Source organism: Pinus tabuliformis, chromosome 1_1 (assembly GCF_031772625.1).
Source record: "Pinus tabuliformis cultivar Carrire ecotype Pingquan chromosome 1_1, CPIR1, whole genome shotgun sequence".
In the NCBI taxonomy this organism is placed as follows: Eukaryota; Viridiplantae; Streptophyta; class Pinopsida; order Pinales; family Pinaceae; genus Pinus; species Pinus tabuliformis.
In genome coordinates, this window is record NC_142297.1 from 574,428,189 (window position 1) to 574,572,367 (window position 144,179).

Sequence of the window (144,179 nt, forward strand, 5' to 3'; positions counted from 1 at the left end):
TTAGAAATTGATTCATTGATTATTCATCCATTCACTCTAGGGGAAGGAAACTAATATTTGATAACCAAGAATTAAAAAACTTGATATTAGAGTAATTATTATTTTGGACCTTTCTATGTGCATATTGAAGATCTCTAGAGGGAGAATATTTATAATGGATTCTGCAGTAGAGGAAGAATATGCCCTTATGTTATATGACTAGGTATAATGGGTGCCATATAGTTGCAATGCATGTAATAAAATTAATAGTGAATAGGATGAAATATCAAATTGGACCTTTATATGCACATACTAAAGAGCACTACATGGATAATACTTATGAAGGACTATTGAATAGAGAAATAATATCTCCTTGTTTTATGCATAGGTATTGTGGGTTTCATAGAATCTTTCTATCTTTATAAATCATTACAATAAGATATTTGGTTGAGAAACTATATCTTACCTAAGTTAACAATTTTCTCTAAGTTATCCTTGCATTTCCTCTTTCCCTTAGTAGTATCATATCTTTGCTAGGGGGTGAAATGTTTTATAAATATCAATTTTCATAGAGCCTAAGGTTGGGTATAAAACTGCTTAGAATAAATCAATTTCCTGGTTTTTAAATTTGAAGAATAAATAGGTCTTTTTATTTGCTATAACTCCCTATTATAGCAAATTCGGTATGAGTTGGAATTATTAGAGCTCCAAAATATTTACAGTTTACTAAATTTCCTTTCCTAGTTATCACTATTTCAAAAGATTTCTTTTCTGTTATGAAATTTAATTATTCATTCAAAGTTTTCTTTTGAGGATATATCATAGTAGGTAGAGTTTAATCACTAAAGAAGGATATGTTACTTCATGATTTATAAATAGTAGTATGCAAAATAACTTAGATAACCATGATGTAGATATTATAGTAAAATCTTAATAGAGTGCAAGGATTATTTTTGGATTTCTATTCAGTTAGTTTCATACTAATCTTCTACAAGATTCACAGTTATCTATAGTTAGTTATGAGCACGCAGTTTTGTTTTAAATTTCATAGATTATAACTTATTCTTGTTTACTTTCTGAGTAAATAGGGGTTGTACCGAGGTTGTTGACTCAGTTGACTTTGCTTGGGGAATAACCCTAGGCCTTTGCTAAAAAGAAAATAAGAAAAGAACCCTTTGCATACATTACTGCCAATGTTATATAAGGGCAACCACAATCATTGTGTTCTCCTTTTTTAAAGAAAGAAAAACAAACAATCCCCGTCTCTTTACCAAAAACTATCACAAATGCTCATTAATTAACTACAAACCTGTTGAGTAGTCAATACGAAAAGTGAAATTAAATAGAACTTTTTTTTTCTTTGTTCGTGTTTGATTATTTGTTAAGCCACAAAACTATTGGGAATGCAATGCTCCTCCCAACCAACTAGATCAATCTTATCAGTGTTTCTCCTCCTTCACACCCAAAATAGTTTTGGAATAGTGATCAGTTTAAGCTGATCTTTCAATGATCATCTGGCCCCAATTAAGATTGGTTAAAATTCCATAATCTAAACATTCAAACCTCAAATGGAATCAACTGGACAACTAGCTCAGAACTCCATAGTCTTCTCTCTTCTTACCTTAGGTTCATCATTACCCTTGACTTTCATTTTAAAAGTTGTATTCTAAAGAGAAACTTCCATACTCATAATTATTCAACTACCTAAGTGTGAGCCTCTTTAGCATTGTTTCCCATTTATGATTTCAAGGTCATCATATTTATGAAATTAGTAAATAGAAATATATCTCTATATCAAATATTATTTTGGTCTTTCCCATCAGGGTTGAAATTTCATAAAAAACCAGCCCGTCAAATTTGATGTTCTTTTAGAATTTCCAACCTCCTTTTATAGTTTCAAGGAAGAATTTTGACGGTTTTATAAATTTTTACCCTATATTTGAAAGGAAAATCACCCAATGATGGACAATTTCCCCGTCAAATTCCAACCCCATTTCCCATGACCCTCAAAGTAAAAGAATGTATTTTAACAGTAGTAAACCAATATTTACAAACTTACATATGTTCTCTCATGGGACTTTTCATGCTTTCATTCATGGAAAAATAAAAAGTAGGTATCTGAATAAGTGTGTCAGTATATCTATATATATATATATATATATATATATATATATATATATATATATATATATATATATATATATATATATATATATAGATATATATATATAGAGATATATATATATATAGTCATAGATATATATATATAGTCAAATACCTACATTTCATGCTTTAAAATCCGTGGCAAAGATTTCTCAATAAAAACATAAGAGTGGTAATTCTGGAGCAAGCACGAAAACCGACCAACTAAAAATTTACTAGAAATTATTTTATTTTTGACAGCTGTATGAGCTATGCTTTTATTAAAGTACCAATGGAAGGCAAGAAGTCAGAACAACCACGATTCCATGTGCCCTAGGTTCGGTGAGTCTAGTAAATTTTTCAGACATACACAATTCCTCCCCATTCATCTCATCAGGGAGCCTCCAGTTGAAACAGTGCACTAGCTGTGCCACTACAAATTCGACAAGAAGCGTTCCTAGTAGCTCTCCCGAGCATCATCTCCTTCCTGCTCCGAATGGCATCCAGTTGAAGTTCTTAATTCTTTCATCGAGGTAGTCACTATGCATGAATCTCTTTAGTACGAATCGCTCTGGATCCTCCCATGACTTTGGGTTCCTTCCGATTGCCCAAATGTTCATGAAAACTTGGGTGTTTCAGGGGATTTCATAGCCCAGCACTTTGCAGGCGTATATAGAATTGTGGGGAATGGCAAGCGGCCTTGGTGGGTGGAGTGTAAGAGTTTCTCTCACCACAACTTGTAAATAAGGGAGGCGAGGAAGATCAGATTCACGCACCATGCGCTCCAATCCAACAACATGTTGTTGCTCGTCCTAAAGCTTTTTGAGCACTAGTGGGTTACTCAACAATTCAGACATTGCCCACTCTATCCCTACACCTGATTTGTCTGTGCCAGTGGCCAACATATCCTGTCACCATCATTATGATATCAATACAACATCATATTATTGGAATCGGTTTTCAGATTTAAATTTATGGATGGTTAAGAGGTTTTTAGAAACATTTATTATTTAAAAAAAAATTGTAGTGTAGGTTTAATAATCTTTTACATACATAGAGGAAAAACCTTATATTGTCTCGTGTAATTTGTAACTCCATATCTTTATCTGCAGATGCTGCAAGTAAAACATCTAATAGATCTTGCGAGACATTGGGGTCATTCTGTGCAATGTGTTCTTCTATTATTTTATCTAGCAACTTGTCTTGAGTGTTGTGGATGCTTTTGAGGCAGCGGTTGAGGCCTTGCAAATCCATCCAAGCCAAGTATGGTATGTAATCTACGATATTAAAATCACCCAACAGTGGAATGGTTTTCTTGTTCATTGCCTTCACTCCTCTATTGCCAATGAAGTTTTGGTCAGAATACTTTCTGTTGAAAGTCATTCTACAAAGTATATCATTGGTAAGGGTCCACGCAGTTTGGCCAATGTTTACCAGATGGTCTGAATTAATAATAACATAGCGAATCATAGCAGATACAAGCAAGGTTAGCTCTAGTCCTTAATTGATTCATTGTATTTTTCATGTCGAAATTCATATGGAAAGTTCCATTTTGGAATCAACAACTACATAATTTGGCCTGTAACTATGAAGAATGACTTGGAAATCAATTGTTTTGCAAATTTATAGTTTGGAAAAATTTTGATCTGATGCAGATCCTATTGTGTTGACAGTTTTATTGGCTCATTTCTGTTATAGGTTAATTAAATGTTATGAATTTGTTTCAGGACGAAGCTTAAGAAAATAGAAATGGACTGCGAGCTTCTGAAAAGATATAATGAGGCACTTACAGATGAGAACATAAAACTTCACATAGAGTTGGAAAAACTGAAAGCTTTAAAAATGTCGCCACCTCTCAGGCCTATGTCAACCATTACCATGTGCCCCTCCTGTGAAAGAGTTTCAACGGTTGACAATAGTAGCCACTTGACTTTGTCGAAATCTGGGTATATGTTTTTACACAACTCTTTCCAGCAATGAATTGTCGGGTATTGATCAAAGTTTCTTTACCCATAGTCATTGTTTAGCAATGGTGGACACCGTCTCTTTGTTAAACATTTTAGGTTTTCTCTAAAGGTTCACTTTATGAAACATTTAGGGTTTCAGTATATTTTTTATTAATTGACTTCGGTTTAGAAAGTGCTCAAGTCTCTGTTAATTTATTGAATGAGATGAGGCATCTTGATAAACCAAGGAACGTATAGTTGTATAGAGTGGGAGTCTATGAAATAAACATTGTATGTAAAATTCAAATGTTTATGTGAGATCATCTCTTTCTCCGAACCTTCTTGTGTTTATGAATTTTCTCCTTTTTTTATTATCAATCTAAACATGTATAATAATCATTTTCATTTATTATTATTTTTAATAAAATACGATGACAATTTCTCTATTCATGCTCATAGTAAAAGTAAAAGTCATCGTTATCGCTAAAAGCAGTACTTATTGACTAGTCAATGCATGCATATTAATGCCTACTTAATAACTATCATTAACACGATTTTTTCTTTCAAGGTTTCATGTTTGAGTTATACAACATAGGCAGGACACATGAAAATATTGTTATTGTAAAATGATTTAATAAATAAAAGACCTTTTTAGGTTATTTTATCGTTATTTTAAAAATGTTATAAAATTATAATTTTATTAATCATTGTTAATTTTTTTTAATTTATTAATTTTATTAATCATTGTTTAGTTTGAACAATACAACATATTTCTATTGATGATCTTAAACCTGTTAAAAAAACTTAAAGTTTTTGTAAGCCTGGACCACTCATCTCGAGACACTTACAGTGTGAGTTTTACCCTTTAGTGCCCCTAGTTCCAGCCCTCAAGTCCCAACACTTATACATGGAGTTTTGTGCTTTTTAAAAATGTTTACAGTGTGAGCTTTACCCTTTAGTGCCCCTGGTTCCAGCGCTAAAGTCCCAGCACTTATACATGAAGTTTTGTGCGGCTAAAGGGTTAGCGAAGGTTTTATAAAGGTTAATGAGAGGGTTTTAGTCCTGATAGGAAGGATTTGAAAGCAAGGCTTTAATAAAGTATTTTTCCCTTGGGTTTATTAATTCCCAATGGTTTATAATATCAAATTATTGGTTTTTTTCGTTCTTCAACTTCTTAATATTAATAATTCCTTGGGTTCAAACGAAGCTCTAGAGAGGAAGCAAAGTGGGAATTCGTAGAGGATTGAGGCTTAGAGAGAATTGAACACCAGAATAGTTGAAGAAAGAAACCTTGAAGAAAAATAAAAAACACAGAGAAAACACTGAAGAATGAATTAAAGTCAATTTAAAGGGATGAACGAAGAAGTGTGGTTTCAGTATATGGGAACCATTGGATCTTATAGATCAATGGTGTGATGACAAAGAGTGAGAACCGTCGATCTCATAGATCAACAGTCATCGCATGGTGAAGGAGCACAGGAGTTAACGCAAAGAAAAGGCGGGTTTATAACCTTAGGCGGTATTTCGGGTGAGGACTAGATGGTAAGTGGTTTGAGCGTTGATCAACCAATTCCATACATATCACAATGTGTGGCAGAGAGTTGGAGTGGGGAAATCGCTTTATCGGCGATTAACTCCCGTGTGTGTGGTCAACCCAAAACCAATGTGAATTGTTGGATCTTTCAGGAGAAGATCAACAACGGAGAAGTAATGCGACATACAAAGGAGTGGACCCGATGGTGTTATGTGGCACAATTAATAAGTTTTGAGATCCGAAATCGCATTATTGCATATTAGATGCAATAGAGGTCTTTGTTAACAAAACCCACAGAGAATCGCAATTGTGATAAGCGAAAAGGTAAATCTCGAAAAGCGTGCCAAGGCCATACCAAGGCGGAAAAGGTGTGGTAAGCGTATATTTCCTTTGTAAATGGTTTATTAAGAAAATAGCGCCGATAGAAGGTTTATGCGCTAAATATATATCTAGCCAAGGTTTAAAGAGGAAAAGGTTATATATGTGTGGCTAAAGGGTTAGCGAAGGTTTTATAAAGGTTAATGAGAGGGTTCTAGTCCCGATAGGAAGGATTTGAAAGCAAGGCTTTAATAAAGTATTTTTCCCTTGGGTTTATTAATTCCCAATCGTTATAATATCAAATTATTGGTTTTCTTCGCTCTTCAACTTTTTAATTAATAATTCCTTGGGTTCATAATCCCTTGAGGTTTTAGTGTTAATCCCTTGGGTTTATTATATCAATCCCTTAGGTTCATTATTCCCTTGGGTTTATATTATAAAATAAACCATGTTTATTTTAGTGTTTGTAGTATTTATATTTGGATTTACCAATGTTGGGTTTATAGTATTAGTCCCATGCTTGAATGTCACATTTTGACAAAGAATGTCTCATCATGAAAATAAAACATGTTTATTTTAGTGTTTGTAATATTTATATTTGGGTTTACGAATATTGGGTTTATAATATTAGTCCCTTGGGCTTAATATTGTTCCCTTGGGTTCATAATCCCTTGGGGTTTTAGTACTGCTCCCTTCGGTTTATTATTCATTTGGGTTTATAATATCAAAATTTGGGTTATTTTATTCCCTTAGGTTTATAATATAAATCGTAGCCAAACATGGTGAACCATGTTTGAATGTCGCATTGCGACAATGATTGTCTCACCATCAAAATAAACTATGTTTATTTTAGTGTTTGTAGTATTGATATTTGCCTTTACTCGATGTGAAGTTTATAATATTAGTCCCATGGGTTTAATATTATTCCCTTGGGTTCATAATCCCTTGGGTTTTAGTATTAATCCCTTGGGTTTATTATTCATTTGGGTTTATAATATCAATCCCTTGGGTTTATTATTCCCTTTGGTTGACAATATAAATCATGGTAAACCCAGTGGATCATGATCGGTTCAAACTGACGTATTGGGATTTTCCTAAACAAATGTTGTAAACTTCATAAGATAGAATTAATGGAAAAATTTCTATGTGCAATGTGCAAGCAAGAACACATACTAAAAAATTTGTAGACTTGGATTGCAAGTCATTGGAGATATTCATTGGTTGTTAACCAAAAAAACAGGTCTCATTTTTGTGTTCTGAACTGAAGCCCTAGAGTATGTGGATAACTGCGGAATTTCTTTGTAAGAATATCCTGAAAAAGTTCTATCCAAGAAAATCTGGTACAATGAAATTAAAGCCTTGTGGTTCTTGAAAATGTCAAATTAGATTTCCCAGTTGTGGAGTTAATATCTTCCAAAATTTAGGAACCTGACTACATTCATATTGCATGTCTGTATTGCAGAATGGCTCCTTCAGCAGAACCAGCCGACAAAGGTGTATTTCAAACCCAGTTCAAAATATCATGTGAAAAGAACCGCATGTGAACGAAAAGGAAACCAGTATCTCTGAGAAGCAAAGCTCAGGGCAGCCGGCTGCGGCCTTTAGTAAGCCGCCTATGCCTCCCCTGTTTGGTCCCTTATTTGTCTTCTCTATTCTGGAGACGCTACTTCATACAGAGAAGAAAAACGAATGATTTTCTACCCTTCTATTTGACTGTAATGGCCCCAAATGCAGCCAACATAAATAATGTATATAGAGTTCAGCTTCTTACGTAGATATCGATGAGGAACACCTTATTAATTTCTATATGAATCTGTATGTTCTTGAGGGGAGGATCTTGCTTGCTAATGAATATTCTAGTCACAGAAACAAACATTGCAATGGGGTTTGTCTTTCTAAGTCTTGAGTTTAGAGCGAGACGTAAATGTAACTGTACCTTGCATATATTAGTTTCAATAAATAAAAAAACAATGATAACTACAGGATTGTAAAGAAGAATAATGTGAAGAGCGTTAAAATTTTAACGCAGAAGTGCTAGGGTAGCTAGGATAGACAGAGTCGTCCAGTTACAAACATGCACATGCATTTGGTGTGGCTCTCTAGTTTTGCAATTGAAGTTCTGTAAAGCTATCACAGGTGATAGCCATTACCATCAAAAGAGAAAGGTCACTTTGGGAGGAAGAGCTTTAGGATCCTAATGCTGGACCTAGTCTCCCAAAGAGTTCACATACACTTAAAAATGTATAAATCTTCCACATCGTGGCAGAAAGTATCTTGAACAACTGGTTGACACTTTATCTTGAGAAGAGGTTGAGTTGAATGAGCCTCTTCGACAACTATGTTTATTAGGATTTTTTTGTTGATTGTCGAAATCCTGTATCTTCATATGATATAGGTATTTCCTCTGTTCACCATGGCTGAGTTTGGCAATGTGAAAAATGAGGCAAAGATGCGAGGCCAAATTTCCATAGTGTGTTTATTTTCTGTACATTGGTGCCAAGTTCCATCCTGTGACACTGTCCTGTATGCTGAAATATGCATTTGTTCCTCTACAACTCCAAAATTAATAGATGAAACTAATAAAGGATTCCCGAGTTGAACAGTTGTGTTGTATTCTACGTAAAGCCTAACCCTCTTTGTGAGGAGGGGGGACTAATTAGTGCTTTCAACCTATTGTATTTTTCTTTAACAATTTCATATTTCCACTTAGCAAGAGTTGTTAGATTGAGTTACGCTGGGCAGACATTTATAAATTGTACTTCCAATTTTTATATGCAAAGGCATCGGTCTTAGTAGTAAACCTGGAATTGATCAGGGCAGCGGTATTGATAGTGGTGCTGGAATTTTTATGGTTGTTGTTGGTAATAGGTGAATTCACAAGTATATTTAAAATCAATTACACGTTTACAAGATTTAAAGTCAATATTTATCAAGGCATTATATCTCATCATCATCTCACAAATGAGAATTTGGACAAAAAATAATCCATGACACCCCAGTTGACTGATAGTAAAACTAGAATTAACATCAGTGTTCTAAGCATCTAGATTTTATCTTGAAATCACGATTTTTTGGCCTAGCTGATGTTTTCGGATTTTTACAGATATTTTGATGGTATCTTGATTTTACCGATGTTTGTCCATTTTTACCTGATATTTTTCCGATTTTTAGGATTTTTTGGTGTTCCCAACCCTTACTAATTTTATCCCCATGTCTATGTTAGCAACCATAATTAACCTGAATAGAGTGAAAATATATATCCTTATTTACCTACTATAGCTTAATTACCTACCATATTCTGTTAGACTTATTGTTACCATGGAATTATATTATAGAAGGCATCCTTGCATCTTTATGAGTATTTCAAAGCCTTAAACTAAACAATGGCATTTTTCTGTTTCCGTTAAAGATTATAAAGTTTGGAAATGAATTGAAGATAGGGTGTAGCTAAATCTTTGTTGTTAATTGGGTTTAGCTAGGGTTGGAATTATATTATAGATGCTTTTTTTTATGAGTATTTCAAAGATTTAAATTTAACAATGGGATTTTTCTGTTTCATTTAAAGATTATAAAGATTGGAAATTAATTCAATAAAGGGTGTAATTAAATTTTTGTTGTGAATTGGGTTTTAGTTAAGATAAATCGACGAAATGTTGTTGTTTTCTCTATTTCAGTTTTATCTCTTTATGTGTCATGTTGAGTTCATATTTGTTACGATGGAATTATACTAGCAATTGCATCACATGTCGCAAAGGAAACATTGTAAGGCAGTAGCATAGGAAAGAGTAGCATAGAAAAATGAACTTAATTTTTTATGTAATTTTGTTTCTTTATTGGTGTTTCAAAAAAACTTTGAAATTTAAACTTTTCATATTTGAGCTACAAAAGTTAGGAAGGATAGGTGTTTGAAGAATCCGATCAATATCTGCTTTTTTAGAAGTATGTTCATTGATAATGTGTGCTTCTTTGAATGTCTCTAATATGTATTTGTCGACTGCAGAAACCAATACAACTATGTGATCTCTTGTGGTACAGGGGATCTCGGGTTAGTCATGTCTCTTGCCTATTGATTTCTCTAAATGTCATCAGTTGATGTCGCCTAATTGTGAAATTCTCCACATGAATATTGAATTTTTTTTAGAGTCGAAAACCAATCACATTAGCTTAATTGTGAAGAATGGGTGATGCAAAATCTAATGAATGGGTGAAATAGGAACAAACATAGAGTCCACGAGGTAGGTAAAAGAAGACTATGGGCTCGCCGCTCCCATCATATGTGCACTACAAGATTGAAATGTCTTCAAGAGAAAGGAGTAGAAATCAAGATATTGCCATAATATATTCCATCATTGATGCACAATCAATTAAGTGAGGTATAAAATAGGTAGCTTATTGTTATGCTAATAATTGATGGTGGGAAAATGGAGGCATGATAAAACAAAGTCTTTCTTCTTGTGTTTACGTCTACAATTTGATAGACTCTCAGTTGAGCAAAGTTACTCAAAGAGAAGCAGAACAATTCCTGGGGGAAATGGGGTGCACACAAGGGAAAAGGAAAGGAGCACATCTGCCATTAGTTTATGTTAGGACTTTAAATTAATTCCACTTGATGTGTCAGAGGTTTACTGGAGAAGCTTCCCAGCTAGATGAATTAGAGGACATTCAGATGAAGAAAACAATGAGGATAAGGAAGTCAATGGTGAAGATGACAACGAGGATGAAGAATATTTAAAGCCAAGAAAGTCAAATCAACTTGCATCTAAGAAAGGAAGCATTGTACAAAGAATTGGACCTGTTGGAGAGCATCTTGTTGGCTGCAAGCAACAATAAAGAATCAAATACATCCTATATTATAGGCTAATGTGTGTGGTCATATATTTGTGATAAGTTAAAAATCATTACTAAATAGTCTTTATCAATTAGATATTTATGGACAGTTATTTTTTTAGTTTCCTCAGAAAACAAAAATCTTTGCCTCAGTGCACCCGTAGACAGGAAAAAGAGCAGAGTTATCTATTTAGTGGCTTGGATATTGTTTACTTTAATGCAAAATGTAAAAAATTGGAAGAAAGCAACTTATTGTTTGTGCGTTCAATGTACAATGTGTTTTTTGTGATGTGGTTTTGCTCCAAGTGGTATCCAAGCTCATGTCTTGCGTTTGAGAGAATTTTATATTTCTTTAAAGAACATATATTGGAATTTATGTAAGGATTTTCTAGCAAGATACCACCAAAGACAATGAAAGAAGAAGCAAAAAGAGTAAGTGCATTAAGGACTAAGTTTGCTTCCACGCATGGAAAATCCTACAAACATAAAGATGGTTTTGTACTGGTTTACTAAGCCCTAAGAGTTAATGACAGTATACTTGTTGATTTTAAATGTCCACCTAACAATGCATTTCATAACAAAATGGAGCTATATTTCATATTGAAAAACTCTTCTTAAAGTAGCTTATATGTAATTCCTTGCTCTATCACCTCTAAAACATCTACCAAACAGTGATTTGCTCTATCAGCGCTAAAACATATACCAAACAGTGCCTTGCTCTATCAGCTCTAAAACATATACCAAACAATGCCTTACTCTATCACCTATAAAACATCTAGCAAATATTGAGCCACTTTTGGCAATGTTGTGATACACATTTCCAATTCAACATTGCTTATCATCATCAAAGGCCAAGTAAAAAGAATAGATGAATAAGGATGTAGTCTAATGCGAATATTTTTTTGGTCCTTTTCACCGGAATCTAGTAATACAATTCTTGGTGAGATCACAATATTCTGTCATTTAAATTGTAATTTTAAATGCAAAAATGGATTTAGCACCGTAGAAAGTCTTTAGAAAACATATGTTGTGTAGAATCAACAACTTAAAACTGCATTTTTTGAGATTTCTGACAGGATTTTAAGAAAAATCAACTAGAATATCTACACGAAAAAAAGACTAAAAAGTCACCTTGTTAGCCTACGACCTGTATAACAATTTCTAATCAAACATCAACCAAAGAAATGGGACTCGATGCTTCCTCATGCCTCTATTCACCAAAGTTTCAAGGGAAAAAATGCAGGGGATGACTGGGGGCAATTATAAGCCACTCCATTAAATGTTATGACTTTTGTTTCTATGCTTTAAGGGATTTGGGAGAGTGAGGTCTTTTAATGGGAAAAGGTGGTTTCAAGTAAAATATAAGTTAAAATAATAAGCATTTTAATGATGGCTTCCTTCCACCAGAGTTTAAGCTTCTCCAATAACATATCCATACTGATATGTGTGCTTATGCTTACAAAAAATAGTAAGACCTGCAAATCCTTCAAAACTCTGGCCGAATAAATACACCACTAATAACCTCACAATCAAGAAAATCTTGCTCATGTTAACCAGTGGTTGATTAAAAAACATTTTTTTAATAGAATCCCATTATAGCCATTTGGCAAGGACAAACCCCTGACATTTGGGACGTCCCATAGACAGTCTTCCATCATAGGAGGCATATACAAGGAATCCATTGACAACAAACGACACTAAAAATGACCCTACCCTGTTTCCCTGTCTGTAATGCACAAGAAAAGCATCCCCATGGCACCCTACAGACTCGAGTAGGGTTCTGTCAGCTCTAAACTAGACTCCAGTTAATGGGCTTGATTGTTTTCATGGGGCAGATAGAGAGAAAGCGACGGAAAACAATTTGATCAGAAAATCCTTGATCATTGAGAACTTTGTAACCATCTTTGTTTGACTGAAATTATGTGTTTTGTTTTCCCATAAAATGCTTAGGGCACCAGTGTGTTATTGAAGAACACGATAAATCTGTTGTGGATGCAACAAGCCATGGCGGTTTTATCTACTACACACGCGAACCTCAAGTCCCTTATTACAGATCTCCAATTTCCTACAGCAGAATGGGATGAGAAATGGATGGACGAATACCTAGATGACACTGTAAAGTTTTTAGACATTTTCCTTGCATTAGATGTCGAAATTTCAAAGCTGGGATGAGAAATGGATGGATGAATACCTGGATGACACTGTAAAGCTTTTAGACATTTGCCTTGCATTAAATGTCAAAATTTCAAAGCTTGAATATTTCCAGCTTCTTGTTCTCTATTCTTTGCATTTGCTGGACTTTTTAGATGGCATTTGGTCTAACGACAAGCTCTTCCGTGGCAAGACTGAATCTCGAAGTATTTGTGAATCTTGAAGTATGTGTGGAGCTATGACTGGAAGAAGGCAACTGTTACTCAGCCAGGTATGCTGCATTTACTTTTGCATGAATATGTAGTACTATTTTAGTGTGGCTGTGATAAAAAATAAAGTAAAATAAAAACAAACAGGATTATATATTAAGTATATTAACAGCATATAAAACAGAAAAGCAATGCCCATAACCATTAAATTTATTCAATGAGATTAACCCGAAAGTTATTTCTAACATCTTTACTTTCCATATTCACCTTGAGCTTTGAGAGCTTCTCCATATTAAAGGCAGGTGCAAACATTCAGTGTTGGTAAGACCATTGTTCACCATTAACAACAAACGCACTTCTCCCAACCACAACAAACAACATTTTCTGTTCCAGAGGAGACTTTCCACAGTAATTCACGTGCTTGGAAGATAGAAATTGCCGGATCAATTCTGCATCAAGTCAGAACAATTCTCAGTTCGTAACCAAATCAGATCACAAACTTCTCACCTACAAAAACTAATTGAATTTCAAATCTATAATTGCAACAAATAAATAAACCAATAATCCATAAGCAGCATATGCCATAAAAATTACTTGTGACAGTATCATATTTCCTGGACCACTCAACCATATAAGGGAAAGCACTCTTTCTGAAATCGTGATGTATAAAGGCCATGTCTGTGCACAACTCCTTCTATATCTTTCTCGCAATATCCAATAGATTGCTGATCATAAATCGTGGGGTAAGGCCCTTGAATCCCTGTTTTTTCTACGACTGGAATCACTGAATCTGTATCTCCACTGCATACCAACAAAACAATATCGAATTTTCTGTAGTAGATTTTATGATGGAAGATAATAGCAAAAGTCCAATCAGAAACATTCTCATTGTTCTAAGTGCCATGTTCTGATTAAAAGAAATGATATGCACGGTGAGTTGTGACCTGAACATCCAAATGCGTAGTCCAACGTTTATGAGCTCTAGGTAAATTGGCAACATAGATCTAGGGGAGTCTCCCCAGTGAGAAGAAACTTCGTCACATAATAAAGCAAACAGATTAGATTGATGAATGAAGGTCCTTTATAAACGCAAAAGAAGCAGCACCAGATAAAAAAAAGTTACCATTTTAATAATAAAACCACAGACCTACAAGTAGTCCAGTTATAAGGAATTGCTATAACATTGGCATGAAGAGCCTTTTGTACTTCAGGTAGATTGAAATAAATTTCGAAATGCTTTTCAGTGCAAGGATCATACTCCACAAACAGATGCCTCCATGGCTGCAACAAAATGCCTCTGTGAGAAAGAGAATGCAGTAGTGCTCTTATAGCTGATCTGATTATCCCCACCTAGAGGTGATGGATACCAGTCATTTAAATTCACCATGCAAAAAATTGTGGACCTCAATGGCAGACAAGAATGTGTTTAATTTGAGAAAAAATGACCTCAATCATCTAGTCTGGTCTTTATTTTACAGTTTACCATGTCAATGGGGAAGAGACTACCAAATGCAAAAGATATAGCATTGGACTTTAAGCATACCTTCAAATTGATAAGCTAGCATATAGAGTGCTTAATGTATCTAATATTCTTACACATCTATTTCTCTGGTCTTTATTTTACAGTTTACCATGTCAATGGGAAAGAGACTACCAAATGCAAAAGATACGAAATTGGACTTTAAGCATACCTTCAAACTGATTTGTTGGCATATACAATGCTTAATGTATATAATATACTTACATATCTTTTTCTCTGTTGTTTTCTATATGTTCCAGTACTATTCAAACAAGGATGGGTGTAGATACTGTATGGATAAATATTCCTCATTTCCACATCGGCACGATCTAATACCATATTACAGAGAGCTGATGGATGCACAAGAGATGAAAAGTCACAGTGAATATTGGGCGACCGGTAGGTGTTGTCTGATATCAAACCATGAGACCACATTAATTCAAAAATCCCTACAAGATCATGGAAATCGTCTGTAAGTGCATTTCCCACCTGCAAGAACCATGATTTTCCGGATGTTAAAACACAATATAGAAATATAATCGCCCCTTTTCATTGTATATGATCCTATTTATAACAAATGATTTATTGCCATCTGTCGTCCATTTCAAGTGTTTCTCGTTATATTTTAATGCCCATACATTCATAATGACAGTATAGGGTCTTACCATATATCCTTTCAGATTAATGGCTGGATTTTCAAGGTCCTTGTTGTGTTTGTAGATGACTTGAGCTAACTAAGGAACATAATGGCTTGGAAAAAACAATATTGGAGAAAAATCCATTCAGGTTAATTCAGCTATGTTATGGGATGGATCCAAACTTGTATTGGTAATGAAGGAAACATCCTCTAAACTCTACTCAAGATTAGAAAAAGCTCAAAATCTTAATTCAACAGTGTCTTTATAAAAAACTCAAGAAACCAGAACTTGCATCATTCAAGGTCAAATTAGGTCGTATTAGTAGACATCTAGAACCACAAAATATAGTCAAACTTCTTCCATCCATGTCTAACTTTCATACAAAATCATACCTTCAATTCTTAGTGATGGCATAAAAATGAGTGTGCTTTTTGTGATAAGTTAAAAATCATTACTAAGTAGTCTTTATCAATTAGATATTTATGGACAGTTATTTTTTTAGTTTCCTCAGAAAACAAAAATCTTTGCGTCAATGCACCCATAGACAGGAAAAAGAACAGAGTTATCTACTTAGTGGCTTGGATATTGTTTACTTTAATGCAAAATGTCAAAAATTGGAAGAAAGGAACTTATTGTTTGTGCGTTCAATGTACAATGTGTCTTTTGTGATGTGGTTTTGCTCCAACTGGTATCCAAGCTCATGTCTTGCGTTTGAGAGAATTTTATATTGTTTTAGAGAACATATATTGGAATTTATGTAAGGATTTTCTAGCAAGATTCCGCCAAAGACAATGAAAGAAGCAGCGAAAAAAGTAAGTGCATTAAGGACTAAGGTTGCTTCCACGCATGGAAAATCCTATAAACATAAAGATGGTTTTGTACTGGTTTACTAAGCCCTAACAGTTAATGACAATATACTTGTTGATCTTAAATGTCCATCTAACAATGCATTTCATAACAAAATGGAGCTGTATTTCATATTGAAAAACTCCTCTTAAAGTAGCTTATATGTAATGTCTTGCTCTATCAACATCTACCAAACAGTGATTTGCTCTATCAGCTCTAAAACATATACCAAACAATTCCTTGCTCTATCACCTCTAAAACTTATACTAAACAATGCCTTACTCTATCACCTATAAAACATCTAGCAAATATTGAGCCACTTTTGGCAATGTTGTGATACACATTTCCAATTCAACATTGCTTATCATCGTCAAAGGCCAGGTAAAAAGATTAGATGAATAAGGGTGTAGTCTGACATTGTCGATGGAACAGAGAAAGTGGAACATATTAGAATTGCTATACAGGAATTACAACAAAGTGCACAATTGCTTGCCCAGGGGTTAAATCCTCTATCTAAACAGGTTAATGACTTCTTTCATGTTATTTTGAGTGGAAGGAATGCATTGCTTGATAGTTTTAGGTTATCCGTAGAAGGCACACCCATCAGAGATGATCAGTCATGAATATATCAATGATGCTGACCAGCATGAAATGTTTCTTGGTTTAGAGTTTTTTAGGGTTTTTCATTTTCTTGGTTTAGGGTTTCTTAGGGTGGTTCATTTTTTTGGTTTAGGTATGGAACTCAAAAAGTTTCAGGGATTTTCCAGTTTATGATCTCGAAAAAAATCAGTTAATCTGTTACTTGTGCTCTTTGATGGAAGTTTTGTAATGCATGACTGAAGAATACACGGTGAGAGAAAAATACATATTATGCTAATTGAGGAATGTTTTTCGCTTGTTGAACTTATGGTATTGAATTTATCACACTAACACTTTAAAACAATGAACTAACAATATTCATGATGAAAATAGCAATATGGAAGATTTTTCTGCATAATGAAAAACGCAATATGGGATATTCCAATCACCTTGCAAGGCATTTTTTAAAATGTGGATGTGACAAAAGGTTGTTGTGGAAGGTTTTGTTTGTATATTTTAACACACTAACACTTTACAACAATGAACTAACAATATTCATGATGAAAATAGCAATAGGGAAGATTTATCTGCATAATGAAAAAGACAATATGGGAGATTCCAATCATGTTCCAAGGCATTTTTTAAAATGTGGACGTGACAAAAGGTTGTTGTGGAAGGTGTTGTTTGTATATGGGAAATTTCTTGATCATTGTGTATAATCCTAATGTTGATAGATATCTCTACTAAGTGGTTCCAGTTAATGGGGCATTGATTTGAGTGGTCAATATATTTTTATTATTTATCAAAATAATCTTGTGTTGTATTTGTGTTCTTCAATTTATGCCTTACGGCGTTTCCTTTGCAACATCTGGTGCAAATGCTAGTATAAATCATGGTAAACCATTGTCAATCATAGCCAAACATCGTCAAACATGGTTTAATGTCGCATTGTGACAAGAATTATAGTCTCACCATCAAAATAAACCATGTTTATTTTAGTATTTGTAGTATTTATATTTGGGTTTACCAATGTTGGTTTTATAATATTAGTCCCTTGGTTGAATGTCGCATTTTGACAAAGATTGACTCACCATGAAAATAAACCATGTTTATTTCAGTGTTTGTAGTGTTTATATTTGGGTTTAACAATGTTGGGTTTATAATATTAGTCCCATGGGTTTAATATTATTCCCTTGGGTTCATAATCCCTTGGGGTTTTCGTATTAATCACTTAGTTTTATTATTCCTTGGGGTTTATAATATCAATGCCTTGGGTTTATTATTCCCTTAGGTTTATAATATCGATCATGGTCAACCATTGTCAATCATAGACAACCATGGCCAACCATGGTTGAATGTCACATTGTGACAAGGATTCTCTCACCATGAAAATAAACCATGTTTATTTTAGTCTTTCTAATATTTATATTAGGGTTTACCAATGTTGGGTTTATAATATTAGTCCCTTGGGTTTAACATTATTTCCTTCGGCTCATAATCCCTTGGGGTTTTAGTACTGATCCAAAATGGATTTTGGATAGACTTTTAAGTCTAAGTGTTCCTCGGAGAGGAAAATGAAAGTCCAAGGATGTTCCTGGAAATAGTCCCATTGAAGAGATATTTTCCTTCTGAATCTACTACAACTTGAATGGGCTAAAATGGACTTATGATGCGGAAGTTATTGCATAAAGAAGATGCCCTTTGTTCTTTGGAAAAGAGGCAAAATCCCCTAAAAATGGAAAAAAAAAACCCTTATAAAGGGAAATCGCATCGGAGATGGTCTAAGAGGTGGACTTAAGCAAAAAGGGAAGAGACCCCTGATTGCCGATCCTTGACATATCAGGTCGGAGGTAGGCATGTGCAAATAACATAAGGAAAGGACCTGGGCCGATACGACATTGCAATCATTGATATCAACGATCGGCAGATTGGCGTCAGTGATGCCACGAGGCAAGGGAAGGACCCCTGGGGCTATGCGACATGTGATTACGATATATCGCATCACAACATCGCATCGCAGTGATATAAAGGGGCGATAGCGTGCCAGACCCGACGGATTTTATAAGTGCAGTTCAATAAATTTTGAGTTCCGATATATGTCGGGTCTTCTGTGTATTGATGCATTTCGAAATAAAACTAAAATATAAAGGAAAAATTCTCGAAGCGATAAACCCAGACCCGAAGGGGAATTATAGATGCAATTCATAAAATTTGAGTTTCGTAAAGGCGGGATTTCGGGTGGGCCTTAGGTGGAAAGTGGTATTGGGCTGGCTCCACGCGATCCCACATAGTCATCGACACATGGCTGGCGGAGGAGAGAGGAAAACCACCTTTTCAGGCTGATAACCTCCGTACTCCTAAGCTGCCCGAAAATGGATATCGACTGTTGGATCAAAGATCCCGCAAATGAATGGTGGGGATTTCAATAGCAACCAAAGGTGGACCCAATGCGATATTAGGGCAGATGCAATAATATTTGAAGTCCGATAGAACGCATTTTGATAGGTTTTTCAATGTATTTCCTGTGTATTTTGGATTTTGCCCAATATGCCTACACGATGCGATATGCTGCCTAATGGCAGACTTGATAGGGTTTTTAGGGGCAATTTAATGGAATTTCACTTTTGGAATTCATGTCCGATAGTGTATTTTCCAGGAAAACCTCTATGTAATGAATTTTCTCTAATTTTGGGTTCTGCCTAAGGAAAAGCTCTCAAACCTCTGTAACTGCTCCACATCATCATGCCACGTTGCAAGCAGGCATTTTTATGCTCAATGATGCATTTTGAAGCCATAGAGCCACAAGTCCAGATGGCCAGTCGAACTGAAAAGGACAAGGGAAGCTGCAGAGGCGCAAAAAGATGATGATAAGCAGAGAAATGGCTGGGGGAAGCCGAAAAGCTAGAAAAGTACCTCAAAGGAGGCAGAGAGCTCAATTGAGAAAAGAGAGAGTAGAGAGAGTGAAAGATAATGCTCAAAGAAGCTGAGGGAGTTGCTTGGAGGTCAAGCGAACCATTGATGCACGCAGAGGATGAGAAAGATCTCAGAGAAGCTAGAGCCGAAGAGGAGAGAGCGAGAGCGAGAGCCGAGAGCTAGAAAGTTGAGAGCTTCAGAGCCAGGGATGAGATGGTGTTCTAAGCCCATTGTTTCTATATAAAATAGTGGAGTTGAGTGTGGAGCTTGTAAAAGAACTTATACCATAATCCCAAAGAACCTAGTTGAGTTGACTAGAGCTCAAGGAGACGTAGCCCAAGAGTTTTGGCTAAACTCCATATTAAACTTGTTGTCTTATGTATGATGCTCATTTGCTGCATTGCTTCACTGTTATATGTTTTATATCAGTGTAAGAAAATCAATTTACAACACATAAACAATTTTAAAACAACCATAAGCATACACCTTATTTTCAAGCACATATTTAATTCTACATTGGTTAATCATAAAGACTTGGGAATATTTAAGCTTTAGAAGTGGGATAGGTTCTTGTAAGCTAGACAAGTAGCCTTCAACACCCCATTTTCAAATCAAGTGGTATCAGAGCTAGAGATTGATTAACCCCACCTTCAAATAAGGTTATATCAGAATGCTTGATTGACAAAGCAAAGATTGTTTGTCTGAAAGGTATTTAAACAGTCAAAGATTGATTGTATGCTTGTTGCAGACTGACTATTGTTTGAGTTTGTAAAGGTGAAGGGAAAGCTATTGATAGCTCAGTCCAGGAAGGAAAAGAAGGAAGAAGGGTTGAAGGCATTCTTATTATCCCAAAGGGCCTCAAGGCAATCCTTGAAGCACAAGAGGTTTGTTGCAAAAGGTTGCTAAATAAAGCTCTTTGTTAATCTTGTTTGAAGTTCTTTTGTTCATTGCTATAATGACAACTTCTACAAGTGAGTCCTCAAATTCTTCTTTATTCTCAAGAGTTTTTGATGAAGAAATGAAGGAATATTTGGCCACCATGATGGATATGGTGAGAGAAATGTATGAGGATGGAAGGAAGAGCAACATACTTAGGGAGCAGTTGAATTTGGTGGAGGAAAAGAAGTAGTTTCTTTCTGAAAAATTACAAGAAATGGAGAGGCAACTTCATATTGCAAATATGAACCTGGAAAGGATGCATGAGTTGGAGGCACAACTCTTTGTTGCACAAGAAGCCTTGGTCAAGTATCAACTTGAAAAAGAGGTAAATAATTCCAGTTTTTCTTCAATTTCCTCTAAGAATGCTTATATTGGTTCTTTTGAAAAACATACCAAAGGCATAGGTTCCAAGCTAATGTCCAAGATGGGCTATGAAGGAAAAAGCTTGGGTAGTATTGTTGAGCCAATAACAATTTAGGAAAGGCCTAAGTATTTGGGTCTTGGCTATGGACAAACTTATCGATAAAGTTCCAAAGTTGCCATGAAGACCATTAAAACAACTCCAAGAAGGAGTTGCATTGCAGGTCTTCCACCTCAAGAATGTGAAGATTTTATTTAGGAGGAATGCAATAGCTTGAAACATCATTTGCAGGATGCAAGTGTTCAGAAGCACACACTTGAACCAGAGAGTTGTGGAGACTCTAACAACCTTGAAGAGATTGATGGTGTTCCAAAGCGAGCCACTTCTTCATTTGATTTACCTCCTCATGAAGGCAATAAAGTTGAAAGAGAAAGGTATAAATCTGGTTCTAATCATCTTCCTTTTGATTTTGCAAAGCATGATAAATTTCCACATAGATATGGGAAAGGAATTGCTTGTTCCTTTTGTGGTTTGGATAACCATAATGTTTCTAGATGTTGGAAGAGAATGGCCACATACAGGAAACTTTTGAAGGAAAGGAAGCAAGAAGCCAAAGGTCCATTGGACAAGGCAAATCATGATGTTAAGAGGATGCACATGTGTTGCACTTATTGCCATAAGCAAGGGAATCTTGTTGAAAAGTGTTGGACTCTGAATCCAACAATGCTTCCACCAAAGCTGAAGAAAGTGGAAAGAGTGGTAGAAATAGAAAGAAAGATTCCATGATTGATGTGTTTCAGGATGATTCACATGTTGATGCTGATGTGCAGACAAAGGTAGTACCTTTGAAAGGGATTGGTGAGAAATGGTTAGAGTTCTTATCCAATTAAAATTTCATGTCTATTGATGCATCTATTTGCATTTCTTTGTTAATGAGATGCAAGTTCTAGGTTTCTACTAAGAAGGTGAATAGACAAGTTGAGTAGGAGACTCACTTTATAGCTGCAACATTATATTTCATTTTAGGTTCGAAAGTACAATGTGCTTAAGTGAAAGTTGAAGGGTGAAATGCATGCATAAGCTTGATATGCATGAACACAGGGATGTTGATGATTTCCTTGTATTTGAACATGTATGTGTAATTAACTTGAAGGGTTGATTTCTTTGTTGTAACATGCATGTAATGTTGATTTGGGAGAAATTAACATGGTTTCCAAGATGGAGATGATAATGACGTGTTTCATCTTTTGAAAAGAATCCTTGAGATCTTTCTCTACATGCTTGACTTGAAGGGTCATTTGTTTTAAAGGCATGTTTTGTGGGCTTGTTATCTAGTCCATCATTTGTATGCAGATTAAGACATAGAGGTATTCACAAGATGTGAAATCTGATTCTTTTGTTGAAGCAGGAGTTTAGTCCATCCAGTTGATTGTCTGTATTTCTGTTGTTGTTAACAGTTGTTGTTGACAGCTTTTCAAACAGGTACAAATGAAAGTTTTGTGGAGAAGATGTACTTCACATTTGTTTGAGCCACCTTGGATCAATGATCAAGGCAGAAAAGTTCAAACTACCTCTTGTGACCATTTCAATAGGAGTTCTGCAGGAAGGCAAGGAGGAAGACAGTTCTTCCTAGGAGGACTAGCATATCCAGGAAGGAGAGTGGTCAAAGGCTTTGGTTCAGAGGCACTATGCAAGGCAAGTGGATGGAGGCTAAAAGAAGAGGGTGATGTTACTCTCATTTACTGTTTAGATCAGTATGTCAATCTTTTGGAGACCAAAATTTCTTTTAGTGGGAAGGCATGATCTAAAATGGATTTTGGATAGACTTCTAAGTCTAAGTGTTCCTCACAGAGGAAAATGAAAGTCCAAGGATGTTCCTGGAAATAGCCCCATTGCAGGGATATTTTCCTTCTGAATCTACTGTAACTTGAATGGGCTAAAATGGACTTAAGATGTAGAAGTTATTGCAGAAAGAAGTTTCCCTTTGTTCTTTGGAAAAAGAGGCAAAATCCTCTAAAAATGGAAAAAAAAAAAACCCTTATAAAGGGAAATTGCATCGAAGATGGTCCAAGAGGTGGACTTAAGCAGAAAGGGAAGAGAACCCTGATTGCCGATCCCCGACATATTGGGTTGGAGGCAGGAATGTGCAAATAACATAAGGAAAGGACCTAGGTTGATGCGACATTGCGATCACCGATATCGACGATCGACGGATCGATGTCGGCGATGCCACGAGGCAAGGGAAGGACCCCCGGGGCTATGCGACATGTGATTGCGATATATCGCATCACAACATCACATCGCAGTGATATAAAGGGGCGATAGCATGCCAGACCCGATGGATTTTATAAGCGCGGTTCGATAAATTTTGAGTTCCGATATATGTCGGGTCTTCTGTGTATTGATGCATTTTGGGATAAAAACCAAAATACAAAGGAAAAATGCCCAAAGCGATAAAGCTGGACCCGAAGGGGAATTATAGGCGCAATTCATAAAATTTGAGTTCCATAAAGGCGGGATTTTGGGCAGGCCTTAGGCGGAAAGCGGTATTGGGCTGGCTCCACCCAATCCCACACACTAGTCAACATGTGGCTGGCGGAGGAGAGAGGAAAACTAAATTTTCAGGGGGGTAACCTCTGTACTCCTAAGCCACACGAAAATGGATATCGACCGTTAGATTAGAGATCCTGCAGATAAATGGTGGGGATTTCGATAGCGGCCAAAGGTGGACCCGATGCGATAATATTTGAAGTCCGATAGAAGGCATTTTGACGGGTTTTGAAATGTATTTCCCGTGTATTTGGGATTTTTCCCAATATACCTACGCGATGCAATATGCTGCCTAATGGTGGACCCGATAGGGTTTTTAGGGGTGATTTAATGGAATTTCACATCCAGAATTCATGCCTGATAGTGTATTTTCCAGGAAAACCTCAGTGTAATGGATTTTCTCTAATTTCAGGTTTTATCTAAGGAAAAGCTCTGAAACCTCTGTAACACTCTAGATCATCATGCCACACGGCAAGCGGGTGTGTTTACGGGAAATGATGCATTTTGAAGCCACAGAGCCATAGAGCCAGATGGCCAGTCGAATTGACAAGGAGCAGGGAAGCTGCAAAGGCACAGAGAGATGATGATATGCAGAGAAATGACTGGGGGAAGCCGAAAATCTAGAAAAGTACCTCAAAGGAGGCAGAGAGCTTAATTGATAAAAGAGAGAGTAGAGAGAGTGAAATCTAATGTGCAGAGCAGCTGAGGGAGTCACTTGGAGGTCAAGCGAACCATTGATGCATGCAGAGGCCAAGAAAGAGCTCAGAGAAGCCAGAGCCAAAGAGCCAGAGCCAGAGCCAAGAGCCAGAGCCATAGCCAAGAGCCAGAGATGGAGCCAAAGCCAGAGCCAAAGCAGAGAGCTAGAAAGTCGAGAGCTTTAGAGCTAGGGATGAGATGGTGTTCTAAGCCCATTGTTTCTGTGTAAAACAGTGGAGTTGAGTGCGGATCTTGTAAAAGAACTTATACCATAACCCAAGGGACCCTAGTTGAGTTGAATAGAGCTCAAGGAGAGGTAGCCCAAGAATTTTGGGTGAACTCCATATTAAACTTATTGTCTTATGTGTGATGCTCATTTGCTGCATTGTTTCACTGCTATATGTTTTATATCAGTTTAAGCAAATCAATTTACAACACATAAATAGTTTTAAAACAACCATAAGCATACACCTTATTTTCAAGCACATATTTTATTCCTCATTGGTTAATCATAAAGAATTGGGAATATCTAAGCTTTGGAAGTGGGAGAGGTTCTTGTAAGTTAGACAAGAAGCCTTCAACGCCCCATTTTCAGATCAAGTATTGATCCTTTGGGTTTATTATTAACTTGGGTTTATAATATCAATCATCGTCATCTTTATGTTTCTCTTGTGTTTGTAATATCAATTCCTTGTGCTTCTTGATCCCTTAGGTTTTTAATATTTATTGGTTGGGTTCACTAATTCCTTAGGTTTATAATATTAAAGAGTTGGGTTTATTAGTTCCTTGGGTTTATAATATTAGTCCTTTTTGTTTAATATTATTCCCGTTGGTTCATAATCCCTTGGTATTTTAGTATTAAACCCTTAGGTAATAATAAACAAAAGGGACTAATATTATAAACCCAATGTATACAAACCCTAAGATAAATATTAAAAATACTAAAGCCTAAGAATAATAATAATAATAATAATAATATGAGTTTATATTATTATAATAAAATTCATATAATAATCATAAATATATAGTCCACATGGGGTAGCTCAAGTGGCAATGGCCGTGGAAATGAAGTCTCACCGAACCGGAGATCTTGGGTTCGATTCTTGTGCTACCCTCCCTGGAAATGGGGTGAATAACGGACATGTAAAATCTCGAAAAATGAGAAGGTCCCACCTAAGCTTACAAAAAAAAATAATAATCATAAATATATAAATATATAAGAATATAGTTGCTATTATTTGTATAATTATTAATTATCATAAATAATTGGTCTTTATTGTTATTATTATCATATTGATTATATTATTATTATAATATTGATTATATTATTATTATAATAATAATTATATTTGTATATTATTATAATAATATAATAATAATATAATATTATTATAATATTATAATAAGATATTATTATTGGAGCCTTTTACACTATCGGGAGCATTACATTGCTCCTTTACGTTAAAACCCTGGGACATCAACATTTATCGAAATACACAGGAATACGGGAAAAAACCCCACTCCGAACCCATGGCCAGACTTCAAAAATAATACACTAGCACCTATAATTATCACTGGGTCTGCTCTCGGTCCATCGCAAGTCCGCTGTGCCACTTCTCCAACCCCCGATAAGCAATCGCTCCAATCTCTGATCATTGATTGGCGCTTTATCGCTATCGGCGTATCGGCATATCACATATCCACTGTCTCTGTGCTTGACCTCTGCGATTAGCGATCAGTGATTAGATTGCGACCGTCGATCCGAATCTCGATCTGACGGTCCACACTTAATCGCGTGATCGTGATCGCACTGATTCAAAGGTCCATTCCCTGCCACTTCAATGCACCGATCCGATCAGTCCTATGGACCCGATAAGGGTATAGGTTCCCGTCGATAACATTTCAAGTCCAGATTTCGGATCTGACTATATTTTGCGTTAAATCTTAGTGTAAAGGAGTTAATGAAAAGAAAAGGTGGGTTTATAACCTTAGGTGGTATTTTGGGTGAGGACAAGATGGTAAGTGGTTTGAGATTTGATCAACCGATTCCATTCATATCATGATGCGTGGCAGAGAGTTGGAAAACTGCTTTATCGGGCGGTTAACCCTCGTGTGTGTGGTCAACCCGAAACCAATGTGAATCGTTGGATCTTTTGGGAGAAGATCAACGGTAGAGAAGTAATGCGACATACAAAGGAGCGGACCCGATGGTGTTATGTGGCATAGTTAATAAGTTTTGAGATCCAAAATCGCATTATTGCATATCGGATGCGATAGAGGTCTTTGTTAACAAAACCCGCGGAGAATTGTGATTGCGATAAGCGAAAAGGTAAATCTCGAAAAGCGTGCCAAGGTTGTACCAAGGCGGAAAAGGTGTGGTAAGCGTATATTTCCTTTGTTAAATGGTTTATTAAGAAAATAGTGTCGATAGAAGGTTTATGCACTAAATATATATGTAACCAAGGTTTAAAGAGGAAAATGTTATATATGTGCGGCTAAAGGGTTAGCGAAGGTTTTATAAAGGTTAATGAGAGGGTTTTAGTCCTGATAGGAAGGATTTGAAAGCAAGGCTTTAATAAAGTATTTATCCGTTGGGTTTATTGATTCCCAATGGTTTATAATATCAAATTATTGGTTTTCTTCATTCTTCAACTTTTTAATATTAATAATTCCTTGGGTTCATAATCCCTTGAGGTTTTAGTGTTAATCCCTTGGGTTTATTATATCAATCCCTTGGGTTCATTATTCCCTTAGGTTTATTATATCAATCCCTTGGGTTCATTATTCCGTTGGGTTTATATTATTAGTCCCTTTTGTTTAATAATATTGCCTCAGGTTCATAATCCCTTGGGGTTTTAGTATTAATCCCTTGGGTTTATAATATCAAGCTCTTGGGTTTATTATTCCCGAGTCAAACATGGTTTATTATAATGTTGACCATGGCCCAACATGGAATTGTGATAGGAATCGTCTCAATATGTAAATCAATGAGGTCGATCATGTTTATTTTATTGTTTATAATATTAGTCCCTTAGATTTAATATTATTCCCTTGGGTTCATAATCCCTTGGGGTCTTAGTATTAATCCCTTTGTTTTATTATTCCTTTGGGTTTCTCATATTAATCCCTTGGGTTTATTATTCCATTAGGTTTATAATATTGATCATGGTAAACCATTGTCAATCATAGCCAACCATGCTTGAATGTCACATTATGACAAGGATTGTCTCGCCATGAAAATAAATAATAATCCTTGGGTTTATTATTCCTTTAGGTTTATTATATTAATCCCTTGGGTTTATTATTCCCTTGGGTTTATAATATTAGTCCCTTTTGTTTAATAGTATTCCCTTTGGTTCATAATCCCTTGGGGTTTTAGTATTAATCCCTTGGGTTTATAATATCAATCACTTGGGTTTATTATTCCCTTGGGTTTATAATATTAGTCCCTTTTGTTTAATAATATTCCCTTTGCTTCATAATCCTTTGGGGTTTTAGTATTAATCCCTTGGATTTATAATATCAATCGCTTGGGTTTATTATTCCTGAGCCAAACATGGTTTATTATGATGTTGACCATGGTCCAACATGGAATCATCATAAGGATTGTGTCAATATGAAAGTCAATGATGGTCCATCATGTTTATTTCAATGTTTATAATATTTGTCTTAGGGTTTATATACGTTTGGTGTATAATATTGGTCCCTTAGGTTTAATATTATTCCCTTGGGTTCATAACCCCTTGGGGTTTCAGTACTAATCCCTTGGGCTTCTTATTCCCTTAGGTTTATAATATTGATCATGGTAAACCATTGTCAATCATAGCCAACCATGGTCAACCATGCTTGAATGTCACATTGTCACAAGGATTTTCTAACCATGAAAATAAATGATGTTTATTTTAGTGTTTTTAATATTTATATTTGGGTTTACGAATGTTGGGTTTATAATATTAGTCCCTTGGGTTTAATATTATTCCCTCGGGTTCATAATCCCTTGGGGTTTTAGTATTAATCCCTTGGATTTATTATTCATTTGGGTTTATAATATCAATCCCTTGGGTTTATTATTAGCTCATGTTTATAATATCAATAATGGTCAACCATGGTTGAATGTCACTTTGTCACAAGGACTGTCTCACCATGAATAAATCATGTTTATTTTAGTCTTTGTAATATTTATATTTGGGTTTACAAATGTTGGGTTTATAATATTATTCCCTTGGGCTTAATATTATTCCCTTGGGTTCATAATCCCTTGGGGTTTTAGTATTAATCCCCTCGGCTTAATATTATTCCCTTGGGTTCATAATCCCTTGGGGTTTTAGTATTAATCCCTTGGTTTTATTATTCATTTCGGTGTATAATGTAAATAAGTTGGGTTTGCTATTCCCTTAGGTTTATAATATCAATCATGGTCAACCATTGTCAATCATAGCCAACCATGGTCAACCATGTTTGAATGTTGCATTGTGACAAGGATTGTCTCACCATAAAAATAAACCATGTTTATTTTAGTGTTCATAGTATTTATATTTGGGTTTATCAATATTGGGTTTATAATATTAGTCCCATGGGTTTAATATTATTCCCTTCGGTTCATAATACCTTGGGGTTTTAGTATTAATCCCTTAGTTTTATTATTCCTTTGGGTTTATAATATCAATCCCTTGGGTTTATTATTCCCTTAGGTTTATAATATCAATCATGGTCAACCATGGTTGACTCTCGCAGTCTGATTGTCTCGCCATCAAAATAAATCATGTTTATTTTGATGTTTGTAGTATTTATATTTGGGTTTACCAAATTTGGGTTTATAATATTAGTCCCATGGTTGAATCTCGTATTTTGACAAAGATTGTCTGACCATGAAAATAAACCATGTTTATTTTAGTGTTTGTTATATTTATATTTGGGTTTACCATATTAGTCCCGTGGTTGAATGCCCCATTTTGACAAATATTGTCTCACCATGAAAATAAATCATGTTTATTTCGGTCTTTGTAATATTTACTTTTGGGTTTACGATTGTTGGGTCTATAATATTAGGCCCTTCGGTTTAATATTATTCCATTGGGTTCATAATCCCTTGGGGTTGTAGTATTAATTCCTTGGGTTTATTGTTCATTGGGGTTTTAGTATTAATCCCTTGGGTTTATTGTTCATTTGGGTTTATAATATCAATCCCTTGGGTTTATTATTCCCTTTGTTTTATAATATCAATCATTGTAAACCATTGTCAATCATAGCCAAACATTGTAAATCATGGTTGAATGTTGCATTGTGACAAGAATTGTCTCACCATCAAAATAAACCATGTTTATTTTAGTGTTTGTAGTATTTATATTTGGGAACCAATGTTGGGTTTATAATATTAATCCCATGCTTGAATGTCACATTTTGACAAAGATTGTCTCACCATGAAAATAAAACATGTTTAATTTAGTGTTTGTAATATTTATATTTGGGTTTATGAATATTGGGTTTATAATATTAGTCCCTTGGGCTTAATATTGTTCCCTTGGGTTCATATTCCCTTGGGGTTTTAGTATTACTCCCTTCAATTTATTATTCTTTTGGGTTTATAATTAGTGTTTGTAGTATTGATATTTGCCTTTACTCGATGTGAAGTTTATAATATTAGTCCCATGGGTTTAATATTATTCCCTTGGCTTCATAATCCCTTGGGTTTATTATTCATTTGGGTTTATAATATCAATCCCTTGGGTTTATTATTCCCTTTGGTTGATAATATAAATCATGGTAAACCATTGTCAATCATAGCCAAACATTGTCAACCATGGTTGAATGTCGCATTGTGACAAGAATTGTCTTAGCGTCAAAATAAACCATGTTTATTTTAGTATTTGTAGTATTTATATTTGGGTTTACCAATGTTGGTTTTATAATATTAGTCCCTTGGTTGAATGTCGCATTTTGACAAAGATTGACTCACCATGAAAATAAACCATGTTTATTTTAGTGTTTGTAGTGTTTATATTTGGGTTTAACAATGTTGGGTTTATAATATTAGTCCCATGGGTTTAATATCATTCCTTTGGGTTCTTAATTCCTTGGGGTTTTCGTATTAATACCTTAGTTTTATTATTCCTTGGGGTTTATAATATCAATGGCTTGGGTTTATTATTTGCTTAAGTTTATAATATCGATCATGGTCAACCATTGTCAATCATAAGCAACCATGGCCAACCATGGTTGAATGTGACATTGTGACAAGGATTCTCTCACCATGAAAATAAACCATGTTTATTTTTGTCTTTCTAATATTTATATTAGGGTTTACCAATGTTGGGTTTATAATATTAGTCCCTTGGGTTTAACATTATTTTCTTCGGTTCATAATCCCTTGGGGTTTTGATGGCAGGGTTACCCCAGCTTACACCCACAATATGCATGTAAAATGCATGGACACCTTTTTTTCCCAGGAATTTAACTCTCTAATGAGTCAAATCTTCAACCATGAATGGTTAAGGCCCTATTCATCAGTTCCTTTATATCGGAACTCAATCACCCCACTTAAACCTCCTATCGGGACTTTAAACCTCCTCATAACCTTCATTATCTCTTTACTCGCATATATATAACCTTTCCTTTCTTTAGGCTTGGTTAATATATATTTATCACATAAAATCTTCTATCGGCACTATTTTCCTTATAAAACCTTTTACAAAGGAAATGCCACAAAACATGCCTTTTTTCTTTATACGGCCTCTGTAGGTCTTTCAAGGTTCCAACTTTATCGCAATCAGGTATCGACTCCTCTGCGGTTCACAATAATACACACCTCCTCCACACCTGATATGCGATTAACTGTGGGACTTCACAAACATGCCCATATAACCTTGTCGGAGCCTTTTACACTATCGGGAGCATTAATCTTTCGGTTTTCCTTTAAAAACTATCCGAGACAACAAAATATCGAAAATACATAGAAATATGGGAAATTCAAAGGAAAACTCTACCGGAACAGAAAGCCGGATCTTAAATATTATGAACCCAAATCTATGAATCATTAGGTCCGCACCTTTCTTACTTTTCCGCAGTGCTCCGACCTCCAAAACCTCCAATCCCCAGTCAGTGATTGCATTGATCGCTATCGGCGTATCGATATATTGCATATTGGCCATCAGAGTATCGAGCCACCGACAATCAACACTTCCTTCAACCAGACCCCTTCCACTTGAATGCGTCGATCCCCGATTACCTTACGGACCCGATAAGATTATCGGTTACATTTGATAAGGTTTCGGGTCTGGCTACCAAATCGCATATCGCTCTTTCTTTTGGGCAAGGTTCATTCCTCCCTTTGGATGATTGCGATGCGACATTCAATAATAATATTGATTATATTATTATTATAATAATAATTATATTTGTATATTATTATAATAATATTATAATATTTTAATCAAATATTCTTAATATTAATATTAATATTATTATTATTATATTTTATTATTATAATTATAATACAATATATTTGTTATTATTTTTTTTATAATTTTAAATTATTAGATTATTTAAATAATATAATGATAATCTAATATTATTATGAGTATTCTTATTATTAATTAATATATACTATGAGTTTATATAATTATTATAATGTTAATATAATATTTATAAAGTAATATATATAAATAATCTGGTTGTTAATATTTATATAGTTATTAATAATCCCAAACAATGATAATAATTAACCCTATGTATACAAACTGTAAGATAAATATTAAAAATACTAAAGCCTAATAATAATAATAATAATATTAATATTATTATTATTATTATTATTATGAGTTTATATTATTATAATAATATTAATATAATAATCATAAATATATAATTATATAAGAGTATAGTTGTTATTATTTGTATAGTTATTAATTATCATAAATAATAAATAATTGGTCTTTATTGTTCTTATTATAATAATATTGATTATATTATTATTATTATAATAATTATACTTGTATATTATTATAATAATATAATCAAATATTATTAATAACTATATAAATATTAACAACCAGAGTATTTCTATATATTATTATATAAATACTATATTACTATTATAATAATAATATAAACTCCTAATAATATTATAATAATATTGATTATATTATTATAATAATAATTATATTTGTATATTATTATAATAATAATTATATTTGTATATTATTATAATAATAATAATATAATATAATATTATTACAACATTAATAATAATAATAATAATAAGCTTATCCGCCTATATCAATCACATTGGAAAATGTGGTTTTATATATGTTTCATATACGCTTATTAGTGTTTATCAATCACATTGGTAAATGTGATTATGCTAGTTATATATACCTTAAAACAACATCATAGTCTGGATGAAAACTACCCTGCCCCATAAATCATCTGATGGCAGATTATCAACGAACTTCTAATCGACGCTATAGCCCTGTATTATCAGTCTTGCACCAAACTTCGAATGATGTATTATTCGACAAAAAGAATCGAACAATCTAATTTCCGTTTTTTTATTAGCACAGTCGAATTTGGTAACTATAGTTTAGTATTTAAATTATAATTAATTTAATAATATGCAAAATAATTTAGATTTTCATCATTATCCTATTCACATTCTTTTTGGAAATTTTATTTCCTAGAAATAATTTCGGCAGACAACGGCCTTGCCCATAATTGTTCAACTCCCTGGGTGTGAGGCTCTTTAGCATAGTTTCATAGTCATCTCATAAACATTATGAAATTGGTAAATAGAAATATATATCTGTCAAGTGTTATCTTGGTCTTTCCCACTACCAAAAAGTAAAAGAATGTCTTTTAACCTTAGTAAACCAATATTTGCGAACTTACCAAAAAACATTACATCTTATGAAAATTAATCATCATCATTAAAATAAAGTTAGATTACTTGATTACAGAATTATATTTAAATTAAAAAATATATTTAAATATATTTATATTTAAATTAAAAAATATATATTCAAATACCTACATTTCATGCTTTAAAATCCCTGACAAAGATTTCTGTAAAAAAACAGTTGACGAAGGCAAAACATTCTCTCACTGAACTTTTCATGCTTTCATTCATGGAAGAATGAAAAGTAGGTATCTGAAGAAGTATATATATATATATATATATATATATATATATATATATATATATATATATATGTATGTATGTATGTATATTTGTCAAATACCTACATTTCATGCTTTAAAATCCCTGTCAAAGATCTCTCAATACAAGTGGTAATTCCGAAGCAAATTGTTATTTCACTCGGAGAAAGTAGGAAAACCAACCAACTGAAAATTTACTAAAAATATTTTATTTCGATAGCTCTATGAGCTATGCTTTTATTGAAGTTTCCAAGTGAAGTGAAGTAGGTAGTTTTATAGAGATTAAAGTACCAATGCAAGGTGAGAAGTCAGAACAACCACGAGTTCATGTGCCTTGGGTACCGTGAGTCCAGTAAACTTTTCAAACATACCCAATTCCTCCCCAATCATCTCATCAGGAAGCCTCCAGTCGAAGAAGTGCACTAGCTGCACCACTGCGAATTCAACAAGAAGCATTCCCAGTAGCTCTCCCTAGCATCGTCTCCTTCCTACTCTGAATGGCATCAACTTGAAGTTCTTAATTCTTTCATCCAAGCACTCACCATGCATAATCTCTCTAGTACAAACCACTCCGGATCCTCCTATGACTTTGGGTTCCTTCCAATTGCCAAAATGTTCACGGAAACTTGGGTGTTTTGGGGGATTTCATAGCCCAACACTTTTTAGGTGTCTATAGAATTATGGGGAATGGCAAGTAGCCCTGGTGGGTGGAGTCTAAGAGTTTGTCTCACCACAACTTGTAAATAAGGGACGTGAGGAAGATCAGATTCACGCACCATTCATTCCAATACAACAACACATTGTAGCTCGTCTTGAAGTTTGTTGAGCACTAGTGGGCTTCTCAACAATTCGGACATTGCCCACTCTATCCCTGGAGATGATGTGTTCGTGCCAGCGGCCAACATATCCTGTCACCATAATCATGATATCAATACAACATCATATTATTGGAATAGGTTTTCAGATTTAAAATTATGAATGGTTAAGAGGCTTTTAGAAACATTTATTATTTAAAAAAAATTATAGTGTAGATTTAATAATCTTTTACATACATAGAGGATGACATTTATATTTTCTCATGTATTTTGTAACTCCATATCCTTATCTGCAGATGCTGCAAGTAAAACATCTACCAGATCTCGCTGGACATTGGGGTCATTTTGCACAACGTGTTCTTCTATTATTTTATCTAGCAACTTGGCTTGATTGCTGTGGATGCTTTTGAGGTAGCGTTTGAGGCCTTACAAATCCATCCAAACCAAGTATGGTATGTAATCTCCAATATTAAAATCACCTAGCAGCAATATGGTTTCCTTGATCATTGCCTTGACTCCTCTATTGCCAATGAAGTCGTGGTCAGAATACTTTCTGCCGAAAGTCATTCTACAAATTATATCGTTGGTAAGGGTCCACACAGTTTGGCCAATGTTTACGGATGGTCTGAATTAATAATAATAAAGCGAATCATAGCAGAGACTTCCTCTTCCCTTATAAAGTGAAAATAATCCAATCTTTTGGAGCTTAGCATTTGTAAAACACAGACCTTACGCATTTTGTACAGATCCCTTTATGACTCCCAACGGCCACCGATAATTTAGAAACCAACTGCAGTCATTTCCTTCAATTATGGAAACCAACTGCGGTTAATTAATTTCTTGTTGGGAGCTCCTGGAGTGGTCCATTACTCCTTCTGTAGTTCTCTACCATGTTCTGTGGAACACTTGACACATAGCCAACAGAAACTTGATGGAAGCTTGGCTATAAATACTTCTGTTTGGTCCCCAAGCTCACTAACTCAATCCCCTTTAGCCTTACACCATCAAGTTAGAGTGAGCAGAGCTTGGAAGTGCCACATGGATGAGAGTTTTTGGGTTATTAAGGAGATCGCAGTGTTCACTATTTTCTCGATGCTGTCTCAGGCCTGAATGTTAATGCTACCACAAGGGAATTATACTGATTTGATAAATCTGCCACCTGCCCAAGCAATGGAGGAATTGCTGCTTGCACAACTCATGGAATCGCTTGCCTTTAAATTTTTTCTTGCCTGCATGAAATCGCTTGAAGATACCAGCAATCTTGTGAGCCCTGGCGAAAGCTTGCTGGTGGCTGATATATGACTATACATGTGTATTGAGTGGGTTAAAGATTTGGAAAAAATGAAGCTGAACAATAACCAGATATCTCAAAGGTGTACTCGGATTTTGCATTGCCATATTTCTGTCTTCTTTAAGATCTAAGGTTTTAATGAGCAAAGGTTGAAGGTGTACCCAGTACCAAAACAGGAGGGAGAAACAGTGACAGATTGTGAGCAAGTATTAATGGCTAGAGGTATAATTTCTTGGGTATTCAAGTTTTTGATTCTTTTTAAGTGTTTATTCCGCATTATAGAATATTGATTATGCTAACATTTGGTATGAGAGCAATTTTTATCTCTTCCTTGGTGTTTATATACATGTTTGGCTAAATGTCATATTTTGAGAATTTTCTGAATTAAGGCATTTATTTGGAAATATGTCTAATTTTTGCTCAATTTTTATGCTTATAATATTTATTTGGTTTAATTATATGCAATTTGGATAATTGTTGTGCAAAATTTATTAACTATGCTTATATTTAATTTGCATGAATTGATTATTTCTGCTCTAATTAAAACATGCTATTTTGGATGAGTATACGAGACCCATCGTTGAATGTTATGCATGAATATTATAGTTTTATTTATGCAAATTATCATTATTCTCATATCAAACTAATTTTTATGCATAAAAGAAATAAAAAAATAATGTCTAGTGATCCATATAATTTTTAATTGATTAGAGAATAGCTAGAGCATCTCTAATTAAATAATATTATATATTTTGATTGATTAGGATCACATAAAGAATATTTAGACATTAATTGTAATTAATTATACTAAATATAATAAATTTTATCCCACAGGAATTTTTATTATATTTATATAATTAATTAGGATAAAATATCAAATTATTCATAACTTACCCACAGGAATTATGAATTAATAGTTTTATCATAAAGTTCAAATCTAAGATAGAATTTATATCAAATTATAATCATAATATACCCTTTAGAATTATGAATTAAGTGAATATTTTGATAAATTCTATCATAAAGAATAATTGGATCTGCTTGAACTGAAAATTTAGTCCACAGACAATTTTTATGTCATTAGATTCAATTTTAAGCATGATTTACATTGGTAAAGCATGAAAATTTATTTAGGCCTCAAATTTAACGTAAGCATGTGATCTTTAATTTTATGCAGTTGTACAACCTGTAAATTTCTCTAAAATTCGTTGTGATATCCCTGAACTTAAGGGAGATAACTATAAGATATGGAAGAAGAGAGTTCTCCTTCATTTGGGGTGGATGGACATAGACTATGCTATTAGGAAATATGAACCACCGACACTCACTAATATTAGCATTGCAATAGACATCATGCTTTATGAGCGATGGGAACGATTTAATCGCCTAAGAATGATGTTCATTAAGACTAAAATTTTAGCTGGTATTTGTGGTTCCATTGATCAGTATGAAAAGGTCCGAGAATTGCTGAAAGCCAATGATGATCAATTTGTCACTTCAGACAAGGCACTAGCAAGCACCCTAATCATGAAGTTCTCATCTCTAAGGCTCACCAATGTGAAAGGTGTATGCAATCACATCATGCAAATGAGGGACATTGTGGCTCAATCAAAGAAACTCGAGATTGAAATATTGGAGTCCTTCCTGGTGAACTACATCCTGAACACCCTTCCACACCAATACGGACCATTCAAAATCTCATACAACACACATAAGGATAAATGGTCAATTAATGAACTCATGACAATGTGTGTTCAGGAGGAAGGGAGACTGGTGATGGAACTGGGATAAAGTGCAACACTGGCGACACAAGGAAAGGGAAAATCTCAAGCCAATCAAAAAGGGAAAGGTAAAGTACCTCCCCAAACCGATATCAAGAAGGATTCCAAGTGTTTTTTCTGTAAAAAGAAGGGACACATGAAGAAGGAATGCGTCAAATTTCATAAATGGCTTGCGGACAAAGGTAATCCAATCTTGTTTGTTTGTTATGAATCTAATATGGTTAATGTCAATATTAACACCTGGTGGATTGATTCTGGATCAACAATTCACATTTCGAATTCCTTGCAGGGTTTACAAAACCTAAGGAAGCCAGTGGGAAGTGAGCAAAGCATCCTATCAGGAAACAAGATGGGCTCGCATGTGGAAGCTATAGGAACATTCTATTTAAATTTAAGTAGTGGCTTTGTTTTAGAATTAGAAAAGACCTTTTATGTTCCAAGTTTTTCTAGAAAGTTGAATTCAGTTTCAAGGCTTGTACCTTTTGGATATTCCTTTAACTTTTCAGAAACATCGTTTAGTTTATTTTATAAATCTGATTGTGTTGGGAATGGTATTTTGTCTAATGGTCTGCATTAATTTACAAAACAATGTCACTTATGATTCAATGCATGTTCACATTGGCACTAAAAGATGTGTTATTAATGAAGATTCCTCTAAATTATGGCACCGAAGACTAAGTCATGTCTCCATAGAAAGGATTAAAAGATTGGTAAATGAAGGGGTACTTAATACTCTGGATTTTACTGATTTTGAGACTTGTGCGGACTGCATAAAGGGAAAGTAGAACAACAAGTCAAAGAAAGGTGCCAATAGGAGTTCGGACATATTAGAGATCATACATACTGATATATGTAGTCCAGACATGGACTCACATGGTCAGAGATACTTCATCTCTTTTATAGATGATTACTCACGATATATGTATCTCTACATGCTTCATAAAAAGAATGAAGCATTAGATGCCTTTAAGATCTTTAAGGCTGAAGTAGAGAAATAATGCGGAAAACAAATTAAGACCGTGAGATCAAATAGAGGTGGAGAATATTATGGTATATACACAGAAGATGGACAAGCACTTCGGCCATTTGCAAAATTTCTTCAAGAGCATGGGATAGTTGCCCAATATACCATGCCTGGTTCACCCAGCGACTAGAATGGTGTAGCAGAAAGAAGAAACCAAACATTATTGGACATGGTGTGGAGTATGCTCAACAGCTCCAATCTTCCTAAATCCTTGTGGACTGAAGCACTTAAGACGACAATGTATATATTAAACTAAGTTCCACCAAGGTTGTTCCTAAAACGCCATTTGAATTATGGAAAGGTTGGAAACCGAGTTTGTGACATATGCGCGTTTGGGGATGCCCGTCTGAAGTGAGAATATATAATCCACAAGAGAAGAAGTTGGACCCAAGGACCATTAGTGGGTATTTCATTGGATATGTTGAAAGGTCTAAAGGTTACAGATTTTATTGTCCATCTCACAACACTAGGATTGTGGAATCAAGAAATGCAAAGTTTCTTGAAAATGACTTGATCAGTGGGAGTGATCAAACTAGGAACATAGTTTCTGAGAAGGATCATTCAGAATATCAACCTTCCACCTCAAGTGATAGATTGGTTATTGTTCACAGCACCCCTCAAGTACAAACTTGTGTTGAACAACCAATTGTTGAAGTTCCACAAGCTAGTGACGACATTCTTGTAGATCAGGTAGTTCAAGAGTTGCCAAGAACTTTTGAACAATGAGTTGAACCACATAATTCTCAGGGAGATGATGGTACGACATTAAAAAGATCTATTAGACCAAAAATCTCAGCAATTCCTGATGATTATGTTGTGTATCTGTAAGAATCTGACTACAACATTAGAGCCAAAAATGATCCCGAGTCTTTTTCACAAGCCACGAGTTGCAAAGAATCAGAATTATGGTACGATGCCATGAAAGAAGAGATGAATTCTATAAAGAGTAATGAAGTTTTGGATGTTGAGTTTCATAATGGTGCAAAAGCCATTGGATGTAAATGGGTCCTTAAGACAAAGAAAGACTCATTGGGCAACATTGAGAGATACAAGGCAAGACTCGTTGCTAAGGGATTCACTTATAAAGAAGGAATCGATTACATAGAGACTTTCTCTCCTATATCTAAGAAAGATTCCTTGCATGTTATTATGGCATTAGTAGCCCATTTTTACTTGGAGTTGCAACAAATGGATGTGAAAATGGCATTTCTCAATGGAGATCTAGAGGAGGAGGTTTACATGAAACAACCTGAAGGATTCCCCTCTAGTGATGGTGAGCAATTGGTTTGCAAGCTCAAGAAATCATTATATAGTTTAAAACAAGCATCCCACCCATGGTATTTGAAATTCCATAATGTTACTTCTTCATTCAGTTTTGTAGAAAACATTATGGATCAATGAATATACCTGAAAGTCAGTGGGACTAAAATCTATTTTCTTGTTTTATATGTGGATGACATTTTCCTAGCAACCAATGATAAGGGTTTGCTGCATGATGTGAAACAATTCCTCTCTAAAAATTTTGATATGAAGGATATGGATGAGGCATCTTATGTCATTGGCATTATGATCCATAGAGACAGATTTCGAGGCATCTTGGGTCTAACTCAGGAAACCTATATTAATAAAATTTTAGAAAGATTTCGGATGAAGGATTGTTCACCAAGTGTAGCTCCCATTGTGAAGGGTGATAGGTTCAATTTGAACCAATGTGCGAAGAATGAATTTGAAAGGGAACGAATGAAGAACATTCCATATGCTTCTGTTGTCAGAAGCCTAATGTATGCTCAGGTATACACAAGACCTGACATTGCATTTGTTGTGGGAATGTTGGGACAATATCAGAGTAATCCAGGTTTAGACCACTGCAAAGCTGCAAAGAAAGTAATGAGGTACCTTCAAGGAACCAAAAACTACATGCTTATGTATAGACGGACGGACAATTTGGAAGTAATTGGCTACTCAGATTCTAACTTTGTTGGATGTGTTGATTCACGCAAATCGACACCAAGGTACATTTTTATGATGGCTGGTGGAGCTGTATCATCGAGGAGTGCCAAGCAAACCTTGATTGCCACTTCCACTATGGAAGCCGAGTTGTTCTCGTATTTTTGATCCAGATTTAAACAGGAACGCAACAAATTACAAAGATAACCATAAACACAGAGATGCAGCAGAAATAATACTTCATTTCATTAATGTAAAATACTAAAATATGCTTGCAAACAGAGTTGGAAATAAACCAGCTAGGGTGATGGTAGCCTATCTCTGAGAAGAGATGTGGCGGCTACATGCCTTTGAACTGTGTTATAGTGAGGCTCGAAGGCCTATTTATTGTTGAGAAACAATGGAAAACCCTTAATATTCCAAAACCTAACCCTAGAAGATGAAATGCCAAACTATGGGCCCCGTTTGGCTAAATTGGTACATCAACTTCTCGGGGTCATAACTTTGGCATACGATCTTCGTTTGACACGCACAATATCTCTTTAGAAAGAGCTATCTGAGAACTACAACTTTGGGAAGAGCAACATCGGTCCATGGACCCATGTTGCTCCCAGTTTTCCCAAAAAACGTCATTTATGGCCTCAAAACGGCTTCGGAAGTTCAAGACCCGAAAAACTGCTAAAAATAGTAAACTAGGCTACAATTAAGGAAACTGAAAAGATGAAAGAAAAAATGGTGGGGGTCCAAGTGGATTTTGCAAGTGGCCACCAATATCCACCTTGATCATTCCTCCCCCATTAGGAAGTAATGGTCCCCATTGCGTTGAGTTCCTCCATGAGATGAGGAAACTTCTGTTGAACTTGGTCCCTGGTGAGCCACTTGCCCTGGTGAAGGAGTTGGTCTGCTTTGACAACTCGATACAATTGGATATTTTGTTGGCGAGTGTGCTTTATTTGTGTGTCCATGATCCAATCAGCTGCAGCTTGTTCCATGTAATCTGGATTTAACTCTGTGGGTGTGAGTTGTTCTGCAATGTCGAATGTGTCTGGTAATGGTGGAAAGTATGGCCAAGGGCGGTCCACATTGAACACTGGGTGCAGGCCAAGGAATGGGGGAATGCTGAGCTCAAATGCATTGTCTCCCACAACCTTGGTAATGGTGTAAGGACCATATCAGAGTGGTCTGAGTTTCCGACAAGCTTCGGTAAGGCATTCCTTTTGCAAATGCAACCAGACTTTGTCACCCACCTGAAACTTGTGTGGCACCCGATGTTGATCATGTCGCTGCTTGTACTTGACATTTGATTCCTCCAGAATGTCATGGACCTGCTAGCGAATATGTTGGATGTGCTCAATGAAGTTGTTTTCCTTATCTATTTCGGACTGGACATGAGCCAAATCTACGTGAGTAGCTATAAATGGCATGGCCACATCAATGGGACATAGTGGTTGGAATCTTAAGCCCACCTGAAAAGGGTTGTGGCCAGTCGAGTTGTGGAGAGCCCGGTTGTAGCTGTTCTGAACATACGTGAGGCTCTTGTCCCATGTGCATGGATGCTTTGAGTTGTACATGTGCAGAATGTGTATGATCATCCTGTTGACAACCTTTGTCTGTTCATCAATTTGAGGATGGAAGGCTGTGGAATTAGTGAGTTTGGTGTCAAGCATCGACTAGAGACTGGACCAAAATGTACTGAGAAACCTGTTGTCTCAATCTGAGATGATAAATAGTATGATCCCAAACTGTACCCAAACTTGTTCAAAGAAGAGTTTAGCAGTGGCTTCTGCTGTGATATTCTTCTTGCAGGCAGCCATAATGGCCATCTTCGAGGACCTGTCGAGGACCACAAAAGCACAGTCATTTCCATGCTTAGTGGAAGGAAGGTCTGACATGTAATCGATGGAGATGGATTCCCAAGGTCGACTAGGGGTAGGCAGCGGGGTATAGAGACCTTGCTTCTTGATGGTCGGTTTGGCAATGACATAGGAAGTGCATGATCTAATGTACTTCTCGACATCCTGTCAAATATTCGGCAAATAGAAATACTTCTGCAGCACTGCCACTATTTTCTTGACCCCAAAATGTCCAGTAGCCTGACTGTAGTGTGCTTCCAAATCATCTTAGCACGCTTGCTTGAAGGAACACAAAGGTGACCCAAGTGGCATTACAGGGCATCTTGGAGGTGAAAATCTAGAACATTCTGACCCTCCAAGAGTGTATTGTATGTGTAGCCAAATTCTAGGTCGCTTTTGTGGAGAAGTGGCCAATTAGAAGTCTTATGCCCACAAGAGTTGAGCATAGTGGTTAACACCATGATCAATGGTCGACTGAGGCAATCTGCAACATTATTGGTGCTACCCTTCTTATACTTGATATTTAAATGGAACTGTTGCACGTATGTGCACCACTTCTGATGGCGATCATTCTGCAATTTCTCTTGGGTCTGTATGAACTGTAGGGGTCGATGGTTTGTGTGGATGACTGTTTCCTTCCCCAAAATGTAATGTTTCCATTGTCGACAGACCTGCATAATGGAATTCATCTCTTTGTCATAAGTGGGACACTTCCGGACTGTGTCTGAAAGTGTCTCACTGTGATATGCCACTGGATGCCCATGTTGAGTGAGGACTGCCCCAATAGCATAGTCAAAGGCATCTGTCTTGACCTCAAATGGTTGTTGCAAGTCTGGTAATGCCAGCACTAGTGCCGTGTAGAGGCGATATTTCAACTCGGTGAATGCCTTCTGTTGAGATTCAGACAAAAAGAATTTTTCTTTCGCTCCTCCCTGGGTGACTTGACTTAAGGGCCAAGTGATATGAGAAAATCCGAACATGAACCTACGGTAGAAGTTGGCAAGACCTAGAAAGTTGTGAAGCTCTATTAGAGTGGTTGGAGATGGCCAATCTCAAATGACTTGGATCTTAGATGGATCTACATGTACCCCCTGTTCATCAATAATGTATCCCAGATACTCAACTTAGGTCATGCCAAAAGTACATTTCTCCAAATTGGCACATAACTTGTGTTGCCACAGTGTCTGGAGAACCTGTCAGATGTGGTGGAGGTGTTCTTCCCAACTATGGCTAAAGATCAGGATGTCATCCAAGTATACCACTACAAATGAGTTGGTGAATGGCCGCAAGATGTCATCCATTAGCCTCATGAAGGTTGCAGGAGCATTCGTCAATCTGAAAGGCATAACCAACCATTCGAAAAGGCCCTCCTTGGATTTGAAGGCAGTCTTCCACACATTGGAGGGTTTGATTGGAACCTGGTGATATCCTAACTTCAAATCGATCTTGCTGAAATATTCTCCCCCCTTCAGTTGGTCCAAGAGCTCATCAATCCATGGGATCAGGTACCTATTACGGACAATGATCTTGTTTAGCACCCTATAGTCAATACAGAGTCTCCAAGTCCCATCCTTCTTCTGTACCAACACGATCGGGCTCCCACAGGGCGATGAACTTGGATGGATGTGACCTCTCTGTAGCAGCTCCTGAATTTTCCTCTTGATTTCATCATTCTCCATAACAGAGTGTCGATAGTTTGGTCCATTGGGCAGCGGTGCACCTAGGGTCAAATCGATGGAGTGCTTGACCTGACAGTGTAGAGGAACCCCTGCGGGGGAGGTGAAGATATCCTCGTACTCATCCATGACCTTGTCCATCTGTAGTTGTCGTGTGGAGTGGCCCTATCTGGAGTTCGTGGCCACCATCTTCTTTGTTCCTTGAGGGCGTATCATCAGGAAAAAAAATTTCCCGGTTTTGGAAACAAGCTTACTGCATTGTTTTGCAGTAATCAAAGAGATGGTGGTAGGCAGTGCTACCTCTGGTATCCTGTACAACTTATTTCCCAAAGTAACAATAACAGCACGAGGCCTTGATTCATACACAACATGTCTCTTCCACAAGTAAGGTTGTCCTAATAATACATCACAAACTTCAAGGGGAGCAATATCACACAATACCTCATCTGTGAAGGGCTTGATGTTGTATGGAAGGCAACACTGCTGGCTCACGCGAAGATCCCATCCTTGGTGAAGCCACGTGATGGTGTATGGTTGTGGATGTGTTGTGGTTGATAAGCCAAACTGCTTTACGACCTCTACCAAAATGAGGTTCTTTTGGCTCCCACTATCGACAATGAACTATAGTGGGGAACCCTTTACCCACATCTGGGAGTGGAAGAGACGCTCCTCCTCCTCTAGATCTTCGGGTTCCCCCTTCTAGATGATCGTGGTGGCAATGGTGGCGTTGGGCTTCACATCGATAATCTTCTTCCCTTTGTCATTCCCCTTGCCAGGTTCTGACTCAAAGTCGGAACATGCATCTGATTCTAAAACCTTTAGCTCAGCCACTAGTGACTGTTTGGCCTGACACTCACTTGTGTTGTGAGTGGAGCTCTTATGGAACTCACACCACTTTCCTGTGTCCTTTTTCAGCTTCACGACACTGTTTTTTGCTTGCAGCTTTGGCGGGTTTTCTTGGGCCACCTCGCCTTGGCTTTGTCCTCTATTCTACGATTTGGGGGCACCTTTCCCTTGCTTCAGATTCGCAGATCCAAAGTCAAGCTTCTTCTATTTAAACTTTTGTTCGACCTTGACGGCATATCGGTATGTCATTCCAAGAGAGGGGATGTTCAGGAATTCTATTTCTTCCTGGATGTACTTATGCAAGTAGTCACGTATTTGAGTATCAAATGCTGCTCCGAATCCTTGATACCCAACTTTGTGCGAAGGGTATGGAAAATATTGGTAAACTCCAGCATGTCTTGGTCCCTTCCTTATTGCATCGTGGTCCACTTTATGTATTGATCCTCATAGCTTCCAACAGGGTAGTACTCCCCCTTGATGGCCTCTTGGAAGGAATCCCAAGTAGGTGCAGCTGAAAACAGTGAGCCTGTACTTTCATCCTTCGGCTCACAGTAGGTTTCTGACCAGTCCTTGACGTGGGGGGTTCCTTTGAGAAGAGAGAAAATAATCCTTTCTTGATTGGCAACATCATGAACAGAAAAATAACCTTCTAGTAGATTTAACTATTTATCGATGACATATGTGTCTATCTGACCCTCGAATATGGGGATTTCAAAATTAACTTGTACCCTAAACGGTGTGGTGTTTCTAGAGTAGCCGTTGGAAGCCGATGCGTTTCCCCTGGGTAGTTGCTGAAGGATCTGGGTGAAGTTGTCCATCATTGCGTTCCTTTGTCGCTCGAGGGCTTCTTCGAGCAATATTTTGATAGTTTCTCCTGCCCCCTCATCTTTCTTTTCATCCGCCATGGGAGGCCATCGGGATTTGTGAGGCTGGTATTGAAAAGGTTTGACCAGTTCAAGCCTTAACTCCTTATATCCCAATCTTGTTGGGACATGCAAAGAAAAATAGAGAAAAAGCAGACTACTCTGATACCATTGATCTGGATTTAAACAAGAATGCAACAAATTATAGAGATAACCATAAACACAGAGATGCAGCAGAAATAATACTTCATTTCATTAATGTAAAATACTTAAATATGCTTACAAACAGAGTTGGAAATAAACTGGCTAGGGCGATGGTAGCTTATCTCTGAGAAGAGATGTGGCGGCTGCATGCCTCTAAACTGTGTTGGAATGAGGCTCGAAGGCCTATTTATTGTTGAGAAACAATGTAAAACCCTTAATATTCCAAAACCTAACCCTAGAAGGAACGCCAAACTGTGGGCCCATTTGGGTAAATTGGTACATCAACTTCCCGGGGTCGTAACTTTGGCATATAATCTTTGTTTGACACACACAATATCTCGTTAGAAAGATCTATCCGAGAAATACAACCTTGGGAAGAGAAACATCGGTCCATGGACCCATGTTGCTCCCAGTTTTCCCAAAAATCATCGTTTACGGCGTCAAAACGGCTGTGTAAGTTTAGGACCCGAAAAATTGCTAAGAATAGTAAACTAGGCTACAATTAAGGAACCTAAAAATATGAAAGAAACAATGGTGGGGGTCAAAGTGGATTTGGTAGGTGGCCACCAATATCCACCTGGATTAGTTTTGAGGCTACTTTACATGGTGTATGGCTTAAGAGTTTCATTTCTAGGCTTAGAATTATGGATTCTATCTCTAAGCCATTGAGAATGTATTGCGACAATTCAGCTGTTGTTTTTATGGCTAAAAACAACAAAAGTGGGAGTCGAAATAAACACATCGACATTAAGTATTTAGCTATAAGGGAACATGTTAAAGAAAAGAAAGTGGTCATTGAGCACGTTAGCACTGAGTTGATGATCGCTGATCCTTTGACTAAGGGCATGCCACCATTTAAATTCAAGGATCATGTAATGAATATGGGACTTGGTTCCATTATGTAGTTTCTCATTGTATGTACAATGTTATTTTAATTAAATTCTTAATTATTGTGATGTTTTCCTCATATTTATGTGCACCTTAATTTGATTTGAGAGAATTCATCTGTGTAGGACCAAGAATAAACATAAGGTTTATTCATTAAGAAATTGTTGCCACATAAATTTTAATAGAAATAAATACATAGTAATACATGGAAGATAATACTCGTCATTAGAGGACTTATCACCATGATTCATGTATCTATTACTTAATATAGATTATCAATGGGTTTTAAGATGAGACATTAAGATTGGAGGAATGGACCAAGTGGGAGAATGTTAAGTTCCCTTTACGGCTCCCAACAGCCGCCGATAATTTGGAAACCAATTGCAGTCATTTCCTTCAATTACAAAAACCAACTGCAGTTAATTAATTTCTTGTTGGGAGCTCCTGGAGTGGTCCATTACTCCTTCTATAGTTCTCTACCATGTTCTGTGGAGCACTTGACACATAGCAAATAGAAGCTTGATGTAAGCTTGGCTATAAATACTTTTGTTTGGTCCCCAAGCTCACTAAGTCAATCCCCTTCAGCCTTACACCATCAAGTTAGAGTGAGCAAAGCTTGGAAGTTCCACATGGATGAAAGTTTTTGGGTTATTAAGGAGATCGCAGTGTTCACTATTCTCTCAATGTTGTCTCAGGCCTAAATTTTAATGTTGCCACAAGGGAATTATACTGATTTGATAAATCTGTCGCCTGCCCAAGCAACGGAGGAATTGCTGCTTGCACAACTCACGGAATCGCTTGCCTTTAAATTGCTGCTTGCGTGCCTAAAATCGCTTAAAGATACCAACAATCTTGTGAGCCCTAGCAAAAGCCTGTTGGTGGATGATATATGACTATACATGTGTATCGAGTGGGTTGAAGATTCGAAAAAACTGAAGCTGAACAATAACCAGAGATCTCAAAGGTGTACTCGGATTTTGCATTGCCATATTTCTGCCTTCTTTAAGATCTAAGGTTTTAATGAGCAAAGGTTGAAGGTGTACCCAGTGCCAAAATGGGAGGGAGAAACAGTGACAGATTGTGAGCAAGTATAAATGACTGGAAGTATGATTTCTTGGGAATTCAAGTTTTTGATTCTTTTTAAGTGTTTATTATGCATTATAAAATCGTGATTATGCTAAGACATTTGCCTCCAGCAAGGGCCATATGGAGCATAGCCGACATCCGAATAATTATACAACAAGTAATTAACTGCAATTGATGGAGGTCTGCTGGCAAAAAGCATATCATGAGTCTTCATAAGTTCCCTTACCATCTCAGGAGAAGAGATGACTAAGATGAGTGTGGAGCTGAAGTAGAGAGACATGAGGGGCTCGAATTTCAGAGACAGTGCTGCTAGTGCTTGGTGCAGAAGGCCTCTAAGTATATAAAGCATATTTCCTATGATTGGTAGTGGGAAAGGCCCAGGTGGTAGCTTCCTGTTTCTTACCCTGACGAAGAAACTCCATGCCACCACCAAAGCAACCAGCATCATTGTGAGTCTTAGACAAAACTCAATGTAGTTAGGAAGTGGGCACGCATATCCCAACCTAGTCACCATTGTTACAACTCCGCCCTTTGGTCTGGTCTCGCAAAGCACAAATACAAATAAGCAGTGTCGAAGTTGATGATCAATTAGTTAACATAATTATTTTTTCTACAATTGAAGCCAAATGAACCTTGATTCTGTCGCATGTCAATGACTTAGTCGGCAAGTTATGCAGCCACCACCCTCTTCTCACATGACAAAGTCAATTGGAAATATATAAAGATAATTGCAATTTCTCGATTGAAAATGTTTAAATACAATTGTTATTACTCGATTATAATGACATTTAACATTATTAATGACCAATTCAAAAAGTTAATGATGAGACTTTAATTATTTTATTTATTAACAACTGTGAAATATTTTAATTTGGTGATTAAATTTGTTGTGTGGATAGTAATGGTTGTCTATTAAAAAAAATCATCACTATTAAAAATTATTTTATTTTAATAATTTGTTGAGCAATGCTAATATTTTAATAATTTTTTGAGGAATGATAGAAAAATATAGACATTCACTTCAATCAAATACTTCCATATCTTAAACTATTAAGACTATCTCTTAACCGATGAAATATAAGCAATTTTAAATGATATTCTAAAACTCACTCTTTACAAAAAAAAAAAAAAAAAAATTGAAAACCCCTCAACCTATCAAATATAAGCAATTTTAAATCATATTCTAATACTCACCCCACTAAAAAAATATTTGGAAACCTAATTAAATGAAAATTTTTATTTTATTTTTTATTTATTTTTAATTTTATTTTTATTTTATTTTTTTATTTTTATTTATTTATTTATTTATTTATTATTTATTATTTATTTATTTATTTTTCTTCTGAATTATCGTGAAGTTTGATTAATATTAATAAAAAATAAAATGAAATGGTGACTATTGTAATTATTTTGTTTTTAATTCGAAAACAACGAAAAATTGTCTCCACGTGGTGGTTCAGAAAAGGAAATAGAGAGGGTATATATTAAATTATTCGATATTTCTTAATCATATTGTTTAGGATTATAAATAACTTGTAATTTTTTTTTATAATGGGAAAAACACATTCATGAATGATATTTAAATGTTTATAACATTAAAAATAGTTTATGGAAGCACCAATAATTTTAATTTTTGCCTTTTTTAATTTAGTTTTTAGTTAAATTAATTGAGCTAGTTTAATTTTCTAATAGTTTTTTTAGTTCAAAAGATAATGCCAAGAAATAGATGCTAGCATATTGGTATAAGTGTCACTCGTGTCTTTTAAAGCATCATATTCCAAAATCAAATGTTTTTTAGATTCCATTGCTCCAGAAGTGCAAAAAGTACACAAGAGTTCTTACCTCTTTAGGTATTTTCCATCATCGCCTTTCACATCGAAGTTGATGTGAGTTAGTTCTTAATTGAGAAATAACAATTTGTTCTCTCCACATAATGCTAGCTCCAATGTATTTTTTTGTTGCAGATCATAAGTGGGGTTTAATTCCTCAACATAGTACTTCTTCTTTCTATCCAACTCATTTCCCCGTTCTTAATTGAGCAATAACAATTTGTTCTTTCCACATAATGCCAGCTCCAATATATTTTCTGTTGCAGATCACAAGTGGGGTTCAATTCCTCAACATAGTACTTCTTCTTTCTACCAAACTCATTTCCCCATATATGCTTACAAAACTTCTCCATATCCAAATCCTTTAACTCCTTGCTATTTGCAGGATGAACATTGATTTAATATTCATTTTTTGCATCCATTTGTTGTTTTGTCTCATCCATGATTTTTTCTTTCATTCATGCCTTAATTGAAGATAATTGTAGGCCATCTACCTACTCCCATCTTGTCAATTCTTTTTAGATATCTTATAAGACGCATCATAGCAATTTTTTTGATGGGAGCTGCTCATGTTTCATTCAACATTATCTCATAAGGAATCAAACTTTTTAATTTTGAATTTTCTCATGATCAAGCATTTTTGGATCTATTCAGTTTGTTTCCATTTTGAAACTAGGGTAAGTATTGCTAGCCCATAATTCATACCCATATAACATCACTAAAAGAACTGAGTCCAAAAACACTTTGATCATTTTTTGATCCCATAACAATGCCCCTCTATATCTATTTTGGAGAGCATATAATGTTTTCCACCCTCCTAAAATCCTCTTATTTTTGTAGTGCTCCCAATTAAACTTGTTGAAATCAATCCCAAGGTACTTGTACTCCTTTACCTCATCATGAATGTTACCCTCAAAGAAGAATGTATGTTGGCCTTGCTTTCTTTTATTAGAGAAAGCTTCCTTTTATTAGAGAAAATAATTGTTTTGGTCTTATTGGTATCGAATAAAGTTGAATCCTTATAGTGTAAACAATGCAAATAAAATTGAATCTATTGATTGGAGACTCATTCTAGAGCCCGGTATGGGAAATGTGTAAGTATGTCCATTCTCAATTTGGAGTTGATATGTGCCCCTCTTAAAATAAAAATAAAATATTCTCTAAATACAAAATCAATGTCCGCTAAGCCCAAGAGTTAGCTCAATCGGTCAAATCAAGTGCCTCGCCAATGGGAGGTCACAGGGTCAAATCCCAAAAGCTCTTGGGGTTAGGTCAGTAAATAGGCCGAGGGGTGTTGATGCCCTTCGGGTGGCGTCCACTCAGTGTTTAAAACCCTGGATGTAGCGGCTACCCACTGACCCGGGTATCCGTGAACCAGTAAGTGAAAAAAAAATAAATCAATGTCCGTATAAAAAAAATGAATATGTTAATTCTCCATATGATGTAATATGATTTCATGTAAAGTAATTAAAAGCAAAAAAAATTGTAAAAATAATAATTTAATATTGTATATAATAAAAATATTCAATGTAGATTATCAATAAAATATTTTAATACCAACTAATATTGATGTGCTCTTAAAAATATATTAATAACAAAAAAAATCAACTATGTAAAATATTTTAATGTCAAATATATATATATATATATATATATATATATATATATATATATATATATATATATATATATATATTTGTATTAAGATATTGAAAAAAAATGTTTTTATGGTTAAAACATTTGTAATGTGAGTGTTTTACACTTTGGTCCTTCTTAGGTATATATATTTTTTTGAAATCCAACAATTTTTTTTGGACTTACAAGTTTAAGTTCAGTACTCTATATAGCATTCAAAAGCACTACTTAAGTAATGAAAAATTACACAATGTATTTTGCACTCTCAAAAAAGTTTTCACATGGGTAAATTTGGTCCCTCTAATCTTATGTTAGATTCATGCTTAAGATAAATCTATACTAGTTATTTTGCATGTAATCAAATAAATTTGAAGACCTTTAATTGATTATATATATATATATATATATATATATATATATATATATATATATATATATATATATATATCTATATCGATTTTTTCATGAAGATTCTTTATCTATAAATAAGCTTTGTTGAAATTTTATGATGTAAGATCATAGCTTATCAATACCACATGCTTAAAATTTAAAAAAATCATATTATATGATACTTGTTCAATTAACAATTTTTTTAATTAAGCAATTTAGTTAAATAAGGAAAAAAATATAATTAATTTGGAGATTAATCTTAACCTTTGATTTGTGAATAAAATTGAGAATATTTTATAATATTATATGAAAATTAAATTTTTACTAGCAATTATTGATAATTAAATTCAAATTATAAAACATCTATTCCAAAATAAACACATATAATAACATGAATTCTTAAAATTTATTAGGTTTTAAATAACATGAATTCTTGCTCTTTAAAAATCTTTCATTTTGCGGTGAGAGAGGTTAAGTATTACATTGGATGGCAAAAGAGGTGTTAAATATAGTGGATGACTTTAGTGTGTCGATATAGAAGCATATATGGTTTAGAAGGGACTTTAATCTCGAATAAAATATTTAGTTATAATAATGAGTGGTTATGTTAGATTTTAGACTTCTGTGGGAGTTTTTTGATTCATGATCCGGATTAACCACAGTTCTCAGTTCATTCTGCCAACGTTTCAAACCCCAAAGGGGGTCCATCATCAGGACAAATAAGAAAGAATAAGAATGAGAGATTATTGAGAGAGAAGAGAATTGCGACCTGGAAATAAATACAAGAACCCTAAATTCATAAATAACGGCCGACATATGATTTTAATTATTATTTTATTTATTATTTTCCTATTTATTAGAACAGGTTTTTATTATTTAAAATTATGGACACATATTAAAATTTTTACTATAATTTTTTATTATAATTAAAATATATTAATTATTAAAATTATGAACAAATATTAAAATCTATACTATAATTTATTTATATTAATTAATATAACTAAATTATATTAATTATATTATTATAATTAATATATATAAAAATAATATATCCAATATATATAAATTATATTTAATTTATATAATCCTTCTAATTTATATTAAAATCTATACTATAATTCATCTATATTAATTGATATAACTAAATTATATTAATTATATTATTATAATTAATATATATAACTAATATATCTAATATATTTAATATATATAAATTATAATTAATTTATATAGTCTTTCCAATTAATATAATTTACTATAAATTAATTAATATCATTAATATAGTTTGATATAAATTAATTAATATAATTTATAAGATTTTATAAGATTTTAATAAATAATATAATTAATATAAATTAATTTATATTAATTTATATTAATATAATTAATATAATTATATACTTATATAAATTTGCTTTAATTGCTTTAAGTAAACTCCCGGAATGCAAGACCCTTTATTTCCGATCCTGAGCTTCCAGGGGTCCGGGGGGGTTTATTTGCTTTATCAGAGGAAGCCAATTTCCACTGATTTCACTCCCATTGTCCCTGTTGAGGTTCTGAGGGTATTTCATAATTTCAATGGCCTCCCTGATTTTTCTTTTATGATAGTTGTCTTCTCTTGCAATTACCCTGGCGCTTTCCAAACACACATGATGTTTGGTTTTGGACGAGTGCTCAGCAAGGGCTGATGTGCGGGATCTTTCATTCTTTATGTCTGCGGCATGTTCTTTAAGCCTTATTTTCAGAGATCGACCTGTTTCCCCGATATAACCAGGAGCAATCGATCTTGTACACCCCCTTGAGCTGCTGACAATCAATTCAGCATAGCTAGGGAACATTCTTGTCTTATTATTTCTCTGTCATTTGATGAAAGATTTTGAGTCCCATTCTTAATGTTGCAAATGACGCTTTCAAAGGGAATGTTCTTAGGTGAGACCGCAAATCCCAATCCCTTGCTCAGGATTTTAATTTCTTCAGGGTTGAGAATGAGTGGTTACTTATTTTAAGATGTTATTTATTTTACATATGTAGATGTGATATATAATTGATTTTTTTAAAAGAAGAAATATGTAGAAGAGTTCAAAAGTGAGAAAGTACTAAGTTAGAGAAGAATAGAAAATAAAGTGTTTGATAATTTAGTGTCGAACTTGAAAATGAGAATGAAAAGCTCTTTTTAAAGTAAGTACGAAGTAGTTTGGGTAGAAAAGGTTAAAAATTTCAAAGAAGTAAGAATGTATGAAGTAGGTTGGATAGAAAGGGTTAATAATTTCTAAAAATGATTTCCTTGATACATAATTTTTTTCAATTTTTATTTTTCTAAGAGGATTATTACTTAGACATGGCATAAGTCAGTGGATTCATCTTAGACCTTAGAGGAATGAATGAAAATTCCTTTGCATAGGATCATTGATGAATCAAAATGTAATAAAAGCATTGTCATTAAAGACTCAAAATAGTATAGTAAGAGCCTTAATTAAAAACCAAAGTCATGTTAGTAAGGTAAAGAACATAAAATACATCAAAGTTCTAAAAGAACTAGCCGAGTTTGAGGACATGAAGTACTATCAATTCTTAGAGTAGGGAAACTAAATTCAAATGAAAAGGAAAAGCATACACCAATGTGTGTTTCTAGATAAACGTAAAAAATCCCTAGTTTGGGTCTCATACCTTTCATGGTATTTTAATAAAGTTTTTTAAGAAAAATGTCTTGGGGCCATGTTACCCCAATTTCATATCAATCATTAATGTCATGGTATTTAATTGGCATGCATGCCAATTCATTCACATTATAAATTGCATGAATCTTCACTTCTTCAAATTATCGAATTAACGAATGGGACAAGCCACACATAGAGTCGGTTATTATGCAGGACAATATATCCACCCTCCTCCATGATATCAATTCACATGGCTTGGATAATGTAGGGATCAATTGATCTAACATAATAAATTAGAGTGCATGGAGGATTTTCTAGTGTGACTTTTAGTTTGAGGTAGCAATTTAGAATGGTCATATTAGAGCTCAAAATTTGTAGTGAAACTAAGTGTGAGGATTAGTGTAGAGGATTAATTGGTTCCATAATTCAATTCGACATAAGATCAGTGAGGATGGTAAAGGAAAAGAAGACAACATGGTAGTGGCAAAGAAGGATTGGATCAATTTGAGTGAAGATGAATATGTAATCATGGTGCATAAACACTTAGGATAATGTGCCTTTTTTGAGCTCATATAAATGAAGAGAATCAACAAAGTGAATGAAACGAGAATAAATGACTTGAATGTGGATTTTCTTAGGCTCACTAATCATATTTTCACTTAATAAACCTTGAGGGTAAATGATCTTGCCATAATTTGACAGGTTATCAATGGAAGTCAAAAATAAATTATGGAATTAAAAAAATAATGTGCTTCACTTAGAACCATGTTTGGCTCTCTGTTTAACCTTTAAATTTTAGATTACACTAACATGCTCCCCTTAGTTGGATCTGAAAGTGTTAAAGAGGAATAACTAGTCAAGCATAAGCCACTTTCTTCTCCAAGTTCAGGATATGGAAACAAGTCGAGAAATCAACAATGATTTGAAGATCTAGATTTTCAGGCAAACATGTTTTTTATTTTGTAGTTAAAAATTAAGGTTTTAGTACATTTATTTGTTTAAATTTACCCTTATATAGGGATTGATTGCACAAATTTTGGAAGAAGAATTGAAGTGAATAGAAAATGTAAGACAACATAAAATTTGACATTTACAATTATAGAAAGGAAAGAACTAGAAATGTACTTCTTTGTCGAACAATTTGATTGTGATATTTTGATATAATAAACTACTCATTTATGTTTAAAATAAAACAAAATAGAGGAGTATCCTTAAAAAAAAATTAAAATTGTAATAGAAAGCAACAAAGCAAGTAAAATAACTAGATAAAATGATAGAGTAGAATAGGGGAAAAATTGAAGACTGTTAGAGAAGAGAGTGATATGAAAAGAAATGGTGGGGGAAAGAGTGTTATTGGGAACTAGAGGCTCTACTATTTTCTTAAGAGTAGGCTAAGAGGTGTAAAATACAACAACAACAATAATATTAAAAAAATGATTCTCTTAGGGAATTGTATTTCTTGTGCAAAACTTTATATATCTTTTTCTTCATGGTAATTGTTTTTTTATAAACTTTTCTAAGGATGTGGAATAATATAATATGTATTTTTCAACTTAGCAATTGATATCTGATGAAAAGAACATATCCATGGGAAAAAAAATAATATCATTTGCACTTTCATAGGAATTCATAAAAGGACCACATTCATTGGAAATCTTGTATCCCACCTTTTGTGTTTTCACCATTTCTGTTAGGTTTATGGGAAGTCATAGAAGAAAATAATGCATAGGAAATCATACATGGACTAGTTCTTGTAATTTGATTTCTATTATGTGTTAGTTAATACATGTTATTTCATTTTATATTTATGATTTCCTTAGGCATATTATAGACAATAAAATGTTGATTATTTTGGTAGGTATTTTTAAAAAAAAAAAAAATTATGGTAATGATCAGGTGATCAAATTTATGCTCAAAAATGAAAGTGACCAAAACTTTCTAAAACCAATGCCAAATCTAAGAGCTCACCAATATGAATCCAACACATCTTGAATCACTCAAAACCGATATCGTATCCTCCCAATATCGAGTTCTGATGGTTTTCCCAAACAACTAAAATTTGAGGAGGGCAGTTGACTGGGTTGACTATACTACTGAGTCAACAGGGTGATCGTACAGGTACTAGCCAAACAAAATCTGACAAGTGGCATCATCTAGTTCATTGGTTTTTGAGTGAATTTGATTGGTTGTGCTTGGCTAAAGTGGGCCTATGAATGGGAGCCATGTGTCCCAATGGGAGGTTGCCACGTGACATCCTAGGTTTTTAAAAATTCGGCATGGGTTGATCAGAGGCCCAACTGGGATTCGAACCTGTGACCTTGAGTTTACAAGTGGAGAGCCTTACCAATAGATCGTCTGGTGGTTCTTGTTAACTATAGAACTAAAATACCATTTAAGGTTTATATTGGCGCCTTTTGGAGGAAGGGGTTGGGGCTAAGCCCTTGGCCCTGAGATACACACATTCCATATGCCCATGGTGAAGGGTTAGGCACTAAGTTAGAAGGCACTTGTGGTAAAGGGGCCAGCCCTAGGTCCTTTGGACCTTATATGACCACATACCAAAGGTATTGGGAGCTCTGATGGGTAGGGCAGGCATTAAGGCATAGCCCATGGACCTATGACCCCATGCGACTGTTCGCCCGGAGTTTAAGGGCTAAGTTAGTGGGGGTGGGCGTTAAGGCCCAGCCCATGACCTTATGTGCCCATGTGACCACGATTTTCGTTCCTAAGTTGTTAGAGGGGGAATTAATGGTCCAACAAATCACACTCGTGGAGGGAAAATTTGTTGCTTAGTTAGTGATTTTTAGGGCTGAATTTTAGGATCGTTAGCCAAAAGGGCGAAATTCTAGGTTGGTTAACAATCAAGTTCATGGATGATCTTGTAGCTCATAAATTTTTGAGTTTTCACCAATTTGAGCTCGGAAAGAGGCTACCAAGGGAATTTTAGATGCTCTAAATCCATTGCTGACCTCTGTTTTATGTTTTGAGCACATATAGATGGCCTTTATGAAGGTTGGAGGATAATACGTGTGTGGATCAAGTAGAGTTTGTTAGCATATCCTGAGGGTGTTGAGCATGAAGAAGACCTTGTAGGGGTTTCTTCACATTCAAAATTCATTTGTAGCAGCTGATACTTGCAGGTTTCATCTCTCGGACAATTTTCTTTCTATTTCAATATGAGGGAAGCTTGAATTATGTCCTTCTTTTTGCATGTATGCTCTTTTTCAGATGAGGTCTAGGGTCTTTGTGAAAGACTCCTTGTATTGTTGTAGTTTGCATGGTCATTGCAGGTTGTCATGTTGTTTTTATGTGATAGTTCTCTAAAGGAGAACATTTCCTTGAAGGGGAAATAACCACATAGTCATGAACATACTTTATGTACTTGATTTTTACACTGAGAATTGAAAAAAATTGTTATAACAAATTGATGTGGTGGCTTAATATTGGGAGGATAAAAATAAATAACAAATGGAGAATTAGAAGAAATGGCATGACTAATTAAATCAGATTTGAAATTAGAACTTGCATTCAAATTTTGAATGTGGGGTGGGATAAGATGGTGGTAGATCAACATATTGACTTTCAAATTCTATAACCTCAACTTGTGTGCATGGAGTTGTTTGATTTGACAGATAAAGAGAAGGAGACGTAGAGTCACATGGAACAATAATTTCTCCTTTCGCAGATTTGAGATATCCATAACCAAGAAATGTTGGGAGAATTTCAAAAGTTTCATGTTCAAACGGATTCAAAGAAATATGAACAAGATACTCAAACTTCTCTTTCATAAAATTCCAATCTATAACATCCTCTGAAAATTCATAACAGAAGTGAATAAAACAATCATAAAAATCTATAACAGATTCATTAGGTCCTTTTTTGAGACGAATGATTTTCTTATAAACAATTTCATAATCATACCTATGAAAGGATGAGATCAATCGAGTCATTGGTTAACCACGTATGTCGCTTGATCTAGCAATTTGAATTTTGAATTAATGTGCTCGATCGAGTGTTTAAATTGCTCAATCGAGCTCTTGAAGTCCTAAAAATTATAGTTTCAGCACCTCTTCTGTAGATTTCTCTACAACCCCATTTTGTACCTATTAGATTTAGCGCATAAATTATCCTTAAGCGGCAGAGTTGATCACATTGGATTCGTGAAAGAATCTTATATCTAATGGCATATGAATTTGACACTTTCAAATTCATATGATATTTTTCTTCTAGTTTCTTTTAAACAAACACTTGAAAATTTTTTGGACAATTTCAAAGGGTTTGAATAAAAAATCAATAACATAAAATGTACACAACGCAAAAATTTCAAAAACTACCACTATTTTTTTGTACAAGTTCTCTTCAAAAGGGTACTCTTTGTTTTTCAATTTATTTACAGAGTTGAAAAAAATCTTATGTGAACACGTGTGTCTCCAAAATGGAATTGAAATATTACTTCGACAACTTCGAAAAATAATAAAAGATATAATTTTGCATAAAAAAAAAAATTAATATGAAAAACTTAGTTCCGTCCGTGTAGATCATGCTCACACACACACACACACACTTTTTAGACTAAGTTATGCTACGTGAATACACACATACCTTTTAAGTTTTGCGAAAATTTGCAACAACATATATTGCATTTAATGGAAAATTGAGAGATTATACGGCACTAATTTTTGTTTGCAAAAAATATTATTAATACAAAATCATAATTCTCCACATATTTTTTTCTTACATCGAATCAAAATTCATAATTCTTATATGAATTTTGAGTGGTGCAATTTGATAAAAGACAAAAAACTTGAAATTTCATTGCCACATTTGACCCAAAAGTGTAATCCATCTTCATGCTTTCACCTGTTTCCAAAAATTGCTTCCAACTCTAGCCAAAAGCACTGCATCCATATCAAGAAAGGATGGAATAAGGATGCCCAGTCTTGGCTTGACCCTTGAGGGATAAGGGGAGAGATCATCTCAGGGAATAAGGAAAGTATTAAAAATACTATTACCTCCAAATTTTAGGACAAATTGTGGATGATAAGGAGCTAGAGCGGAAAAATAAATTAAGGTATTACAAGGAATATATCAACCCCACCCTTGGCAACCATAATTACCTCTCTTTCTTGACTAGTACTAAAAAGAAAATGAACATTGCAAAGATTAGAACTAGTTCTCATGAGCTTCAAAGTGAAACTGGACATTGGTCTATTCCCAAAACACCTTGGTACACTTTTTTTATACTAATAAGGTTGAAGATGAAAAACACTTTCTTTTATATTGCCCGGCTCTTACTCACATCCATTCTCATTTGCCACACCTACAACCTTCATGACTTGTTAAGCTAACAAAACTATAGTGATCTTGGAGTGCTTCTTTCCCTTCTTTTTTATCATAGAAATAAAATATTAAAGAATCATTGTTAATCACTTCCCTTATTAAAGTATGATAGACCCACTGGTCTTATGTAATATAGCCCAATAATTTAATGCACTACCAAACATTTTTATTTATTTATGGTATACTATGAATTCGATACTATACACATTATATATGCTTAGTTGATGGTCTCACCCATTGGATCAATTAAGAAGGGTTTATGACTCAGGTTGACTATGGTATTTTTATTAAATAAGTTTATCCACCTTATATTCTGCTCTAGCCATCAAACTTTGGTTATCAAATGTCAATTGAGGTGAACTTTTGAGAGATTGAATGGATCTATGCCACCTGGTGGCTTGATCCTCACCTAGGGAAGTGGGATGATATCCATGTCTAAGGATGGTTAGGGTTGATTAGATGGTGGGATAGTAAGATAGTAGTTACAGGGTAACTACCTACCCTTTCCCGATGTTCTGTCACTCATTCCTCCTCTAGCCTCCTGCGCATACAACTCTGCAATATTTGATCAATTGCGCTGACAAAAACAAGAACTCTCGATGGTTCTACACCTCCTACTAGGTATGGGCTTATTGTATGTCTCTTCTTCGAAGGCCAAAGGTGTCTCTTATAAAAAAAAATTGTGTTGTTTTCTTGTTAATGTGCTCGTTCGTCACTGCCAACCTTTTTTTTACAATGGACTAGAGTTTTACCAACCTTATGCGGATTTGGATCCTTTACTCACTTGTAGCCCAATGCATTTGGCAAGGTAGGAAAATTTTCTTCAGCTCTTTGTTAAGAGGATTTTCAATTTTCTTTTTTTGGGTATTTGATTCATAGGATTCTAACCCCCGTAAATTGACAAGTTGAGGATATGAATGGTAGTCGATGGTTTCTTAGGTAAATATTTTTTTTCATTATTTTCCCCAAGGGGTTTTCCTTTGCAGAGGAGATTATTCTAATTCTGAGCTTCTTTGGTTGTGGACCTTATGGTACTGATTTGATGTTACATTTTTGAGGTTCATCTTCAACCTATGCTCTTAGCTCTAGATTCTTTGTTTGATAGTCTGCTTTCTTTTTTTCATTCAGAGGTGTAATAAGACCCTTTACCCCGCAAAGGGTTTCCAGGCCACTCTTGGCATGATGGATTCTTGTCTTATCTAAAATAAAATTAGTCTCCTTTGGAGATTTACAATGGTGTTGGAACCCTAGGGTTCACAAGCACGGGTCTCGACTCCCATTCGGGAAGTTGACCATGTATTTGTTTTGAGTTAATGTGATACCATGACATTGAGGGTAATTGTAACCTTGTCGTTCTGTTCAAGTTTTCAAGTTACAGAAGGGACAGGAAAACTGAATACCCTAGCTCGAATTTTTGTACTTAGAAATTTGGCTATACTTTTTGTTATAATTGTATTATACGAGACCATATATTTCTGAACATTTGTCGATATATATATATATATATATATATATATATATATATATATATATATATATATATATGAACAATACTTCCTTTTGACTCTATCATCATTAGTGTGAGTGCCTTTGTACAGCTCACAAACATATATATATTAACAATGTTTCCTTTTGACTCTATCATTGTTAGTGGCGGTATCTCTATACACCCCATTGTTTGTGTTTGCCATTATTTTCCTTATTACAACAAAATGGGTATGAGTTGGAATTGTTAGAGCTCCATAATATTTACAGTTTACTGAATTTCCATTCATATTTATCAATCTGTTTCAAAAGGTTTCTTGTCTGTTATCAAATTTAAGTATTCATTCAAAGTTTTCTTTTGAAGATATATCATAGTAGGTATAGTTTAATCACTAAACTAGATTTATATCTTTATGATTGTTGAGTTCATAGTTACCAAGTTCGAGCAAAGTTTGAGCGAATTTGATACAAAAAATCCGATTGCCTAGAATTTAATATCAAAAAAATTCAAAAGTATACTTCTTATAACTATTTAAATATATTATTTTTTCAATATTTTTAAAAATCGAAACAGATTAAAAATAGAAAAATTATAATTTTGACAATCTCAAAAACTCTTTAAAAATTGTTTATTACAAATAAAATTTTAACGGAAACAAAATTTATAGACATTTTTATATTCGTTCATATAACTAATTATTTTATAAATTATATAATTTGATGTTCAATAAACTAAATTTCTATACAAATTCTATATTACACATAACCATACAAATTTCATATTATAGTTACTGACATCTTTTATTCTTTATAAGCCTTACAATTTTATACTTGCTCAAACTTCTTAAAACAAAATCATAATTTTTCATTTTTATCTAAATTTAATAAATATATAACCAAACATATTTACAAATTATTCTTTTATATATTAAAAATAACACCTACATCAATACTCTCCTATACCAATGTGCGTTATCTATTAACCTACTCTCCTATACCAATGTGCGTTCTCTATTAACCTATTTTTTAAACTTTGGTATATATAATAGGCCCTAACATATTCTATGACTTTCGATATACCTCCCAAGCCATAAGTTAATATATATTAACATGAATTTCAATAAAAGCTTGCCTCCATACCTAGCTAACAGGGAATTATATAGAAAACAGAGCTATTACCTTACAAAACTGTTCATTATATATACCTTAAAACAACATCATAGTCTGGATGAAACCTACCCTGCCCAATAAATCGTCTGATGGCGGATTATCAGCGAACTTCGAATCGACTTTATAGCTTTTCGTATACATCCTGCCATATGTTAATATATATTAACAGGAATTTCATTAAAAACTTGCTTCCAAAATTTCATTGAAATGTGCATTGTTCGCCCTGTATTATTAGTCCTGCACCGAACTTCGAAGGACGTATTATTCGACGAACTGCGAACAATCATATTTCCGATTTTTTTATTGGTACGGTCGAATTTGGTAATCATGGTTTAGTATCTAAAATAATGTTGACTATCACAAATATGTTTAGTCTGCAAGTTATAGTAGTATCAGAAACCAATATTTACAGACTTATCAGAAAACATTACATCTTATTGAAAATTAATCATCATCATTAAATTAAAGTTAGATTACATTATTACAGAATTATACTTAAATTAAAAAATAAATTTTAAGCTTCTAACATTATTACAAAAATATATTTAAATTAAAAAATAGATTTTAAACTTAAAAAAAACCGTTGACAGAGGCAAAACGTTCTCTCACGGAAATATATTTACTCAAGAATGAAAAGTACGTATCTGACGAAGTATATATATATATATACATTTCATGCTTTAAAATCCCCGGCAAAGATTTCTATAAACTAGATTTCATGCTTTAAAATCGCCGGCAAAGATTTCTGTAAAAAAAAAACAGTTGACAAAGGCAAAACGTTCTCTCACGGAACTTTTCATGCTTTCATTCACGGAAAAATGAAAAGTAGGTATCATGATTTAAAATCCCTGGCAAAGATTTCTCCATAAAAGTGGCAATTCCTGAGCACATTTCTATTTCACTCCGAGAAAGCAGGAAAACCGACAAACTGAAAATTTACTAGAAAATATTTTATTTCGACAGCTCTATGAGCTATGCTTTTATTGAAGTTTCTAAGTGAAGTGAAGCAGGTGGTTGTATAGAAATTAAAGTACCAACGCAAGGCGAGAAGTCGGAACAGCCACGAGTTCATGTGCCCTGGGTACTGTGAGTCCAGTAAACTTTTCAGACATACCCAATTCCTCCCGTCATGTCATCAGGAAGCCTCCAGTCGAAGCAGTGCACTAGCTGCGCCACTGCAAATTCGACAAGAAGCGTTCCCAGCAGCTCTCCCGGGCATCGTCTCCTTCCTGCTCCGAATGGCATCCACTCGAAGTTCTTAATTCTTTCATCCAGGCAGTCACCATGCATGAATCTCTCCGGTACGAACTGCTCCGGATCCTCTCATGACTTTGGGTTCCTTCCGATTGCCCAAATGTTCACGAAAACTTGGGTGTTTCGGGGGATTTCATAGCCCAGCACTTTGCAGGCGTCTATAGAATTGTGGGGAATGGCAAGCGGCCCTGGTGGGTGGAGTCTAAGAGTTTCTCTCACCACAGCTTGTAAGTAAGGGAGGCGAGGGAGATCAGACTCACGCACCATGCGCTCCAATCCAACAACACGTTGCAGCTCGTCCTGAAGCTTGTTGAGCACTAGTGGGTTCCTCAACAATTCGGACATTGCCCACTCTATCCCTGCAGACGATGTGTCCCTGCCAGCGGCCAACATATCCTGTGACCATCATCATTATATCAGTAGTAAATACAGCATCATATTATTGGAATAGGGTTTCAGATTTAAAACTATGGATGGTTAAGAGGTTTTCAGAAACATTTATTATTTAACAAAAATTGCAGTGTAGATTTAATAATCTTCTACATACATAGAGCACGGCCTTTATATTGTCTCGTGTAATTTGTAACTCCATATCTTTATCCGCAGACGCTGAAAGTAAAACATCTACCAGATCTCGCGGGACATTGGGGTCATTCTGCGCAATGTGTTCTTCTATTAGTTTTTCTAGCAACTTGTCTTGAGTGCTGTGGATGCTTTTGAGGCGGCGGTTGAGGCCTTGAAAATCCATCCAGGCCAAGTATGGTATGAAATCTCCGATATTAAAATCACCCAGCAGCAGAATGGTTTCCTTGATCATTGCCTTCACTACTCTATTGCCAATGAAGTCGTGGTCAGAATACTTTCTGCCGAAAGTCATTCTGCAAATTATATCGTTGGTAAGGGTCAACACAGTTTGGCCAATGTTTACTGGAGGGTCTGAATTAATAAGAACAGAGCGAATCATAGCAGAGACTTCCTCTTCTCTTATAAAACGAAAAAAATCCAATCTTTTGGAGCTTAGCATTTGTAAAACACAGAACTTACGCATTTGCTGTAAATCTTGCTTGATTAATTATGAACAATTCAAATTAACAGCCCAAAGATCATCAATACCGAATATTTCACAAACAAAACTTAATATGATCTATTGTTTAAGATGACATACCTTGATTAACAGCGGAAGATGTAATGGCTGCCATCTACTTTCTTCTGACTCCTATTCTTCTTCTCAGAATTCGGTTTCTCTTTCTAGCCCTGTTTCTTTATGCGCTTCTTGATGGAGAAGAATGCGACTCTTGGCAGGGGGAGAGAGAACCCAATCCTTTTTATATTATTTAACACTAAATCTGGTACTTCCATCATATACCAATTCAATGCTTTAACGCTTTTAACGCTTTAATGCTTTAATTGGGTTAAGATTTAGAAACTGCAGATTTCTAACATTTGCCTCCAGTAAGGGCCATATGGAGCAGAGCCGATGTCCGAATAATTATACAACAAGTAATTACCTGCAATTGATGCAATTGATGGAGGTCTGCTGGCAAAAAGCAGATCATGAGTCTTCATAAACTCCCTTGCCATCTCCAGAGAAGAGATGACTAAGACGAGTGTGGAGCCGAAGTAGAGAGACATGAGGGGCCCGGATTTCAGAGACAGTGCTGCCAGTGCTCGGTGCGGAAGGCCTCCTAGTATATAAAGCATATTTCCTATTATGGGCAGCGGGAAAGGCCCAGGTGGCAGCTTCCTGTTTCTTACCCTGACGAAGAAACTCCATGCCACCACCAAAGCAACCAGCGCCGTTGTGAGTCTCAGACAAAACTCAACGTAGTCAGCATGTGGGCACGCATATCCCAACCCAGTCACCATTGTTACTTACCCGGAATACAGCTCAAGGTAGGTTATCAATCAAATATTTTAATACCAACTAATATTGATATATACTTAAAAATATATTAATAACAAAAAAATCAACCATGTAAAATATTTTAAAATACATTATCTGGTTCAGATGAAGCTAATAAATGGCATCATCTGGTTCATTGCATTTTGGGCGAATTTGATTGGTTGTGCTTGGTTGAAGTGGACCTATGGATGGGAGCCACGTGGCCCAATGGGAGGCTGCCACATAGCATCCCAGGTTTTTAAAAATTTGGCATGGGTTGGCCGAAGGCCCGACTATGATTTGAACATGCGACCCCCAGTTTACAATTGAAGAGCCTTACCAATAGACTATCGAGTGGTTCTTGTGGACTATAGAACTAAAATACCATTTAAGGTTTATCTTGACGCCTTTCGGAGGAAGGGGTTGAGGCTAAGCCATTGGCCTTCAGACACACACATTCCATATGCCCACGGTGAAGAGTTAGATACTAAGTCAGAAGGCGCTTGTGGTAAAGGGGCCAGCCCCAGGTCCTTTGGACCTTATATGACTGCGCACCAAAGGTATTGGGAGCTTCGATGGGTAGGGTAGGCGTTAAGGCCCCAACCATGGACACATGACCCCATGTAACTGTTTCCCTGGAATTTATAGGCTAGGTTGGTGGGGGCGGGTGTTAAGGCCCAACCCACGACTTTATGTGCCTAGGCGACCACGATTTTCACTCCTAAGGCGTTAGAGGGCGAATTAAAGGTCCAACAAATCACACTTGTGGAGGGAAAATTTGTCACTCAGTTAGTCATTTTCAGGGCTGGATTGTAGGATCGTTAGCCAGAAGGGCGAAATTGTAGGATGGTTAACAGTGAAGTTTATGGATGAGCTTGTAGCTCATAACGTTTTGATTTTTTCACCAATTTGAGCTCAGAAAGAGGATAGTTGGGGGTTTTAGATGCTCTGAATCTATTGCTGACCTCTGTTTTCTATTTTGAGCACATCTAGATGGCTTTTTTTCAGGTTGGAAGCTAAGAGGTTTATAGATCAAGCAGAGTTTGGTAGCATATCCTGAGGGTGTTGAGCATGAAGAAGACCTTGTAGGGGTTTATTTACATTCATAATTCATTTGTAGCGGCTGATACTTGCAGGATTCTGTTATCACTCAGAAGTTTTCCCTATAAGTTATCAAAAGAAGGAATAATCTGAGGTAACCACAAACCAATCTTCAGACTCAGGTTCTAGCCAACCTAAGTCTAGAGAGGGCTCTCTCTTTATAATTTAAATTTTTTTGGGTGAGGGTTTCAGGCTAGTTCTTAGTGTTCATAAGGTTTTGATTTTGGTTGGGTAGTGGAATTCTAGGAACAGATGGATAGAGCTAGCTTCTTCAAACCATTGGGCTATGGAGTCAATAAAAGGATAGCATAACTGGATCAGATCATTAAAGGGAATGTTCACAGGGTAGGCTAGCAAAGCAAAAGGCAAATTTTCAAGGGCTAATGGATGGGATGTTTCTAACCAAGGTGAAGGGCACTTAAGAATCCTTGGACTGGGATTAGAATGAGGAACAAAGGGTGATCATCAAAAAAGGGCAATTAAGAATCCTTTGCTACATAGACCAAAAGGAAAACTACGGAAGCTAAGGAGCAGCTAAGAATTCCCTAGCTAAGATAGTTTAGTAGAAAACATTAAGAATGTAAACAGTCAAGACAGAGTGCATTTAAGACAGTTCTGAAATATCATTCCTAGTTTAACATTCAGATTTCATAGAACACATATGATTATTAAGAAACATAAGGAAAAACAATAATACACATGAGAGAATACTTATTTGATTTTCGCTTTACACAAGAATCCTGAAAAATATCTGAGCTTTATTCCATGATCCAGCAAGCCAATCCAGTTTTTTGATACAATAAGACTTTGATTTGAGAGAAAAGTCTACAGAAATGTCTTTGAATCCACCCCAAATACTTCGAAATATGAAGTATTTATACAAAATTATTTACAAAACATCTCATAACAGTTTGAGATTTAATTTAGGAAATAAAAATATCTTCAAGCATGAAGATAGAGATAGATGGAAAATTGCATCATGTTGTCCCTCTTATTGTGGTAGTGTTGGCTATTGCAGTTGAGTTTGAGCCCTTTAAGCTGGCTGATATTTGTACGCTGGAATCATATTTGTCTTTAATCTTTCACTAATACTCTTTGACCTGCCACTTTTTGACCCCGTTGATCTGTCTTTTACCTAATTCATCTGGTTTCCTTTAGATTTACTGTGGTAACTTATAGTAAATCTATCATTTTTTCCCACCATTCATCCTCAGGTAAATTTGCTTATCATTCTTCTGTGTATTTTGTCTGCTTTTGTGTACTTAGCAAAATTGGGCTTGGTGACAAACAAATGCTTCACCTCATGCTCTAAAAAGAACAAGTTTTCAAAAGTGTCATATAGTACTTTCCCTGTAGGCAAAGCTTTGATACCTGAAGTACTAGCCTGTTCCTTAGCCAACTTCCTTAATTTGTCTGTGTAGTCCAATTGGGTCATCAGCTTATCATGAATGACCATAGGACTGGGAAGGCCTTTGTCCCTCAAAATTTGAAATTTGGCCATAAACCTGTCAATGGCCACTTGCATGTTATGGCATTTTTCTTCTAAGTTAACCATGAGGTTTCTTTTGGAAAGAACCTTTTTGACTTCCAGGATGGCTTCAATCCTATCCTCTATACAAAGCTCATTTAGATCACGTCTATTCTTGCTGTTTAGGAAGTGGATGAGTTGATTGGCATCCTCAGGCATATCACCCAATTCTTCCTTTACCTTTTAGATAGCTCTAGTAGCTACCTTTACTAGTTCTGTTTGCTCAAATATAACTTGACTCGATGGACAAATATCATTGACAGAGTCAATGATATTGGCCCAGAGCATTTACTTAGTTTGTCCTAGTGGCTTTTGCAATGTCAAATCTTTCTCTAGGACCTTAATTTTCTCACCCATCCTTATGGGTTTCTGTGTTTCTTCTCTTTGTTGAATTTGGGTAAGCTTACAGTCAGTTTCTAAGCTTGGCACTTTCTCCTTTAGCATTTTGAGCTCTGTTGCCTGGATGGACATTTCCTCCATGGCTTTTACTAACTCTGTTGTTTTCTCTGTAGATGTACCTGCTACTATAGACTCAGTTGTGACTGGCAATGTTGTGGCAGGTGGAGCTGTTGGTGCCAAAGATGCTTCCAATGTAGAAGAAACTGCAATTGTTACTGTGGGAATGACAGTTGTGGAAGTTGTTGCCAAGTCACTTTGCTTGGACTGAATTAAGATGTCCAACTCTTTCTCTGTCTCTTTCAGTTGGTCATTTAGCTTTATGACCAAGTCCATGAGCTCTTCATGTCCTTTTTGTGCCTCCAGGACTTCTGCTATTTGTGGGTGATGTAATGGTGGAATCTTGAGTTGATTCTTCAAAGCAACTCTTTCATCATTCTTATTTTTTATCAATTTTTCAGTGGCCTTTACATGTTTGGGATCGTGTGCCAACTCAATGACTAAGTCCTCTAAGGACTTGATTTTGGTATCTTTGGCCTGTGAAGAGGCCTTCTTCAATTGGAAATAAGCTTATATGTTATTCAAGGAGTTTTGCAATTGGTGGGTTGCGATGGCTTTTCCTGTCAAGGTGGAGTAAATCATCTCCCCTGTCTACTTGTGCAGCTCAATTTGGTAAATAGGATGAATGTCCTTTGCCAGTACTTCGAAGTCTATCTTTTTGAAGTCTGTTGTTGTTCTTGGTTGCTGAGTAGTGGGCTTCATGAATGTCATTTTCATCTTACCCTCTTTTACATCATAGGCTGACATAAGCCTTGTCTGATTGGTAGGGGCCATCTTTAAGTACTGTGCATAATTTTGGGCTTTTAGCCTCTCATTTTTGGCTTTTATGTCCTTGTACCTTTCTCTGATGTCTTGGTCTCTGTCAGTTGGCATCCTGAATGAGGACACTTCAACACTCTATTGCCTTTCCAACATCTAAGTGTGTGATGTGGAAGGTTCTAGTGTGCCCCCAGAGGGAGTGGCATGCTTGCTTCCTTCTCTTTCTGTGCTGGTGGCCCCAACTATTTCTTCTGTGAATTCCTATTCAGAGACAGGATTTATCCTTTGCCTTTTAACCAGGCTGGTCTCTGCATAGGCCTGTGAGGTTGCTCTACCTGAAGTTGTGGCCTCTTCCTTATTTCTTTTGAGGTTTTTCTCCTCATTTAGAGGAGTTTGCAAGACTGGGGGAGTACTCATGATGGGCTCTGGTATACCTATTTGAGTTAGCTCCTCTGATAGCTCTAGTTTTTCTGACTCTTCTTGTGCCTGGGATTCTTCTTCTACATGTGATTTGCTTTGTGATTGTGATTCTCCTTGTGCCTGTGATTCTTCTTGGAATTCAGATTCTCTTGGCACCTGCAGGAAAGAGCCCTCATCAAGCTATTTATCTAGATCAATTAGAGTATTTTCAACAACAACTTCAGTTCTACCCCTTTCCACTAAAGTATTCTCCACCCATTCCAATTGATTTGCATACTTTTCTATTTTAGGGATTTGGTGGTGAATGTAGGGAGCCATCTTGTTTTTTTGTCTTCTGTTGCAGATGAAGTCCAAGGGATCATATCTCCACATGAAGCTCTATTTTAGGTTAAGTCTCTGAAGGATTTGCTCTGCTTCCTTTCCAGCTTCTCGACTATTACACACAAAGGGGCCTAGTTGATCTTTGATTCTGAGCTGGGCCTTCTTTTTGGCTTTGACAAAATGCACCTCATCTGAATTGATTATTTGCCTGTAGTACTCCAGAGAAAATAACCTCATTGGGAGGTATCTAGGTAGTTTATATGGGGCTAGCTCACAACCATAAATCCTAATTTCAGTGTGATTTTGGTACAAGTACCAATCTCCCACTTTTTGTTGTTTTGAAAGCTACAGGATCCTCCTGATATCTGAACTGATTCTTGGAGGAGGGCTTCCCAGTAGCATTATCACTATAGGATGTACAAATAGGTCTATGAAGTTTGTATATGGATATGGAGAGTCACGCTTATGGATCAAAGGAGTCTAGAAAATCACTAACCTAGGGTGATCTTTTGTATCAAGCTTTTAGAGAGTAAAGGGGAACTTGTCAGCTTGGTAGTATAAGAAAAGGTGGTACAAAACTAAGTTATATTTAAAGACTCTCTCATTACTCATCCTTAGAAATTGGTCATGCATCCTATCAGCTATAAACTTGGCATAATCATAAATGACAGCAGGAGGTTGTCCTGGAGTGAAGATGGACATGAAAGCCAGGATGATTTCATCTATATACTCACTAGTGGTGTAACCTAAGACACTAGAAATCATTGCTACAATGTCCTGACCAAATGGGGAAAATATGGTGGCCACATATGGAGGAGGATCTTTTGGGATATGCTTTTCCTCCCTGATGAAGGTTTGGAACATCTCAACAAGTTTTGTAGTGGTAAGCTTGGGGAAACGGTCTAATAGGTCTCCAATTGAAATAGGGGTTAGATTTTGCACTAGTTGAAGTTGCAACATTTCATTTATTAATTCAGCAGTGATGGTGAAAAGTACAGTCTGGTTTGGGGACATCATTGCTCTTTGACTGGGGATGTAGTTCGCATGGCAATAATGGACAATTTTTGGAAAGATGTGCACCTCATGGAATTGATACTTGGGTAAATTGGACTCCCAGAGACCAATTTTATCAGAGTGGATCAAGTATTGATCTCTATATCGACAGTATAGTTTAAGAGGGGATTCAAGGACAGAGGTGTCCTTGATTTGGAAATATTTATCAGCAAGGGGAAGGTGGTCCAGGTCCAGGTGAGGAGTGGAAATTGGTCTGACATCCATGGCAATTGGGGCAGCCATTCTCAGTTCTTGTGGATTTGAGAATGGGGGAGGTAAATTGTAAGTCTTTTAGGGCAAAGGTGGTTCAATTCCAGGTGGGTTTTAAGTTGTCAGAGTTTCCCTTTAATTTCAATTAAGAAAACTTAGTGACTAGTTCGGAAATTGACAGGGTTTTCGATGGATTCTGGCTTAAATACTTGGAATTTCAAGAAAACTGGGTCTGAACCAGATATTTGGCAACTGTGAACAATTGAAAAGGCTACAAGCACGCTGGAAGGTGATATGGGAGCTTTGTAGTGTCTTGAGGGTGCAATTGTATGTGGGTTGGCAGCTTGGATGTTCACAGGCACGTGCATGGAAGTTTACAGTTAAAAATAACGATAAAAACAATTATTTGGGTCCTTTTTGGCTTTATGCACGAAAGTCAATTTGGTGGGTACGGGTGTACAATGGTCATTTGTCATGTAGCAGAGTGAACAGTGGCTATTTTGGCATGTAGCGGGCTAGCGGTAAGTGGTTTGATTCACACAACTTTTGGACACTGGGCGGTATTGGGGGGAAGTCGCCCGATTCCATTCATTGAGCGCCACATCGCCTTTGGGGCCCAGTGGAAAACAACCCTTTTTTGGCGAGTAACGTTCGGATTTCGAGCCCTTCCAAAATCAGCATGGGCCATCAGATGGGGAGGGGAGAGATCGTGTGGTGGTCGGGCGATGGAGTTGTGCGAAAACTAATGGGGGGCTCGACGGGCATTTAAGCCCGACGGTTTAGGTTTAAGGTGAGATTAAGGTGGGGGTTAAGGCATCGGGCAAGATTTATTGGGTTTTTTAACTAACTTAATTGAGGATCGATTAGTTAGTGGGTCCAGGTTAGAAACTTTAGTTTATATAATTAAATTAGGGTGGGATTAATTACTATTGTGGGAGTTAATATATATAAGGGAAACGAGTTTTTATTAGGGATTTAATAAATAAATTAGTAATTTAGTCAAATAAGCGGAAAAGGGGCACAATGTCCCAAATATATGATTTCTCATAATCACATAAATACTTAGGATATAGTGTTTTTATAGGTTTTTTATATGAAAATGATTTATGTGGGGGAATGAACACCTTTCCTAGGTAAAAGTAATTTAACCTTAGGAAACGAGTAATATTAGGAAAAATGAATGAACTGAAGGGGGGAATGAATGTTTATGAGGGGGTTTTAGTACGTATTGCTTATAAGTCATTGAGCCAAGCGTCCGGTCCCTCCAAAAGTCAAATAAATGATTTGAGCCTCTTTGACTTAGGGTTTTTAAGTATTTTGAACTTTATTGTGGGAAATTAGTTAATTAAAAGGTGAAATGAATGAGGGAAATTAATTAATTGTCTTTGATATACATTTTCATGCTTGAGTGCCCATTCACATTTGAAATACATGTTGAAAGATGATAAATGTGCTTTTGCCTAGTCAATCATCACACTTTCTGTAACTTTTCTTCTACTTACCCACCTACTCATCCTACCATTTTTACTTCTCTTTATTAGGGTGCATTTGAGCTAGAAAACCCTTATCAAACATTTTTCTTTCTCTTTACAATAGTAAACTAACTAAATCTAACCTTATTACATCCAAGGGCTCAGATTAAACAGTTGAGCTCCTTTTATTTACTCTACCTATCTAATTATCTACCAAGATTAAACAATTTGGTCAGATATTATTTTCTATCTATAGACATGAAATTGAAAACATGAAATAGTCAAGTTTAAACATTTGACTATCATGGATTGTGGCAAAGATTACAAGCTGCACACAATCATTTATTATGCATAAAAGTAAATAGTAGTGGCACTTTGGCTTGCTCACTTTCATGGTCTTTTTCTTTTCTTGGGGTTCATATTTTTCTTCTTTTTTGACCTTTTTTTTCTTTTTGTCCTTTGATTATTCTTTTAGGACATACCTTTTTTACATTTTTTTATTTTTGGAATATGGAAAACATTTGCAGAAAGAAAAGGTATGTACATATTACAAGTTTAATCTCAGTCATTCAAAAATTATGATTCCTATTGGTATAGGAACCTAACAGATTCATCTCTTGGACAATTTTCTCTCTATGTCAAGATGAGGGAAGCTTGGATTATGTCCTTATTTTTTCATGTATGCTCTTTTTCAGATGAGGTCTAGGGTCTTTGTAGAAGAGGCCTTGTATTGTTGTAGTTTACATGGTGATTGTAGGTTGTCATGTTGTTTTTATGTGAGATTCATGTAGGCATAGAGAAGAGAAACAAAAGGTTTGATGAAATAGTTCACCCCTTCTGGGCTACATCTCCAGGTTTTTCATCATGACTAGACCACTCACATTTCAGTGTAAAAATCAAGTACAGAAAGTATGTTCATTATGACTAACTTGCACATGAGAACTAATTCATTCTTGAAGGGACAGTGAACAAACATGTTTCTTATGAAGACTCATTTTCATGCTTTAAAAGCATCAACAAGGTCTTAGTTTTTGTTTCATTTGATTTTGGAAAGAGAGGTAGAAATCACCTATTCCACTTTCAGATGAGTTTGGTATCAGAGCACAAGTTGACTAAGTTGTAAGATGGGCAACAAAAAGAGTATCCAAGAGCTTGAAGAGCGAAATTTGGCTTTTTGGATGGAGAATATAGAATTGAGAAGGATGTTGGAGATAGCTAAAGTGGAGAAGAGGCATGTGTACTTTGTGTTGTAGCAAGTGGTTGATGAGAAAGTTGTAGAAAGTGTTACTCCTACACCAACAAAAGAGAACTCTAAGATGAAGCCAGTATGTGCTCGTGGTTCAAATAGTGGTTTTGGACAATATGTAGAAGATTATGCATGTGAGTTTTGCAAGAACCTCCAAGAAGCACACCCTATGGTAGTGGACAAGAGTGGATGTTGAGATTCATCTACAAGTTGTTCGTCATCGTCATCATCAAAATTTGAAAGGATGCATGACAAATTTAAAGAGGTAATCAGTATCTCACGTAATACTCCTTCCATTCATTTGTATCATAACTCTTTTGCAGCATTTGAGTAGCATACCAAGGGTATAGGTATGAGGTTTCTCTCTAAGATGGGATATGAAGGTGGAGGTCTTGGAAAAAATGGTCAAGACATTACCAATCCGATTATGGTTGAGGAAAGAACAAAGTAACAAGGATTGGGATATAGCCGAAGGGAGTTTGGAGAATTCTCCAAAAGGTTTGAGTTACATCAAACATCTAAGCATGAGATGTCACCACCTTGTGAAAATTATCGAAGTTGCAACTCTAAAGACACGTATAACTCTTAAGAGTGTTTTCCAATGCATAGAAATTTTAAATACTTGTGGAATCAGTAACCTTTCATATTTTGTGATGCTTCTGACCATTGCGTAGGTTTTTGCAAGAAACACATAATAATGGTCAAAAGAATGAATGAAATTCTAGGCACAAAACCATAACAACTTTCTTTTGCAAGAAGAGAACCTAAAACCCTAGGAGAGGCAAGATTTGGGTAGACTTGTTGTAAAGATGTTTTGTAAATTGTTTGTAAATACTTATTGTCATTACCTATTTAGGTTCTTTTGTATAGTGAACATCATTGTCACTATGTTAAACAAGTAGATTTTTCATTGATCTATGTATTAGCTTTTTATAAGTCCACATGTTTAAGGAATTTTTAGTGAGTGTACAAAATTTGTTGTTCAAGTCTGTCTACATATTGTGACATGTTCACTGATACAAGTATTCAAGATGAAACTAGTGTGAATCAAATATTTGTTTTCAAGATTGTATAAGATGAATGTGTTTGTAGGCAAGGCCAATGTTGTCATTGAAATTTTTTGCAGAAGTGTACTTTTCATGTACAAGCTTAGTTTGAGGACGCTAAATCATATTCATTTTGCTTCTGAGTTATAAGATGGAATGAAGTTTGTCTTCAACAATTTATTACTTCAAGATGAAGTGTTTTGGAGTAGTACAAAGATGAGATTAAAGAGAATATTCAGATTCCACTCATCGATATTTTGTTCTTGCAACAACGATAAGAATGTTGGCTCAATTCTTGACAGGACAACAGGTCTTCATGAGGATGATAAGTGAAGTGCCTTGATTAGGGATTGAAGGGAACCAATAGAAAATTTTTCAATTTGGATTGAGTTTTTGGGTATTTTTGAGTTGCAGCCTCTTTATATGATCTAGGGAAATAAAGTTTTGGAGTCCAAAAGTTCCTAGTGGGGAGGAGTGGTCAGGTGATCAAAGTGCCAAGAACTTCTTGAAACTAGCGCCAAATCGAAGATCTCACCAATCTAGATCCAACGCAACTTGAATCGCTCAAAACTAATATCGTATGCTCCCTATATCATGTTTTGATCGTTTTCGAAAACAACTAAAATTTGAGCAGGGCAGTTGACTGGGTTGACCATGCTGCTGAGTTAGCAAGGTGATCATACAAATCTGATCCAACCAAAAGTTGACAAGTGGAATCATTTGGTTCGTTGGTTTTTTAGCAAATTTTATTGGTTGTGCTTGGTTGAAGTGGACCTATGAATGGGATCCACGTGGCCCAATGGGAGGTTGCCACATAGCATCCCGAGTTTTTAAAATTTGGCATGGGTTGGCTAGAGGCCTGTTGTACTATTCAACAACCCCCCCATTTATTGATTTAATAGTTAATATTGTATTAATAAATGGGGACCCTTTTAAAAAAATTTACCAAAAAACTTAGTGAATAAGAGCTTTCCTTTTGAAACCATTCAGAATAAAACTTTGTATAAACTAAGATATCAAACCAAGTCATTTCGTGATAACACATTCTCGCTTTATTGCAAATTGCAAGGTCTAATAATAACAAAGGTTAGTCGTGAGGCAAAATCTGTGAAATGCAATAAGCGAAATCCCCATAAAAGACCCAAAGATAACATTTAGCTTTTATAATACTTAAGGCTTAAGATACCCTTTAAAATATTTATTGCAATTGCATCACAGCTTTTGTAAGAGTGCAAAACATACAAACCACAAAAAATGTGACATGCGATGTAATTTGGACATGATAGGATATTAAAATTGTTATAACATTTCATTTGCATCTAACATATCGTAAATATCTATTTAATGAAATAAAGCCTCCACATAAAGGGACCACGCTTTAAAAGTTAAAACATATGTCACTCATTACAAATCACAAAAAATCATTGAAACTTTAAATTTATCTGCCTAATATTTGTGATATGCGATATATGATCTATGCAATATATGTGATCTTTGCAATATATGTGATCATTGCGATCATTACGATTTGTGATTTGAGAGATTTGGAATTTGCGATATTGTGATTCATCGCAATCGTAAGATCAGTATCATGCATAACTCAAACCAATTGGAAATACCATTTTGAAACACGTGATGCAATATTTTGACAAGACATAAACGAAATCTCGTGTAGGCCTTAATGCATAAGTAATGAGATTTAAATTCATTTATTCATTTAACGGATCGAGATGATTGATATCTTTCTTATTCATTTTCAAAATAAAAGCTTCATCCTTATGTTCTTTCAGATTTACTTTATTAATTGTGTTTTCACTTACATTTACGCTCTGCAGTTTTATCCTGTTTTCTCCATTTTCCCAAATTTCAAAAAGTTTTCGAAGAACACAACACTTACAGAAATGGTTAAGGAATGGAAAAAGACCACAGAGGATATTGCGCCTGAGCAGTCAGACATGCAACCACTCTTCTCTGATACCACCTGTAACAAAGATGGCGGGACTACATCTTGGGAGGAAATGTACACTTCACTAGAGGAAGAAAACCCAAGATCCCTGGAAACTAAAGCAACAACGGATGCCACAGATTCATCTGACGCCTCTTACTTTGAAGCGACATGCTCTTTCCTACATAGGATTGCTGTAAGGCCAAAAATATTACCGTACACGGATATGGTAAGATGGATTATTGATGATCTAGATGTTTCAGATAGAATGTTCAGAAACTCTAGGCAAGAAGTCATGGGATCATTCAAATGAAATAATTTGAGCCAAATGTACCACTTGCCACATCCATAGAATATTTATGACAAAGCCTTTATCAAGCATTTTTCCAAGGAAAATGAAGACCCAATGGACGTTATGCAAAATTGGAAGTCTGTCTCCAACAAATTCAAACAGGAGAAAACTAGTATGTACCCCATTTCTCCCCTTGTCAACCCCACACAATTTTGTAGCTGCAATGTTGTGTAGGCTATTCGGAAAGGCTGATACCACTAAGTTTTCCATTGAATGGGTTCCATTGATTGACGCAATTGTAAATGCTGCAATTTTGAACTGGAGTACTATTTTGTCAATTAATTTAGGCATGGTCATTACAGAATACAGGCGTAATAGAAATGTCTCCACTCGAGTTATCCCTCTGTTTTACATGAGTGCTTATTTCATGGATGATATATTCCTTTTCTCACATTTTCCAAATATGGGATGGAAATGGACTATGAAGGATCCTACACCCATTCATCTTTATCACAAAATACTGTGGGAATCACAGTTTACCTCCCATTTTTATAAAATTCATCAAAGTGTCATGGACAATTTATCAGACCATATTTTATAAGAAAGCCCCCAGGCTTTTAGAAGAAGCAAAGATAGACATATTTCTAGTCGCGAGATGGTTTGGTGAAGAATTTTTTACCTATATCAGAGTTTTTGGGAGTATTACAGCTCCCCATGTTCTTCCATATTATGTTCCGAATAAATTACTGGCACGAGAAAATTTTTATCAGATAGTGGGGGATGGTATAACCAAAACCCTCAAAGAGTAGAATAAATCCATCTGGAAAACCTTCTCATTGCAATGTGGCACTTTCGCGTTACATGATCTTGGGCATGCATCAAAAGAAATACAGAACATCACATCATTAAACCTAGCCACCATGCCATGAAGACAATATGAACCCAATAAGATCGCCAAGAGTTTCACTCCCATGGTCAAAATCAGGCTATTCATTCATGAAGATGATGGGTTTGATGATCTCTTTGAGAAAGCCAAGACATTTTCACAAGTTTTTCATTTAGCATCACTAAATCTAGACCCAGAGGACCTCAGAGAATTCTACATATACAGAAATAAAAGGCTCGAACAGGTCCTTTTGGACCTGTTAAAAATTAAATAAGTAAGACAACCTACTCCCAGAGTAAGCCTGGAGGAGAGTTCCAAGCACAATTCTAATGAGGGATCACAACAAAGGTCAGCTCAAGGTTCAAAAGACTCTGAACATGAATCTGAGAATAAAGAAGGAAGCCCCGAGGCAGACCTTGAACATGATACAAAGGAAAATATTGAAGAAACAACCAAGAAGGTATCAAATGGACAAGACATGGAGACTGGTTCCCCTCTTATTGAAACAGAAAAGATCCCAGTCATCAATCTGGAGTAGGAGTGGGAGAAATTTAATAAAAAACTCCAAACAGACACCGGTCTTAAAGAGACTTCTGGATTCCAGACTCCACAACACACTCAACAGATTATAAATCCAGAATCAACAATACAATAAATTGTAACTACTCAAGATATTGAAGTCATCTTGGCACACTCGACTTCTAAAATTGTTTTAAAGGTTGAAGAAATACTGCCGCTAGACATATTCTACATCCCTACACAATTTTTTAGTAAAAAGGTAAATAAATAAAATAAGATTGGATGTATCAGCAACAGCATCTCTTGTTAGTGAACCAATGGAGGTAGTGTGGAGAGACACCCCCATTGATCCATCAGAAAATCTTACAAATCTATCACAATTTGCAGGCGCCCATGCAACTGCAACAATTGATAATGCAGCAAAAGTTCGACTTCTGCTTCAAGAAAAGGAAGAAAGAGTTCAACTACTTGAACAAAAACTTGAGCAAGAAAGACAAAGCACCAATATCCAAGTAGAAATAAAACTGGCACAACTTCAACAAATTTTTGATAAAATGACAGTACAACATCGGACAAACATGGTAGTGAAGAACACACAGATTCATGAAATGAAGGCTATATTGGGCAAATTCAAAGACAATCCTCAAACAAATGAATTCATCAAAGAGGTAATTTAATTAAATTCTCTTTTGGTACAACAATAGGAAATATTCTGTCAATGAATCTCATTGATCAAACCTTATTGTGAATCAAGTGACAAATTAAACAATCAAGTAGTTGATCAAAAATTGAATATGAAGAGCTAGAGAAAAGGATAATATAATTCATTTCTTGGAAGGAACCTGAAGAAGGAAAGAAGGTCGATCTACCAAAGATCAAGGAGCCCCAAAGACATCTTATTTATAGATTGGGAGATACATTTAAAACAAACAGAAATGGCAGCTGCAAGAGCAGCCAGTAAAACAAACAACATCATTGAGGCTGTTAACTAAGACCTCCACACTGCCAATCTTATTAGGGAATGAAGGAAATAAGCTCTCCCGAACATTAAATAGTTATAAGAACAGTGGAAAGAAACTTCCTTAACAAATGAAGAAGAAATCAAGCAGCTCTCCAAGCTTGATTGGGAAACCTACTTGCGGTTTCTGGTAAAATGACATAGTCATTGGATGAATCTACGTTGTTTAACTAATTCTGCTCAAAGGATGTTGCCACCTCTCAAAGATTTTGTATTTAGGGACAACTGATATCTAGATTTGGCCAACCTCCCCAGGTTAATCCAATGATAGACATCTAGGAGCTCAAGGACCGAATGGTTGAATAGGACAATTCAATTTGGAGAAGCTTGTCATTATTTATTTTTATTTTAGTTTTTATTTTCACTTATTCTGAGGAAGGTTGTTTGAAACCCCCTCAATTTTTTATGTAATAATATATTTTTGAAACATATGTATATTATTTAAACCTCTCATGCATTTAGAGAGGGGTCCAGAATTTTATCAAAAACACTTTGCAAGAGATTACACTTTTGTACTTTTGTGAATGTTTTGATGAAATAATTGGAACAAGATCTAATTTTCTTGGATATTGAAGCGCACTCTATTGAATTTACATTTCTGTATTCTTAGAGTATATTTGATTGAAAATAATTTGATCAATATTGCTGATCTCATTAGTAGTACCTTTCATATCTAGTACTTTTATCTTATGATTGTGTTTTGTTGATGAATTAGCAATACTTTTTCTTATATTGTGTTATGTAGGAAATCTGAATTATAGTTAAACATCAAAGCACTTTTGTATAAATGTTTCAGCTGTAATTTCTTATTGAATACATGATCAATTGATATATGCGATATATTTTTCATAATTATTTGCCTAACTATTTAGTCAAAATAATTATCTTTAAACGATTTCTTATCTTATAGCAATTGAATGATCTTTATTACCTTTTGCTTTAAGACATCTTTGTAGATTGCATGATTTCAGTAATTCCCGGGTATATATTAAGATAAATGTTAGAGAATATAGATGCATGTGTTTACTGCTTAAATAGATCATTTTTATTACATCATTTTCCATCATATCTTATATAAACCAAACATCATTATCATTTCAATTCTTGCTAGGAAACTGGTCCCATTATCCCTAGTCGGAGCCACCACACCAAACAGAAAAGGAGTTGCTTTCAAGGTCAAAACCAGGTGGTTATCCCCCATGTTGTTGCAAATGGATTCTCGAGCTTCAACATTTTGGCTCTAGAAGGAGGGCCATGACCGTTAATGGCAAAGAGAACTTATTATAAAGTGAAAATCCATCTTAAGAGTCACTCCCCTTCTATATCTCCTCCAACTTCTAGATCCCCATCTAGAACAACAAACCCACGATTAGAAGTTGAGCAAATCTCTCCAAAATATCCTAGTGAAACTCAGAAAATAGTTTCTTTAGACTACAACCTTGAATCCCCAGAAGTTCAGACTTTTATAAAGAAGTTAGAACAAATCTCTATTTCAACTAAAAAGCCTACAAGTTCTCAGTCATCTAAAGGAAGAATTTCCTCTGTTCTACAACCAAGACGAATATTGACCCATTCTCAAAGTGAGAAGACTGGAATTCCTCCTTTTGAGTTTCCCATATATTCTTTCCGAAGGAAAACCAATAATTCTGAATCACAAACATCCACTAGTGAGGTTTTGTCCAATTCACCAACTCAAACGCCTTCATTCCCTCCACTGATTCCAACAACTTCCATCCCAATTACTGGTGCTTGTTCTTCTAATCCAAGCACCCACCTTGCCTCTTCTTCAACTGAAAACCTATCCACATCTTCATTCACTTAGACCCCTCTTATCATCTCATCCATTCAAAATTTGATGGTAGGACAACAACCTCCACCACGAGTTCACCCATGGAATAATCCTAGTGTCATAGCAAAGTCAGCTCCTCTTCACCCTCTTCCAAAGCATCCTGAAAGATGGTTGCCAAAATTTAATCCTGATGATGGAGTACCATCAGAGGAACATCTCGATAACTATATGCTAGCCATCAACTTGAATGGAGTCGATGAAGAATACTGCGTTGTTAGATTATTTCCATACACTCTTATAAGATCAGTAGGATCCTGGTATATGACAGAACCATTTTATTGCTCATCAATGAATTGTCTAACCTTAAGGCTAAAACATAAGAAAAGGTCAAAGATTTCAACTCTTGATTCAACAAACTACTCAATAAAATTCCAACTGCATCATCCCCTAATGTTGATGTGTAATTTGAGTGGTACATATATTCCCTTCCTTCCAATATAGCCCTTTTTATAGATAGAGCGAATTTGGCGACATTGGCCAAGAACATGAAGGAATCTCTTTCTATTGAGAAACACATAATAACACTTGAAAAAAAGACTTCTCAGGAAGACAAAAAAACCAAAAAAGTTACTTTTAGAGATGACTCTAAAAAGAAACCCCTGAAAGATCCTATTGATCTTGAAGGCCTTCAGAAAGTATTGAAAACCATGTCTAATGAAATGGTTGAAATGAAGAAACAATTTGTTGAATCCTCTTCTTATAAAAAACATTTCAGATATTTTAGGAGGAGTGAGTCTTCTAGTTCTCAGCCACCAAATACCATATCTAATGCTGAGTCTGACTTAGAAGAAGAGAAACAAGAGAACACTATGACCGATGAAGAAACAAAAGAAGAAGAAGTGGTTGAACTAAATGGGATGTGGGACTTTATCCTTCCCAATGAAGAAGAACAAAAATATTTTCCTGTTAGCACTAGAATTAAAGGGCCTGCTAATACAACTCAATGAAATCAAAAGTAGAAAAATTCAACTCCTACTGCTAAGGAAAAATAAATCAGTAAAAAATCTTCTCCTAAGGCTTCACAGTCAAGTCCATCTTCATCAAATCTTCCATCTACATCAAAGACCTTGGTAGTAACTGATACCATGGAGTATAACATTGTAGAAGACATGAAGAAAACTAGGGCTAATATTTCACTACATGAACTTAGCAAACTAAAACAACAACATAAAATTTTTCTTAGAGAACTAAATGCAGTTCCTACTTTGCCCCTACCTGTTGCTATTGTATCTCAAGCTGCTAGAGGCATGGGTAAACCCCCTACTCCTTCAACAAGGTTGATCCTGAAAATTATATCCTTATCAGTAACTGATCTCTCTCACACACGCTTCCTTTCCTCTTAACTTACGAAATTTTGAATAGAAACCTTCACAATTGTTTGATTGACTCAGGAGCCTCTTCTAATATAATGTCGACAACAGTCTATGCTAAGTTGAACGTGAATCCACAAAAGTATGTTGTTCACATAGTTCAACTTGAAAGAACTAAGGTAGAGGTCTTAGGCAAAATAAATTCAGTTAGCATTCAACTTTCCTCAAATCCAAAAGTTTGTCAAATAATTGATATATTGGTCATTGACATTCCTGAATTCTATGGTCTAATTCCAAGTAGAGACTGGTCTTAGAAGCTTCATGGATATTTTTCTACAAACTAGTCCCACATGTGGCTACCATATAATGGAAAGCAAAATCAAATCTGAGTTGACCAAGAGAAACATATGAAACACACAGTGACTGAATTTGAAGGTGATAATGAGCCGGTAGCATTCAATAACAACATTATTGGAAACTATTCGGCTGAGTCATTTTTAGGTAACTTTAAAGCACATGAATCTCCCTTTTTGGATAATGTTGTCACCTCATAGATTGAAAATTTTTCACAGACAAATGTTGCCAAGTGTAAAAAATTTGTAAATAAAGCAGTAGTTAATACTTTATTTTGGACTTTATGCTTTGATGTTCCCAAATCTAACGATGGTGCAGGAGTTAGTTGCATTTTAATCAGCCCTAAAGGTGAAAAACCCATGCTAGCTTGTACATTAGGATTCAAATCTACAAATAACACTGCAGAATACGAGGCATTGGTTCAAGGATTGTACAAAGTGATTGGTCTTAACATCAAATAGCTACAGGTTTTTAGAGATTCAAAAATCCTCATTAAACAGGTAAGAAATAGTATTTACTTCCTTTCTGGACATCTCAAACATTATCAATCATTAGTCCAGGATCTTACATCTCAATTTTTTTGCATTTAATATTTCTCATGTACCTAGAATACAAAATGCCAGTGCAAATATGTTAGCCAATGTTGCATCAAAACTCATACCATCTGAGGATTATAGTCTTGATAGGTTTTCCATTGAGGTAATTTTTAGACCATCCATCCTTGATGTCACTAATTGGTGAGACTTCAACAATGATTATGATATTGTAAATTTTATAACATCAGAGGGGTCATATGATGACCAAATTATATATGAAAATGAGCATGACCTTCAACTAAAACATAAGGCTAAGGAAAATCCAATACCTAAATCTGTAGTCAAATTAGAATATCTTTATGATCTCAAAGACATATTTAAAAAGGTAACTAATGCCAAAATCCAAATCTCAACCCTGAGATTTGAATTAGTAAACCTTGGAACCGATGACAAGCCTCAGAACATTAATCTAGGCCTTGGCCTATCCTCTGATGAAAGATCATCATTCATTCAATTATTGAAGAAATACAAAGGTATCTTTTCCTGGGATTATTCTGATCTCAAAACTTATGATACTTCTGTCATACAACACACCATTCCTATGATCTCTAATGTTAAACCAGTGTAGCAGAAGCTAAGGAAGATTCACCTGAATCTTGAGAGTCAAATCAAATCAAAATTGAATAAACTCCTAGAGGCTAGAATCAGATTTACTATTAGGCATTTGAAATGGGTGTCCAATTTAGTGCCTATTAGAAAGAAGAATGGTGACATTCGCATATGCATAGATTTCATAAATTTGAATAAAGCATGCCAAAAAGACAATTTCCCTTCGCCAACCATGGAACAAGTGTTGCAGTCAGTAGCTGGTTTTGAGCTCATGCGTTTTCTTGATGGGTTTTCAGGATATAACCAAATCCTGGTTCACCTAGATGATAGATTAAAAAGCACATTTAGAACTAAATGGGGAACATATTCTTATTAGAAAATGACTTTTGGTTTGATTAATGGAGGTGCCACATTTCAAAGAGATGTGGATATAGCCTTTAAAGGACTCATTAACAAGTCAGTTGTTATTTGCCTCGATGATATCACTCTCTATTCCAGGAAGAGAAGAATTCATTTGAATGGCCTCAAGCAGATCTTTGAACGATGTAAAAAATATGTGATCTCACTGAATCCAAAAAAGTCTTACTTTGCCTTAAGAGAAGGAAAGCTTTTAGGGTTTGTTGTATCAAAAAATGGTATTTATATTGATCCATAAAGGATTAAGGAAATTGAGAAAATCCCCTAACCCCATAGTAAGAATCCATGCAGTCCTTCTTTGGTCAAATAAATTTTGTAACAAGATTTGTCCCTGACTTTTCATAGATAATTTTACCTTTATAGTCTATGATTAATAAAAGTTCAGTTTTCAACTGGGGTCATAATGACAGAGAAGCATTTGATCTAATCAAACAAGCTACTATCAATGCTCCCTCCCCGACAACTCCCAATTTTTCCAATCATTTTATTTTATATACATTTGCATCTGAAACATCATATGCTTCCGTTTTGACATAGCTCAACGATCAACATATTGAAGCACCAATTTCGTTCTTTAGTTCAAATATACAAGGTGCCATGTTAAATTAGTCTGCTGTGGAAAAATAGGCCTTTTCTATTTTTAATTCAAAAAAGAACTTCAAATCGTTTCTCCTTAAAACTCACACCAAAATCATAATTCCATTCCCAATGATAAGGCAATTACTGGTGCAAAGAGAAGTAGGAGAAAAAAGGGCCAACTGTAACCACACTGCAAGAATATGATGTCGAAATCTGACCAACTAAAATTAGTAGGGGTCAAGGTTTTTGCAGAATGTTAGCTAGAGCATCCAACTTACTAGCACAAGAAGATTCAGGTGATGATATACAAATATCTAAGGTAAGCCTCAATGATACTGAATCTCAATATGTTGATATCATCTTTTATTTAAAAAATGGATATGCCCCTATGCAGCTTAGTTACAAAAGAAAAAGGGCTTTGAGATTAAAAGCAAAGCAATATGAAATCATCAATGATGTTTTGTTTAGAAAGAATTATGATTCTGTTTTACTAAGGTGCCTTGAAAAATCTGAGGTAGAAAAGGTTTTGCAGGAACTCCATGATGGACTAGCTGGTGGACATTTTGGAGGAGACACAACAACACATAAAATCCTGCATGCTGGCTATTACTGGCCAACCTTGTTCAAAGATGCACACGAATATGTAAGGAAGTGTAGAGCATGTCAAACTAATGCTGGAGGACAAAGGAAATCCGCATTGCCATTACGGGCAGTCAACATTGAACAACCATTTGAGCAATGGGGACTAGACATAATAGGTAAGATTGTTCCTCACTCTTCAAAGAAACATAGATAAATCCTTACAACAACCGATTACTTCACTAAATGGGTGGAATAAATTCCACTAAAGGTAGCTAGTTCTGAAAACGTTATCGAATTTATTGATCAATTTATTATTACTTGATTTGGCCTACCAACTGCCCTGATGTTTAACAATGCATCTTTTTTCATAGGCAATGCTATGACAAAATTTTCTCTCAAAAGAGGTTTTAAACTTAAGTATTCTGCTAACTATTATCCTCACGGAAATGGTTTAGCTGAATCAACCAGTAAAAACCTCATAAGGATCATTAAATGAACTAATGATCAGATTCAAAGAAACTCGCATAAATATTTAACATTTTCTCTATGGGCAGATCAGATAACACAGAAAACCTCAATAGGAAATTCTCCATTTAATCTATTCTATGGGAATGAAGTTGTCCTTCCTACAAATGTAGATATTCCCTCTCTAGCCCTAGTTCAATTTATTGAAGAAACTCCTTCTTTTTCGCAACTAAGGCAATCAAAAATCCTGAAACTCGAAGAAGTAAGAGAGAAAGCCAAAATCATACATGCCCATCATCAATAGTTAGTTAAATCTTCCTTTGATATAACTTCTGTAAGTCCTAAATCGTTTCAAGTTGGAGACCTTGTATTGAAATGGGATAAAGCACATGAGGAAAAAGGTAAGCATACCAAATTCCAAAGAATGTGGCTTGGACCATTTGAGATTGTAGAAACAATCACTCCATCAACGTTTCTATTGCAAGATTTATCAGGCAAGAGAGATTCTCTGCCTATGAATCGACATATTTTGAAGAAATATTTTTCATAGGAGATAACCTCTTCTATCCCTTGTACACTATCGCCTTTACTTTTCCTAGGAAAATAAAAGTTAAATAGTATTTACTTTTGGCCTTATAATAAAAAATCTCTTGAAATATTTTGATTTTTCGCTTTTATAAGTAGAGAATGCCAAGGAAATAATTATAACATTTGAAAATTAACTAGGTTCTATCTCTCTGAAATCTTCTTGTTTCCACCAAAATTATTTATTCTTTGTGAAACCCCAACTTTATAAAGAGACTTTGTTCTATTATCAGTCAAGAAAAGTATCTTTAACAAAGAAAATACTCTTTGCAGATAAGCATATTTAACTCTATAATTGTCATCCAACAACTCTTAAGGAGTCAATGATTCTCCCCATCTAGTAAACTTTTCTCTTTTTAGAGCGTAATTATAAAATATACTAAAACTTAAAAGATAAGAGGTCTCATTAAGAGCTGGCTTACCATGTTCATAGGGAAATAATAAACTGGCATTACCAATACTTCATATCAAAACAGGGTAATGGCTTGAGACTATTTTAATGAAAAGACAAGGGGTCTCATCACAAGCCAACTTGTTCAGTTGACTTATAACCAGTGAATGGCATTGTCACTATTTGGCCACCAAACCAAGACAATGACTTTTAAGTAATAGAAATTATTTTTTTCTCAGAAAAAAATAATTGTTTAAAAAATAAAAAGAAGAAGATAAGTATATGATTATGAATTTATCTCTAAAAACTGCACTCTTATCTAGATGGGACATTGGATAATCGATGGTTAAAAGGTAACCCCATCAACGCTATGGACGCTTGCTAGAAGCAGAGGCTCTACCTGTGAAAAATGAGTACATCTAAAAGCTAATCTACAAGAGATGCCTAATTCATCTTTAAACTAAGTAAGGACTGATATAGACAAAGGAATTTTCATTTTGAAGAGGATATCAAATTAATTGTAATTAGGTGAGTTTGTTTTCTTATTCAAAGAAGTGTTACTTATCTTAAATTTTATGTAATTCCTATTTCCTGAACTATCTTTATTTTGGAATTTTCAAGATTATCAGAGATAACTGGTTCTTCCAGTGAATTACCAATTGTTGTATTATTCAACAACCCCCCCATTTATTGGTTTAATAGCTAATATTGTATTAATAAATGGGGACGCTTTTTAAAAAATTTACCAAAAAACTTAGCGAATAAGATCTTGCCTTTTGAAAGCATTCAGAATAAAACTTTTGATAAAATAAGATATCAAACCAAGTCAATTCGTGATAACACATTCCCACTTTATCGCAAATCGCAAGATCTAATAATAACAAAGGTTTGTCTTGAGGCAGAATCTGCGAAATAAGATAAGCGAAATCCCCGTAAAAGACCCAAAGATAGAATTTATCTTTTATAATACTTAAGGCTTAAGATATTCTTTAAAATATTTACCGCAATCGCATCACCACTTTTGTAAGAGTGAAAAACATACAAACCACAAAAAATGTGACATGAGACATAACTCAAACGTGGCAAGATATTGAAACTATTATAACGTTTCATTTGAATCTGACATATCGTAAATATCTATTTAATGAAATAAAGCCTTCGCATAAAGGGAACATGCTTTAAAAGTTAAAACATATGTCGCTCGTCACAAATCGCAAAAAATCAATGAAAATTTAAATCGATCCGCCCGATATTTGCAATATGCGATATATGATCTATGTGATATATGTGATCTTTGCAATATGTGTGATCATTGCGATCATTACGATTTGCGATTTGGGAGATTTGTGATTTGGGATTTGTGATATTGTGATTCATCGCAATCGCAAGATCGGTATCATGCATAACTCAAACCAATTGGAAATACCATTTTGAAACATGCGATGAGATATTTTAACAAGACATAAAGGAAATCTTCTGTAGGCCTTAATGCATAGTTAATGAGATTTAAATGCATTTATTCATTTAACAACTCAAGATGATTGACATCTTTCTTATTAGTGTTTGAAATAAAAGCTCCATCCTTATGTTCTTTCAGATTTACTATTAATTGTGTTTTGACTTACAGTTACCTCTCTGCGTTTTTATCCTGTTTTCTCCATTTGCCCGAATTTCAGGAATTTTTCAAAGAACATAGACATAGCACTCACAGAAATGGTTAAGAAAGGGAAAAAGACCACAGAGGCTATTGCGCCTGAGCAGTCATACGTGCAACCACTCTTCTCTGATACCACTTGTAACAAAGATGGAGGGACTACATCTTGGGAGGCAATGTACAATTTAATAGAGGAAGAAAACCCAAGATGCCCGGAAACTAAAGCAACAACAAATGCGATGGATTCATCCGACACCTCTTACTTCAGAGCGGCATGCTCTTTCCTACATAGGATTGCAGGAAGGCCTAAAATCTTACCATACAAGGATATGGTAAGATGGATTATTGATGATGTGGATGTTTCAAATAGAACGTTTAGAAACTCCAAGCAAGAAGTCATGGGATCATTCAAATCAGATAATTTGAGCCCAATGTACCACCTGCTGCAACCAAAAAAGATTTATGACAAAGCCTTTATCGAGCATTCTTCCAAGGAAAGTGAAGACCCAATGGATGTTATGCAAAAGTGGAGGTCTGGCTCCAACAAATTCAGACGGGAGAAAACCGGTATGTACCCCATTGCTCCCCTATTAGCACCACACAATTTTGCACCTGCATTATTGTGTAGGCTATTCGGAAAGGTTGATACCACTAAGTTTTCCATTGAAAGGGTTCCCTTGATTGATGCTATTGTAAATGCTACAATTTTGAACTGGAGTACTATTTTTCTGGATAATTTAGCCATGGCCATCAGAGAATACATGCGTCATAGAAGTGTCTCTTCTCGGGTTATCCCTCACTTTTACATGAGTGCTTATGTCATGGATGCTATATGCTTTTGCTCACATTTTCCAAATATGGGATGGAAATGGACTGTGAAGGATCCTACACGCATTCATATTTATCATAAAATATTGTGGGAATCACAGTTTACCTCCCATTTTTATAGAATTTGTCAAAGTATCATGTTGTCGATTTATCAGACCACTTTTTTATAAGAAATCCCCCAGGCTTTCAGAAGAAGATAAGATAGACATTTTTCCAGTCATGAGATGGTTTGGTGAAGAATTGTTTACCTATATCAGAGTTTTCGGGAGTATTACAACGCGCGATGAGATATTTTGACAAGATATAAAGGAAATCTCGTGTAGGCCTTAATGCATAGTTAATGAGATTTAAATGCATTTATTCATTTACTGGCTCGAGATGATTAATATATTTCTTATTCGTGTTTGAAATAAAGATACATCCTTATGTTCTTTCATATTTACTGTTAATTGTGTTTTCGCTTACATTTATCGCTCTCCGTTTTTATCCTATTTTCTCCATTTCCCTGAATTTCAGGAAGTTTTCAATGAACAAAACACTCATAGAAATGGCTAAGAAAGGGAAAAATACCGCAGAGGCTACTGCGCCTGAGCAGTCAGACATGCAACCACTCTTCTCTGATACCACTTGTAACAAATATGGTGGGACTACATCTTGGGAGGCAATGTACAATTTACTAGAGAAAGAAAACCCAAGGCCCGTGGAAACTAAAGCAACAACAGATGCCATAGATTCATCTAATGCCTCTTACTTCGAATTGGCATGCTCTTTCCTACATAGGATTTTTGCAAGGCCTAAAATCTTACCATGCACGAATATGGTAAGATGGATTATTGATGATGTGGATGTTTCAGATAGAATGTTCAGAAACTCCAAGAAAGAAGTCATGGGATCATTCAAATTAGATAATTTGAGCCAAATGTACCACTTGCCACAACCACAGAAGATTTATGACAAAGCCTTTATCGAGAATTTTTCCAAGGAAAATGAAGACCCAATGGACGTTATGCAAAAGTGGAGCTCTAGCTCCAACAAATTCAGATGGGAGAAAACCGGTATGTACCCCATTACTCCCTTGTTAGCCCCACACAATTTTGCAACTGCATTGTTGCGTAGGCTATTTGGAAAGGCTGATACCACTAAGTTTTTCATTGAATGGGTTCCCTTGATTGATTCAATTGTAAATGCTACAATTTTGAACTAGAGTACTATTTTGTCGGATAATTTAGCCATGGCCACTAAAGAATGCATGCATAATAGAAGTGTCTCTGCTCGGGTTATCCCTCCCTTTTACATGAGTGCTTATGTCATGGATGCTATATGTTTTTGCTTAGATTTTCCAAATATGGGATGGAAATGTGAAGGATCCTACACCCATTCATATTTATCACAAAATATTGTGGGAATCACAGTTTACCTCCCATTTTTATAAAATTTGTCAAAGTGTCATGTTTTCGATGTATCAGACCATTTTTTATAAGAAAGCCCCCAGGCTTTCAGAAGAAGATAGGATAGACATCTTGCTGGTCACGAGATGGTTTGGTGAAGAATTGTTTACCTATAACAGAGTTTTCGGGAGTATTACAACTCCCCATGTTCTTCCATATTATGTTCCAGATAAATTACTGGCACGAGAAATTTCTTATCAGACAGTGGGTCATGGTATAACCAAAACCCTCAAAGAGCAGAAGAAATCCATCTGGCCAACCTTCTCGTTGCAATGTTGCACTTTCGCATTACATGCTCTTGGGCATGTAGCAAAAGAAATACAGAACATCACATCTTTAAAACTGACTACCATGCTATGAAGACAATATGACCCCAATAATATCGCCAAGAGTTTCACTGCGATGGTCAAAATCAGGCAATTCATTCATGAACATGGTGGATTTGATGATCTCTTTGAGCAAGCCGAGACATTTTCACAAGTTTTACATTTAGCATCACTAAATCTAGAACCAAAGGACCTCAGAGAATTCTACATATACATAAATAAAAGGCTTGAACAGGTCCCTTTGGACCTGTTACAAATTGAAGAAGTAAGAGAACCTACTCCCAGCGTAATCCTGGAGGAGAGTTCCAAGCACAATTCTGATGAGGGATCACAAGAAAAGTCAGCTCAAGGTTTAGAAGACTCTGAACATGAATATGAGAATAAATAAGGAAGCCCCGAGGTAGACCCTAAACAGGATACAGAGGAAAATCTTGAAGAAACAACCAAGAAGGTCTCAACTGAACAAGACATGGAGATTGGTTCCCCACAGGTTGAAATAGAAAAGATCCCAGTCATCAATCTGGAGAAGGAGTGGGAGAAATTTAATAAAAAACTCCAAAAAAAGACCAATCTTGAAGAGACTTCTGGATTCCAGACTCCACAACACACTCAACAGATTGTAAATCCAAAAGCGACAATATAATAAATTGTAACTAATCAAGATATTGAAGTCATCCTGGCACACCCAACTTTTGAAATTGTTTTAAAGGTTGAAGAAATACCACCATTGGACATATTACACAACCCTACACACAAGGCTCTATTAAAAAGGAAAAGAAAGAAAATAAAATTGGATGTATCGGCAGCAACAGCTCTTGGCAATGAACCAATGGAATTAGTGTGGAGAGACACCCCCACTGATCCATCAGAAAATCTTACAAAGTTATCGCAATTTGCAGGCACCTATGCAACTACAACAATCAATAAGGCAGCAGAAGCTCAACTTCTTCTTAAAGAAAAGGAAGAAAGAGTTCAGTTGCTTGAATAGAAACTTGAGCAAGAAAAACAAAGCACCAATAGGCAAGCGGAAATACAACTGGCACAACTTCAACAAAATTTGAGAAAATGACAGTACAACATCAGACAGACATGGCAGTGAAGAACACACATATTCACCAAATGCAGGATATATTGGACAAATTCAAAGACAGTCCTCAAACAGATGAATACATCAAGGAGGCACTTGAATTAAAGTCTCTTTTGATACAGTAACATGAAATATTCTATCAAAGAATCTCATTGATTAAACCTTATTGTAAATCAAGTGACAAATTAAACAATTAAGGAATTGATCAAAGATTAGAATATGAAGAGCTAAACAAAAGGATAATAGAATTCATTTCATGGAAAGAATCTGAAGAAGGGAAGAAGGTTGATCTACCAAAGATCGAGGAGTCCCACAAAGACGTCTTATTTACAAATTGGGACATACAATTATAACAAATAGAAAGGGAAGCAACAAGAGCAGCCAGTATAGCAAACAACATCATTGAGGTTGTTAATGAAAACCTCCACACTGCCAATCTTATCAAAGAATGCAGGCCAGAAGCTCTCCCAAACATTAAACAGTTAGAATAACAGTGGAAATAAAATTCCCGAAAAAATTCCGAAGCAATAAACCAACTATCCAAGCTTGGTTGGGAAACCTATTAGTGGTTTTTGGTAAAACCACATAGTCATTGGATGACTCGACACTGTTTAACTAATTCTGCTCAAAGGATACTGCCACCTCTGACTGATGTTGTATTCATAGGACAATTGAGATCTAGAGTTGGAAAACCTCCCTAGGTTAAGCCAATGATCGAAATCTACGAGCTCAAGGAACGAATGGCTGAATATGACCATTCAATTTGGAGAAGCTTGTCATTATTTATTTTATTTTAGTTTTTATTTTCACTTATTCTGAGGAAGGTTCTTTGAAACCTCGTTAGCATTTTATGTAATAATCTATTTTTCAAACATATGTATATTATTTAAAACTATCATGCATTTAGAGAGGGGTCCATAATTTTATCAAAAACACTTTGCAAGGGATTGCACTTCTATACTTTTGTGAATGTTTTGATGAAATAATTTGAACTTGATCTAATTTTCTTAGATATTGAAGCTTAATCTACTAAATTTGAATTTTTGTACTCTTAGAGTATATTTTATTGAAAAGAAGTTGATCAATATTTTTGATCTCATGAGTAGGACATTTCATATCTGGTACTTTTATCTTATGATGGTGTTTTCTTGATGGATTAGCAATACTTTTTATTATATTGTGTTATGTAGGAAATCTGAATTATAGTTAAACATCAAAGCACTTTTGTGTAAATGTTTTAGCTGTAATTTCTTACTGAATACATGATCAATTGATATATGTGATATATTTTTCATAATTATTTTGCCTAACTATTTAGTCAAAATAATTATCTTTAAATGATTTCTTATGTTATAGAAATTGAATGATCTTTATTACCTTTTACTTTAAGACATCTTTGTAGATCACATGATTTGAGTAATTACCAGGTATATAGTAAGATAATGTTAAAATAAATAGATGCATTTTTTTACTGCTTAAATGGATCATTTTTATTAGATCATTTTCCATCATATCTTATATCAACCCAACATCATTATCATATCAATTCTTGCTGGGAAACTAGTCCCATTATCCCCAATCAAAGCCACCAAACCAAACAGAGACGAAGGTTCTTTCAAGGTCCAAACCAGGTGTTTATCCCCCATGTTGTTGCAACAGGATTCAAACCAGTGACCTCCAGTTTAGAAGTGCAAAGCCTTACCAAGAGACCGTTGGGTGGTTCTTGTTAATTATAGAACCAAAATACCATTTAAGGTTTATCTTGGTGCTTATTGGAGGAAGGGGCCTGGGATAAGACCATGGCCCTCAGACACATGCATTCCATATGCCCATGGTGAAGGGTTAGGCACTAAGTCGAAAGGCGCTTGCGGAAAGGGGGTCAACCCCAGGTTCTTTGGACCTTTTATGACTCTGCGCCAAAGGTATTGGTAGCTCTGATGGGTAGGGTGGGCATTAAGGCCCAGTCCATGGACCCACGACCCCATGTAGCCATTCACCCAATGTTTAAGGGCTAGGTCGGCAGGGGCGGGCATTAAGGCCCAACCCATGACCTTATGTGCCTACGCGACCACGATTTTCGCTCCTAAGGCATTAGAGGGAACATGAATGGTCCAACAAATTACACTTGCGAAGGGCGAATTTGTCTCTCAGTTAGTGATTTTCTGGGTATAATTGTAGGATAGTTAGCTAGAAGGGTGAAATTGTAGGATGGTTAATAATCAAGTTTATGGATGAGCTTGTAGCTCATATTTTTTTGAGTTTTTCACCAATTTTAGCTCAGAAAGATGCTACCTAGGGGTTTTTGGATGCTCTAAATCCATTGATGACTTCTATTTTCTATTTTGAGCACATATAAATTTCCCTTTTGTAGGTTGGAGGCTACAAGGTGTGTGGATCAAGCATAGTTTAGTAGCATATCTTGAGGGTGTTAAGTGTGAAGAAGACCTTGTAGGGGTTTCTTCACATTCATAATTCATTTGCAGTAGTTAATACTTGCATGGTTCAACTCTTGGACATTTTTCTCTATATGTCAAGATCAGGGAAGCTTGGATTATGTCCTTGTTTTTTCATGTATGCTCTTTTTTAGATGAGTTCTAGGGTCTTTGCAGAAGACTCCTTGTATTCTTGTACTTTACATGGTGATTGCAGGATGTCATGTTGTTTTTATATGAGATTTATTTGAAGGAAAATATTTCCTAGAAGGGGAAATAGCCAAATAGTCATCAAGATACTTTATGTACTTGATTTTTACACTGAAATATGAGTGGTCTAGTCATGATGACAAACCCGAAGATGTATCCCAGGAGGGGTGAACTCTGTCATCAAACCTTGTGTTGCTCTTCTCTATGCCTACATGAATTATATGTGCTATTTTAATTCTGATTATCTTTCACATGAGAACTAATTCATGCTTGAAGGGACACTAAACAAACATGTTGCTTATGAAGACCCATTTTCATGCTTGCAAAGCGTCAACGCGGTCCTATTTTTTATTTCATTTGATTTTGGAAAGAGAGGTAGAAAACACCTATTCCACTTTCAAAACAGGTAAGAAAATTTATGTGCAACTCTTATTGAGAGCTCAAGTATAATGTTTCGGTATGAGGTATAAAACTATGAAGTATAATTTTGTTTTAATCAATGTCAACAAAGTGTGGATTTTTCATAGTGAATATAGGATTTGGATATAGTTAGGATGACTAGAAATATACTATCATTCTTTTCTCAATTCAAGATATGTAATCCCAATGTCTAATCCTACTAATTTATTATATGACATCTAGAAATATAAGTAGAAGAAAGGAGAGAATAGAGATAAATTAATTGAAAAACATTATAAGCAATATGGAAAAGACACATTGTTGTATCACTAATTTTAAATTGGTAACCTTTATATGGAAGTATATCATTCTTGTCATGTTCCTACCATGAATCATCTAATATGTCCTTGGGCCCTCCTTTGTACATAGAATTGTAGAATAAGAATTTAATTATCAATTATTGATGGAAGAAGACAAATGGGATAATTAAGAGAAGAAATGAATGGACTAACATAAATTTTATCAAAATAATCTAACATTCATTACTTCTAACACATTTCATTTTGCTGGTGTTAATTTGCACCATGATCCCCAATTGCCAATTTCAGTTTTATCTCTCACACATCCTACATGTTGACATTATTTTCATGATTTATTTTAGGGTTAAGGTTTTTCTTGTGATTGAATTTTTTTCGAGAGATTAAAAAACATCAATTCCATTGAGGATCATATTTTGGAACTTTGTGTAAATATAAAAAATTATGTGTTCCAAGTTAGACTCTATTTTGAAACATGGTTGATTAAACATTGTAATAATCCAAAGTATGTTGAATCTTAACATTGCGTGGAAAGGAAATATGAATATTATAACATCCTGCTTATTTCATTTTATCATTTCCTGTATATTCTATTACATTTCAATTTTTCCACTAAAAAAGTTAAGGGTATCCTATATTATAATTCATCAAATTTAAATTTTATGATTCAAGATACCTTCCCTCCAAGTTTAAATCATGTCTCCCTTCACTATGATGCTTGCCTTTTATTTAGGTGCGCATCGCACTTCTTCCTCTAGAGCATTATACCTCATTTATCTCTTGGAAACTATCACACTTTGATTGTCTCCATAGTTAATTAAGGAGTATTTTTGTGGTTCTTTCATCACTAGTATAAAAAATAAAACCTTCCTTTTAGTAGTGCAATTGGTTAGTATTACTCAAGTGATATTATAAAAATCTATTTATAGAATCCTATATTGTACTATAGTTTCATTAACATTGTTAAATGGTGGTGAGGTTTCCACTTGTTTTTGATAAAAATAACTTCATTGGTTGTTTATTACACACATGGAGGTAAAAGGCTTGTTATGGTAATTTTGATAGTTCAAGCCATTAAATTTAACATGAAACATCAATGACACTTAAGAAACTTAGCTTCTCATGATTTAGTTAATTTGGTTAACACATGATAATTATATGCAATCATGTTGATGGTAGACACCATACACTATCAAGGATTCTACCCAGCTATAATATTATTCTCTTCTTTAATTATACTCAAGTTAAATGAAAAATGCAACAATTGGAAACATGTGTGGTGTTGTATCCTTCAATTGAGTGAGGGCATAGAGTGTGAGATATGACATGCACAACATTTGTTTGTGTCATGGACTTTTTATTGTTTTGTTTTCATGTACTTTTACATTTGTGTAATGTCACACCTTTCCTAGGATTCCATAAATATAATTAGTATTTGGCTAGTCTTCTCACCTTCAAACTCACTCTACATGCATCATATATATTTCATGGTAACAAAGTTATAAGAGTGATGGTTATACTCCCCCATTCAATTATGAGGTTGACACTTAAATGGGTGATTTTAGGTGTATTCCTTATCTTCCTCCTTCACTGGGGAACCTCCAACATTAGTGCACATGAATATGATATGCATGGAAAGGATGTGAAAAAATAATAGAAATCATGCAATGAATATGATATGCATGGAAAGGATGTGCAAAAATAATAGAAATCATGTAATATATAAATATTTTCTTTATTTTGAGAATACTTCAAGTGTTGAAGTGAGTGGCCATTAGATGAATGTTGAATACTCAAAGTCCCGTGGAATAAGGATGCTCTATTATATTTCAATTTATGTGTGACACACACAATTCAACAATTTTGTTATCATGTGATTTGAATGAATAACTAGGGTCATAGCCATGGTTTTTAAATAGATTGAATGACTGTGGGTAGCATAAAGAAAGAGGAAATCATATACTCCAATCAGGAAACATCTTACAACATAATAACATAAAAAAACATCTACAAGTTAGTAAGTTTAAAGATATAATTTCTCAACTCCAAATTAGAATATGTACTTAGCATTAATATAGGTATTTATCATGATTTAATTAACACCATGAGAAGGAAATTCCATGGTGTCTAGAACTTTCAGAATTCCTATAAATATTTTACTCTTATATATTTAATATAATTATAGGAATAACTAAGGTAGGACAACCTAAAGCGACTATGATACCACAAGTGGGTTAAGGTGATGGGATCCAAGGGAATCCTATATGCCTAAACCCCTATGTTTCTTTTTTATTAATATTGATATTTTAACCTTCACATTTATTAGAACTACTCAATAATTGAACGTTGGAAATATTGAGAGTGGAGAAAACTATAGCCTCAACTCAGCCACCATCTCCTACTTTATTAGAAAATGTGCCTAAAATCTATGAGACTTGTTCTCCTATATTTTGGGAAGCTAATTAGATTTGAGAAAATATTCCTTTTGCATGGAAATGGATTCATTTTTATTCCTTTAGAAATTGATTCATTGATTATTCATCCATTTGGTCTAGGGGAGGGAATTGGAATGAGGAGAGAAGAGAGGATTCTATAAGAAGGAAAATAAATTCTAGAGGAAGGAAACTAATCTTTGATAACCAAGAATAAAAAACTTCCTATTAGAGTAATTATTATTTTGGACCTTTCTGATGATGATGATGATGATGGTTAACATCTACTGAGACCAAATTGGTCTATCGGACCTACAATTTTCTTAATTTTTACTTGTCTGGCTCCTCGTCTTTCTTGGCGAGATTGGTGTTGTAGCTTTCTTTCTTTTCTCTACGGTCTTCCAACTTCCTTTGTCTTGCATCTCCTTCATCTCTTCTGGTTCTTGGGACATTGGTGTCTTAGCTTCGCGATCTATAGTCGGAGAAGTTTGGTTTAGGAGATCTGCTTTGCTGTTAAATGAAGATTTATTTTCTGCGGTATTCAAATCCTCATAACTGTTGATTTGTTGGGGCAGGCTTTCTTCTTGCTTGCTTTGAGAGTTGTTTCCTTCTTCCTTGATTTCTTGTGACTCAAAGTTTTCTCTAGAATATTCTTCTTTGATGACAGTGTAGTGTTCTTTTTGTGCTCCTTCCCACCATGTAGATCTGTGGTGGTTTTTTCTAGCAAAATTTTTCTCAGAGGCTTTTGGGCAATTTTTGGCTAGATGCCCAGTCTCAAAGCACGATCGACATCTGAAGAGGACACTTTCATAATCAAGCTTCTGGTTCCACACACAGTCTTTACTTGTTAGGTTTATTTCAGCTGGGAATCCGGCGCTGAAATCCATTTCCACACAGATGCGTGCATAGGTAGTTCTGGCATATTCCTCTGTTTCTGGGCACCTGCAGTAAAATTTCCCAATTGCATTTCCAATGGCTTTTAGCGAGGAGAGATTCCAGAGATGCAAGGGTAGGCTTGGCAATCTCACCCAAACTGGTGCTGAGGTTCTATGCACATATTGAAGATCACTAGAGGGATAATATTTATAATGGACTATGTAGTAGAGAAAGAATATACCCTTATGTTATATGAGTAGGTATAATGGGTGCCATATAGTTACAATGCATGTGAATAGGATGAAATATTAAATTTGACCTTTATATGCACATACTAAAGAGCACTACATGGCTAATAATTATGAAGGAATAGAGAAATAAGATCTCCTTGTTTTATGTGTAGGTATTATGTGTTGCAAATATTCCTTCTATCTTTGTAAATCCATACAGTAAGATATTTGGTTGAGAAACTATGTCTTACATAAGTTAACAATTTTCTCTAAGTTATCCTTGATTTTCCTCTTTTCCTCTGTAGTATCATATCTTTGCTAGGGGGTGAAATGTTTTACAAATATCAATTTTCAGAGAGCCTAAGGTTGGCTAGAAAACTGCTTAGACTAAATCAATTTCCTGGTTTTTAAATTTGAAGAATAAATAGGTCCTTTTATTTGACTTAATGACTTGTTATGATTATGGATACTACTGGTGTTTATTATTTTGAATGTTGAAGAGTTGTTCCTATAGATTGTTGTTGTAGGTAGCACGAAGTGAGTGTGTTTTAATTATATAGTTACTCTACTCTTTAGTAAAATGTTAAGCCTTATGATGATGGATGATTGAATGTTGGTAGGAATGAGTTCATTTCGAAGTGTAACCTTAGGAAAATTTCATGAAAGACACAAATTTATTTGATGAATAAGATCATCGATTTTTTGTGTATCACATAGATGAAATATTTTATGTGATACAACATATATGACAAGATAATTATTAATTGTGACACATGTGTCATAGAAGATAAATATTTCTTGTGATAAAGTATATTCCACAGAAGATAAATATTAATTGAAATATAGTGTGTCATGTAAGAATTTTTTTGTGGCAATACAACGTTTGTCATTAGGAAGTGAAGACTAGATACTTACATAATTTTGTGTGGAAATTTATCGAGTTTTCACTTATCACATGACAAGTTTTTTTGGTGTTGCAATATATTGCAATCATATTTTTTCTACTATGAAACATTGTGCGAGAAGAAAATATTGGCATGTGATAAAGAAGAAGGTACTTTATTGTTGCAAGAAAGATAAAATTATTTTTAAATATGTCATAGGAAGGATAAATAATCTATAGGACATGTGACATAAAAATAAAATAATTTGGTGTGACAAGTAGAGAAGGAAGAAGGGAAAGGAAACACGGAAGAAAGAAAATAAACTATAGAAAATTTCTATGTTGCAAGAAAATATTCTTTTCTTGGATAATACATCATTCAAAAAGAAAATTGTTTAATGCAACACATTGTAAGGAATATAAAATTCTCATCTAATAAGGGGCATGTCACACACAATAATTTTTTCTATGTCATACAAGTCATGTCACACAAAAAAATTTTGGTGTGATATAGGGCATGTAATATATAGAAATTCTTTGATCTCAATACATGATATTTCACTAGGAATAATTTTTGTGTGTGATATGTCATGTGTCACATGAAACATGTAAACTTTCTATGTTTTTATTGTTATTATTATTCCATATTTGAAAAGAAATAAGCTTTAAATGGAGCGTTAACTAGAGGGAATGCCATAAAATGGTTTTAGAGCATGGTTATCATACTATATGTTGTGTGGGCTTAGGATAGAACATAGGTCAATGAATATGATGCTATGTCATTCCTAATATTTGTTTTTTTCTTTTAGCCAAACACAAGAGGATAAATAGATCTTATCATGGAATAATTTCTACACCGTTAAGACATTGTCTAATGGGAATGTCAAGAGGGACATGGAGACACACATAGATATGGTAGAAACCATAAGCAACCTAAAGGTGGAACCATGACATTGTAAAAAAAAATGAGAGGATTATAAGATGTCAGGAAGAATATAATGAGTTGAATTATGTGATATTATAGTGTTTGAATTAGATTCAAAAGAAAATGCACTAGGGTTAGATTAAAATAGTACTAGTATAGGTATTCCAAGGAATAAATCCCGTAGTAATAAGAATTAGACATCTAGTGGTGAGATAAATACATCATTAGAATCATCAAATTCATGAGTTAGGGGCATAAGTAATTCTAAGGATTCAACTAGTGGTGGTTTAAGGTCTTTCTCCCACAAGCACAACAAGAAGAAGCACATCAAATATTATTTATATGGAGAGTTTAGGAAAATAAAACTATCTACCTTAAATGGTGAAGAGAAATCAAGAGAAGAATTTGAGGCATGAATTTTAGGATTGAGGACGTACTTTTAGGTACATGAATATTTTGAAAACATGAAAGTGAGACGGGCTATTTTCAACATGAATGGAAAAGATTCTATATGGTGGGAGGATGTCAAGAATGTAAAGAAGATTAGTGAGAGTAATATAACCTAAAAATAATTCAAGGAGTGTTTTTGATAGATGCACCTTTCAAAAAGATATAATGATGGAAAAGGTCAAGCAATTTCCTGATCAAATTTGGGCAACTGACTATGGATAGCTATGCAAGTAAGTTTTTGGAACTATTCAGGTATGTTCCATATATCAAGAATGAAAATGTAAAAATACAACATTTTCTCAGTGGACCACCTCAATCCTTTAAAGAAAAATTGAATTTAAGGAGACTAAAACTCTTGATGTAAACATCATGAAGGTTAAATACCACTATGAAAAGAGTAAAGTTATAACAAAATTCAGTAAAACATGGAAGGGAAATAAAAAAAATAGGATGAATAGAGAAATAAAGGGTTCAAAACTTAGGAAATATATAAATAAATCCAAGAGGATTAAGGTCAAACATCCTTAAAAATATAGCTTTCAGCATAATTTTCCACCTTAGCTTATAAACTAGAAATTGCACCAAATGTTGCAAAGGAACGTTGTAAGGCAATAACATATGGAGAAAGAGCATAGATGAAGAGAGATATGATATGTTACAATTTCAATGAGAGAAATAACATGGTGTTAAAAGTAAAGGGAACTCCTCTTTCGCTATCCTATTGATTTGAGTTGCAATATGTCAACTGAGGGAATGCTTAGCAGTTTCAACATTGTACTTGCAGCTTTAGTTGCTCTTTTAGGAAATTGGCTAGCTTGGAAATTTGGAAATGCATGGTTGGTGAATGTAGCTATGGATCATTGATTGAATGTGATGGTTCTTTGGTGTTGATGGTTTTTTTAAGATGTAATGAACCCTTAACTTTTGGAATCAGATCCACAGAAGATTCTATGAATTCCACACATGTTTTAGCATTAGCAATATAAAATTCAACAAAAGTGGCATATTTCAAACAACGAATGAAGCTAGGAGAAAGTCCCATATGATTTTGGCAGAATAGAAACCCCTCTGATGTAGCACATAATCTAAATACAACTCATGTTTTGAACCACAATCTATAATGTGTAAGCCAAAATAGATCATGTTATACACCATAGCTCCCTACCTTGGGAATTTTTTCTCAAAGAAAATTCCCATAAAATCAAACAAAAAAAGGTCTAAAAAATTTGACCCAGAAAACAGAGTTAAAATGAACATTCACAATCATTATAAATGATAACCAATTCAGTCTATTATATAATCTAGTTATAATATACACATTTATTCAACGTAACCTAAAAGAACAAATTTAAATCCCAATTGGGCTCGCATCCAATTCAATTCATGTATAATTATATAGAAAAGCTTGAGCTAGCGAGTCTCCCTTAAAATTTCAGAGTAAAGTAATGACATTCATCCTATATCTAACAAGAATTGTATACGTAATTGAATATTTTAATCTTAAAACAGGGAAAAACTCTAGTTAGCAATCATAAATACTCTAAACAACCCCTATATGTTGTAGATTCACATTGAAAGAGGGAAAGGAAAAGGGATAATAAACTCCATTATTCACATACAGGTAATAGATACCCTAGCAAATTTGTGTGTATAATAGAGGTCAATGACCAAATTCCACACATTTTGAGAAAACAATATATTATAATCATTACCACAATCTATGAACCAAACAATTCATTAAAACCATGCAAAATTAAGGTCCTAGACAAATTAGTGAAGTCTTTGAGCCCAACAAAGCTTCGAAATTTAATTTTCGTGGAGACATCAACTCGCAGATGTGGAGCATAGAAAAACCAACAACCCAACAAATTAGTATTGTCAATGCCTTTAAATACTTGTACCACATAGAGACAAAATTCTCTTTGGCTCGATAGTTTTACACAACGAAAGCCATTCTACATGGCCACAAACTATAAAGGAAAAAAAATACAGATTCTCTAGAACAAAGAGCACTGGAGATGGAGATTTCAAAATTTATTACTAGTATGTTTATACATTCAACTGCATAAAGGCAATATATGCAAACTCTCCCACTCAAGAAGCTAAACAACAAAAGGGACTCTAGATGGCATTGAAGTATAAAAAATAAATACAAACAGAAGATTAATTTGGAAGGAAGAATTGAAATCATGTAGAATCTTTACTTTCATAAACAACGTTAAACCCCAACCAAAAGGTGAAGGCATGGGTTGTATTGGACCGATGCAAAATGTAATTGAAAAATAGGTAAGAAAATTTTCAATCATACACCGTGTTTATTCTTGCAAACAACATAATACCAAACATAGAATCATGACTTGCCTTGATTCTCTTTTAATGAAATCTACAAACTTATCTTGTCTCCAATTCAACCATACGTGATACAAAACATCAAGACTCGGTTTGAAGACTTGAAAGTTCTCTAGAAAACATTAATATTTTTAGAAATTCTCAGCATTTAGAATCTTAATTATGGAAGAAAGAAGGGGTTGCGGATCACATAATACAAAATTTTATGCACTTATTTCCCACTAAATATTAGAAAATGACTTTGAACGGGCAAATCTCAAGGCCCAAACATAACTACCTGCTTCTATCCAACCATTGTATCTTTTTGGGGTATCTAGTTTTCTAATATTTTTTCTCTAATATAAAGGTATTTCTATAAAATTCTCAGTGATACTTACAATATAGTCTCGAATCAATTGTCTTTCTTGAATCGTCTTTCATGTTGGTTGTTTGTATCATTATGCCCAAGTATGTGTTTTTTAAGACCTTTTTCTTGGCAGCCTGGTCTAATGGCTACAATGTTTTGCTGTCAATTTATGTTGGAAGATTGTAGGCTCAGATACAATGTTTTAGCACAGTTGTGTTAGTTAGTGGTAAGTGTGAGGCTAATTATTTACCCATTGTACAACATGTTAATTCAAGTGAAGGATCCTGTTATAGATCACACGCAAGTAATTTTCCATATGTCAATGAGATTTTGACTACTAATTATCTGGATGGTCAGAATGGAGAGCAACAATTCAATTCGAGAAGGCAATATAATTCTCTTATGTTTGTCATAGATTCTCTTCTTGAGTTATTTTTCGCCACTGATGAGCAACATGGTTTTGATTATGGATGCTTATGTGCACTAGATGATAATTATTTCATGGAGGAGTTTGGTCAAGGGTTTGATATTGGTGAATGTAGCAATGAAAAATATCTAGTTATTTTGTCCAACTCAATTGATCTACTAAATTTTGACCTTGATCTTGAAGCCATGGAATGGATAATGACTGTATTGTGTGTTGGCTTGGTGGATTTTGTAGTGTTGCAGTAGGTAGTATACTGGTCATGACTATGATCCTTGGTTTGTCGACTTGTTTATTTCCCTAAATATGTTGAGTTGATATGTATAGCAATGAACTTTTTCATACGGAAGAGAGCATATTCTTTTAGTGAGAAAGGGAAGAGCCTTTCATATTAGAGCCACTTGTGTTTTCTTTATGCTTTTGAGCATTCAAAATGACTAGTTTTATGTCTTCTTGTACACCCTTCTTCCTTGTGTGCACTCTTTCTAAGGTATCAAGTGCAATTCATTGAGTTTTGGAGGAAATCAAAGTGACTAGAGATTGCATGCATCATGAGAAGACCATATGAAAACAAATGAGGTAAAAAATACCCCTAAGGTGATAAATGAAAATGGAATGGACAAATGAGGTAAAAAATACCCCTAAGGTGAGAAATAAAACTGGAACAGTTGTGGGAATCTCATGTTTACGTATTTTCCAATAGTAGAAAATACCCCTAAGGTGAGAAATGAAAATGGAATGGATAAATGAGGTAAATAAGACCCCTAAGGTGAGAAATAAAAATGGAATAGTTGTGGGAATCTCATGTTTATGTATTTTCCAATAGTAGAAAATACCCCTAAGGTGAGAAATGAAAATGGAATGGACAAATGAGGTAAAAAAGACCACTAAGATGAGAAATAAAAATGGAACAGTTGTAGTAATCTCATGTTTATGTATTTTCCAATACTTTCAAGTGCATTTGTACTTTAAAATATTGCTAAAACTTATGTGTTTTTACTATAGATTATTTGTGTTTTCACTATAGATTATTTGACAAGGAAATGGTTGCATTATTTTTATAATTTATCCTATCAAGTGATGAGGCTTGCTTCCAGAGAAGCATGATGTAGAGTGTCCAAATTGAATTTCCTTAGACACATGGAGATTGGAATAGAGCCCATGGAAATTATATCAACCACATTTGTTGTGTGTGAGGAAAATCTTGCTAAAACTTGTGTTTTCATTATAAATTATTATTGTTTTCACTATATATTATTTGATAGGGAAATGGTTGCATTATTTTTATAATTTATCCTATCAAGTGATGAGACTTTCTTCCCGAGAGGCATGATGTAGAGTGTCCAAACTGAATTGCCCCACACATATAGAGATTGCAATAGAGCCTGTGGAAATTATATCAATCACATTTGTTGTGCGTGAGCTTAAATTCCTCCCCAATTAATTCTACAATAGTTATACCTATGTTTATTTCAATTGCTTAATACCATTCCTCACTTTTGAAAACTGAATCTTTATGGTTTATATCTTCCTCAAATGATGTGAATTAGCCTATATGATTAAATTCTACAATAGTTATATCTATGTTTATTTCAATTTCTTAATACCATTCCTCACTTTTCAAAACTGAATCTTTTTGGTTTATATCTTGCTCAAATGATGTGAATTAGCCTATTTAATTATATCTTGCATATCAAATAGGAAGATCTATGGATGTTTTTTACATCCATCTTGATTTGAAGTTCATTTTGTCTCCAATTGTCACATGATAACAAATACTTTTGTTAATTTGTATGCTTTTTGGAAAGTTTTCATAATTTTTTGGCATACAACTCCATGTTTCATGTTATGATGCTCACGTAATATATATATATATATATATATATATATATATATATATATATATATATATATATTACCAACACACAAGGCTTTTGGTTTCCATGCACCAAGGATTTTGGTTTCCATGCATTATCAACATTTCTTTTCACAAGGGGGCATGGTCTTCCTTTCTTATATTTCTAACCTTCAAGAAAATCTTCTAAACCAACTTTATGCTTTCTACTATGAATTGCAGAAATTGTTAATAGACCTTGCCTTGAATTTTTGAGTTTCGATCCTTGTGCACTTGCACTTCTCATCACATCACATTTTTATGATGAAATCTCTCTGATTCAAAGGTATATTCCTTTACCCTAGTATCTTTTTCTGTAAGAGGAAACATTTCCCCTGAAACATGTATCCTCTTATTGACACAGTTATGCATCTTCTGTCTCCTAAATACCCGTTGCTTTAGTCCTATGTCAGTTTTCAAAGCATCCTCAACAATTTCATTATTTTTGTTTTCATGTTTTACTACTTCCCTAGAACTATAAACTCTCCTTGACCTCTTTGGACATACAACATTTGAAGACATGTTTCTTACAGCCCATGCCCAAGTTTTTTGTAGAGGAGGAAATGAAGAAACACCCCAAAAGAATTTTCTTGACTTGTTAGCCTCTCCACATTATCGTCATGATTCTCATCATTTACCCCCCGAATCTTTTGTTGTTGCTTCCATGCCAAAAATACTTGTAAAAGAGAATAGTAAATGAAGAAACACCCTAAAATGAATTTTCTTGACTTGTTAGCCTCTCCATATTATCATCATGATTTCCATCTATTCCTCCCCGAATCTTTTGTTGTTGCTTCCATGCCAAACATGCTTGTAAAAGAGAATAGTAATTCTCATGTGTAGGGGGAGATATAGCGAACATCAAGGGAGGTATAGCGAACACCATGACATCCCCTTCGAGATTTGAACTCAAATCTCCATCCTACAGTAAGGAGATGCATTTTCACTTTTATGTGAGTTTGTTTCTCTACAGTAATCTCCAAATTAAGATTATAGTTATGGCCTGCTTGAAGAAAATCTTCAACATCCTCGACTCCCATGATTTAACTGATATACACCCTAACCTCACTTGTATAGGTTTTCCATCAATGCCTCAATAAAGTAACATGTTACTAGATATTCCTTTCCTCATTAAAGAGGCCATTATGCCACAGCCTTTTATACATTCAACTTCAATTTTTTATCATTCACACAAAATGTACTTAAATTTAAGCAAATTCGCTGCATATACCAATATTTAAACAAATATTGATTTTTTGGCTCTAAATATTAAGGCGCGTCATCTCAGTACCAAATTCCAAGTAATAGTAAACTTTTAGCATCAAAAATTGAAATTTTAGCAGTATAAAATAATCATTAGAGCTATAATAAACCGTTTTTTGTCTCAAATACCTAATTTCAAGGACGAAACCACACCCATCAAATATAGAATGAGGAAAGTGGCTAAGAAGAAATAGTGTCATGTTTAGGAATGAGATTCATTGTCTACCACAAAGTTGTGAGCACAAATATGACACGCACAAATTGAGAAATGATCAAAGAAAATCCATGTCTCTTTGGTTTAAGACGGGTGAAAACGAGCTTCACTGCAAATTATAAGACATTGAAAATGATTGAAAGCTTTGATAGACTTTGGAATTCTTTACTTGAAATTGGCCAGGACGTTGGAAATTTAGTATCAAATTTCAGGTTAAAACAAAAAGAAAAATCTTCTTTTCTGCGAAACTGAGGTGACATGATGACCCATAATGCTGAAATCAAATGTCATCCGTATCCATACATATCCTTAGAATATTTCAAGATTTAAAGTGTTTATGGATTTTCATTGCCAAATGTGCAACAATTTAAAGGAAAATTTGACTTCAATGAAGATTTTTGGAATTCCCTTTCTAGATTCTTTAGTAGGCATATTTTTCAAGGTTCGAATTACAGTTGTTACAATCTTTTAAAATGTATAGGTACTTTTTGATTTTCATTACCAAATGTGCAAAAATTTAAAGGTATATTTGACTTCAATGAAGCTTTCGTAATTCCCTTTCTAGATTCTTTATTACACATGGTTTTCAAGGTTCAATTTGAGATTCTTACAACTCTTTACAAATTTTAAGGTACTCGTAAATTTTCATTGCCAAATGTGAGGAAACTTAAAGTTATATTTGAGTTCAATGAAGGTTCTGAAACTCCCTTTCTGGATTCTCATTCTTAGGCATAGTTTTTAGGGACTAAACGGTGGTTCTTATAATATTTAAAGGTTTAAAGGTACCTGTGGATTTTCGTTGCAAAATGTGCAACGATTTAAAGGTAAATTTGACTAAAGCTGTTGTAATTCTCTTTCCAGGTTCTTATTGGTAGGAATAGTTTGTATGGTTCCAATTGCCCTCTTTGATGCGATTTTATTATTTTTGTCTTTTTTATATGTTAATTCAACGCTTTAAATTTAAATTAAAGCAGGTAATGTTCATAACCTTCGATTTACGGTCAACCTAATGCATTCATTAATTAGATGACAACGAAGAAGTTTCGGGCCCAAAATGAACCAAGCCTTTAGGATTCAAGAGAGTTATTATGAGCAGAGTTCCTGATGCCATATGAAAAGCGTTATTACGCATCACAATGTTCATCAACAAATGAATTCGCACCTGATACTAAAATGAAGGAAATAATATATGTGAAGAATACTTGCTTGAAGGTAAGGCATGCCTCCTCTGATATTGTTAATAATTTGTGTCTTCAATTAAACAACTGACTATAAATAACCCTAAAATACATTACAGGAGACCGATTTGTCAGGTAACTTAATATAATTTTGATATAACTTTAACATAACAACTGCATCCATGGTGGCCTTTAGGATTCAAGAGAGTTATCATGATCAGATTTCTGGATGCCACATTAAAAGTGTTATTACGCATCACAATGTTCATCACAAATGAATGCACACCTGATACTATAACGAAGGAAACAAGATCTGTGAAAAATGCTTGCTTGAAGGCAAGGCACGCCTCCTCCGATATTGTTAATAATTTGCATGTTCAATTAAATAACTAACTATAAATAACCCTAAAATACATTGTAGGAGACCGATTTGTTAGGTAACTTAATATAATTATGGTATAACTTTAACATAACAACTTCACCCATGGAGGCCTTTAGGATTCAGGAGAGTTATCATGATCAGAGTTCTCGATGCCACATTAAAAGTGTTATTACGCATCACAATGTTCATAAACAAATGAATGCGCACTTGATACTAAAATGAAGGAAACAATATCTGTGAAGAATACTTTCTTGAAGGCAAGGCAGGCCTCCTCTGATATTGTTAATAATTTGCATGTTTAATTAAATAACTGACTATAAATAACCCTAAAATACATTGTAGGAGACCAATTTGTGAGGTAACTTAATATAATTCGGATATAAATTTAACATAACAACTACATCGGTGGCCTTTTAGGATTCAGGAGAGTTATCATGATCAAAGTTCCCGATGCCACATTAAAAGTGTTATTACACATCACAATGTTCATCAACAAATGAATGCACACTTGATACTAAAATGAAGGAAACAAGATTTGTGAAGAATACTTGCTTGAGGGAAAGGCAAGGCATGAAATAAAATTAGAAACAGACGAATCCACAACCGGACGGATTGAAAACCATGTCTATAAAATTTTCCGTTTCTAAACCGTGTCGATAAAATTCTTCATTCGTGTCTCTATGGCCTGGCCTCGGTTCGGGTCACCCTGATCGGCTCCTTCTCACCGCAGTTCTGTATTTTGTGCAGTATACATATGCGGCATGTGGGATGGCTTCGAAGCCATTGATCAATGAAAACCACGTGAAACATGTGACCACAATTAGGTATCAGTATCACAACCTCAAACATCGAAAAGCAACTCTTCATTCCTTTCACTTCTTGATCAAAATCTCTAGATTTCAACGAATGACATGATTTCTGTTGGTATATCATCGTGGGGCCAGATGAATCCAACGCAACCTCATCGATCCGAATTAAAACACCATCTCGAGATGCAGTACATGCATATGGGATTGCAGTAAATATCTGACATCTTCCAAAACAAGGTTTGCAGAAGGCCGATGATTCTTGCTCCCAGCATGAGCTTCAAAGTTTGTTGGAGAGAACAACTTATTGCAAAGAGATCGGTCTATCAAGAAACCATTGTCTAGCTAGTTACAATCGTTGACGTTCAGTCTATCAAGAAACTAGTGAAAACTATGACATTTAAGTGTATTTCTAATCAACTGATGAATCTAATTCAATCGTCTAACAAAAGATTGAATGGTGCATAGTGAGGATAGGTGGACAGTAGGGGACTTCTTCTGGGAGGGAAATGCCTTACGACGTAATAATCTACTGGATTTAATTAAAGGGATGGTAATGGAGCCTTGGAAGGACATTAGAATTTGGTAGATGTGGAGAAGAACATTTACTCATTTATTTCCCCATAGACAATAGAAAATTGGGAATACCTTCAAGAATCTGCAATAATCAATGATGATGCAATTACCAATCCTAGAATCTATGTTGTAGTCTAAACTTGACATGTTGACTACCAAGCATCAACGATGGAAATTGGAGGTAATATTGTTATGGTCATAGTTATGTAGTGGTTGAAATTGTTGACTCCTACAACTTTTAAACATACGCACATAAAGAATCATGGCTAGTGTAGTTAGCTACATGAACTAAAAGAAGGGTAAATAATATGGTTGAGTAATGAACCTTAGATATTAATGTATTACCCACATGGGAAAACCTAAATATATTACCATTGAGATGATTGGCATGGATTGGCTAGTAGCTCGTAGAGTGAAGCTAGATTGTTTCCATAAAACGTTTTATTGCATACATGATAATAAGAATAAAAAACATTGAAAGGTATCCCAAAACCCTATCTTCATTGAACATATTTCAACATTACAATTAAATAAGAGCTTAACGAGAGGTTTCTAATTTAATATGATTCATTTATTGGAGACAATCAAAGGTGAGGGATCAAGGCTTGAAGATTATCCAAATTTCAAGAATTCAAGGATGTATTTCTAGATGAGATGCCTACTTTACCTTTTAAGAGAGATATTGAATTCACAATTGACCTAATGTTAGGTGTTGCATAAACATGTAAATCTCATTACAGAATGAGTACTCTTTAAATAAAAGAGTTAAATATGCAGTTACAACAATTGTTAGATAAATTACATATTAGACAATGAGTGTCTCCTTGGGAGAACTAGAATTATTGGTGAATTTTCGTTTATGCATTAACCATTGACAACTAAACAATCTCATAATAATTAATAATTATCCATTATTTTGGATCGATGACCTATTTGATTAATTAAGAGGGGAAACAATATTCTCAACGATTAACCTCAGATATGGATATCATTAAGTTAAGATCAAGGATGAAGATATTTCCAAGATAGCTTTTAGATCAAGATACAGTCATTATGAATATGTGATGTTACCTTTTGGACTTACTAATGCACTAGCCATTTTCATGTGTCTTGTGAAAGTTATCTTCAATCAATGTCTAGATTAGATCATTTTCATTTTCATTGATGATATTCTCATCTACTCAAAATATAAAGAAGAACATGATGGGTATATCAAAACAATCCTAAAATTATTAAGTGAGAAATTTTTCTATTACAATTTAACAAATGTGATTTGTATTAAAGATAGGTCCATTACATGGGACGTGTCATCTCAAAACAAGGTATTGTAGTGGATATAGAAAAGATTACAATCATCATAGATTGGCCTACTGTGAGAATATGAAGTGGTGATATCATTTATTGGACTTGAAGTTCATCAAGGGGTTTTGTAATAATCTAAAATTTAATTATTACAAAAAATTAGATATCCCTCATTAATTAAAAAAATTAAATTAAATTAGGCTAATCAATCTCAATTTCAAAGTTATATAATATCAATCTCAATGGTAAATAGTTATTTAGTAACTCAATAATAATAAATCCAGGAATTTAAGAAAAATTAACCCTTAGAGTGTATATTTCAGATTTTCGATATATTAATCAGATATATTGTGATGAATTGTCCAATAAAATATTTATAATAACTTGGAAATAAAAAAATGTTTGTATTTAAAATTTTCATTATTACTTCTTATTATTACAACATAGTGTTCCCATACAAGAATATGTAAAACTCTTATAAAATCTTAAAAATTGATTTTTTTGTGTGAATATTTATTCTATCGTTATATTTGATTTCACACTAGATACATAGTTCACGTAATCTTATCTTAAAAAATTCTTCGAAATGCATTTTTATAATTCTTACTAGGCCTTACTCTTTTGAGTGAAAATTTTAGGCTAATAATACATTAGCACAAACACATTAGTAAATATGGTTGATATAGGTAGATAAGCATGGAACAGTTTCCTTATAATCACATCTCCTCTTAGAATTTCAATGATAGCACTTATGTCACATTTTAGTTAATATTTCTTAAATTTATTTATTTATTTTTTTATCAAATTCAAAAAATAAAATAAATGTTAAAAAAACGTTAAATTATTCCCGATCACACACAACTTGCATCACATAATGGATTTGTTTTATTTCTGAATAATTTAAAACATCAAAATTATCATGGACGTAACGTAGTCAAATTATAAATAAAAAAATAAAGAAACCATGTGCAACAACAGTTGCAGAAACAATAAATCAATAATAATATTAGTTACCCTAACTATTGTTCTCGGTTGCATGGATTTGGGTGCCATTTACAAGGGAAAAATGTGAAGTTACTAATTATTTTTTCTGATTGGTTTTCTCTGTTCAAGTTTGCTTGGTGTTTATGAGGAATGTTTCATACAAACATTTGTGATGTTTTTAAATGTCTAATACAATGGAAGAATGTTCGGTTGGTTAGGTTGTGGTAAAAATGTCTAATAGCATAATATTGGGTTTGTTGGGTTGTGGTGTAGCATAAGCTAGTGGAGTATAGTTTTCCCATTGTATATGGAAAATGACCTAGTTTCATTTCTCAATGCCTTCTTGTGTAGAATTTATTTGAGAATACAAAAATGATACATCTTAGGATTTTATATCTGACAAGTCATTCTAAAAAGGTAAAGTGAATAGGAAATGGGAAGACGTACAATTATCACATTTGGAAAGTTGCTATGGAGGTGAAGATCCTGTTGCTCTAGACAATATTTTCTTTCTTCATGAATCCTTATGCCTTTCTTTGTCACAACCTCCATTAAAACTTGAAAACCATAGAAGACTTATCATAGTAACAGAGTGTTCAAATAAACCGGAATACCATCATGATAATAGACTCAAATTTTTAACATACATAAACATGAAAATTAATACCTTTTGTGATAGGAGAAGGAATGCATGAAATTAGAAATGTGTTTCAAGAAAGGCCACATTCTCAAAATTCAAATTCAAGAGATGAAATATGTGATTTTCTCCCTTTATCATAAGCAGGTGGACACATGGTATTTTCTCGCCTCATTATTAGCTAGACAACTCACTCAAATTTGAGGGGGGGAAAAATTTCGCGTAAGAGATGTGCATAACCCTTTGCCATTTTAAAGCCACATTTCATAAATAATGAAAATACCTAAGAAACATTTTACATTGCAATGTTGTTAATCTAGCACACATTAGGAATCAATTCAGTGATCAGGGTGACCTTAAATAATATCGTGATGAGAGTTGTCAAATAAGTAGTGGGGATAGTTGATAAGGACAAGCTTTGCAACTTGATCTAGGTTTGGTGCTAGGGTTTAGGAGTTGGGCACCATGGCAAGACGCGCAGGTGTTATAGACATTTTTGTGCCTTACAGCATGAAGCATGAAATGTCAATAATCTAAGGGATCCAAAGTCCCTAAACATGTTGTTCTTACCCCTAGAGGAACAAGGTCAGCAAACCACAGCACTTCAGATCAGTTCTCCACCTGAAAACACTCAAAAACAAGCAATTTCAGGATCATGTCAACTGCTCCACTGAGCATCTGCGCTGAATGTCAACTGCTCCACTCTGTACCTACGCTGAATGTCAAATCTAATGAAGGCTACCTGCGCTGGGCGAGATTGGCCAAGTGGCACAGTCATTCTGCAAGATGTCAGGTGCCCAGGAAGCTTCTAAAATGACACTTGGATCAGCAAATTCGCCCTATGATGAGTAAGAGGTCCTTAAACTCCAAGTGGAAGCTAGGATCTCCAAGTGGACTCAAGAACTGGAGTATAACTGAAGAGGGAGAGGACACAAGTCAACTTCATGTCAGTCTCAAGCTGACTCATCCTTTCTCCAAATATCCTATATATAGAGCTCTCTCATGAGGTCTAAGGAGGCTGGAATTTTGTGAATGTAAGGAAGTGCTGTTGGTTTGTGTATAGAACTATTGGGTGATTGCTTTGAAGGAGGTGAAGAGGAGATTTCCTTCTGCTGGGAAGTGTTGCTGGATTGGGCCTCTTATGGTTGTAACACTCTCAGAACTTTACTTCTTCCATTAATAAAGCATTTGAGGTTCTTCTATATGCATGTATCTTAATGGTGTATTGATGCTTGTATATTTGATTTATTCTAATACTTGAATCAATTATGGATGTATGCTTCTTGTAGTTTCCCTTTCTTGTGCTTTTGCAGGATCTTTGTGTAGCTGGGCCAGTGAAAGAGCAAGGAGCTGGGAGCAAGTAGCAAAGAGGGAAGATTGGATCAATCATTAGTGGAAGATAACGGTTAGTGGATCTCTTCCTCCTCTCTCTTACATCTCATAAAGAAGTAATCTTGAATAGCTTTGTATTCAGTTGTTGTTGAGGTACTATCACCCTTAGAGTGGGATAGGGTCATTCCGTATTGGATACTTTTCCCTACAACAAATTGGCGACTCCGCTGGGGACTCGTATCTTGTTGGTTGTTTGTGTTTTTTGCTATTCATTTCATAAACAAAGGGAGTACCGAATCGAACTGTGTTTGAATCATTCAAATACAAAGTAGAGCGCAGCTACTCTAGCTCAGTTTCTGGGCAAGTTTATGATTTGAAGAGCTGATCCACAAGGACTCTAATAAGCTCTTAGTGATAGCTTTTCATCCTCCTTGTCATCCCTTAGTGTGTCCTTGACTGATAGCTTCTGATTTGAGCAAAAACTGTGAATTTTTGAGCAATCTGTGACCCGGAAACTGTGAAAAACGCAAGTCTCGTTCTTCAGTGCAGACTGTACAAAGGCAGTCTGCATTTCAGCGCAGGTAGCCCCTTCGGGAACTGCGCTGAATGTCAATCTGACAGTCCTTTACCTGCGCTGAACCAGTGGTACACTGTGCTACCGGGGTTTCCTGCTGGTTCTTGCCTTGTTTTCACTCTTGTTTTTGCTGTTTGTTACCAGTCAGTGGGCCTATCTGAAACCAACTTTCCTTGTCACTATTCTGCCTTAGTTGTATAAAGAAACTGTGTTTGTTCTTTCTGTATTTCTTATGCATTTACAGTTTCCCATAACGAAAGTGAACTAGTCTTGCTGTGACCTCTTAGATCTAGACCTGTGATATCGTTTTGATCTTAAGAGTTAGTTTATTTGCTATTCATAGCTGATTGAGCTTTTGCTTTCGTCATTTGGTTTGAGTTTATATATTTCTAGTGTCGAAACAAGTAAATCTTAAGGTGTCTTTTGATTTTGGACAAGCTTGTTTGCTTTCACTTGAAATTGAATTCAAAATTATACAACAGCTTTCTTTTTGCATTTCACCAACATTAAGAAAGAGAAAAGAAATACTTGCATTGTGCATGTGCATTATGACAGCTTGCATGTCGATTTAGGAAAAAATGCATTAGTGTGTGCTCTATGATCTGTGTGAAAAGGTGTTATCTTTCTTTTCCCTCAGTAGTTAAGGTTTTCAAAGTTGAAAGATTGAAAAGCTTGCTTATCATCTTAGACTGCATTTAGGAGTGTTACTATACATCTCGTGGTGATCCATAAAGGCAAACTGCTAAACAAGATCAACCTTAAAATAAATTGAATTTACATAACAACGCATTGAAACATAACGCAAACATCTAGAGGTCTAAGCTAGAGACGTGTTCCAGCGTCGTTAAACGTGATATCTTAGCGTTGAGTGGTTGGGTGATTCCTCCTCGGTGAAGCGATAAGTATCAATACGGACTTGTGCTCCCACGTACCGTCGCGTATATATTGGGAGACCCCTATAGGAATAAAGCCTTTATCCAATAGGAAACCGTGTCGGCCGCCCTACTGATCGCAATGCAGTGAACACAGCATTCACGAAGATCGACCACTCGTACCGTAAAACGTATTCTGTGGTTTTGCGAAAAGTTTGGCACACCCTCTGCCTAGAACTCCAGAGCAGTTTCTTTTGGCCTTTTTCAAACTCTATAACTGAAAAAGTCCAACCGAGCATTTGTCACTTCGGGCTCGTTAATACATCGAAGGAGACTAGAGTCATCTTTAGCTTTTTCTCGACTCTTAAAAAGTGAAAAAGCAAGTTGTGTCTAAGCGTCGTTATAAAATTTATTTTAAACGGAACATAATCACCTCCTATTCCCGCGTTGATCTTAAGTTGAGAACATGGAACGCCCCAACCAGGGAACTCCACATGATGGAAATCCTAGTCCATTCTCCTCTTGGGGAGAAGTCGGTGCGCCCCACATGGCCACATTGTTGCTTCCAGGATTGACAATTGGCCTGCCTGTTTGGCTTTTCTCAACTAATGTAGTTCAGACCACCATGGTTCCTGAACAGTCGAGTCAACAGTTAGATCAGTCTAGAGCTGCCCACCAGCCTTCTACTTCTTATAACTCTTCCTCTAATCCTCCATCTTCGCAAGGTGGGGCTGGTAAAAGCCAAGCTCCCATGGAGAAGAAGGAAAAGAAGAAGAAAGAGAAGAAGAAGAAGGAGCCTAAGGCGACTGGGGGCAAGCAAAAGACATCTGACAAAAACCCACACACAGCACAGACCGGGCCTAAATCGCCATGTGTCATATGTAAAGGAGACCACTTCCATAGAGATTGTCCCTGTATTCCCCGGATACTAAGGGATTGGTCACCTCGTTTGCACAATTCGGGAGCATCAACCTCTGATAACCATGTTGATTGCGTACCGTCAACCAGCGAAAGTGAAGGTTCAAGACAAAGAGGGGGAGTAAGATCCCCCTGCAGACTGTGTGAAGGCGGTCACGCCATCCACCGTTGTCCCTTCTTAGACGAAGTGAAGAGAGTTTTGGAAGATCGTCCGGTTTCACCAGCAATACTTCCTCCTGGATACAAAAAACTCGTGCCGAGTCCTTCGTTGGTTGAAAATACAGCTGGCCTGCTCAAGTGGTCAGCTGAAGCGTCAGTCATTGAAAATGAACCTACTGAATCCAGACCAGACGAAAGTCTAAAGGTCGATACGGCAGTTGACCCAGTTCTTCCTTCAGAGGTTTCATCCTCAAATGACACCGTCACTGAAGATTCATCTTCAAATGACACCCTCACTTAAGAGAATAAGGATGACACCATCCAGATTCTTTTCATCAACACAGATTCTGATGAGCATCAGGGCAATGCGCCCATTCCTTTATCGCAGGAAGGAACATCGTCAGGGTCGTATCTGGCCGTGTATTCGGTCCCACCACCAAGCAACCTGGTTGTGTCCTTTGATTGGAACCAACTAGGCAGACTCCGGTTACCAGCCAGTATGCCATTCAGAATCATAGTCCAAATCTACAGAATGGTAATGGCTGGAACTATCATTGATGAAGGGGCACCTGTGAGTATCCTTTCCTCTATTGCTTGGAAAGCACTGGGTTCCCCGAAGCTTTTGCCTGAGATAAGAAATCTCTCGGGTTTTGATAAAGGAACCAGTCGACCGTTAGGGATCCTCCCCAATGTGCCTGTTACATTGAAAGGGAAGACCGTTCAAATGAACGTGATGGTCGTTCAAGGACCCTTGGATTATAACCTACTCCTTGGACGAGACTATATATATTGCATGGGAGCTATAGTCTCCTCACTCTTTAGAGTAATGTGTTTTCCACACGAAGGAAGAATGGTCAAGCTCGTAGACCAACTTTCATTTCCGGGATCACGCATCGCAAATAGTCAAATACCAACCCTCAATGGTCTTTTCACCCGAGAAATGTCTCCACCCCCATTCCTCCTTCCCGATGAATGCGAGTGATTCGGAAAGATGGGACTGGAACCCAGGGGGCATGCATCCTGGTCTGCTTCGGGCAGAGGAAACCTTGGGTATAAAGTAGAATTTCCGCGGAAGAATATGACTAGTCCGTACCCCGTCTGAAAGAAGGAAGAGGGGTTGTTCTGGAACAGGATTCTTTTGTCAAAGTTATGTGTTTGATGATTTTATTCATTCACCTTTGTCTAAACAAGTAGGCTACCAAAGAAAGAGATTGTTTTGCGGCAGCAAATTGTAACCATCTTTGGGTAAAAGGCAAGCCTCACCCATTAAAACTAATGTTTTAGAGGATAAGTAGGGGCAGCCTCCAAAGAAAGAGATTCCTTTGCTGCAACAAATAGTAACCATCGTTGAGTAACCTAATGATAGACATCACCAGAAAAAGAGTTTCATTTGCGGCAGCAAATAAACCATTTTTTGGATAACCTGAAAGAGGCAAGCCTCACCCATCAAAACAAATGTTTTGAAGGATAAGTAGGGGCAGCCTTGAAATTGTACCTTATACCTGGGGGCATGCAAACCTTTTGGAGTGTAAGCAAAGAGCGGTCATTGATCATTTCCTAACTTACATAAAGAAAGGATGTGGGGCAAAGGTCAAAATTTGCCAAAGAGCATAGCTTATCTGAGGTGCAAGCTCTATAAAAATTGGAATCTTGCAGGGGACATTTCTTATCTTACGACTGGTATATCAAGCAGTTTTAGCATAAAGTTCATGCTCGTTAAAAAATAAACGCAAGATCCGAGCAGTTTTAACGCGGTCTTCATGCTCGTTAAAAAATAAATAAAAGCAGTGAGCAATGTTTCCTCCAGAGTTTAAGCTCATTTTTATCTAAAAAAAGAACCTATCCCAGTAAATAACCTTTGTGATCGTAATTTTATCAGCCATAGAAAGCCTTGGTCTTATTTGCACCCGCCACCTCCACCGTCATTTGGCCGATCGTTCACCTCCATATGATTGTTTACCCATTTTGAGGAACAGCTGCGAAGAGTGATTTCACCTAGCCATCCTTGTGACACTGCCGTGATTGGAAAATTCCAACCTGTACCTGGAATCAGTTGCTATCCCTGTATATCACTCGTTCCTCAAAAGACGAGTCTTCTTTGAGCTCTTTTCTGACTCGTAAAACATGAAAAGTTTGCCGAGTTTTGGCCTTCCAGCTCGTTAAAGGGACCGGAAGAGCTATCCCTCCTCTAGATTTTAATCTTTTTGGACCTGAGGGATTATTGCACAAAAAGATCGAGCGCTTGTTTTGATCGGCTCGTTAAAAGTACCGAACACTCATCCCTTCTGTATTGTTTTATACTTTTTCGGACTTAAGGGATTAGATGACGAAAAAGGAATTTTGGAGTTAACTTTCTGTACCTTTTCAAACTCTCTAAAATTGAAAAGGACCGAGTTTTCCTTGTCGTTAGACTCGTTAAAATGATTAAATAGCGACAAACTTGTCTTTAGACGAGAACGAGTTTCCCTATCGCTAGGCTCGTTAAAACATAGCGATAGGCTTGCCCGAAGGGCAGGTTATAAAACAAGCATATGTTATCCTCCTCAAGCTTGACAAAAATAAAGAGGTACTGGTCAGAAATGACTGGGGAAAAATTGGGAGAACCTCAAAGCTTTAATGGTAGCAAGTCGCTCTTGAACATGACACTTTTCCTCCGTACTACATCGGGTTGGGTTGTTTTCATTCACCGGTCTCATCACCATGGTCCTCGCCAAACCACCCACATTTGGGGTAATGCTACCGATCCATCGCATCAGTGTCGTTATATGTTCAAGAGATGTCGTTCAGAAAGAGTCAACCGTGTCCCATCCACTGCCATACATTATCCTTCATCCATTCATGGTCGCCACCCTGAGTCATATGTCACAGTTTCTTTTCACCTCCACTAAAATCATTAGCTCCATTCCGTGTCATTGATGTGGGATTCATTAAGGCCCTCCTTTGACGGATCGCTTCTTGTCGACTTCAGCTCATTATCCAAGAAGTTGATCTAGGAACAACCCCTTCAGTACTTTGAAGCTTGCATGCCTCAATGGCAAGTTTCTCACTTCCGGCGATAGGTATACATCAATGACCTTCAACCAGAAGATTTTGCGTGGTGTTCGACGCCAAGTCCTTTATTCACACCACGTGAATTGTATTGCAGTACCTTGAGGGTCATTGTCATTATTGGTGATTCCTCTCGTGCTTGTTAACGGTTTACATTATTGACCGGTAATCAAGCGATGTCTTTCCATGTTCGACTTCAGCGCAGTTCTCACATGGATCGACTTGTACTTAGAGTGAAGATCGAACGAGTTTGAAGACCCCGGATCTAGTTTCATCCATCCGGGCTGCGATATACATTCAGGATATAAAGACATTTGTTATGTACATCATTGCAGCAGATGATCATCCTACTCAAAGGATGATAATTTTAGCAGAGAATTATCAGTCTACCATCAGACGATCGTCTGTTCTATGTACCAAAATGTATTTATAAAGCTGAGCATGGGAATGCCCGCCTCAGCTAGATCATGAAAACAAGATGAAAAATAATGTATTGTATTGTATTTTATTACAGGACACCTCTCAGCGATTGAATGAACTTCGGATCCTCCTGATAAAGCATTTCACCCGATAAACGACCTCATACTTTAGGGGGCAACTGTTATAGACATTTTTGTGCCTTACAGCATGAAGCATGAAATGTCAATAATCTAAGGGATCCAAAGTCCCTAAACATGTTGTTCTTACCCCTAGAGGAACAAGGTCAGCAAACCACAGCACTTCAGATCAGTTCTCCACCTGAAAACACTCAAAAACAAGCAATTTCAGGATCATGTCAACTGCTCCACTGAGCATCTGCGCTGAATGTCAACTGCTCCACTCTGTACCTGCGCTGAATATCAAATCTAATGAAGGCTACCTGCGCTGGGCGAGATTGGCCAAGTGGCACAGTCATTCTGCAAGATGTCAGGTGCCCAGGAAGCTTCTAAAATGACACTTGGATCAGCAAATTCACCCTATGATGAGTAAGAGGTCCTTAAACTCCAAGTGGAAGCTAGGATCTCCAAGTGGACTCAAGAACTTGAGTATAACTGAAGAGGGAGAGGACACAAGTCAACTTCATGTCAGTCTCAAGCTGACTCATCCTTTCTCCAAATATCCTATATATAGAGCTCTCTCATGAGGTCTAAGGAGGCTGGAATTTTGTGAATGTAAGGAAGTGTTGTTGGTTTGTGTATAGAACTATTGGGTGATTGCTTTGAAGGAGGTGAAGAGGAGATTTCCTTCTGCTGGGAAGTGTTGCTGGATTGGGCCTCTTATGGTTGTAACACTCTCAGAACTTTACTTCTTCCATTAATAAAGCATTTGAGGTTCTTCTATATGCATGTATCTTAATGGTGTATTGATGCTTGTATATTTGATTTATTCTAATCCTTGAATCAATTATGGATGTATGCTTCTTGTAGTTTCCCTTTCTTGTGCTTTTGCAGGATCTTTGTGTAGCTGGGCCAGTGAAAGAGCAAGGAGCTGGGAGCAAGTAGCAAAGAGGGAAGATTGGATCAATCATTAGCGGAAGATAACGGTTAGTGGATCTCTTCCTCCTCTCTCTTACATCTCATAAAGAAGTAATCTTGAATAGCTTTGTATTCAGTTGTTGCTGAGGTACTATCACCCTTAGAGTGGGATAGGGTCATTCCGTATTGGATACTTTTCCCTACAACAGCAGGGGGGAGTGCTGCTCCCTCCTACAGTCAAGTAGTTACGGATAGAAGCAAGGGCGCGGGAAAGCAGAGTTTCAAGAAACCTCTGGAGAAGGCAACAAAGGCAAGAAACATGGAAACATTGGGAAGAAGCAAACCTCATGAACAGGAAGGGGAGCAGCAGGAGGCTAGTAAGGAGAAGGAAAAAGGGGGTAGCAGTCAAAAACCTACTTCCATAAGGACAAATGGGGTTTGCAAACCCAAGTCGAACATCATACCTCAGGTCATCTTAAGCAACCCAGCGCTACAAGCGCATAGGGATCATATGACGGAATATGTAGTCATATGCAAATTCATGGGGTTCTGGCCGATGGAGAGGGTGCTGCATGTATGGATAAGGAGCCACTGGAAGCCAAAGGGGGAGATACACCTTCATCTGGGATCTAAGGGCTTCTTCACAGTAGTATTCACAAGCCTAGAGGATAAAGACAAAGTGTTTGAAGGAGGGCCATATTTCTATGCTGCGACAGACCTCTACATGCGGCCATGGATGATGAAATTTGTCCCAAAACGTGAGACATTCACATCGATACTGGTATGGATCAGACTATACTCCCTTCCTCTGGATTATTGGCTACCGGAATCTCTAAAAATAATAGGCAACAAACTGGGGCATTTTCTAAAAATCTCAGATGCAACTCTGAAAGGAAAATATACCTCCTTCGCCCGGATATGTGTGGAAATGGATTTATCTGGAGCACTCCCGGATGCAATAATTTTAGAAGTATATGATGAAGAATGGGTGCAGGCGGTGGACTATGAGCACATCCCATTTAGATGCCGCAAATGCCATGAGCATGGGCATCTATATAGAGACTACCCAACAAACAATATGGAGAGAAATGTGAATACCACTGTGGATAAAAATCCCGAGGGTTTTACCAAGGTTGGGGGCAAAGGGAAAGGCAGAAGGTAGCCACAAAAGAAAACCAATGAGGAAAGACAACCGAGCCACAATAGCTTTAAGATCCTAGAAGAAGAAGAAGGAAACAAAGAAACAAACCAGGAAATGGAGAACATTATCACTGAGAAGGAAAGGGATGACAGCATGGAAGATATCATAGATAACAACCAACAAAAGGAGGATCTGCCAAGCAGTATGGAGATAAATAAGGACCATGAGATGATTCTAAGTGAGGCGAGAACGGAGGACCACAAACTGCAGGAGATTCTAGATAGAGAAAATCTAGATCTAGAGAAATTTCTAGAACAAGGGACGACCAAAGGAGTGAACTCCCCGCCAAAAGAGGAATATGATAGGGTTCAGCAGCTCTTCCTATGGAGATCACAATCGAACGGATCTGGAGTCAAAAAAAATCATCAAAGCCAGGAGCATAGAGGGGTCAAAATGATGGAGGATACACAGGCACAATCTCCAAAGAACCCAAGAAGGAAAAGAGGAAGAAAAACACAGAATGAGTTGCTGAACGAATGTGGGAAACTATTATGAAAGATCTCACTAGTTATTCCTTTACAAACCTTTCTTAATGAATCTCACAACCTGGAATATTAGAGGCATAGGAAATAGAAGGAAACAAAGAAATCTCAGTAATAGAATAAAAGAAGAGAAACCAAATATGATTTTTATCCAGGAGACAAAATGTTCAATGGATAAGATTAGAGAAATTCATAATAAATGGCTAATCAAGTATGAGTATCTAGAGGTTAAAGCAAAAAACTCAACGGGTGGGATTCTCACACTGTGGGATCCTCAAAAATTTGGAATCCTGGATGTTGAGGCATCTAGGAACTATCTTTCTTTGGTATGTCAACCTTTAGGTGATAAGGAGATATACATGATCACAAATGTCTATGGACCTCAAAAGAAAGAAGACAAACTCAAGCTTCTCACCTCCCTTGAGGAACTAAGAGCAAGACACCCTAATATGCCCTGGATAGTTGCACGAGATTTCAATAAGGTCTCTTACAGAGAAAAAAGGCAGTATTAGACAGCTAGGCAGAGACTCCATGGCCTTCCAGAACTTCATAATGAACATGGGGTTAGTGGACACTAAAACAATAAATGGGACCTTCACCTGGAACAACAAGAGGGGAGGGGCTTCACAAGTTTCCTCTAAACTAGATAGATTTATTATTTCAGAGGACCTCTTTCTCTCAGGCCCTGCCATGACAGCTTCTATTCTTCCCTTTGGAGGTTTGGACCATTGGCCTGTACAGTTGGAAGCCACTTTTATGGGTACACCATGAAACAGACCTTTCAGGTTTGAAAATGCCTGTCTCTCTCACCTTGAATTCACTAGTAATATTGAAAAATGGTGGAGAGAGGATTTGAACATTCAAGGCACTAGAATGTTCCTGCTCCAACAGAAACTTAAACATATCAAATCTAGGCTTAAAGATTGGAACAAAAAGGAATTTGGAAATATCTTCAAAGCCAAAAGAGAAGCTGAGCAGAAACTCCAGGAGATCAATCAGATCAGCATCAAAGAGGGCTTTACCGAGGAGAGGAAAAAGCTAGCTGATTCTTTGCAAGAAGAATGGGAAGATAGATGCTTGCAAGAGGAGATTTTCTGGAGACAGAAATCTAGGATACAGTGGATTAGAGAGGGAGAAAGAAACATGAATTTCTTTCATAAATCCACCATGGATCATAGGGAACAAACTAGAATCACAAAGCTTAGATGTTCTCAAGGGAGAGAACGCGTCTCTCACAAAGACATGGAAGTTGTCGTGGTACAACATTTCCTCAGTATAACAGAAGAGCCTCTGGAGGATAGATCCAAGTTCATCAACCATTTCACTCAATATATCCCTCAGCTGGTCACCAGAGAGGACAACCATGATCTTAACAGGCCAGTGTCGGAAGAGGAGGTTAGTGAAGTGATCAATTAAATGCAAAATGGAAAAGATCCAGGCCTGGATGGTTCCAATGTAGACTTCTTCAAAGCCTACTGGAAAACAATCAAACAGGATATCCTTGAGGTGGTGGAAGACTCAAGAAGATCCAAAAAGGTTCTGAAGGCTTTTAATGCTTCCTTCATAGCTTTGATCCCAAAACAAGAAAAAGCCATGACTCCAGATGGTTTCAGACCCATAGCTCTATGCAATGTGGTGTATAAAATTATTTCCAAGGTGATCGCCAATAGACTAAAGCCCCTCTTACCAGCTCTCATCTCAGAGGAGAAAATGGGATATGTGGAAGGAAGACAAATCCTCAATAACATCATCCAAGTGCATGAGGTGGTACACTCTCTCAAAAGCAACAAGCAAGTTGGTATGATCATTTAGCTGGACCTAGCGAAAGCTTACGACAAGCTAAGTTGGTCTTATATAAGGGCAGTTCTAAGAGCCTATGGCTTCGACCACAACTGGATAAGTTGGGTTATGGCACTAGTTACTGCAACCAATTTTTCCATCCTGCTTAATGGTGCTCCTTCAAGACTCTTCACACCCTCCAGAGGTCTCAGACAAGGGGATCCACTCTCACCCTTCCTCTTTGTTCTCATGATGGAAGCGTTGCGCAGAGCGATTAAAATGCCAAATGCTGAAGGAAGAATACAGGGTATCAAACTCACCTTGGATGGAGTGGCAAACACTCATCAACAATTTGTGGATGACACAATGCTACAGGGCATACCCACAGTCAGGGAAGCCAGAAGAATCAAACATATTTTGAATGAGTTTTCTATGGCAGCTGGGACAGAGGTAAGCCAAAACAAATCAAAAGTTTTTTTCTTTAACACTGACATTGCTATTCAAAGAAACATCACCAGAATTCTTGGGTTTCAAAGGGACCAGCTACCTTCCAAGTATCTAGGCATACCTCTCACAGATAAACCTCTAAGCAAGGAAGTGTGGGAGCCAATAATAAATAAACTTCAGGACAAGATCAGAAAATGGACATGCAGGTCTTTAAATTTGGTGGGGCACCTTGTTCTCACATAGGTTGTCTTGCAGGCAATTCCCATGTTCATGCTCTCAGCTCTTCCTGCTCCTAAAGGAATTAAGCAACAGATCAAGAGCATACAAAGGGATTTTCTATGGGGCAGAGGAGAAGAGAAAAAGAAGTGGGCTTTAGTAGCCTAGGACAAGATCTGTAAACCCAAGAGCCATGGTGGATTGGGGCTTCATGATCCTGAAACCCTCAGCAGAGTTTCAGGAGCCAAAATCTGGTGGAGGTGGATCAAGGAATTGGCAACTCCCTGAGCTAAGCTTTGGAAACAAAAATATGCCAAGATTTGGCAGGAGAAAGATCACATTAGAATGTCAAGGCACATTAAGGGCTCCCACATTTGGAAACTTGCCTCGGAAAATAAAGGCATTGTTCAGCAACATAGCTTCTAGGAGATTTGAGTTGGGAACCTAGCACGACTTTGGGAGGATAACTGGCAACAGGAACCCAACTTGTACAAGGAGGAATCAGCAGTTCTCAAAAATGACATAGACAACAAAGGTCTACTTATGGTAGATGACTTTTGGGACCAAGTAAGGAACAATGGAGAATGGAGGATTTGGAAGGATCTAGGCCACAGTGGGGAGAGTCCTCTGAAGGCCCAGGCAGACTCTCTTGCTCAGGATCTAGAGCATAGGAGGCTTCTGGTATCCTCCTTGCCTAATTAATTAAGATGGGGAAAGAACATTGAAGGAAACTTTAACCTCAAAGAAGCTAAACAGGTAGTAACAGGATTTAACCACCTAAACCTTGATCAAGTTTGGAAGAATCTTTGGCAAAGCCCCCACTGGATGAAAATAAAGTTATTTATTTGGCTAGTTCATCAAAGGAAAATTTTAACTTGGGAGAACCTCCTGAAAAAAGGCTTCACTGGACCTTCCAAATGTTACCTTTGTGGCTCACAAGAGGAGACGATGGATCACCTTCTCAACCTCTGCCCTTTCACCTCTATCATGTGGGATTGGGTGGCCTCAATCTTTAGGCACACTGATAGGGATAGGCTCAGCATCTCCAACACTTTGAAGAATTGGAGGAAAAACTTCTCAGGGAATGAAATCATTAATAAAGCCTGGACTCTGGTTCCAGGATTTGTCATCTGGGATGTTTGGAAAGAACGCAATAATCGGATCTTCAAGAACAAAGCAAGCAAGCCCCAGCATATAATTGACCAAATTTTAAGGCAGCTCAAAGACACAGTCAACAACTTGTTAAGGAAACTTTCTAAGGACCCTCCCCTGCCCCAAGATGCATGTATTCTACTGCATTTGGGCCTCCAGTCTATAGGCCCACAGGGCATAATCAAAGGTGTGAGCCAAAAAAATGCAGATATAAATATTTGGAAGCCTCCTCCACATGGCTTCTTAAACGTCAACATAGATGGAGCTTCTAAGGGCAATCCAGGGTTAGCTGGTTTTGGGGGTGTTATAAGAGATGAACAAGGAAAAATAAAGGAGATCTTTCATGGCCACTTGGGGAAGGCCACTAATAACATGGCAGAACTCATGGCCTTAGATCAATGCTTAGAAATCTTGGTGGATTCAAATTCACACAATGTCATCATTGAAGCAGATTTAGAATTGATTATTATAGTGGCCAAGAAAATATGCAATGGTACTTCACCGGATAAAGTGTCGAAACACTGGGGGCTATCGCAGGTCTTTCATCATATCTATGCTCACCTGCAAACCCTAAGAACTGTAAACTTTTTCCATGTGAAAAGAAAAGTTAACATGTTCGCTGATCATTTGGCAAATGAAGGAGTGATTACTAAGGAAAGGGACACTCGACATGCTTGGGAGATGTTACCACAAGGCAAACTATTAGAGGATTTTCTCTGTCAGGCTACCAAAGATAGGTATCGATGGATCGACAGGATGGATCGAGGAGGCTCAGGAGACAGGCGAGAGGATAGGGAAGCCTAAATTGTTTGCCTGTTGTGTGGTAACAGTCCACAGTTTGTATTGGCATGAGGACCAATTCTGGAAATTTTGCAGGTTTGATCGGCCATCGATCACTGTAAGGATCGATGGCGATCCTTTGTTTAACAAAATTTTGTTATATATGAGTGTTTGTGTGTTAAACAGAGTTGGGCAGAGAAAATGGGGTTTAAGAGTAAATCCATTGTCTAGTAGAAGATCAGCAGCATAGGCAAAAAGAAACGAGAACCGTCCGATGGGATAGATCGACGGTCTTCACATGATGGAAAAGCGCGAAAGTTAATTCGTGAGGGAAGTGGTTTCTTGAACCACAAGTGGTATTTCGGGCGGGGTCTAAGTGGTAACTGGTTTTTCATGGAAGGCCTTCGATTCCACTCATCAAGCAACACGTAGCAGCGAGGAGGAGAGAGGAAACCGCTTTTTCGGGCGGTTAATCCTCGTGCTACTTGTCCGCCCGAAATCATCGTGGACCGTTGGATCCACGAAGTGTAGATCAACGGTGGAGGTTACATCGCGCAAGTTGGCTAATCGGCAATCAGGGGAAGGAGAAGGAGTTGGTTTGTGATTCGCCGATTTGCGATTAGGCGATAAGCCGATAGCCATTGGATCGATGAAAGAGATGGATGGCAGGGATCAGGCTGATCAGAGATTGGTGTTCGAAGAGTGCAGTGGAAAGGCGTTGGACCGGAAGTGCGGACCCAACGATATTTATGGTTGCAGATGTAAAATGTTTGAAGTCCAACCTTAAGTGTTGCGGGTCGGGTTTCTGCGTATTTCCTGTGTATTCCATTTATTCCGATAGAGTGAATGTTTCCATGTTTTAAGGGCTTAAAGCCATTTACGCTTCAGATAGGTTTTGTGGGCCATTACCCACAGGCCTCTGGATCGAGTTTTGGTAAATGCAAGGGCTTTGGTTTACCCTATAACATATGTAATGTACTAATTCGGTTAATAGAAGGCTCCATTCTTGTTTGACCAAAAAAAAATACCGAAAAAACTAAAAACATGAGCATACTTTCTATATTGTTTGTTGGATCATATATTAGAATAATAATATTTTGAGATTATCAAATCTACAGTATTCCTAATTTAAATATTTGAAATTCGCATAAAAACTCTTTAAAACACATTTTTTCCTTTTTCCAATTGTGTGATCGTTACGAAACCATGCGGAAATTTGTTGTATGTCATTTTGGAGAGTTAATACCATATGGAAACTTTTTGGCATATTTTTAATTAATGGTCAACGAGAGTCCTAAACCCAACTCACATCATACATGATTCCGCTCACATGTCAAATTATTAGGCTTCAATCAAACTAAAGAGTAAATGCCATATGGAAACGTTGGCATATTTTTTAATTAATTGTCACCCACAACGCTAGACCCAATCCTAGTTTGAGAGTTAATTTGTCATAATTTTTAATTAATGTCAGTCAAAATCCTAAAATTAACCATAGTTCCGCTCACGTGTCAAAGCAGATTTCAATAAAAGTAAGAGTTAATGTTAAGGTCATATAGCAACGATGGAACGTGTATTTATGCCTTTCAATGACAGAGTAGTAGGGTATATTGTAATTAGTTTGGCTAAAAACATTTTGACTCTTAACTAATTTGCAAATTTTTAGAAATTATTTCTAAAATTTATTAAAGTTGTGATAAAATTAAATATTAACTCATTTTTTTTTAGAAATTGAAAATTATTGAATTTATAATTTTTGATTGATGTTGAATAATTTTATTTGGTTTAAAATCAATTTCTCAGAAATAAAATTGTTAAAAAAAAAATCCTCTAATCATCAAGCATCCTCATAAATTTATTAATTTATGGATTTTTCCATAATTGATTTTTTTTTCCAAAAAAAAAACAGTTGCCATTACGTTTCGGCTTTTACTAACCATGGAAACTGGCCTATTTAAATTACAAAAGTACCAACGTTACACTAATTTTCCCTTGTTGATTTTCTTCATATTTTTCCCTTGCTGATTTTTATTATTGAATGGACTTGGTTCAATCATTTTCCACAACAAACCTTACTTATATTATATATTTTCACAATTCAATTTTAAATCATGATACAATATAAAAAAATAAAATTTAAATCAACACTATAATAAACAATTTTTTCTCTTTTGTCTTCCCAATTTTAATCAAACTTAAAAATAAAAAATAAAAAAATAAGTTTTAGGAATTTTTTGCACTCACACTTAATCCTTTGTGTAGCTATTTTATTATTATTATTTTTTTTTTTTGAATTTAGACTAATTCTATTAAGCAAAAAATATTGTACAAGAGGATACATTCCAGAGAGACAGGAAACCGGCAACCGGAAATGATAGGACTATCAACCTCGGTTCCGGAGAAGGAGTTAAGCAAACAAGGAGCTACAACAAGTCACTGGGAGCCTAAAGAAGCATTGATTCCTACCCTGAAAGGGTAGAGGCCTCAACACGAAGCTTTTTCCCTTTCCTTTTTTTGACTTCAACCCAACCATTTTGGGGTGGATGAGCGATAGCAACTTGAAGATTGGGGTCCTCCACAGGGGAGCCCTCCTTTTCTGAATCAGAGGAGGAGGACAAATGGACACGTTTCTGAGCAGTGGCTGAGTCAGAGGAAGGCGCCAGACCATCGGTGGAAGGGCCCACGAAATTAGGGGCCTGATTCAATTCTTCATCGCTGTCTTCATCTTCAGAGCTGGAGGAATCAGAGTCCACGACTGGAGGAGGAGAGCAAGGAGCCCATCGTTTGGACTTGGGCTTGGAGACGTTGGCCTTGTTCTTTTTTGCCGGGCGAGATGGGCATGTATTCTGCAAATGCCCAGATTGGTGGCAATGGCGGCACCGAAAGGCAGTATTCTCGTAATCCAGTGTCTGGGTCCAGACAAAGTCGTTTATCTTGAGATTGATTTGTTCTGGAAGTCCTTTGCTCAGGTCTAACTCCACACATACTCTTGCATATGAGTAGAGACCTTTGGATTCCCGCCATAAATCTCCCCTAATGAAGCTGCCCAAGGTGTCGCCTATAGCTCTGAAGACACGAGTACTCCATAGGTGGGCAGGTAAGTTTGGAAGCCGGATCCATACAGGTGTCTTGGTAATGACTGTAGTAGCTGGATCAAAATCTGGGAACCAAGGAGTCAAGAAGAGCCCTGCAGTTCCCATGAACCAAGGGCCCTCTTCTAAGGCCTTTTCATAATGCTTACTGTTATCAAATAGAACAATGAAGTAACCTTTCGAACAAAAAAAGATCTTACAATGATGTGTCCAGTTTGCATGGATCCATGCATAGAGATCCTGAGATCGCGGCCACAATCCATTAAATCTGCAAATGATGGCTCTTTCTGCAAATTCTTGAAGTTGGGTTGCCAGATCTTCATGGATGAGTTCAGCAGAGGGAACTTCTTCAATCTTGTCAACCAAGAAGGCCTTAGATTTAAGGGCTTCCGGGGGTTTGGGGTTCTCAGAGTGAACTGCGTCTTTGTATGAGAAGGGCCGAGTAGAGGATGACTGTCCCGCTGCACCTCCTCTCAAACGAAGGGTTACCACCACAGAGTTGTTCCTGGAAATGCTGTAAGCAGAGAGGGGGAGAGGGTCTTCAAGTTGTTTACCTTGAAAGAGAAGTCGCTGAAGGCTTGATGGGATCCCCATCCTGCGTTCTAGATTCAGTTTGAGTTCCTGCACCAGATCTGAAGGACTAACCCATTGCATGATGGTTCTGCTTGTAGGCTGAGAAATTTGGATCTGAAAGGAGTCAGATAAGGGCCTTGACCCCATGCCAAGGCTTCTTGAGCTTCCTAGAGCAGATCTGCCGTGGCTATTTCCCATCAGGGGGATCGGACCTGCAAGATCTTGGCCGATCTGTTTGATGAGAGCCCGATCTGATTGATCAACGGCGGATCTGGGGATTTTATACCTTCTTATGCTTGAAGTGAACGTCCCGTCTCCTTGCATCGTTCTCCCAGGGGCGGAGGTAGCAGATCCGTGAAGTGGGTTGCGAGTCCTTCGCTGACGGCAATGCGAACCCCGATTCTCTGAGATTGTTTGAACTTCATCTGGTAGGGGCAGCAAAATAATTTGGGATTTCCAGGCTCCAGGCAGCACTGTCCAGATTTTCCATGCAGATCCTTCTCTGCGATTTGAGACTGCGGTTCGGAAAAGGACCGAGCCAAGATGTATACAGATCTCTGGATCTGGCCAGAGCGTGGGCTTTTCTGCCTTCTGGGTGACCGGATCTGTCAGATCTTTGTCAGATCTGAAGATAAGACTGCGTTTCGGAGAGCGAGTGTTTGCCCCAGATCCAAACAAAGACCATGCGATTGTTGAGATCTCATGCTCTGGTTCATGGCCAAAGCGCACGGATAACTGTCCAGCCGAGACCAGAATGGCGAATGCAGATCTGCTGTGAAGGCAAAAGGATCCCGAGCTGTGCTTGCTGAGGCTGCCCAGAATGCTGGACTGGAAAGATGCGTGAAGGATAACTGCAGAAACCTTCTCCGTTTCGATGTGTTTGTAGAGATTATTACGAACAAACACAGAGGCCTCCTGTCCGCCATGGCCTTCGTAAACACCGATAAAAGTGCCAAAGGGAGAAACCATAACCTGGCTTTGGTCCTCCATCATTGAATTCGCCTCCATGGATTTCTTCACAGAAACCCTTGACAGTCCGGACTCGTAGACCGGAGTCGAACCTGCGACCTCGACTCAACTCGGGACGGCTCCGTCAAAAAATAATTCATTTTATTATTATTTTAATATATTAAACATTGATATTTTTTATATTAGATATTTTATTGCATATGAAATCTTTGCCACCCTGTTAAGCCGACATAAGATACTTCGTATCAATTTTCTTTTTTCTGACATAAAAATTCTACCATAGATTATTTATTTGCCTTTGAATTATGATGAGTATAAACTTAAAGTTAAATAAACAATTTGTTACAATAAGTAGTTTTTTTTTTAATTATTTATTTTATTTATATTGTATATATATATATATATATATATATATATATATATACATTATTTAATATAAATATACCAGAAATTGTAATTTCTCCTCCTTATTAGGTCTCATAAGCTAAAGATGGAATAAAATGAGCACAAGCACATTTCAATAAATTCTCACTTTTGTAACAAATAATGATATTGGGGCTAATGTTTCATCCAATGTTATCTATGCACCTATCTCTATTTCACTCCAAGCTTATCTAGTCCATTAATTACTTCTGTTACTTCCCTTCATCGTATTCAAACATGTTTCATTATTATATCTATGAATTTGTTCAAGCGTTCAATAATTGCCATCGATTACTTTTTTCATGTTTATGAGAGATTTTTCGGCGTAAATCACATGATATTTCATTTGTCGATGCGTTTCGAACCAACCAGTGTGGTTCATCGTCAGGACAAGTTGAATGAACAGATCGAGCATAGCATGTTAAATAGATAGAGCAGAACATCCAACGGCTATATTCAGGAAACGGCTATATTAACAATGGCTAGATTTGACCGGTTAGTTAGGACAGGATAATAACCATTATTAATTAGATAAGTTACCCCGGTTAGTTATAAAATGGACCCTTTTTATATACTTACAATTATAAATATGTATTAAAAATAAAATTACAACATAAATTAATTTAATTTAATAGTTAGTTAATAAAGTTATTATATCTAAAAATTAGAGTATTAGTTATAAAAGTAATTAAATATATAAATATTAATATATAAATAGCTAGTTATATTCTTATTAAAATATAAGTCAAAAGGTTGTTTCATACCCTTATTTATAAATAAATATTAAAATAAATCAATTATAAACTAGATCAATTTCTAAATAATAATTATTTATAAAAGTTAAATAAATATAGAGTAATTTAAGGGTATGATAACAGAGTAATTTAAATTATAATGATATTATAAATATATATTAAAATAAATAAATTATAAAATAAAATAATTTAAATTAATGGTAAGTGATCCAAGTTATTAAATCTAAAAATTAGAGTCGTTAGTTATAAAAGTTATAAATAGGAATATTTAGTTATATTTTTATTGAAAAGGGACTGTTTTAAACACTTATAAACATATTTAAAATAAAATAATTAAAAACAAATTAATTTCTAATTTAATAGTTACAAAAGTTAATATATAAATATTAAAGTAATTTAAGGGAATTTTTTTTTTAAATAATGGTTAATTTAAGGGTTAAAATTATCATAGATTAATTTCCAGACATTTTCTTTAATAACATAAAAATTGCCACCAAAATCAATCATAAAGAACAAAGGCCACAAGAAACAGTAAACCAGGGGAAATTTAAAAACAACAAGAAAAAACTAAACAAAAGGAGGGGAAGACAGGAAGACAACAACTAGGAGGAGAGGGCTGGGACCCAGCAACTACTGATCTTCCAGCCATCCTCTCTATTGAGATTGTTCGGTCTTTTTTCAATCTCAAGCGCTTCCCTAAATTTCCGGTGATGGAATTGGGACACTCTAGCAATAACACTAGCCTCTTCGATATAGATATGATGATTGGTTTTCTCCACATGCTCCGCTAAAGCAAAAGACTTGGCCCTCCTATGCCTAAGGTTAATTGCGTGCTCACTAATCCTTTGATTAAAGGAGCGACTAGTCTCACCAATATAGGGGGTCCCACAAGAACAAGGAATAATATAAACCCCTTTCATGTCCTTGGGGTCGATAGGATCCTTCACTGATTTGAGGGACTTACGAATGGTGTTAAGAGGTCTAAAGGTCGAGGGGACATTATGCTTCTTAAGAATCCTCGCAATCCTATTCGTGGTCCCCTGAACAAACGGAAGATAGACACCAGGAATCCGCTCCTTCTTATCTCTTTTAGTGAATGAATTCTTAGCAGCTTTGAGGAAAGCCTTCTGTCCCAAGTGCCTACTATAACCGTTCTCAACAAAGACATTAAGGAGATGGGATTTCTCCTCCTCGAAGCTCTTTTCATCAGAGATCCTTAAGGCACGAGTAGCAAGGGTGTTGAGAACCCCCAACTTTTGAGCTGGGAAATGGTGGGAACTCGCATGAAGATACTGCTCCGTATGAGTTTTCTTACGAAACACGCGGTGGGAGAGGAGGGTACTAAGCAACAATGATGCATATTACACTTGTTATTTACTTGTTTAATTAATGGCCACCCACGGGCCACAATCCTAAACCCAAACCCAGTTCGACTCGTGGGTTAAATCAGGCTTCAATAAAATTGAGAGTTAATGCCATAGTGCAACCTTGGCATATTTTTTAATTAGTGGTCACTTACAATCCTAATCCCAACCATGGTTCCCCTCACAGTCAAATCAGGGAAAAGTTGCTCTAAATATACATTTTAAAGCCAAAACGAAAGAAAATATGCTCTAAATTCAACCACTAAAAAGAAACATGAGGTCGTACACCATATTTCCACATAAGTACACCAAAAGCCACCAATTTCTATATCCCCCGACTCAATTGAGAGTCTGATAAACGATTCAAATGGAACGCAAAATTTAATGGGCTTCAAAGAAATTCCAATATTTTTAGACATTGGAAACTCAAAACTTTTAACTGTTGTTTTTAACCCATGCCTAAAATAGTCGCCCTTTTTTCATAAGGATTACTATTAGTTCTAAATAAAAACTGCATACATGGAACTTGAAAGAACCTGATGCGTTAAAAAGAAGGTATGGTGCTTTAAACACTAGACCACATCAAAACTGCAGATCTTTTTCTTTTTCAATCAGCTATAAAATACATGAATCACTGGAGGATGGGTGGATCGAAACTACACATGACAAAAGAAATGCAGAAACTAAGAAAAAATATTTGAGTTAATCTCAGTGTCAGTTTAAAGGGTGCATTTGCCATTGATTGATTTATTTTAATGATTTCTAGAAGCATGAAAAACCAAAGATACTAAGATAATAAAAGACATAGCTCATCTTCATACTATTTTTTTGATATTGGATTTTTGTTATGGATTTTGACCAGAATACCAGAAATCTGGTTGATTGAAACCTCGCTAAATATATAGTGCATGTTATTGAATTTCAAATTGTTATCATATTGCATGTGGATATCCCTGTAGGCTGCACATTCCATGACAAAGTATTATTCAGTCTCCACAACACCCATATTGCATAATATGTACGTTTTCTCCCAAAACTTCCTTGAGTACCCTCTAGCTACTAGTCTCACATCTCATATAATGCAATCACGTCCTCATATGTTTGTACAACAAGAAAAAACAAAGAATAAAGCTATATTAAAAGCCCATTGATAATAATGAAGCCTGCAATGCCTACATCCATCCCTATATTCATTGATCTCTATACAGTTTGACAATGCTCTTTTATCTCCTAAGCACAATGTTAGTTAAAACAAAAAAATATACCAGAATAGTGGTGTTGATGATGCAAAGCCAAGCAATACATTTGAAAACAAAAACCTATCCATCAGGGTGGTCCCAATCTTTAACAAGAAGGTTTCGAAGTTTGTTACAAAAAGATAAAATGAACCTAATTGATATGCAAATCATAGTTGAAAATATAAGAGACAAGTTTCAGAACCACCTCCTGCCACTTCTCTTTCAGAATTTAGTATAATCCCATGTGAGTGGTCGAGTACTGGACCTACTATAGAATGGTTATAGAGATACTGGAAAATAGCGCAGGCACTCACTCGTTTGAACCACACTGTTAAGTCACGGTTACAATATTGAGTGCACAATAAAAGGTAGCAACAACATAACAAAGTTAGGTGGTGGTAGTAGAGAACAAAACTTATAGAAGTGAATCTGTGAAAACATTAGATTAGTTATCGAAATTCACTGAGTGAAATCATAAAATAATTTAGATGTGACAATATGAACTGAATTTTGATCAATTCAGTTGGAGGGCAATTTTCTTGTTGGAATTGTTAATTTTTTCTTAGGGATATATTGTTATTTTATTTGATAATTGCATTTCTTCATTTACACATTAAATTCACCCCATAACATCATTAGATTATTTAGATTTACATCATTATTCAACAACATATGCAGCTATGTAGAAAGAACAATATCATCAACAATGTAGCAAAACATAAAGGAATAATAGAATAAAAGCATTCACACATAGAGACACCATGAATGGTTGAGAAAAATAACTACACAGTATCCATGAAATGAATGCAACAATGCTTATACTCAAAATTATGATTTTGAAGCCTGTAATGAACTATCCCTATCTAGAAACACTGTTGTCACTGAGTGAAATATTCTTACAACTGAAATTTCATCATTTATGTCCTAGTCACATGAAGGAGGAGTCAAACATGTGACTGGGAAGGTTCTAGTCACTCCCTCGAGGCTTTAAGCCAACAACTGCGGTATGCAACTAAGACTCAGAAACCCTAGATGTTGATCGCACAAAGGAAGAGCTCTTCGTGTGACTGAGATGCTTCAGTCACAGGCATGAGCCTTGTAACAAGTGACTGCAGTCATGATCTCTTTGTCATGTTCATGTGGCTGAGGCCCAAAACCCTAAAATAGAAATGTGACTTCAGACCCTGCAATTTCATCTTCAAGAGAACTTGTTCCTCTCCGAATGAGCCTCAAAATTGTGCGAGCCAAAAACAAAGATATAAGAGTGTCCTATGCTGATGTCAAAATGAGGTAGAGGTCACTTATATTCATATTCATCCAATGTTGTCCACTTAGCTTTAGGTCTGACCTTATCAAATATGCACATGTGGGTTTTTCTTCATAAGTACACTTTCCCTTATTTATTTTGAGTGAAATTTAGGTCAATTTTGGTCCTCTCAAAAAGTGGAATTAAATGAAATCATCATTTACATAAAATTATTTGTCCAATGTGGAATTTTATTGCAATGCCATATTTTAACACTCTCTCTCAACTAGGGAGAATTCCACCTGCATCATGTCATGTGTAGCTTGTCATTCAATCATATCCAATCTCAAGTATCTCGTCATCGTGTATCATCATTGTTCATCTTGATTCATTTCTTCCTTATTCCTGCTTATCTTTTGTTTTTCCCTGCTCATATGCTGAATTCTCGAATCTAAAAGAAGAAGAATTTTAATCGAAGGGGAGCCTAAACTACCACCCTCTATTCATCATGGAGCCATTACTAACACCTAGAAATATATGTCAATAGAGAGCCCAATGTTACCACTTGGGAACATCAGCAAGGAGTCAGATCTACAACTCGCATCAACATAAGAGAGCTTAGATCAATCAGGAACAACATCGGAGAACATATCATCAGAGAGCACATCTCAACCTGAAATATCATGAGGATTCTAAACATCTAGGACCCCATATCAATAAATAGGTGATATAAGGGAGCTACTACTCAACCTCTTGAAAATAGCAATAAGAAATGTTAAAAATAACATCAAGAAAGATCTTGATTTAATTTTTCCTTGAATTAAATTAGGATAAAAAATGTAATTCCACATCTCATGAGAAATTGTATTTGCTAACTAAGTTAATTTTCTTAGTTGGCTCAATTAATTCGATTTGAGGGTCTAACTAGAGTCATGTAAAGTGTATCTTAAATTATAGGAGCCTAGATTGAGTTTATTTTGATTTGTAATGAATTAATTCAATCTAACTGAGTTAAAGTCAGTTAAAATAGTTCAAATTGATGGAGGAACTAGTGGGAGGTCTAATAGAGTGGTGTTGCCTGCAGTGGAGTGTGGTACTGCCTACAATGATCAACTAGAAAACTGAATATTCAGTCATAATTAACTCATGCATGTCAGATCTGAGAAATACCCAGTTTAGATTGGAGTTCAGGGACAATGTACTATCAATTGTATAATCATCTGAATTGTACACGTGGTACATGCAGTTAGATGAAGGCCTATGAGGATTACATGATTCATATTGAGGAATTTCCCTAATTAATATGGGGCTAATTTCTTGAGGAACAACGCAAGAAAGTAGGAGCTTGGAAGGCTAGGAAATTGGCTAAGTGTTGGCCAGAGTCAGCCTAGGAAGTAGTGAGATGGATAGAGATAGTGCAGAGGTTGCTCGAGCTTGAGAAAAGAATCGTAATCTTCTCATATTTTCTCTCTAATACAATATACAGATAGAAGGGGTTTTTAGCTGTGGATTTACCTAGGAAATCATTGTGTTATGTGTTGATTGAATTATTTCTCTTGTATGCTTCGTTATTTCGCGATCAATTAATTTTTTTCGCTGATGAGTAGAGTAGATTCAAGTCTATTGTTTTAGCATATTACAATTATCAATTTGAATCTACGAGGAATTTATACATGGTATCGGAGCCAAAATCACTATAAAAAAGGAGAATACAAGTTTGTCTTTTGCAGGTGAAATCGAATTTGTAGTATCATACTTCAGAGGCAGCAGGATATCCTTGTATGGATTGAAACTCAATATGCCCTTGATGGTAGTTCGAACTATATTTCTTGGAAGGATGGGATGGAGGTAGTTTTGGAAGACAATAAGTTTAAGGAATTCATAGGAAAAGATATTCCTAAGCCTCTAGCAGCTGATGCTCAAAATTTGACAGAGTGGAGAAACTGTGTTGCAAAGGCGAGAAGTATTATCTTAGAATGAGTTTGGAATCATATTGTCTGGAACCTCAACAGTAAGGAGACTCCATATGCGATTTGGAAGGCCTTGATAGACCTGTTTCAAAACACCAGTGACCACACAAAGTTGGCACTGAAGGACAAGCTCAAAAAAATCAAGATGGAGAAGAGAGACACAATACCAAACTACTTGACCAAGTTCACCCAATGTCGGGATGAGCTTGGAAGTGTCGATGTTAGAGTTGTTGAAGATGATCCGATCAACCTAACACTTATAGGACTTCCCAAAATTTGGGACAACTATCAATACTCAATAAATGAGCAGGTGAAGATACCAGAGTGGGAATGTTTGTGGTCCAACTTAGTGCAAGAAGATATTCGGTGGAACACTAGAGATTGGGATCTCATCCACAGAATAAATTCTAGTAAGAAGGAGCACTATGCCACGAAATGTTCACAAAAGAAAGCAAGCAAGAAGGAGTCTGCAGTAGCAACAATAGGTGAAGCTCTAGATTCACAATTAAAACTTGATTTTACTCTCATTGCATGCACGGAAAGGACAGTAATGGGAAGCATGGGGTATCTCGATAGCGGTGCCTTGTTGCATATGATGGGGAATAAATATCTCTTCAGTGACTTAGAGGAGAAAGACCTTAAGCAGAATATAGAGTTTGGAGATGATGGAGGTATAACGCTACCAGTCTCAGTATAGTTACTTTTCAGAGGGAGTCTGAATCCCCTCTTAAACTCACAGATGTGATGTATGTTCCAGCACTAAAGAAGAATATTTTTTCCAACACGGTATTGTAAGACCATGGCTACAATGTAATATTTAGGAAAAGGAAGGTTTTACTTAGACGCATCGCCACGGGAAAGGTGAATCATATCGGTGTGCTAGTTAAGGATTTGTATGCAGTTGAGGTATAAGAACCCATGTCATATCCAGAACCTGCTCAAACATCTCTCCCAAGAGCTTCTTCATCATATGTCACAACTAGTCATTTTAACAACATCGTACTCAACCTCGGTCGTGTTTAAAGCTACAGACCCCACATCCAAAAACATCATCGTAGATCTCATACTAAGGTAGCCCTCAGATGTGCTCATCTCTTCAATAATGATCCAATCATCATCAGTACATCCAAGTAGTCACATGTCATAGGAAGAATGTCTCAAATAAAAAATATATCATCCTATGCAAATATCTCGAAGGGTTCTTAACAACAACTCAATGTGTATGAAGTGGCTCAATCATAAATTCACTCAGGTTATATCTATATCTATATATATATATATATATATATATACGAATGTTAAAAAATGGAACATCAATGCTTCAATCAATTGTCAGTTGCCAAGTCAAGATCAACAATATCTCCTCACAACTTCTTGAAATTCAATCGAAGTGTCTAAGGATTTGTATTTCCACTTTCAAAAACTATTTTCAAATGCTTCGCAATATAGATTTTCTTTTCCAAACTTTAGAAATCGATTCATCATGCCATGATTCATTATTTCAAGCTTAAAAAGCCATCTCCCTCTTACTTTGATCACCAATGGCTCATTACCTGTCACGAATAGATCATCAATATATAAAAACCAAAATCAAAGTCATACCTTGGACCCCTTTTGAAATAGAGGTTTGGATGGGCACATCTTCTTGGATTCATCAGATGACAATACATATCACGCTCAGGAAGCTTGCTTCATATAATTATTTATGCTAACATTCCACTTTACCAAACCAATATGTTCAATCTTACATATATCAATATTGTGCAATCAAATCAACTAAGTCAACTTGTCAAAGTTTGGATGCCAAATCAAAATTAATATCAAAATCATCAATATCATTGTAACAAATTCTTTACAATAGGGGACATGTAGAGCTCACATCAAGTTGTGACTTCATTTATCAACAAATTATCATTTACCAAATAATATCAAACCAAAATTCATCAAGCCATTCTCATGATCATAATATAAGTCACTAGATCCAAATGCATACACCAAGAATAATTCATGCAGGTTCCATCCATTTATTGTGAGATTACATCACACTCAATCACACATGTTTATATTACAATGAGGCCAATACAAAACCATTATCGAATACCCATATTAGTCACTGAAATATACTATGCCCATTTAGCATTCTTATCAAGGCAAATCATCAGTTGTCGAATCAAATCATTAGTCACCTGCAAACAGAATTTAGTCAACATATTCACATTATAATAATTTAAACATTCAAACTTCCATGCTCATATAAATTTTTGTTGTCTTCTCCATGTCTGTAGGAATGACATCCTTCAGGTGTACTTTCAATTTTATGCACAAAGCTTGACTCTTGTGTTCAATAGGCATACTCACACCCATAGGCCTTTCTCTGTGCGACTAAGGCTTAGAGTAAGGGAAAACTCTCTCTTCTTAGGTCAGAAATTTGTTGCAGATCAGATATTTGTCTAATCATATCCATAAATCATACTTCAACAATAAAGAATATACATATAATGCAAATAATAATGGAAGTAAGAATCTTATGGAGAGATTCTCCCTCTGAATGGAAATCCACTTCAGTCATCTTCATTCATGCCATCAATCTACCTATAATGTTATCATGCATCAGTAGATCTTTTAGATCATAAAGTCAGACTATATCATATAGTTAGCATAATCATTACATCAGGAAATCAATCTTTCATCAAGGGTTAGTGTTGAATAGATAGTAGGAGTATACTTCAAGAATCATGATGATAACATTACTTCTTTGTCACATAAATCAAACCATCAATTCATGGTATTCAATTTTACCGTATGCCGTAATTACTAAGAACATCAAAACATAACCATGGTCAACAAAAAATCTTGAATATCAATCCCAGTTTTATGCTTTTATCATCATGGATACCATACTTTTCACAAACAATATCAATAGTATCAAGTTACCATCTACTAGAATTAAGGTGCTAGCCTTCTTTATGGGATCAATATATTCAAAATGATAGATGTTATCCCAACATCAAGTATACCACTATATCAAAGATAAATATTAATTAGTTTCATATAATCAAGAAATTCATCATGTCTAAAAGGTAAGATACTTGTTTACTACCAATTGCACCATTTCATTATAATAACAATGAATCCAAATGAATTTCACATGAATGAACCATTTGTGAAGGAGACATTGTCATCATACCTTAGGGCTTAACTTCTCATCAATATTGTAGCTGAAACATAACATCATGCATACCTTGTAGTGTTTAGATACCAGTGCACCTTCTTAGCTAGTAGCACTTTTTCACCTTTTCATTAGGCGCCTATTTACTGTTTCCAATGTTAGTTCTTCTCTTCCTACACTAGCCATGATCCTCAAGAGGGATCCACTTATCACAACTCATCGGGAGGTTAGAAGCATCCAAATACTCAAATTTATATGCTGGAATCATAAGTAATAATCAAAACAATAATTAGATCCATAAGTCAAAAGTAAAGATATAAAGGAGAATCATAAGTCGGATAGTATGTATCTTCAATGAGAGGTGATCATCTCCCTCTTGAACCAGCCTTTAAGACCCATCATTGTCTATTGTCCACATGATAATATTGGCTTCACTATTTCAACCAAATTTATCAGCAACCAGGACTAATAGAGACTCTTCCATCTAGGGCTTCATCACTTTTGACTCAAGTTCTTGAGCATCTTCACATTAACTCTGCTAGGGTTTCTAGATTTCATATCTCAAATATTTTCCATAAACTAGGGTTTTTCTCAAACCCTTGTAATATCCGTCAAACCCTAATACATAAATTGCCTAATGTTTCCTTCAAACCATAAAATTCTTTTAGGTCTCCTCCATCCTCTCTTGTTTCCATCAATGGTGTCATCATAGGGGTGATCTCCATTACTTTTCCTCAACCCAACTCTGATACCATGTTAATTTTTCTTAGGGTTATATTGTTCTTTGATTTAATAATTTCATTTCTTCATTTACACATTAAATTCACTTCATAACATTATTACATTATTCATATTTACATCATTATTCAACAATATATGTAACTATGTAGAAAGAACAATATCATCAACAATGCAGCCAAACATAAAGGAACAATAGAAGAAAAGCATT

The 144,179-nt window shown here is 35.7% G+C and overlaps 1 protein-coding gene and 2 pseudogenes across 1 annotated transcript; all 3 read right to left on the reverse strand.

Annotated features, from left to right (window-relative positions):
• Window positions 1-2,933: 2,933 nt before the first annotated feature.
• Window positions 2,934-3,504, reverse strand: LOC149214504 (cytochrome P450 71AU50 pseudogene; annotated as a pseudogene).
• A 9,914-nt stretch (window positions 3,505-13,418) lies between these two features.
• LOC149214505 (serine carboxypeptidase II-1-like) lies at window positions 13,419-62,367 on the reverse strand. The gene is made up of 6 exons (XM_089389412.1): window positions 62,324-62,367; window positions 62,150-62,222; window positions 14,962-15,114; window positions 14,254-14,387; window positions 13,735-13,907; window positions 13,419-13,555 (listed from the first exon to the last, which is right to left on the reverse strand). Exons 1-6 carry the CDS (start codon window positions 62,365-62,367, stop codon window positions 13,419-13,421), a joined length of 714 nt encoding a protein of 237 aa, XP_089245538.1.
• A 535-nt stretch (window positions 62,368-62,902) lies between these two features.
• On the reverse strand, window positions 62,903-65,200 carry LOC149214506 (cytochrome P450 71AU50 pseudogene; annotated as a pseudogene).
• Between the last annotated feature and the right edge of the window lie 78,979 nt (window positions 65,201-144,179).

Coding starts and splice junctions, on each gene's coding strand:
- LOC149214505 (XM_089389412.1), bottom strand. CDS start 62,367: ATGATTGTTCGCAGTTCGTCGAATAATACGTCCTTCGAAGTTCG. Junction 14,388..14,961: donor CATCAGCTCTCTGTAATATG/GTATTAGATCGT, acceptor ATTTTGTTGCAG/CCATGGAGGCATCTGTTTGT. Junction 13,908..14,253: donor TATAACTGGACTACTTGTAG/GTCTGTGGTTTT, acceptor GTTGGTATGCAG/TGGAGATACAGATTCAGTGA.